General features: G+C 36.5%; 1 protein-coding gene across 1 annotated transcript; it reads left to right on the top strand.

Annotated features, from left to right (window-relative positions):
• The first annotated feature begins 24309 nt into the window (after positions 1 to 24309).
• PLOD2 (procollagen-lysine,2-oxoglutarate 5-dioxygenase 2) lies at positions 24310 to 131187 on the top strand. Its single transcript, XM_068546058.1, has 20 exons — positions 24310 to 24638; positions 64579 to 64670; positions 67341 to 67477; positions 78568 to 78731; positions 81854 to 81966; positions 83508 to 83571; positions 84790 to 84887; positions 100894 to 100995; positions 104648 to 104773; positions 106488 to 106609; positions 109587 to 109691; positions 119025 to 119150; positions 121390 to 121531; positions 122689 to 122751; positions 123754 to 123867; positions 126546 to 126611; positions 127738 to 127842; positions 129013 to 129159; positions 129269 to 129394; positions 129567 to 131187. Exons 1-20 carry the CDS (start codon positions 24527 to 24529, stop codon positions 129720 to 129722), a joined length of 2280 nt encoding a protein of 759 aa, XP_068402159.1. The 5' UTR covers positions 24310 to 24526; the 3' UTR covers positions 129723 to 131187.
• The last annotated feature ends 5082 nt before the right edge of the window (positions 131188 to 136269 follow it).

Here is a 136269-nt window from a genome sequence, read left to right as displayed (position 1 = left end):
TTAAGTAAAAAGTGATTCATTTAAAATGGTGCCAGCTGTAATGGAAAAAAATCTAAAACACACACACACATTTATATAAATATATGTAACTGAATCATTTTACTGTATACCTGAAACTAACACATTGTAAACAAACTATATTTCAATGAAAAAAAAATTTTTAACTAGGTATAATAAAAATATTATACTTGAAAATAAAAATAAATAAAACGGTGCCAGCTCTTCTGTAAATCAGACTCATAAATTTATTTGGCGAAATTACAGGAACATTCTTTTCCTTGAACAGTTTTAAAAAAACATGTTTGCTCAAATTGTCTTAGCTAACGGGTCATTAAATATAATTTATTTAAGTTTTAATTTCTCTCATTATAACACATAAAAACAGTTAGCAATTAGACAGTTTTAAAAACTCTTGATTTTGCAGCACTAGGCACATAGAGGGTGCCAGAGAGACACAATTAGAATGACAAAATATTTGTCTAGTTTTACAGCACGCCCTACACCTTGTCAGTCTACTATAGGGGGCAGCACCAGCTCGTGGATTTCTTTAGTACGCTCTGCTCATTTTTTTTCAGTCAGGAATATATTGGTACTAATCTATAACTTTTAATGAATAGAATCAAAGGGCTTTAGAGTTAGAAGGGCATTAAGGTGTATCTGCTCTACATTCTAATATATAAACGAAGAAATTGAGAGAGGCCCTGGTCATGTGTCCAAAGTTATAGCAGGAATTAGTAGTAGAACCAGAAGTAAAAATGGATGTCCATTCTTTTTTTTTTTGCTGAGCCAAGAGGCTTGCTGGATTTAGTTCCCCAACCAGGGATTGAACCCGTGCCGCCACGGTGAAAGCACCGAGTCCTAACCACTGGACCGCCAGAGAATTCCCAGGCTTCCATTCTTTATTCCAATTTCCTTCCACCAGACCAAGAATTTAGCAGCGATTTAAAACATTTTAATGCAACATCTTTCATAACACCAGAATTTTAACCAATAAAAAAATTAAAACCCAGTTTAAAACTTTTCTAATCTTCTAACTCATTTTTAAGCACATGCTTATAGAGTCTACAGTACTTCAATACACCGTATTAATTTCACAGAGGTCTTCTAACTACAAAGGAGAAACTAAATTACAATGTTACAAAAACAACAACAAAAACATTTAAAATGTTTATGTCATGGGTAACATAGAGGGTTACTTTATTTATTTATCCATTCATCCACTGATACAATTGATACCTTTTCTAGTCACCACTCACATCTGAGTTCAATTTCCTTATTAAAATATGTATTTAGATTTTTTGGTAAAAGTCTATTTATTGTTTGATAGATTTTCCTGCTTTGAAGAAATATAATTGCTGGTTCAAAATGGAGTATCAGTTGTGCAAAGACAATCATAACACTACCCTGAGTAGGGAAATGGAAATACAGACAAATGGACAGTTGAACACAACTCTTGCCTGGATGTGTCCTGTCTGCCTGCTGGCCCATCAGATGACGTGGAACAGATGACGTGGCTCAGGATGTGGGAATATTTCATTCCGGGATCTGGTGGATGGGGTGAGAGTCAGCAACGAGGATTATTCCTGGCAATGCTAAGTGTCTATTTTATCCCCTTACGTGGCTTTGCTATCATTTTTTCTACTAGTTAGGCCATTTCTGTTTTTCTCTCTGTTTTCTGTGTTTGTATATCTCTCCCCATTCTATAGGGCTTTGTGTATGTCTGTTTACAACATGTTCATGGCACATGTTTGAGATGAGGCTACAGGACTTGCCTGGACGTGGAAATCAGGAAGAGTTTATGCCATTTCCTTCACTGATAGCTCTGTAACTTTTAAAGGGAAACCGTATTTATATTGCTGGTGTTTTGAAAGATTTATCTTGTGAATGAAATTAATTGCGAGGTAGACAAGGGAGGGAAGCACAAATTATTTTTATCCTCCTAAGGCTGTTCTAAGGATATTGGGGGTTCTCTGGCAACAGTAGGTTTACAGAGTGGTATAGAATCAGTTACCTTCCCTGTCTCAGGCAGAGCTGGAAGACAGGAGGGGTCCCTGGTGGAAACTTGCACCTATAAAACTTACCCCGTAGAAGAGCTGGGAATGTCAGGCTGCCTCCCCAAAGAGAGGCAAAAACAAGGAACTGCTTATGTCCCGTTCCTTCTTTCAAACACACTACCTGGATAAGTCATCCTTGCTCCCTGAGGCAAGTAAATGAGGGGAAGGAGAATGGCCAGGAGTGTTCTCCAGTGCCACTGCCATTTCATGGAACGTCAGGAGTGGAGAATTATTGTGGTAGAGGTGGTTCTGTCCCCTCAAGTCTCCTCTCACCTTCTTCCCTTATATTTTAGTTTCTGATTTCACTGATTCACAGTGAAGCCTTGAATACACATAATATTTCCTTGACATGGTGACATGGCAAAATTCTGGTCCATTAAATGTGAAGTCTGGCAACTTCTTTAAAAGATAAATGACACGTATCCTTTGCCCCTCATTGATTCCTGCTTCCTGCAGGCTGGCAAAACAGATCAAGCTTTTAATAGTGGATACCTCTGGGAAGTAGAATTGGGTAAGTTCATCTTTATTTTAGATGCTATTTTATTTCTTGGATTTATTATAATAAATTTTTATTATAATTTTTTATAATTTAGAAAATTAAAAATAAACTTTAAAGTTTTCTATAGCTGGCTGTCTCTAGGATGTCATATTTTAGGCTATAATTTAGGGCTTCCTAATGCTGAAGGAACACTGAAATTTACTTTTCCTTAATTGCAATGTAGGGGGCCTGCCCCCCCCACCCCCCTACCCCCCCCCCCCACCAGACACTGATTTAATTGCTCTGGGGTAGGATCCAGGCACAAGTGCTTTCAAAAATTCCCTTAGATTTCTGTTTTGTATAGTACAGGATGAGACTCACTGGACATCAGTCACCGGCTTCTTGCTATTCCAGTGTCACCTGGGATGCTTTGAAAAATTCCGTACCCTGGCTGAATCTGAGAGCAACAGCCCCAGAATCTGAAGTTCCTTGGGTGATTCTAAGGTGTGCAGCCAAGCTTGCAAACAGTTGTTACAGCCTGAAAGCCTCCAGGAAACTTCCTTCCAATTTGTATATAAGCCCATAAAATAAACTTTCTTATTTGTATCCATGGTTTAGCCAAACTAATAGGGTTGCTAGATAAAATACGGGATGCTCAGTTAAATTTGAATTGCAAATATCAGTTTTTAGTAAAAGATTATCCCATGCAATATTTGAGACTTGCACACACACAAATTATTCAGTGCTTACGTGAAACTCACATTTAACTGGGCTTTCTGTACTTTTACTTGTGAAATCTGGCACTCCTACCAACAAAACAAATGCTACTCCAAAAATCACAAAAGAGCAATGTAGACCTTCTCTGTATGTAAAGGATCTTAAAGGAGGTTGAATCCTTGAGGAGAAAGCAAAGAGAGATCACATTGCTAATGCCCAGTAAACAGCCAAAAAGTCTTTTTTATTCATTCCTCTTACCCAGTAGTCCTAAGTTTTATAACAACTGGCTCAGTTTCTTTGCTGGATTCCCCACCAAACTTAATATAAAGCGAGTTACTCCAAAACTCTGCTCCTGTCACTCCCACACCACCCTCAATCTTTCCTCCTTCCAACCAACCAACTAAATCAACCTACTTTCAGATGTTGCTAATTTTTTATCTGAGCCACGCAGAAAAGGTACTAAACCGAGAAAATGTTCCGATGGGTTGACCAGTGTGTGTGTGTGTGCGTGTGCGCGTGTGCAGAGCTATTAGAAACCTTTCTTTAGGTGTCATCCCACTTTTAAAATTCATGTGGAAATGTAAGCTTCAGGGTATATAGCCTGTCAGTGTTGAACTAGGAATTTGGGTAAATTTATCGGCTAACTGCTGCTTTAAGTGTCAGTTTCAACATAAACCACAGAGTCACCTTCAGTCAAAGGTCTGTTGAAGAGAAAGAAAGGCTATTGTCTCTGCCAACTTGAAAATTTCATTGTCTAGAATTCTCCCTTAACCCCACAAATCACAGCTATAGATAACAAATATACGATAAGAAAACAAGAAAGTTTAAATTGTATACAATATCTAATATTCAGTTAGGGGTGGGGAAGCTTGTATCAGGTAAGTATTGGGTGTTTTCTGCAGAGACATGTGTGGTATCGGAAAGAATGTACTAGACTTTGAGGGGCCCAGACTTTGCTCCCAGTTCAGCAGCCGCTCTTGCTAACTAAGCGACACTAGGCTTGAAATGAAGCTCTTGTGCTCCACCACTTCTGTATCTGTAAAATTAAAACCATCATGCCTGACTTGTTTTGATAACACTGTTATTGTGAGAATTTCAGTGAGACAATTTATGTGTGTAAAATTGGACTTTTTCACACATCAGCAGTTTTACTAAGTACAAGAAAAGAAGGAAGAGTAAGAACAGGGCTTGTTTTGCTGTCTGTATATGAGGAAACTTAGCCAGGCTCTTGTGTAGTCTGTTATGAGATATCAAAGCAAACTGGTCCAGAAATACCCACAAGGGATGAAAGAAATGCCAGTTAGTAGGCCAACTGTAAGCACTGATTTTTTTAAAAGAAAAAGAAAAGATGAAAAGTGCCAAAGCCACAAGGTTAGTTTCTTCAGAGGCTCCTGGCATCCTAACTGGGGATTGTGGATTTGTTAAATGATCATGTTCCCTTCCCTTGGTTAGATGGAAGCATTAAGTCATCTGAACCAAGGATGAGTCACAGACAGACTTACGGGAAGATCCCCAAAGTCTGACTGGTAAAGTCAGTGAGATGGAAAAAATGTGTGTGGATGCCATGTCTCTATATACTTAAGCAGATTAGCTAGGTTAAGTTTCCCTTATGAACCAGAATCATTTGTTTTTAGAGCTCAAGGAAACTGCATTACATCTGGCTCCTCTAAGTTTGAAAATGTGCATCATTTGGACAAGCTCTGGAGTCAAGTCTACTATTACAGTTTTCATGAAGAATCTAAAAAAAAAAAAAAAAAATCAGTATATTTAAATCCTCCCAAAAAGAAAAAAATTTAAAAAGTAATATAAGTAACCGTATTATCTAGCTACATATAATTTACATGTTCAGTCCTTTACACGAAATTCTTTATAAACTTATCTGCCCTCATTATATATTATATATTTGTATATCTCATTAACAGTGGTATATACTTCCATTGTAGATACACAATGTATATAACAACGGATATATACATCCATTGTTAATGATATATTTACTCTTTGTAAGGACTCAGTGAGGGCGAGGCTGGTGTGGGGAGCCTTCTATGGTCTCTGTTGCTAACACAGTTTTGAAAATCATCCTTTAGAAATGACTTCCCAAAGTACAAAACTCAGTTTGTACCATAAACTCTATGACTCCAAAGACTCACTGACGACATTCACCTACTTATCTCAAATCTACTCTCAAAGATTATCCAAATTAAGTTACTGCCTTCTGAAAACGCTGCAGTAGCTTTCCATTTATCCACATGTCAAAAAGCAAACTGTGTTTCCTCTCCGACCCTGGATCATTCTTACCAGATCTTAAGTTTGCTTTTTCCTTGTCTTCACAGTTCACCTCCTCAGAAAGGCATTCCCTAGTCCCCTATCCAAAATATTTCTAAGTCCCCCAAATTCACTCTCTCCTTGTCGGCACCCAACACCATCAGAAATATTATTTTTTGTTTATAATAATTACTGAGAAGGCAGGAATTTTGTATGTCATGTTTATCACTATATCCTCACTGCCTACAAGAGTGACGAACAAGAAGCAGAGACTAATGAATGTTGAATAAATGCCATTGAATATAGGTAAAATAATATGATAGTTTCTGTGAAGATAGTTTTAAAAGAGGAATTTAAAAGGGTATGAATGAGAACAGCATCATTAGAATAATTCGTCTCTAGCCATTATGGCTACTTTGAATGAGACACTACTTTTTTGGACATATTCATTGACCATAAGAAAAAAAAGATGTTTTTTGTTTAAAAATACAGCACATTATACGTACACACACGTGTATGCACACACAAACTCACACAACTCATAAACGTTCTCACTCACATACATGCAGACATAACACTGAAAGAAACACATCAGAATGTAAACTCTGGTCACTTCTAGGTGATGATTGGATTATGAATGATGTTATTTTATTTCTACGTTATTTTCCCACTTACCTCACCAAGCTTTCTCATTCAAACTCCTCATACCCAGCTCTGCATCCAAAGAACCCTTGATTCTTCTCAAGCCCAATCCAGCCAAGTTCCAAGCTGTCCAAGTCTACCTCTCACTCACTGGGCTCTGAAGCCGCTCCTGTTCATTTTTCATCCCTGGGTCCAAGCTCACAGGGTTAGACATTCTTTACCTTAAGCTCCAAAGAATAGCTTCCTTGCCTGGAACTCAAGCAGTTTTAAAACATTGTCACAAAATTCTTTGACACTAGTCCTATTGAGTGGTGGGGTCTATGTCCTCTCCCCTTGAATACAGGCAGTCTTGTGATAGACTGTTTCAACCAATCCAGGATGGTGAGAGTGATACTATGTGACTTATGAAGCTGTGTCATAAAAGGCATTGCAGTTTCTAACTTGTTTTCTGGAATACTCATATTGAGTCCCTGTGTCAAGTCTGACTACCTTGAGGCTGCCATGTTGTGAGTTCACCTCAGACCCGTGGAAACACCATGTGTAGGTGCTGAGACCAACAATGAGAGTGAATGAGCCCTCAGCTGATCCCAGCTCTGTAGGGTTTCTCCCCACCTTCAAATATTTCCAGCCGAGGTCCAGACATGGAGAAGCAGAGTCAAGCTGTTTATACTGTGCCCTGTCTGAATTCTCTACAGGAGAATCTTTGAGCTTAATAAAATGGCTGTTTTAAAGTGCATTGCCAAATTTGGGGGTAATTTGTTACACAGCAATAGCAACCAAAACAGGAAACTTGAACCCAATTTGAGTCAGACTTCTGACAAAGAGCTGGTCAGCCTTTTTTTTTTTTTAACGGCCCAGGAGCCAAATGCAACCATTCTCCTCAGGTTGATATAACGCTTTTCCCAGGTGTTTCATCAGTCCAAGGAACCTGAAAGAGAAACTCTGCTTCCTATTACAGAGATGCCCAAGGAGGCCCTAGGAATTGTTAGAGACTCCTCTTAATATGTTATATCCTTTCCTTAATAAGGAAATATCCTTAATAAGTTGTTTCCTTCCTCTGTGAAACTTTTGGATCCTTGGAATTTAAGGACTCATTTTCTTTGCCTCCCAAGTTCTAGAAATCTTATCATTTCCTAAAAAGCATGCATTATCCTGCCTCCTGGCCCTCCAATTTGGATTTAGCTGAAGATTTTAATTTCTGAGAATTTTCTTCAGGCTTGACCTAAGGTCACATATACCACGAATGTCAGAGATCTGAAGAGGAGATGAGGTAAAAGTACAGAACAAGAATAGAAATTGAAAGTACAGGAGAAAATTAGGAAGGAACTAAAAGAAATGTGAAAAGAATTATCATTCTTGGTTATTTACAGTGTGTCAGTATGTTACATGTATTATATTATTTCAATATAACATCAGTCCTAGTGATGAAGTTATTTTTATTATCCCCATAATAAATGGATGTACAGATTTTTCCCAGGGTGGCAGAGCTGATAGTCAGATCCAGGAGTCTGACGTGAGATCCTGCTCTCTTAACCACTAGACCGTACAGTCTAGAAATAGTCAAAACTATTTTCATAATAATATTAAAGTGTGACTTTTTTCACCCTTATTTTCTAATGAGTGTGCAGTGAATTTTCCACTGTGTATTGGGAACAGCTGCATAACTCAAAGACCCAATGTATTCCAAATTCCCAGTACACAATGTTATAACATCATATGTGGGTCAAAGATCCTTTCAAAGTGCAAAATAGACCAACGGATTTTAATGTAACAGGGTGCCAAATGTTCACTGACATGGTTTGAGATTTCACTTTGCAACTAATCTTTCAGAAACTGCTACTTTTCAAATGTTCATGTGACATCAAGGAAGAATATGAAAAGTCAGTTACAATAATCCTGTCTTTTTAGACTACATATTTGTGTGAGACTAGATATTCTCCTTATACTTCAACCAAAAAGCAAAAACATTACAACAGATTGAATGTAGAAGAAGTTATGAGACTCTAGCTGTTTTCTATTAAGCCACATATTAAAGAAATTTACCGCTCTTCCTACTAAACTTTTTGTTATGGAAAATATAGTTTTTTTCATAAAAATATGTTATTTATGTTACATATAGTAGCTTTTTCACTTGTACTTTAAAATGAATAAATAAATATTATTAAAAAGTTTGTTTTAATTTTGAATTGGTAAATATCAATGACTATAACCTATATAACCAAAAGGTCTTTGGGAGTTGTCTTAGGCAATTTGGGCCGCTATAACAAAATATCTTGGACTGGGTGACTTAAATAACAAGTATTTATTTCTCTTAGTTTTGAAGGCTGAGAAGTCCAAGATCAAGGTGTCAAGAGAATCCATGTTTGGTAAGCACCCTCTGCCTGGTTTGCAGATGGATATCTTTTTGCTGTATCCTCACATGGCAGAGGATAAGATAGGTCTTTTTAAAAAGGCACTAATACTATCATGGGGGTTCTATCCACATGACTTCATCTAAACCTAATTACCTACCAAAGGCTCCACCTCCAATTGCTATCACGTTAGGGATTAAGCTTCGGGCATATGGACAAATAAATTTTGGGGGGACAAACAAACATCCAGTCCTTCAAGACCTTTAATAATTTTTAAGGGTGTAAGGTGCTCCTAAAATCAAAAAGTTTGAGAGTCTCTGGTCCAGAAATTGGGTGGATGGTTCTGTGGAGCCAAAAAAGTGGGTCTTTTGATTTTATTATAATGGAATCTGTAGTGTATACAAGTGCTTTAGGAAAGTGCAAAGAGAGGTGTTGCAGGTATAGGAGAGAAGGCCATTAAAAAGGTCCAGTATGTGAGTGAGTTGAAGTGATTCATCCCAGAGCACAGGTGGAGCGACCTGCCTGGGAGGGTCAGTGATGGTAATGAATGAATGTACATCTTTCATCGGAGCAATGGGAATAGGGAGAGAAGGTAGTTCAAAAACCTTCACATTGATGGCTTCCACTTTTTCTATTAAGTAGAAGACAAAGGATTCTTTTGAGATTGCAATTATGAGTTGAATCTTGAGGAAAGAAGTAAAGAACTCTACAAACTGTTATGGGAATGGGAGAGAAAACTCCCTGGGAGCATGTAGTCTTATGTTGGCAAATGATTAAAAATAAATTTTTGAATTCCTGAAACTTCCTATGGAAAAACAATTTTTTTGTTGTTATTGAATTTTGTTCTTTCATATGTGCTTAACTCATGTGAAGAATGAAAAATGAGGAAACGGTTGTTATAAAAAAGATAATAACATCTTGGAGTTAGACATCTTAGGTAAATCGTATTAAACTGCACGGCAAATCAATGTTTTTTTTTTCTTTTAGAAAAGTCACTATCCATCTTCTTTTTGCATGTCCTACCGTAGATTAAAAGCAATGTGATTATTTCAAATTTAGTTTGTAGTTTAAAAGGGTAGGGTAAGAGTTACACTATTTGTAAGGTTGAAAATTCACACTTGATCAAAAATCTTTTCCTGGAACTAGCACGCAAAGTTCCCTAAAACAGAATTGCACTGACATAACTTTAAAAATACATGGTGGGCTCTACCTTGTTTTTGTTACAACCAAAGATGACATATCTATTTCTCAAGCAATTCTATGAAAGTATATTTAAAATGCTATATCAACTTAATTCATATTTCAGAATGCTGAAAAATGTTTTCATGGGGGAAGTTGGTTCGGAGTTAGAGGCTGCAAGGCAGATGGAAGGCCTTGGTATAACTCTGGGACTGTCATGCGAAGGGGGGTGGAAGGTGAGAGAAGGCAATTTCCAGTGAGAACTCAGTGGAGAAGCAGAAGAACTTGAGGCACAAAAGGTGGCCTTATTCATTATCAATAGAATCATCCTACTTTTTACAGTCAGCTACATCCCTCTAGGAGAGGCTACATGTTTTATTGCTGAACTGCACAAGAGGTTAGTGACACCAACGATGATGTCAAATTGTATCAGCAGAGCCTTGTGATGATTCAGGGAAATGTAAAACGTATGTCTTATGTCAGTGACAAACTCTTCACGCTGTCATGGGACCAAAAACCCTTCTTCAAATGATGCATCAAAAAGCCACATAGATATCTTTCATAGATGGACATATGAAAGTCTCAGTAACAGTTGATGAGAAAAGCACAATATCAAGTTGGATTTTCTTGATGGTGACCAAGGGCCAAAGCCCAAATCTTCACCGTAGCCTTTAATGCTCTATGTTGTCTCCTCTGCCAGTACGAACCCTCCGCCCCGCCCACCCCCACTCCGTTCTCCTTCTCTAGTCCATTTCTTCTCCCACACCCCTTGCTCATTGCTGGTCAGCAATTTATATTTGCTCTCCTGCCTGTGATGCTCAGATTCCCAGAACACTCTCTCCCCAGGTCCTCCTTCATCTAGTGAAATCCGCTCACCCTTCAGGTCCTTGTTCAAACATTTTCTCATCAAAGTCTTCCCTGGCTACGTTAGCCTCCCACACTCACCCAATTCCAAGCACTTTGTGCTTCCCCCTTTCGTGACACTTATCACGCTTGTAATTCCTCTTTCCACCTTTGTCCTCTCTGAGAGCTTGGAGGTTCCAGGAGGACTGGGAATACTTCTGTTGAGTTCAACACACTCTAGCCCCATCACTCAGGATGTCCACAATGCTCAAAACTTCACAAATGAATTCATATATTTGGCATTTAATAAAGCATCAAAATCGTTTTCATAAAAGATGTTTTCATCCAGACCTTTTGAACTACCTCTGTTGATTTAAAATACTGTTAGCACATTTTATTTCTTCAAGGGAAAGCAATAATGAAGCAGGGCAGTTTAGTTGGAACCACAAATACGTTTCTATTGACAGATAAAACAAGCACAGACTATCTATAAAAACCTCTTTAAAACATTTCTCTCCAGATCACCTCATTCCTTTAGATCAAGTTTAAGTTGTACTGAAGTATAATTACATAGATATATCAAATGCACAAATCTTAACACGGTATCAAATATATAACCTATGTAAACAGTACACTAGTTAAGATATAGAACATTTCCATCGCCATAGAATATTCTCTCATCTTGCTTTCCAGTCAATCCCCCTCCTACCCCAGCAACAACTACTGTTCTGATTTCTGTGCCCAGCAATACAAAAGAACGAGCAATTGATTCAGGCAGCCATATGAATGAACCTCGAAAATATTACATTGAGTGAAAGAAGCCAGACACAAAGAACCCACACTATGATTCCATTTCTGTGAATAACCAGATTTTAAAATGTTTTCTTCAGCATAGCTCTGGCTGCCGTCATGTACTGATAAGGATCTGCTCTGCACTAAGACACATAGCAAGTCCTGGTCCTCAGGCTTTGGAGGCAGGCACATGGGAAACATTTAAAAAATACAAGAAAGATTGCTAATTCAAAAATTCTTTCTTCAACTACTTCTATTCTTTCAAATTTCATCCAATACACTGTACTCATTTTTTGAAATTTCTAGCCCCATGATTGCAATGAATTATATTATTATATGTGTAATGATTGCTAGGGGTGCACCAAGACCTACTTATCTATACAATAAGAAAGCAAGCATATGTTTAAATAAATTCCCATGGCCCCAAATTAAACTTTACATATTTAGCCCCTCAAAACACATGCAACTTTTGTCCTTAAAAAATTCCATAATTCTATACACTGGAGAAACAACAAATATTTTATAGTAAAGAGTTGATATGAAAATGAATGTCTTCTGAGGAAATCATCATGACATCGTGTTATTAATAAAGCCCAGTCAAGATTAGTAGACTTTATAAAGTACTGGCATATATATTATTAAAATCAGAAAAAGTTTTTATCAACCAGGTATAGTTTTGTAAACTTGCCTATAAGCTGCCTCTTGTTTTTCCATTCACTTGGATTCCAATGAGAGAGGTACTCCTATAGAAAACATTTTTGGTTCTTATTGACATATTATTTCAAACCTGATAAATTATCACACTTGTTTTAAAATATTTTTTAAATGCCGGTTTTGTGATAAATTCTGATGTTTCACAATAAGTTAATATGTAAGACTGCAACTAACACTGTTTTTCATTTATATTAAAAGTTTAGAGTATGGCAGGGAAAAAAAAAGTATGGTTCAACCAAACACCGCTCACAGGACTGAAAAAGTACATGTATTGCTCTTCCCAAAATGATACACGTTGACAGGCTTAATACCAGCTTCCTAGCATCTGACCAAAAAGATGTGGAGAAGTGGAGATTCATATATAATGATGCAAAAGAAAAGAGCAATTAAAAACAGGGAAGTGCAATTATGATAGTCTTTGGATCTGGGGTGGTTAAAATTATGTATGAAAAGTCAATGTCGTTTTACCATTCCGAGTATAGTAAGTAAAATAAAAATATATCAATTAGTGAAACCTGGGTTAGAAAAGGGGGCCAATGAATTAGATTTTTGCATCTGACAGAAAGGGAGAAAATAATAAATGTACTCATTCATTCATCAGATGTTTATGGCACGCCAGCAGTTTTCAAGGCTTTATGCCAGGACTGTGAGAAATACAAACATGAATCAGGCCCGGCTCTGCCCCAAAGGAGAATACAACCCATGTGTGAGGAAGTATGTGAACTCTGAGATAACAAGGGTGATGAAGGGATGCAGATGAAATACCAGGCAGGGCAGAGAGGGAGGGAGGACTTGCAGCTGCTGGGATCAGGGAAACCCTTTAGTGATAAGATGATTAACTGCTTCCCATTTTCAATGGAATGTCCAGGCACCACTAAATTCATTCTTTAGTGACTGCATTCATCTTGATGATACAGTTTTATAAGAATATACCTTTAATAATATGTTGATCACTTGGACTTTATATATCCTTTAGTGATGATACTTTCTATCGGGCAAGATTAGGGTAGTCCCTCAGTTTTTGATAAATGAAGGTTTCAGAATTAGAAATATTAGAAATATTTATAGATCCATTTTCAAGTCTCACTATCTGCCCCCTCTCACAAATTATTTTATTAAAATCAATAATTTTCCTTTAGGAAATGATTACAGAAATATAATTATTTATAACCAACACAAAGAGATAATTATTTGCTGGGTGAGGCAGAGGGAAATATATTTTCCTATGCATTATTTATTGTATGTAAATGTATGTATATTTCTTATATAACCTTAATAATCATAAATATTAAGTTGCTGTTTTCTATACTAAAATTTTTCATGCTTTGCCCCTTTAATCCATCAACCACACCATGAGGTAGGTACTATTAATATTCTCATTTTACTGATGGGGAAGTTGAGACTTACTATAGTTAAGAAACAGAAACCTGGTTAAACATAGCAGAATAAACACATGCCTTTAGGTCTGCTTTCTCCAGAAATCCCACCAAAATGTAAATGAAGGAATAAAATCCAAATGGGTAAACCCAAAAGGTGATATAAATAGAATGGGAGTGGATGATGTCAGTAAATTATGGGCAGATGTAAAGCAGATAAATCCATATTAACTCTTAGCAGGGAGGAGGAAGCTTAAACCTGATTGCCTGCAGAGCAGGGATTTCAACAAGAAACAAAACAGTTCTTGCTAGTGAAAGGCTCATAATTGGGAACTATCAAACTCCTTGGAATGTAAGTTTAAGTGGTAGAGCTACAAGCAAAAGGATTGGTTTAAGGTATGTATAGGAAGGTCTATGTAGATCCCCTATGCTAACTGGCATGGCCAGAAACCCATCCCTCCCGTGAATTCCCCCTTCCCTACCCTCCAGGAGCATGGAGATTTATTCTCTGCAGAATATGGAACAGAGAGGCATGGACACAGGGACCCAGATCCGCTGAAAATGATATAAAATACCACACTGAAAACAAGATAGTTGAATTTTTAAAAAATGTAATTATTAATTCCAGGAAAAGCAGAGAGTGTATAAAAAAGGAAACAAAACCAAAGTAAATTATCTAGCTTAACAGTGAATATTATTTACACGGTCATAATCATGCAAACCTTAGATATTAATCTAACTAAAATCATGACATACTTTGGAAGGTTTGGAGAAGTGTGTGTGTGTGTGTGTGTGTGTGTGTGTGTGTGTGATGAGTACTGAATCCTCAACTTCCTTGGTAGCCAGTCAACAAATAGATAATGAGATATGTTGGCTGCCAACATTTACACATTCTTCCTAATGGAACCTAACTTTGTTTGTTTCCAAAACAAACTCTCTTCATGCGACTCACAGAAAGCCAACCCTATCCACAGCTCTAGGGAAATATCCCCACTAGCTAAACAATCTTTTTCCCCCCACCGTGATTGGTTTAAAGATGACCATGTGACTTAATTCTCACCAATGACATCAGGGGAAGTCTTTTGATATGTTTTTTGGGGGGGCAGCTTCTGGACATGAAAAAAGCAGCTTCTTTCCTTTTTCTGGATTTCTTCCTGTAAATGTAATGCCAGAACCCCTGCATGCATGTTACTACCAGCCCAAGAAACAGAGTAGGGCATGTCAAGAACATCAGAAAAAAATAGGGCCAGAGACTTAACACACTGTGCCTGGGGACCTCCCTACTTCTGGACACCTTTGGATAAGCAATAGTAAATTTTCTTTAATTTCAGCCAGTTCAAGAGAATAAGAAACCCAGTCAAAGTTTCACAGGTACTAAGTGGTAGAACTAGGATTGGAACTCATGTTGTCCTGAGTCAAAGATTTGAGATAAACATAATGCCATATCACCATTGCTGAATTATCTTTAGGGTATACCTTAAAAATTAAAATTAATTTTGTGACAGAGAAAGAAATTAAGGTATATGAAATTTATGTGACATGCCCTATTGATCAAAAGTAAAGACTACATTAAAACCCTAATAACTTTCATTGCTTTATTTTTTGCAATAAAAATGGCATTTTTGGTAACTGAAGTATCAAAATTAATTATTTCCTTGGTCTACATTATATCAATACTTCCCAAAAAGACAGATACTGAGAATTGACATGGCCAAAAAAAAAAAAGACCTGAGAGCACATAATATTTCATATTATTTCATATTATTTCATAATATTTCATATTTCAATATATATTCTATTATATTAATAGAATATTCTATCATTCAACTATATACCAAAATCAATATACCTTATCCTTACAAACAACAAATGACAAAAATATATTATCTTTAGAGGATAATTCAAGTTATTGTTTTATCTGGGACATTAAGATATACAAAATAATGTAATATCCAAAAAAACAGATGGTTAATATTTTTTCTTTAATAAATTTTAATTTAGGTATATTATAGACTACAGAAATGCATAATATGATTTAGTTTACTATTTAGCACAATGATTTACACATGCATGAATAGCTGAAAAACTGTGAACCTACTTTAAGGAAATCATCGGTGGAATAAGGAGAAAAAGAGATTTTTGCCTTTGTGATGGATTTGGGGCAATTTTTCTGTGTGGATGCTAGTTGTAACATTAATTTGTTTTGATTCATACAATAAATTATAATTACTGAAAAACTGTAGAATTCAAAAGGAAATATTAGAGTAATCGAATGCTAATATTTCTCAATTTGAGAGATTTTTAAATTTTTAAGAAAAGAAACCAATTCTTGTTTAAAAAAATATTCTTGTTTAAAAATCAATTGATTCGATAATATTTCTCATTTTGAGAGATTTTTAAATTTTTAAGGAAAAAAACCCAATTCTTGTTTAAAAACTTGTTCTTTAACTGATTATTTGCCTTTTATAGCCTATACCTAAAACAAAAAAATACCCACAATCCTTTGCACCTAAATAGTGTTTTCACTTTGGGCTAAAATTGGCGTTAGTTATCTTTAAATTGTGATTTTTAAGAATCATATTAACCGTGGGGAAAAAAAGTAACACTAGAGCAGCAATTAAGAAAAACACTGTGATTGAAGTAAAATATAAATTAGAAGGCAGTCACCAAATGGCTACCTGCAGGGAGTTCACTGAACATTTCACATACAATATGAAGAGGCTCAGACGCAGTCAGCAAATGGGCTACGTGATCATTATGGCTAGCTTCAAAAAGTATGAAGGGGCTCTGTGAATTACGATCTGTGTCTATAGTACAGAAAATTATATCTGAAGCAAACCATCCCTTTTGGAAACCTGTAATGGAAAATTCTCTAAAGAAGACAATAGTTATAATCCTGGGTGTTGCATTCAGACTGGGCATGGCATGCTCTTCCCTATTGCTACACCCTTTACAGTAAATTCTCCTTCAGTTCCATTGCCAAAATATTTCCTTAGTGTATGTCACAAAATTCATTTTCCAGATTTGAGGAATGATGGATTAAAAATAGTACTAGCACTTTTATGGCATATTTCTAAATAATATCCATTTATAATAACCTTTATGATTTTCAATTATTTTATCCTCTCTGTTCTTTTTATGACATCTAATATTAGAGTTACTTACATCTGTTTTATTGTGTGATGGATCTGTATATTTTCTTAGTTAGGCTCTGCTTCATTTCAAATAAGCATTCTTGGAGAAATCACCAAGTGACATTATAATTCAGTTATTTAACTCATAGTATTCTGTTAAATCAGACACTTGTAATCAACATATGTTAAGTTCAATTCTATCAAAATCAGCTCTGCCAGGACAGAGATGACCAGAACAAGAGGACCAGCCAGTAATGGGGCAGGGGACATAAGGAAGCATCCAATAGCAGGTGGTAAGATAGTACCAGCAGGAGGCCTGGAGGAGGTTCAGAAGTGGGAGGAAGTTACAGAACTCTGTTCTCTGGAGATTTACGAGATGACAAGTAAAGATCTCGGTCTGAGAAGAAGTAGGCTATCAGATAGTGATCCAAGATAAGGACTAAGATGCTTGAGCTAAGGTGTGTAAGGGGGACTTCCCTGGTGGCGCAGTGGTTAAGAATCCGCTTGCCAATGCAGGGGAAACTGGTTTGAGCCCTGGTCGGGCAGGATCCCACATCCCGTGGAGCAACTGAGCCTGTGTGCCACAACTACTGAGCCCACGAGCCACAACTACTGAGGCTGTGTGCCACAACTACTGAAACCCGTGCGCCTAGAGCTCGTGCTCTGCAACAAGAGAAGCCACCGCAATGAGAAGCCTGAGCACTGCAATGAAAACCAAACGCAGCCAAAAATAAATAAATTAAAAAAAAAAAAAAGGTGTGTAAGGAAGAGCTCAGTCACAGAGGAATAAGGTAACAATTTCATTATAGGAAAGTGGGCAGAGTGTAGGATCCTAGTTGACTAAGGAAGACCCATCTTGGTGCTGAGCCCAGAAACTGTTGATTGTAGACTCCTTATATTCGCAATACTTATGGAAAGGATTGGGTCTAGATTCTAGGGGTAGGACAAGGAGCGAATCAAAGCTTAATGAGGCCTGAGGTTTATATCATTTTAGGGATTGTTAAGAAAAAAAAAGACAATAGCGTTACAAATATAAAATAAGGTAAAGAAGTGAGTACTTATTTAGGATAAGAAAAGAAAATCTAACAACTTAAAAATTTACAGGATCCTTGGGCTCGAGTCTTTTTTTCCTAAGAAATTCCTTGGATAGTTTCTGAGAAATGCTTTCTTAGTAATTGTTCCTGGTAACAAACTGGCTTCCTTCCCAACCCAGGATGCTGTACAATCCCCAGCCACTCCCAACACTCACAGAGGCCTTTGCAAGTGAGGGTCACTGGCACTTAAACTTTATTAGCTTCATGGCAAATCTGCCTCTGGACAGAGATGATTCCAGAGAAAGGAGTTCAATGGTCCTGAGAAGCAGGAGAATGAGGGAACATAAGAGCAGAGAGCCTTAAAAAAACATGAGAAACTACAGCTGAACAAGAAATTTTTGACACTATGCTATGTAATTAGGTTAATCATAATTAATGTTATTCTGGAGTTACCTATGTCAATAAATATGTCATAGCTTAAAACTTTGGGGGCTTCCCTAGTGGCACAGTGGTTGAGAATCTGCCTGCCAATGCAGGGGACACGGGTTCGAGCCCTGGCCTGGGAAGACCCCCACATGCCGCGGAGCAACTGGGCCCGTGAGCCACAACTACTGAGCCTGCGCGTCTGGAGCCTGTGCTCCGCAACAAGAGAGGCCGCGATAGTGAGAGGCCCGCGCACCGCGATGAAGAGTGGCCCCCGCTTGCCGCAACTAGAGAAAGCCCTCGCACGGAAACGAAGACCAACACAGCCAAAAATAAATTAAAAAAAAAAAAAAAAGTTACTGCTTAACCACTATTCATAAAAAAAAAAACAACTTTGCTAAAATATGTTTGGAAGACTGAATGCAGAAGCCACAAACTTCTGCTGCTGACCTTGTAGGGTGACTCATGGCCTAGATAGCTCTGTCCCAATCAGTGTGACTAGTCACAGAACATCTGCTAGGATCATCTTTGGAACACTTGTATACTCTCTGGCTGTCTTTACTATCCTGGCCTGCTCTTCTAACTTTGAATCTGGCTGCGTATAGTTTTACATCTGACATCATTCTGCTAGTTACAAGGGTTTCACAATTCATATCTGCCGAGGGAAGATTCTATATAATCATGTTCAGATGACTAAAACATATAATGGAGGTTAAAAAAAAAAATAGTGCTTTGGCTAGAGGTGCTGAATGAGAACCAGGATTCATAAATAAAGGGTTCTTGAAACCAGAGGGAGGAGTAAAAACCTTCAGAAGATAACCAAGGCACATTTCCCCTGTGATAAATAATTGTTTTTGTTGGCTGAAGAAATCTATTTTGCTTACCATCTGTTAAGCAGTTCACTTTCTTTTCTCACACTGGTTTTGTTTGGATTTCCAACTCTTGGAAAAGTCACTTTGGAAATTGTTCTCTCCAAGTTGTAACTTAAAGAATTTAAAAAGAAAACAGCTGGGGCCACAAGCCTCTCATATATAGAGGGTACCTTCAGACTGGCGGCAACTTACTCACCCTACAATTAGAAAGGTGGCCCCCTGACATGGGCAGGAGACGTCTGATTTAGTTGAAGAGTCACAGAATGAAAGCTCTGTTTCACGGTGTCCTCCACACCCTCATCTCCAGTTTGGACCTTACATTCACTGTCTTTTCTGCTCTCATCTAAAGTTTGATATTAAACTTGTGTCTCCAGTGCTAAAAATCAATGACCTTTTCTCAGGCTTCCTCTTCCCATTTCCCAAGTCTCTCTTCTGTAGATGTTTTCCTGTTTGTCTGACTTTATCAGTCTCCTTTGCTGACTTCTCTCCTCCTCCACCCCCTATTGGGTCTGGCGTCTCCGAGTTTCAGCTCTTGGCTGTCAGGTTGTTTTTCCTTCTCATCTATTGCATTTAACCCCTCCCTCCTTCTCCACCCCCAGGGCTATTATATGTGTTTTCAAGGCTTTACCTTTCATTCATTCAACAAATATTCATTGAATAAATATCTTGACTCCTTTTTTTCCCTCTTACACCCACATTCAAACCATTAAGTTTTGTTGGCTCTACAAGCAAAAATCTATTTCGTACCTGACTTGCTTTTACTGTTACCAACCAAGCTGAAACCAGCATCATCTCCTGGACCACTGCCTTAGACTCCAAATTGGCTTCCAGACTTTGCGGTTCATTTTCCCACCCATCTCCCTTAGTTTAGTCTCACTCAGCATCTGCGATCCTTTTCAAAACCTACATTGAATCATGTCACTACTCTGCTTGCAACCATCCAAATGGTGCTCTCTCTCTTTTCCAATTGCAGTAAGAACACTAAACATGAAATCTACCCTCTTAGCAGATTTTTTAAGTGTACAATAGAGTAGTGTTATCTACAGAGACAATTCTGTGCAGCAGATCTTTGGAACTTACTCATTTTGAGAAACTGAAATTTCACCCCTGTTGGTTAGTAGTTCTGCTTCCCCCCTCCCCCTAGCCCCTGGCAACCACCCTTCTATTCTTTGCTTCTATGAATTTGATTATTTTAGATATAAGTGGAATCATGCAGTGTTTGTCCTTCTGTGACTGGCTTCTTTCACTTAGCATAATGTCCTCAGGTCAAAGTTGCTATCAGGCTCTACACTATCACACTGTCTGATTATCTGTTTACCTTTCCCATCCCTTGTTTGTTACCACCCAGGCTTCATATCCTACTAATCTTACAGTCACTGAACTCCTGCCCAGTGCCCTCATGGCCCTTTCCAACACTTCAGACATGTTCTGGCCCCAGGGTCTTCGCACTTCCTGTTTTTCTTCCTGGACACAGTTCCCCCATAGAGCATGACTACCTCTCTCCCTCACCACTTTCAGGTCTTTGCTCAAGGATCATCTTCTCAGTGACGGCTTTTCAGGACAGCCCACTTCAAAATTTCAGCATACCCTCTCCTTCTTGGTCCTTCTTAGATAGCTTTCTTAATTTATTTTCTCTTTGCAACATATCACCATTGTGTGTTTATTATCTCTTTCTTTACACAAGAGTAAAAGCTACATAAGGGAGGGACTTTGTTTTTTTCACTGATATATCTGTCTTACCAGCATCTAGAACAGTGCCTAGACATAGTAGGCACACAGTGGGTGCATTTTGAATGAACAACTAAATGAATGAATACATGCTATTATGTGCCAGTACTGAGTATAATGATGAAGAAATATTGGATCCTGCCCTTGATAAACAAACTGTCTAGTAAAAGACTGTCAAAAATGAGAGAGTTTTGTTTAAACAGTTAGAAAGCATGGAGCAGGAATACTTAACCCATCCTAAGATAGGATGAGACACTCAAGTTGGGCTTCCTGTAGGAGGTGGCACCTGAGCCTGACAGAAGTTGGCCCAGTGAAAGGAAGAGGAGAGATTTGGACAAGAGTTTTTTTGTTTTTGTTTTTTTTCCTTGAGAACATTTACCTTTAATTCTTTTTGTTAATTAATTTTTATTGGAGTATAGTTGCTTTACAATGTTGTGTTAGTTTCTGCTGCACAGCAAAGTGAATCAGTTATACATATACAGATATCTACTCTTTTTTAGATTCTTTTCCCATATAGGTCATTACAGAGTATTGAGTAGAGTTTCCTGTGCTATACAGCAGGTCCTTATTAGATGTCTATTTTAGAAGAACTTTTAAAATAGAGCGATAACATGAACAAGGCATGGTGGCTAAGCAGATGCCGTTACTGCTTTTCTCATTTCTCCTCAAATCTCCTTACCATTTCTGAGCATGCCAACCTCACTTCTCATGGCTAAGACGTGCATCATTCATGGGGAGCTACTATGCCTGTGAGCATAGCAGCCTGGGAATGTCTGAGAATGAGTGCCCCCAGCCCTTAATCCATGACTGATGAGTGTTGGCATATATATATTCCTATTCTCCTGCCCCTTGGCTAGGATATTTCTGTGGGGTGTACTTTATATCAATTCTGTGGGATTGTGGTTATCTACTGTGGTAGATTTAATAATGTACCCATTATTGGCTAATTCCCTTTCCTGTGTCACTTCACCCTCAACTACCCCTTTTCCTTGAAACTCCCAACAAAGTGCTGGTCCTTGAAACTTGGCTCTGGGTTGGCCTCTGTAAGAACGAAGAGGAAGACGGTGATTACTTCCTAAACTCTAGAGAATAAAAATTACAGTCTTTGGTCTGCTTTGGGAGGTAATAAAGCAAACCAGGTCGGCTATAGGGAGAGGTGATCAGGTTTGACAGTGAAGGAATTTGAATTCTAGGTTAAGAGATTTGGTTTGCTTCCAAATTTCTTCTGAAATCTTTGAGTTTGGGGATAAAGTAATTGAAAGGATATTTGAGTATGATGAATCTAGCTGTGGTACGTGGGGGCAGGGAGGGTCTACACGGAGGGTGATCAGTTAGGAAACAGTTCAAACAGCACAGTTAGGAGTGCATCAGTGAGGTGGCAGTGAGAATGGAAAGGCATAGAGGAGAGAGAACGTGAGGGGAAAAAATGACAGGATTTGGAGTCTAGCTCTGTGATGTGGGGAGGGAGGTGCTGGGAGGGGAGAAGTAGAAAATGTCTGAGGCTCTGTGAGCTAAACAGCAGCAGTATCATTAACAGAGATGAGGAAGCCATGAGTGGGATCTGGATTTCACGAGTTAAAGACATTTGGAGTTTGTGCCAGTGGAATGTCCAAGTAGAAATGTCCAGCAGACAGCTGGAAATATAAGAAGGGAGGAAGGATTTGGTTTCAGAATTGGGGCTCTTTCAGGCAGCGATAAATGTGGCTGGCTAGTTTGAAAAGCCCAAAGAAACACTTAACTTTTTTTTTTTTTTTAATAGATCTTTATTGGAGTATAACTGCTTCACAGTACCGTGTTAGTTTCTGTTGCACAACAAATCCAATCACTTAACTTTATACAAGTCTTATAGTCCCGACCTCATGACTCTCAGTAGAGGAGGAATGTCATAGTAACCTGCAATTATTGGTGGACTTTGCAGTTGAAACACACATACCCTTGTGATGTGGAGAGGCTGTAAGCATGCATGTGGGCAAGAGGGGGATTGGAAGGGCAGAAAGCTAGGTTCTAACCAAGCAAGTTCTTGAAGATACTGGACAACCAGGAAAGTGAGAAGTCAAGTTTAAGGACTTTGGCAGGATTCAGGCACAGTAGACAGATTTGGAATTCTGGAGACTGAGATTTGGCCAAAAGACCAGCCAATCCCAGCAGAGTCCTCAGATTTAGAGGACTGATGCTGTTTGTTTTCTGCCTAGTTTTATGGAGTGGCACTGGCCAGACACCGAAGGATGTTATTAAGGAATCCCTTCCTTAGCCTTTTCTTCTTCAGGCTAAACAATCCTTATTTCATTCTCACGTGTCATACTTTCCATTTCTTTAATTATTTGTTACTCTTCTCTGAACTTTCTCCAATATCCCTCTTAAAACACTGAGACCAAACCTTATACACACCATGACAACTGGCTTAGGGCTGGGCACAGGAAATGATTCTTTTTCTAAAATGTCACACATAGGCAACATTCCTTTACAGGTTTTCCACCTGTTTTTAATGCGACCATTTAGTACTCATCTAGACATCATGCTAATTTCAGACAAAATGTGATCATAATGGAACGTCTTTTCCAATAATTTTCTGTTTTAACTTCAAAGGCTCAGAGTTGGAAAGGGTATTGGCTCAAATCAGCTCCCCTCCCCTCCCCTCCCCCTGCATTTTAGGAAGACAGAGGTAGAACATTATAGAATATTGCCATTTTCTATATTATAGAGGTAGAACATTATAGAGGTAGAACATTATAGAATATTGCCATTTTCTCTCGTGTCGTGAAATATACGAGGCAGATTGTCAGGCTTTTGCCTTAATTTGTGCTTTTGCCCCTGCTCATCCCAACAGATTAAACACTGGGCTAGCTAAAATGTGCTGAGAAGTAATACATTAAAAGGAATTTTCTCAGACATGAGTCAAAACTGGAAGTAGGGGAGGACGCGCCAGGGAGCTGAGAGTCGCTCGCTCTGACAGCATCTCTGGGAGTAATTTTCCATGTGGACTGAAGGAAGATCTTGTAAGGCACAGCCCGGGTTACACATGCTGGACTCCGATTCCGCAGGATTTATAAGCCATTACTGGAGAGAGTCTAAGGATCTCCTGGCACAGGCAGAGGAGGAAGAAATGTTCAATGGACAATAAAAACTTTCGGTTTACAGAGTAAAGCAAAAACAGGGCCTTCGTTTTACAGGGTTTAGAAACTTGCCCCTGAGTTAACGGGGGTGTGGGGTGTGTCTACATTTCCATCGTTCATTGTCGGGCGAGGTCCCATTCAACCAGGATTGCTATGGATTTGACGTCGCTTCTGCTCTGAGGGTAGCATCTAAATGTAGACAAGAGCAGATTCGCACCCTTAGAGGCTACCGGGAAGCTCAGGGCGCTGGGGAAGCAGAGAGGAGGGAGCGGGGAGCGCCGCCCGTCGGCCAGACTCCCAGCGTCTCCTCCCCCTGTCTCGGGCCCACTCCCAAACTTAACTGCACGCTTCCCGGTTCCAGCCAGAAGCCCTGCGTGAGCCTCCACACGTAGCCGCAGACGGCTCCTTAAATAGGTCGGAATTGAGCAAACAATCCCAGACGTGGGGCTGCGGCAAGCGCGCAGGCAGGCGAGCGCAGGCAACCGCACGGTGCACGCAGCAGCGCGCCGGGTCAGCCGGCGGCCAATAGCCGGGGCGCGGCCCGCCCCGTCGCCTCCCCCTCGGGGAGCCTATAAGTTGCCCGCGGCGCCGCGGGCGCCTGCCGCTCTGCGCCTTCCAGACCGCCTGATTCCTGCCCCTCTCCACGCCGCTCGAGCTGCCGGGCGTGGGTACCCTGCGCCCAGTCGGCCCATCCGCCTCCCCCCGCATTCGTCGGCCCGGGGCGGATCAGGGGTCTCCACTCTCGCGAGAGGTGGGCCGCTGCAGGGCGGCAGGGGCGCCGGAGCCCGCGCGGGCCCTCGACGGGCCGAAGATGGGGCGGTGCGCGGTGCAGCCGCGGCTGCTGCTGCTGCTGGTGCTCGTCCTCCAGCCCTGGGCCCCTTGCCTGGGTGCAGACTCGGGGAAGTCCTCCAGCATCCCCACAGGTGAGCACTTCCGCGGGCCGCCCTGTCCCGCGAGGCTCGGCCGGATGGGCAGTTCATTCATCCACCGGTCCTTCGCGTGGGGTCGGCCGGGTGAGTTGGTGGAGGGGGCCGCCCGTCCCTCCCAGGTCCGCAGAGGTGATTCGGTGGGAGACTGTCCTTCCCCGGGACCACTGAGGTGAGTCGGGGTGGGCTGCCCATCCTCCCCAGGACCGCCCAGGTCTTCCCCAGAACTGCGCTCGGGCTGTGCTGATCCCCGGGGGAGTGTGGGAGCATCCGCCCTCGTGGGCTCTCGGAGTTCTCCGTAACCCGAGAGCGCACGAAGTTTTCTTCAGCACAAGTTGGGGTTTCCTTGTGGTCTTGCATGTCGGTGGGCACCAGCACCTTTCCTGCAACTTTGCTTTCTCCTCCTTTGCTGGAGTTGGCATGATTTATCCGTTTTGGACGAAGCAGTACTCCCTCTGTGACCTAAACACGGGGCTAGTGTACTTTCTGATTGATGGTGACACATTCCTTCCAGCGCCCCAGGAAGCAGCTGGTAACACCTACCTCCTGCCAGAAACAACGCTCAAAACCGTGGTTGTTTTCAGTAAGGCTGCTTGGCTACCCAATACCTCCAGGAGGTAGCTTTCCTCTTTGTAGATTATGGAGGGGAAGCTGTCCACAGCTTTTCCGCTTGGCCACCCTTTTCGTAAGCCTGGTGCCCTTCCTTGTTTTCAGAAGCTGGAACTGCAGCGAATAGTCAAGTTCATGTAAAATAAAACTTTTTACATTTAGCAAGATTAAAGGGAGCCTCACCACATGTTTGTCGAAACATACTTTGCTGCCATTTGCTGCACATGAGATATCCTTGGAGTGTTCCACTTTTGTGCTCTAACTCTGTGCTCTCTGAAATTAGATCTTGCATTTAAATGTCCTTCTGCTGTACCACTTTTGTTTAAAAATTAAAATCATTCTGTCATTTTTGGGGGGGGGGAGTAAATAGGGCACTTTTCTGCTTGAACTTTACTTAAGCACAAGGACAGAAATTTCTATTTTAGGTTTACATTCAGAAGTTGACATTTGGTGTAGAACCCAGTCAATCCATGTAAGCAATACTTTTGTTTTCATCTGTAAGTGTTTCAGAAAACTTCAGTGGACTAAGTTGCCCATCTTTCTACATTCCTGCCAAACAGTACTTGCTTTGTTAGTTTGAGAAACTTCAGCATTTGGGTAGATTTTTGTCAGCTACAGGATACTTTTCTTTCTCTCAGATATATGTGATGGCTTCCAAATGAGTTTCTCAACCCTTTGTGGTTTCTTTAAATTTGAACTGAATTTTTTTCATTACTCTAAAATTATCTTTTACTGTAACATCTAGAAAATAGACAAGAAAATGCCTTCAGCAAACCTGGAAAAGGAGACATTAAAAAGAAATTCCCAGAAAAATGACTTTCTTTGTTGAAACACCCAAGGAAACTTACTGGGAAATAAAATAACCTCTAAGGGCTTTGCCACTCTTAGAGGAACCTCTTCAGCCTTTGTATATTTTATTTCACTTCATTATCAACACCCCTTACTTTTTATAGAAGACATCTCTTTGTGGCTGCGTTTAGGTTTACATTCAAAATTATCTTTCTTTCCTAATCTGACTTTTAAGTTTCATGGAGCTGGACAGTAAAGTTGTAATGGATTGTAACATCAGAGAAGGGAATTTCAGATATGAATGCTTTTCTCAGAAAGTGACCACGTAAAATCCACTGCTGACAACTGAGGACTGATTTTGGTGGGTGGGCATGGGGAATTCAGATATCATCTAAATGCAGAAAAATATTGATTTGTCATAGATGGAGCCAGCAGTAGCCAGTTTGATTATGAACTGTGTATAGGTAGATGTGATAAGCTAATAAATATAGATGGTACAGTGCTTGATAACATGGGAAGAATCATGGATTATGTTCCATTTTCTCTCTAAACTATTACAACTGAAAATTGCTAAATTGGAAACTTTTCTCATCTATGTAAATATCAAGCAAACTTTAGAACTCTAAGTTGTCTAGCTTACTGAATAGGAGGTCTTTAAGAAGAGCGCTTATCATCTCTAACCTGCTATTTTTGTCACCATGTCCCAGCTAGCCATGAAGAAATAGATTAGACCAGGGTTTTGTGGCTGTGTTTACATTTTGAGCTAGATAATTATTTATTGTGGGAGACTATCCAGTGCATTTTACGATGTTTAGCAGTATCCTTGGCCTCTACCCACTAGACGCCAGGAGCACCTCCTCCAGGAGTGAAAATGAAATATGTCTCAAAATGAAAAATGGCCCTATGTCTCCTGAGGGACAAAATTGCCCAGGGTGGGAAATCACTGGATTAGACAAACCGATGTGTATTTGAGGCAATGTGGCATTATAGTGTTACTGGAATGATAATGGCGACTCTTTTTTGGAAACAAATATTTATAGTGATTTTTCCATTTTTCCACTGTAGTAGGGAATGTGTTGTTTGAATCACATTACATTAATCAATTTTTGGAATATAGTTTTTCCTAGCTTTGATGCTGTATGTTAACCAGAGTTGAGAACACTGCATTTTGTTCTCTTTCCTGAGAGTTCTACTGTGTACTGCATTCATTCCTTTTTGATTGCCACTTTATTCTCAGCATGGAAAGACTCTAAATAAGAATTTGGTTAAAAACAATCATTTTCTCCTAGAATCATTTATAGGAATTTTGCCTTAAACTTTTATCTCCATGGGAGCGTTTGAGGCTAAACCCTCCTAACAAGCGTCAGCAAATCAAGTTCATACCCTGATTTATGTTTCCTACACTTTTTTCCTTCTCAATGAGAGAAGGTGTATTCCTGCCAAGAATTTGTAACTAGGTCTCCAGACCTGGATCAACATTTGGTGTGTTTTCTAAGGTACCCTGCCTATTCCATGATCTAAATTGGGCAGAAACCAAGTTTTGCACAAAAATGGAGGAAATGGTTTCACATGTTTCTGTCAAGACCAGTATTTTTCAACCATGTTCATTTATAAACTCTTTAATTTACCCTGGCACATTCAAGGAGGAAAGGAAAGGTTTGTCCCTATCTGCTGATGCAAACTGACAATTTACGGGGTGGAGAGGAAAAAACCAAGGTCCTGGAAAAAACTCGAGAAGAAGAGAGGGAGGCTTGTCCTTTGTGTACTTTCTGTGTCCTGGGCTCCAGCCACACAGAACGACCAGTCTCTGCCTTTCTTTCATGTAAAAATAGACATACAAAACAATTCTAGAGAATGTGAGGACCAGAAATGAAAATTAAATTGAGATACCCTTTTCTACCCATCACATTGACTAAAGCATTTAAAAAATAAACTCTGATCATACCAACTGTTGTGAGGGTGAGAAGTCTCAGGAAGCACAACACCTTTGGAGAACAATTTTGTAATGTCTAGTGGAATTGAGAATCCACGTATCCTGCCATCCTAGATACACATGCACAGGTCTCTCAAATTTCTACCTCTGTCTGTTCTCCTTGAAATTATATTCTTTGTTTATATCTAGCTCCTAAGAAATTCTTCTCCATCCTACCTTTTGTTTGGCTCTCTTTCTAACTTCTTAATGCAGTTGGTTTATACAGATCATATCTGCTTTGTATGATAGATGTTTATGTTTAATACATTTTTGGGAGTAAAGGATTGAGTCTTATTCATTTTTGTACTCCTCACAGTACCTTCCCTGTTCTTTTAACACAAAGAAGATTCTCAGTTTATGTTTGTTGAGTTTCTGGCCACCTCGGAGAATTATGAAAAGTGGCATGCACTCAATGAGATTGCTAGCTGCTCCTTTTCCTAGGGTTTTAACTAAGTTCACTGAGTTTCCTTTCTCTACCCGGGGACCCATGCACTACCATGATCAAGGAACTTACCCATGAAACATCAGGCAAGGCTTTGTTTCTGAACAAGTTGTTGGCAACTCTTTTTTTTTTCCTTGGCTGTGTTGGGTCTTCGTTTCTGTGTGTGGACTTTCTCTTGTTGTGGTGAGCGGGGGTTACTGTTCGCTGCGGTGCGCAGGTTTCTCATTGTGGTGGCTTCTCTTGTTGCAGAGCATGGGCTCCAGGCGCGCAGGCTTTAGTAGTTGCAGCGTGTGGGCTCAGTAGTTGTGGCTCGCGGGCTCTAGAGCACAGGCTCAGTAGTTGTGGTGCATGGCCTTAGTTGCTCCGCGGCATGTGGGATCTTCCTGGACTAGGGATTGAACCTGTGTCCCCTGCATTGGCAGGCAGATTCTCAACCACTGCGCCACCAGGGAAGTCCAGTTGTTGGCAATTCTTCTCCAGAAGTTATATTTTCTGCTCTACCTACCTTTCTCAATATAAAATCACACCTTTAGAAATGCTTTCATGTGGTTGGATACCATGATCCTTTTTTTATAGATGGTGAAATGGACATTTAGATGGTTTGTTACTTGAAGATCAGATAGCTGAAAGCAACACAAGAGGGACTTGTGCCCTTTCTTCAGGCCATGCTCTGTGTCTTTCCTGACCCCTTTATTCTTTTGGACTTTCGGTACCGATGGGAAAGAAATAGAGACTGGGCATCAGGGAATCTAAAGAAGCAAAAGGGCTGCTTTGCTAAAGAGCACTCATTTTGTAGGTTTATATAAATGGAGGGGAAAGGGCTAGGCAGGGGCTGAAGGAAAGCTGGGCCCCTGGCCAGGGATGACAAACTACAGCCCATGGGCCAAATCCGGCAGACTATAAACAGCTACCTGTTTTTGTACAGCCAGTGAGCTAATGATGATTTTTACATTTTTAAATGGCAGAAAAATATAAATATAAATATAAATATATAGATATATATATATCTCATGACGTGTGAAAGTTATATGAAATCCAATATTCAGGGTCCGTAAAGTTTTATTGGCTCACAACCACATTCGTTCGTTAACATATCATCTGTGGCTGCTTTGGTGCTACAAGGCAGAGTCAAGTAGTTGTCACAAAGGCTATGTGTCCTGCAAAGTCTAAATTGTTTGCTCTCTGGCCCCGTACAGAAACCCTTTGCCGACTTTTGCCTTAGGAGATGATATTCCCTCTTAAGCCATGTCTCCTGCAGATCTGCTGCTCTTTGGGAAAGAGCCACATTCTGGACAGTAGCAGCTGGCTCTGGGCACTTGAGAGAGCTGTTTTTCATTTTAGCCTTTGCCAGTGATTCCTGTGGCATTTTGAATTCAAACATAGAGCTTCTCTGTTACATCTTTTTAAACCTGGTGCTTGATGCTAACGAGACATGTACTTTGGTGTAAATAGTGTGCTTAGGATAAAAAATGGATTTATATATCCTACCAAATGTAAAATAGATAGCTAGTGGGAAGCAGCCGCATAGCACAGGGAGATCAGCTCGGTGCTTTGTGACCACCTAGAGGGGTGGGATAGGGAGGGTGGGAGGGAGACGCAAGAGGGAGGAGATATGGGGATATATGTATATGTAGAGCTGATTCACTTTGTTATACAGCAGAAACTAATACACCATTGTAAAGCAATTATACTCCAATAAAGATGTCAAAAGAAAAAAAAAAAAAAGAATAAAACACCCTGGGGGCTGATTGGAAAGGAGATGTATGTTTCTGTTTCAGAGCTTGTGGGTGTTCTAGAAATTTGGTCTAGAAACTTGACTGAATATGTGGCTTGATTCCTGGGAGGAAATGATTAGCACATTTATCAATGACTATTTTTATTCTTCTTCAACCTTTGCTGTAAAACTTAGGCTAAACTGAGAAATTGGTGCTTTTAAAATGACAGATATTTTTCTTTTGCATTTTACCCCTTTGCATTTGCTGCGATGTGTTTGCCTCACTAAACTTAAATAACAACTAATTTTCAGAACTATTGAGATTTTAATTAGCCAAGAAATAGTTATCCAGAGTAGTAGAATTATAAACAGTGCATCATGATTTGTTGTCCTTATGCTACTTACTATCTTTTTAAAATTGAAGTACACTTGATTTGCTACTTACTATCTTATGGCCTATTATGTTGCAACCTTTGTTTGGTAATGGTGCTACTGAATTTATCACTATGCTATTAACTGTGTCACAGGAATGCTCCGTCAAAAAATACTTTTGATAATTAAAAAATACGGAAACTTTAAATACGTTTTAATGTTTCCCCTTCAGGATAACTTTATTTAAAACAAACTTTAAAGAGTGAAGATATGTTATTTTTATACCCAGAGGAAAGATTTCCATTACATATTTTATTTTGTGTGTGAAAAGAGGCACATCAACTTCTGTTAATGATTTTGACTTAGTTTTTAAATATAAATCTCTTTATTAAAAAAATAAACTAATTCAGGTTAGTGCATTTACGTACTTAGTTACTAGATTGAGTCATAAGTATTTTTCAGGCCTTGATTGTATTAGTAGCATACTGTAGCAGTTATGGGAAAATAACAATCATTTTTTATTCCAATTGAAATGTGGGTATATCTCCCCCCTTAAATTTCTTTCTTTCTTTCTTTCTTTTTTTTTAAATACAGCTCTATTTCATTCTAAGTTGATTCTTTTTTTTTTTATTAATTAATTAGTTAATTTATTTTTGGCTGTGTTCGGTCTTCATTTCTGTTAAATTTAGTCTTAAAAAAAGATGTGATTACGTGAGAAAATGCTTAATTTGCTAGTGTGGACATGTACTTTGTTTACTGTTTATATTCTGCTATAAAAAATTTGGTTTAAAGTTTAGTTTGTATAGGGTTGGAATTGCATTTTGTCTAGTTAGGGAGAAAACTTTGAATAGTGAGTAGACTATCTTTGCTTTATAATGAAAATCTTCATTAGAAATGGAAAAAAACACTTTAATTTCATACAACTGAAAGAACATGCTTATTGCTATTAATATATTCTGTGAAACTTTTAATACAAAAAGAGTTTTTGAGGACATACAGCTAAATGAGGGGGCTAAATGGTCAGGGAAAGTGCTTCTAAAAAACATGGGCTAGGGTTATAATTAAATCTCATTTGTTATATTGATTTTAACATTGCTTTTATTATTTTGGATGTATAAGACATCCCGGTGTTATTACATTGACTGATCATCTGCTTATTTACTTTAGGGTTACATACTAAAATTTTTAAAAGGAATTCTATTTATCTTTCTAGTTACTGCTAATCTGTTTCAACATTTCTTCCAAAGAGAAAGAGGGAGGGGATTTTCCTCTGATTAAAGTGCTGTGGTTCTGTTCTTCTAATGCTCTGGACATCATAGGGTAAAGATTCTTATGGCAGGAAGGAACTTGCAAGCACATGTAATTTTTGTCGCTCTCCTCACCAGCCCCAGTCAGACCCAGACATTCAGAGGTACTGAGGAGACACTGAATATGCATCATGCCACACAGCTTCACTGTCTGCAGGCACAGCAGCAAGTGGAAGAAGGACGTGGAGTCCGGGCAGTCTTGAGTTCCTGATTCTGGGACACTGTCCAGGAAAAGCCCCAGAAACTCTGCATCTCAGTTCCAGTGACCACAGAGCCCCAACACAGAGCCAGTGTCCCATCAGCAAGGCTCTTTCATGGACTAGTCTGTTTTACTGGTTTGAAGCTACAACTTTTATTGGGCCTTAGGATGCTAATTACTTTTAGGTGCTACACACCTGGCTAGGAAGGGAGCCAGTTACTTTTAGATTTTTAAAATTTATTCTCAAAACTGGTTCTTTAAATATTTGATCCTTTTCTTCCTGGGTCTAGCAGTATACTAAACATGAGCAGCTGTTTTAGCATGCCAAAAAAAAAGAAAACCAACAACAACAAAAAAGCAAATATAGAATTAAATTTTTTTTTTTTTTTGGAGGAAACTGGCTAACAGTTTGTAGGCAGATTAAAAGGACCTCCCTAATTCAATCGCCTAGGGAAGTCTTACAGAGCCATCATGCAGAGAGCAAACTGGCTCTCTGATGGGATTTTCCAGTCATACCCAAGCCAGCTCTGAGGCCCCTTGTCTTCCGAGGGCCCCTTGCTCTCCTGCGCTAACCTTGCAGACCTCTCTCCTGGCCTCCAGCTGGCACCACAACTGTGACCAGAGTGCCTTGGTCATCCAGAGCCTCTGAAATTCCTGTCGGCCACGTCTAGAGAGGGACAATTCTCCTTTTCTTCTTAGTTTAGTTTAAACAGGGGTGGAATTTTTTAAACAGTGACTTTACTGGGTAACCAAGGGCAAAACAAAACAAAACCCCAAACTGGAAAACCACCAAAGCAAAGCAATGAACAGACTTACAAATTAGAGACTCAAGAGTTCTTACTCTACTGTGACTTTACTTAAAGACCTGCCTACCTGCACATCCTTGGGGATTCATAGGTTCTGTGTCTGTGCTCAGCTTTTCTTTCTCCTCTCTTCCGTCCTACTTCTCACCAACTTCTTTTACACAGACAGCTCTTTCTTCTCCAGCGTTGGAGTCCATGAAGTTCATAGGTAGATAAATGTTACTAGGTTGTGAAATAATAAAAAAATATGTTTATTTTGGTCTCAACAGCCGCCCCCCTCGCCCCATTCCTGCTAATATTTGGCCTTTGGGCCTTGTTTCTGACACAGAGCTCCTAAAACCCTTGTAATTTCCTGAGTGATAGGAGTGTCTGACACAGAGCTCCTCTATCCCTTGGAATTTCCTAGGTGATAGGAGCATCTTTTGTTCTAATGAGACAACTCTTGGTGGGCTCTTGGATGGAGTCTGGTCACTAGAAAGACCAAGCCGTGATTAGAAACTTGGAGCTTTCAGCCCTACCCCCCATATTCCACGGAGGGAGAGGGTTTTGAAACTAAGTTAATAATCGATCACGCCTATGTGATGAAGCCGCTACAGAGGTCCCTAAAATTCAGGTTTTGGAGAGCTTCTGAATCTTGGAATGCATCTACAAGCCAGGAACTTGGTACACCCCAACTCCAGAGGGGACAGAAACTCCTGCCCTGGGGACCCGTCTAGACCTTGACCCATGTATCTCTTCATCTTGCTGTTCATTTGTATCCTTTAAAATATTTTTGTAATAAATTGGCAATAGTAAGTCAACTGTTTTCCTTGCTTCTGTGAGCCACTCTAGAAAATTATTGAACCTGAGAAGGGGGGGGTCTTGGGAACTTCTGATTTGTAGCCAATTCACTCAGAAGTCGTGGGTAACCTGGGGACCTACTACTTGCGATGGGCATCTGAAGTGGGGGCAGCCTTATGGGACTGAGCCCTTAACCTTTCGGGTCTGTAGTGATTCTGGTTAAATTGAACTGAATTGCAGGACACCCAGCTGATGTGGGAGAAAGGGTCTGTGTGGGAAAAAACCCACACATGGGTGTCAGAAGTATTGTGTGTGTATATAGTAGAGGAGAACACCATAGTGTTTTCTTTAGACATCGGTGCACGAGATATTTTTATATTTTCGTAGGGACCTATCAGCCTAACCCTAGTCATTTATTTTCTTCAGTGGGTAAGTTTTTAATGCATTTTTGCTCACAACTCTTTTGATAGTGCTTTTTTCTTGGTTTTGAGTAGTAATTTACATTGGCTTATATGAATCTACACTCTTCAATAAATCTACGCTTATTTAAATACTTTAAAAATTCTCCCAGAATACACTTTTTCTAGAGGTAATTAGCAGTATTGTAACTTCTTAGATACAAATGCATGCTAAGAACAATTCCTATTGTGTAATATTCTGAAGTGTCACAATTAATATTTCAAAATTTAATTCTATGAGTATTTATTGAATGGCTAGTCTGTGTTCCAAGTTGCCTTATATGGAGGAAAAAGAGAAAAAACATGACAAACCAAAAATGTGTTAGGCTCAGTTCCTGTTCCACATTGAAATTCTAAGATTCTTACATAGAAAATAATGCATATGTAAAACTGAACAAATCGAAAGAGCACTTATGATGAAACCTGGCCTGTGGGGAAGACCATAGACATCTGGGCATCGGGAAACCTACATCTAAGTTCTAACCCTTCCACTCACTAACCTTGAGTCAATTACCTTGCCTCTCCTGACTTCTTTGTAATTTATGATCTCTCTAGCTCTGTTATTTGATGTTTCTTGAATTCTAAATATCAGGATGTGTAGTGGAGACAAAGTGCTGCAGGAATCAGAAGTGAGGTCGCAAGGAAATTTACTATTGATATTTTTGTTAGGCCAAAGAAAGCATAGATACAAAGTTGTTTTGTATTTTAATATTCTAGTTATTCTATCAGGAGCTGTACTTAGGCTTCGGTTTTTTCTTTTCCTAATTAACTTTTGATTTAGAGGTAAGAAAATAGGGCCAAGAATAATTAATTTACATTTTAAAATATTTCAAGTGTTTTAATGTGAGAGGAGAAAACAATCTGGTGTTTATATGAAGCTCTTTTCCATCTCCTGAGAAGAATCATATACTCTTCAGTACATTTAAATATTGTAAGCTGTTTTTAAAAATAACTGTATATTCCTCTGTTTCCACCCTGACTGTTTAAGTCCTGTTGGTTAACAAAAATGATTCTGATAACTCTTTCGAAGTTAAAGAATTTTTTTAATGAAATGTGCTGTTTAAAAATTGGAAGCCCTCCTCCAGATTGTTCTGAAACACTTATCAAATCACTTAGATCTACTTTTTAGAGTCATTAAATATTTTTAAAATATGATTGCATTTAGTAAACTAGAAACATGGTAAATAAAAAGAAAATCAGCTCATGGGAGAAAAAAGTTTTTGTGTGCATTGTGTGTGTGTATGCATAGTGTTCGCTACCCACAGAGATAACTGTTAAGCCTTGAGAATGGAGTAGAAATTCGGAGTGCCTTTTGATCTGGACTTTTCTTGGATATATTTTTCGTTCATTGTCACAGTAACATTTATTCTGCATGTGTTTGCACCCCTGGAGTGAAACATATCTAGTAAATGGTATAGTCTTAGACCCAGGCCTTGGAAGAAGTGGTGGTGCTTTTCTCTTCGGGCTATTTTTCCTACTGCTGCAGATAGATTTTATGTAAATTGAAGGAAGCAGTTCAAAGAAAACAATTGGATGGGAAAGAGGGTGGCTTAATTTTGAAAACATACAGTTGTTACTTTTTCAAGTATAAGATTACCAAGAAATCACGGAACCATTTAGTCTGGGTGTTGTTTTTGGAGATTAACTGTGATTTATTGAATAAGCAAGTAAACATTAGCAGATGTTTCTCGTGTAGCATCGGTAAGGTTGAAGAAAAATCTGTTTCATTAAAATAATTACTTTTGTATTACTATGAAATAGTTGATACGTTTAGGTCCCTCAAGTGTAAGCATGGGTTTTTTTCATAAGGTATATAATCCTAAATAGTCAAGCTCCTCTTCTCCATAGCAAGTCGCTGAATGGCTCTGTTACGCGAGTGACAGCAGCACCACGGGTTGCAGTTACAGCGGGTTACAGTTTACGGCTGAGTGGGATTTTTTTAGGTTGAGGTAAGAGATAAACTAAGAAGCTTATGTTAAATCGTACATGTAAACTTAAGAAATGTCCACACTTGACAGTTCTACCTCCTTTTCTAAAACTGGATTTAAATTCTTCGTTGATGTAAGGTATGACTTTTTCTTAATAAGTGTCAGAATAGTCCACATTTGAATGAGTTTAAAGCATATCTGAATTGTAGAAGATTCTTTTGAAAAATGAGTCTTACTCAGTGTGAAGAGGTGGTGGGAGGTAGAGGTGAAGTGGAGGATAGGAGCTGAAATTGCTCGCAAGCCTGTTAGAAAATTATACAATATGTGATTCGAGTGGGTTCAGGCAATTAATTCAGAAATACCTGAAAGTGCCACTGCCTCAAATGCTGGCAGAGGGGAAGTTTGCTTATGTAAAACTGGACACTCCCTAAGCAGAAATTTGGTGTGAATAGTTTCATATGAGGAATTTATTTCCCTGGTTTGTGCTAACTGATAGTGTAGCATTTTGTTTTAACCATAATAAACCGTACGTCCCAGCCATTCTTGCCATGCACTGACTCCCAGGCTGCAGGCCCGAGTGCATGGATCCTGGTGGGACATGCACACTGAGACAGTATGCAGTACTGGATTTGCTTCTCGTTTGGTTATGGGGAATTAGCCAGTTGCTGTGGTAATCAGCAGAGGTTCAGAAACTTAGACACTGTGACTCTATAATGCCAACCATGGATGCATTCCATGGTGGAAGAGGTCGCGTCACATTTCTTGGTGTTTCTGATAAATTAAGATGCAAGTCCATTGTGCTTTGAGTTATCTGGAAAGCTGTATTGTTCCTACTTTCATCCTGAATATATTATTAAGAATTTGAGGAAGATGTTACTTTGCTCTTGAAACATTAGGGCAACTGCAAAGGCAGTAGAGAAGGGGATGCTTGCTTTCTAGATATAGCCAGAGAGGGTTCACCATACAGGAAGGGGGCTAGACACCTCTAAGTGCGAATTAAAGGTATGTATGAGCTTGCCTGGCTTACTGTGATACATGATTTATTTTAAGGCCAGATGTTCATAAACTGCTTGTGTGCTAATTATGAAAGATGCCCTGTGGAAGACAGTATAGGATAATGCTAAGGAGATGGGATTATGGAATCAGACAGCCTGCATTTAAATCCCAACTCTGCCACTTATTTGCTGATTGTCCTGGGAACAAGTTAGTTAACCTCTTTGAATCATAGTTTCTTTATAACAGTAATTGCCTCCTGGGTTTGACTTGAGGATTAAATATGATAATGCCAGTAAAAGGCTTAGCACAGAGTCTGCAAACAGAAATTGCTCAATAAGTGCTACTAACTAAATTTATCATTTAGTTAGAGTATAATTTTAAAGAGTATAATTCCAGTTAGCATTATTCTAAAGTGGAGCATATAATGTATGGAATTAATTCTTGTGTTCTGATTGATAATGGAGAGGAAAGTGTGGGCTGTCAGTGAATTCTAGAAAATAAGCTTTAACAAGTTAAGATACAAAGATAGCTTTTTCCAGGGGAACCCAAAGGAAATAAATAAGTTTAGTGGTGCAGTCCCTTTGGTGATGTTCTTTGATTGCTTATTCGAATTCAAAATTTTGAAGTCACTTTTCCTCATTCCTCTTATTTACTCTTAATATTCAGATATGTTGAGTTTTACCCATTATTTTTTCTCTCTCCCTGTTTTTTGTTTCATCTATAGTGGAAAGCATATATATATAATTAAATATCACAAACAGATAAGGCCTGTCTTTTTTTAAACATAATCTTAAGACTGTTATCACACTCACTAGTAATTCCTTCATATCATCTAATACTTATTCAAGTTCACTTTTGCCCCCCTGTTCTCAAAACTGACTTTTAACAGTTAGTTTATTTGATCAAGATCCATCAATTTCTCCTAAACACCCCTTCAAGCTGTCATCACCTTAGTCTAGGCTACTGATCTCTGGCAGCTTGAGGGTCAAATTCAGCCTGCTTATTGTTTTTCGGAAAACTTGAACTAAGTCCTGTGTTTTTAAAATTAAGAAAATTTACTGAGGAGTCTGGAATTTATTTCTCTTGGGATGGGGTGGGGTGGGGAGGAGGCCTGGAGACCCTGGAGTTGCCCTCCCACGTGGCAGCCACAGCTGGCTGATGCGGAGCGGTGTTCCCCCTGTAGGTGGTACTTGTGTACTCCTGTTCACCCTACTCTCCCCGCACCGCCCCACCTCTTCACTGTTTATTGTGTGTTACAACTCCTGGTCTGGGCACACATCACAGAATAAGACAGTTATACTTGCTTCTTAAATTGTTAAATTATCTTGCCTCATCTTTCCATACTAATCTTTCTCGAGTCTAGTGGCTTTTAACTGGGAGTGGTTTTTTGCCCTGCATGGCATGTTTGGTAACATCTGGAGACATTCTGGATTGTCGTGAGTGGTGGGTGCTCCTGGCATCCTATGGGTAGAGACCAGGGATGCTGGTAAAACATCTGACAGTGCACAGCACAAGAATTATTTGGTCCCAAACGTCAGTAGAGCTAAGGTTGAGAAACTCTGCCCTTGTCTGGTGGCACACTTCCAATTTCACTGCCCTGTTTAGAAACTTTCTGTGCCTTCCCTATTTTCAAATGTATTTATCACTGTTGCCCATTTTTCACTTGATAATGCATACTGGGCTCCTTATCCAGCCAAGATACCACAATTTTATCATTTTTTAGTGATATCTGTTTTTCCAATTTCTTCTCACTGTCAAAATCCTACTTAACATTTTTTTTTTTTAATTTTTAATTTTTTGGTCTCGCCGCATGGCGTGCAGGATCTTAGTTCCCCAACCAGGGATCGAACCCGTGCTCGCAATGGTGGAAGTGTGGAGTCTTAACCACTGGACCGCCGGGGAGGTCCCCCCTACTTAACATTTTTAAGTCCTCTGTTTTGCCCATTCATGAAGCTGTTTTTTATGACACTTTTCCACATTATTCTCCAAAAATCATCTTATTAGAACTGGAAACTTTCTTAAAGATGATCTTTAAACTTTCTTAAAGATGATCTTTCCCTCAATACTGTTTCTGCTTCTCCAGATCAAGAAACTGCATCTGGAGGTATTAAGTGGTATATGCAAGGTATTTCCTAGTTCTTTGTTCTTCCCTCTATGCTGGACTCCTGCAACATTATTTGCTAGCTTATAAACTGTTACTTAATTAGGGATTTAGTATGTTATTTTCAGACTTTTCATGTGAATTAACTTCATATTCTCTGCTGGATTTTAAACTGCAAGAGGACAGAGACAGTATCTCTTATTGTTGGTACCAAGTCTGTGAATTGCTGTGTCTCAGACCTCCAAGCCTCCGGAGGTTTCTTTGCCTGTAGGCCCTACAGAGGGGTAGTCAGATAACCCATGTCACCCCAGTCACAACTAACAAGGCGAGTGGGCACCTGTGTCCATTCCATTCAGGAAAGAGAGACCATTCTAGATATCTTGAGCAGAAGGGGATTATTTAACAAAAGTAATTATGGGTTTATGCAATTGTTGGAAAGGCTGGAAGAGGAGGCTTTAGGCTGAGCCTCCAGCATTGATTCCTAGAACAGCAGAGAGAGCTAACCAGGCTCGGAGGTTACTACCTCAGTCCCAAGTGGAGGGAATCAGGAGGCCTCCCTTAGGACTACTGCCACGCGAGTACGCTGCTGTAAATGTAATCCCGGGATCAGGAAGCTTTCTCCATTGACTTCTTCTGCACCGGAAGCTGGTGACTGGACTCTAGAAAGCAGAATTCAACCACTGCCTCTGCTGCATATCTATCTGTGTGTCTCCCTCCTGCCCTCCATCCCTCCCTCCACAAAGTGGAAGACTGGAACCCTGAGGTACCTTCCTGACCGTATTTACCAATGGAATCGGCCAGCAGTGGTGGGAAGACCACCTGTCTTCCAAATTTCACAGGAATGCATCTGAAAAGGAGGGGCATGATTTTCATCTAGAAGCTTAGCTCCAAAGGAGTTAGGGAAATGTAGCTTTTTTTTTTTTTTTTTAAATTAATTAATTAATTAATTAATTTATGGCTGTGTTGGGTCTTCATTATTGCGCGCGGGCTTTCCCTAGTTGTGGCGAGCGGGGGCTACTCTTTGTTCCGGTACACAGACTTCTCATTGCAGTGGCTTCTCTTTTGCGGAGCACAGGCTCTAGGTGTGTGGGCTTCAGTAGTTGTGGCTCGCTGGCTCTCGAGCGCAGGCTCAGTAGTTGTGGCACACGGGCTTAGTTGCTCTGCGGCATGTGGGATATTCCCGGACCAGAGCTAGAACCCGTGTCCCCTGCATTGGCAGGTGGACTCCCAACCACTGTGCCACCAGGGAAGCCCGGAAATGTAGCTTTAATATTTATTTTTCCCATGACTTTCTTCAGTAATTGTTCTCCTTGCAGCTTGATAAATTATTCAATAATTTTAGAAATTTATAAGTCTTTTTGAAAGTAAGAATGCAAGTATGGGCTCAGCATTACGTGAAACACGTGCTCTGCTTGTTAACATGGACTCTTATAAAGTTTGAAGATTATTGAATACTTTTCCAAATTTCAACAATTACTGAAGACAGTCGTGGAAAAATGAAATAAAACCATAGAGTAGAGGAATTTACCTCCCCTTGCCGTCCATTTTTAGGCCAGTGGATCATAACTTATGTAGTGCAGCTTATCTCTAATTACCATTTTGTAGTGTTTGTTTGACTTTCAGCTAGTTTTTAATTTTATTTTCTAGTCCTTTCATCTTATACAACACCCTATTAATTTCAGTAAGTACTTAGCTGGCTAAAGCGACTTTTCTGAGATGAAACGACTGGGGCTTACTCAAGGCTTCTGGAATTTGAGAAGGTCAAGAGATAATGGAAAAATTCTGGCTCATTTAGGAAGGAAGGGTTTTATTTGACTCCACTTCTTAAGTATTCATGGAAGCAAAAGTACAAAAAAACCCCCCAAAAACAAAACTCAAAACCTTTGTGGATCACCATAGCTACACTTCATAATTATACATTTATTTTTAGTGATTTTTATTTGAAAGCTTGGTTTTCAGGTAACATTTTTTTTACCTTTGTAGTTTCTCTGCTCATAGCAGAAACTATAAATAAGCTTGTGGCTGAAACTTCTGCTGAGCAAATCTACAGAAGATTATTTTGCATTAGACTTTGAATGTTGGTTTTCCTTAAAATTTCTTAGAGTTGGGACATGCAAATGTGTTTCATTTTATTTGACTTTTCTAGGTTCTTCCCAACTACACATTTATTTTTTTTTAATTACATTTGTTTTGCTTATTGTTTGTGACAATTCCAGGTGATAAATACATACATTTCAATGTTAAAATGAATAAGCAGACAGAACTAGATTGGAAATGGATGGATTTGGTTAATAATTACCTATATAGGTTTAATATGCTGCCGTGGGAATTTTAGCTTTTTGGTTTTGTGTGTGTGTGTGTTTAAATGAAACACCTCCAAAATTTTTGCTTTCATTTTGATGAAGAAAAAAATAAACCTTTGGTGAATCTGGATTTATTCTGATGACATGTGCCCAATACTGTAACATGTGCCCAGTATGCAGTCAGTTTAACCTTCTCTCATAATGTTTTTATCTATAAATCATTCTGAAAGCTTTAGTAAGAAATGACAGATCTTTTGTAAGAAATGGTGAAGCACCAGTAGGAATCCCTAAGAACTAGGATATAACAAACTTCGTGAAAATGGTATAACTTCACTTAAAAATTTGCATTTTTGGTTACAATGAAAATAAGTGCTTATAACTGAAAATGAAGACATTTAAGGAGATTAAATTTGTTCTTGATCTCACTATCATTAGTAAACAATGTAAAATATTGTGATAGTATTTTTTTTCCTGTTCATATATCCTCATATGTTTTCTTTATAAAATCAGGATACATACACATATTGACAAGCATAAAGAGATAATTTTTTATTCTATGTTATTCCCAAAACACTATATTGTAAGTATTTTCCCATGGCTTTGAATAATCTTCAAGTCATGAATTTTAAGTAACATTTTGATAACTGTCATGAGATTATTCCATAATATTTATAGCCACTATCCTGTTATTAGGTATATTACAATATTCAATATGTAACAATATTGGATATATAGTTTGCTATTTTGTGCTAACAGAAATAATATTGTAGGGATGTTCTCAAAAATGAGTTTTGGTTTCTGTTTTTACAGGATAGGTCCAAGAAACAAGACACTGAAATCAAAGGATATGAACTCTTCTATCTCTTGTTCCGCATCCTTGAGTCACTTTCCAGAAGGTTGTGTGGATTGTCGTCTCCCCTAACAGGGTACCAGATGGTCTGCAGTAGGAAATTCTCAGCAGCATGACTTTTTAAAGAATCTCTTCTAATTTTTAGGGAAAAATAAGTTTTGCTTCTCTCTATCCTCCTTTTTAAATTTCTTAAATTTATGGTGACTTATTTCTTTACTTGCCAAACTAGAAGTTTTCATTCATTTATTTAGTCACTGCTATTTCTTCTGTGAGCCGCATATTCACATCAACGGAGTGTACATCTTAGTGGAATGAGAAGGGACAATAAATAGATGTATCTAGTGGATTCAAGTACTAAGAAGAAAAGTAAAATGAGATTAGGGGCAAGAATGCTGAGGTCAGAAATACCATTTTAGGTGCTACTTTCAGGGAAAACTTTTCATACTGGTTACATTTGAGCACAGACCTGATGGGAGGGGATTTTGCTAGGAGAAGAGCGAGACTTACAGGCAGCAGGGATCACAAGGGCAAATGCCTTGAGTGTAGAATGTGCTTGATGTGTCCGTGGAACAGCACATTTTCCCACGTGCCTGCAGTGGGACAGGAAGGGGCTGGTGCTCCAAGAGGAGATGAGAATGACAGGACCAGGTTGCTTAGGGACTTGGGGACTATGGTGCGGAGTTTGGATTTTATGGAGAACAAGAAGGAAACTGTCGAACTATTTTGAGGCAAAAAGAGACAAGATCTGTGTGAATTAGAATAAGTTACCACCTGTGAATGGAGTGGGGCTGGGTTTCAGCCCCATCTCACCTTTGGCTTCTCTGTTGGGTGGCTGGGCGCAGTGCAACTGCACAGCTGTACACTGCGGCCCTCAAGGGACAGAACTGTAGACGTGTTGTCTTGGTTGGTGGCCATGTAGAGAAGATTGAAGTGGGCATGGGTGAATGCGGGGAGATCCCTTAGGAGGCCATTTCATTGTCCAGGGAGGAGATGATGGTGCCCAGAGGCTGGTCACAGAGAAGGTGGGTATGCGAGGCTGGATTCTCTCCTGCTGGTAGAACTTGCAGATTGATTGATTGGATGGGGAATGTGAGAGGAACAGAGGAGTTAACACTTTACATGTTAAAAGTTTAAATTTGGGAGTTCCCTGGTGGTCCAGTGGTTAAGACTACTCACTTCCACTGCAGGGGGACACGGGTTCAATCCCTGGTCAGGGAACTAAGATCCCTGCAAGCTGCGCGGCACGGCCGAAAAGAAAAAAAAAAAAGTTTAAATTTGCCGGAGCCTGCATCAATTAGGAATAACTCTACCAGCCATTCTTTATATTCTCCCTCTTGTTTACATGGATTAAAACTTCCTTGTGAAGGATTTTGGTGACTATTTTACAGTTATTTTTAATAATCACCGTTATTAAATTTATAGTCTTTTTTGTGCCTCTGATGTTGGTACCGAGGTGTTTATTCAGTAGAGTGTGAGTGCTGAGAAACAGGCCACCACAACAGAAACTTTGCAAGGAAAGTCCGAATGTTAAACTCTAGGAAGAAGGCCAAAACAGCTGCTGTGATTCACTGAGCTGTGAGTTTGGAAACCAGCACTCTGCAAAATGGTAAAGTGCTGAAAAGTTACAGAGCAGCTTGAAGCAGAATTTTAAGTTTACAGAAATTGTCATGTAACCAAAGCAAGTAAGATGGGAACAAATAGTGTGGGGGGAATGTAGCTTCGTGACTATAGGCTTAGTACTGCTGCAGTGCACCCCCGAGTCAGCTGTGGTTTGCACCAAGGCATCGGTGCATTTGATATGGCAGGAGAGCAGAATGTGTTGACCATGCCCTTCTCTTATACTTTGATGCAGTCTATTAATCAAAAAGCTTTGTTGTGAATTTAGTGTTTATTGTTATTTTTTTATGCTTAAATTATGTTTAAAGACAAGCACTGGGAGATATATGTGACCGGAAAGTCCTCCCCTCTCCCTCTGCTTTCCTTTTAGTTCGGTGGGAAAATTAATCTTGTGAGACGAGAGGTTTGGGTTTTGTAGGATTTTCACTGATGATCCTTTGCATAAAAATGCAGCTACCCTGGAGTTGGAAAAAGGTCCCTAGAGATTCTGATATGTGCCACTCTTAGTTTTCACAAGCAGATGGAGGAAGAAATACAGGAAAAAGAGACTGAAAATGAATAGGCGAAGGGAGGAAAAAAAAATAGTAGAGGGAAGCATCAGGACGATGGTTTGGTACAGCTGCACAGTGAATTTGGCACTAAATCTTTTGGCTAATTGAATCAAACACGGAAACATGTTGGATTATCTAATTGTCTACTTAGTGGAAAAAGAAAACACTGTGCACACATTGGTTTAAGTGACAAAAATCTGTTTAGAAAAAAATGGTTTCTTTTTATGAAGAACGTTAAATAACAGTAGATGGTAGCTTCAGTTGTGGTTAATTTAGAGTTACTTTCAAAGGGATAAATATTTTCTTCCTCTTTTTGAAAAGTAAGGAAGGAATGGTGTTAAATTGTAACCCGGTAATTGCTTTTCTGACAGCAACATTTGGTCAGTGACACAGTAAGGGACATTGTTACCAATCCTCTAACTCTCTAGGGGCAGAAGTGAGAAAACCCAGAATAGAGGACAAAGAGGGGGCCTCTGAAATGTCCATATTGCTGGATTATATTGAATGACACCCTCTTATATACAAATAGCACATTTCTTCACCTGGAGTCATCTTTCCTTCAGGTCTCAGCTTTAATCTAGTTCCTCAGAGTTCTTCCCTAACCTTCCAATTTAAAACAACTTCCTCTGTTAAAATCTCTCACCTCATTCTTGTTCGAATTCATTTTTAACATTTACCATCATTTCCACTTGTACTTATTTATGCAATTATTTACTTACTATCTGCCACCCCAGCCCTACTACCCCCCCACTATATTTGTAAGATCCACGAAGACAGCGATTAATTCTTCCAAAACTATTTATTGAGTGCCTGCTACGTGTCAGCTAGGAGTTGGGGATGCATCTGCTCCTGGAGTTTAGATTATCTTCATTTCTAGTGTACGCTTTTTTTTACGATTGTATCTCTAACATTTAGTACAGTGCGTGGTTCACAGAGAATGGTTAGTAACTAGTTGTTGAAAGAATGAAGATAGAAGTCGTTGAGGATTATTTGCAGAGCTCAGAGGTAGAGTGGAGTCAAGGCTTAAATCTGTAGTTCAGGAATATAAACATCTTCTGAGGCTGGGGGCTCCTTTTTCCTATCACAGGCTGAAATTTCCTGCTCCCCCTGCCTCTGTGGTCCTCCTTGGATGCACAAGAGTTTCTCTCCGACCACGGTGATCTCCCTTTCTGAAAGGGTGAATAAGAAGAACCCAGAGATTATGAATGATTAATTGATCTGAGATGAGTTCCGGGCTCTTTAGGTGACTGTATTACACATGCAGGGTCCAAAATTACCTCTTCTAAAGGATGAAGAATATGGAGTTTTTGTCTAGAGGGTTCTCTTCTCGTCAAATACTACTTGTTTTATTTTGGCAGATGAATTTGTAGGTAGGGTGTGTGCATGTTTGTGTGTGTATTTTCTTCCCCAGAAGGAGTTTTGAATTTTTTCCATGCCACTCGAATAAATATCAAAGCAACACAGATTTTCAGCAAATACCATGGAAGCCTGAGATATTTTTCACTACTTCAGCCTGAGAATGTTTTAGGGCAGCCTGACTTTTCTTTCAATATAAAGTAGAACCCCCTTAGTGTTAGATCTTATTTTGTAAACTGCATCTGGGGAGTATATATAGTTTAAGCAGACTGCAAGATAAATGTCTGAAGACTTCGTGTGGTAGTGACCATTTTATTATTGGTGAACACTTATAAAATACAGCAATTTTAATTTTAATATAGTTTGTACTTTTCTTGTTTTGGCCATGATTAATCTAAACCTCCAGCTGTTTCTTTATATTACTTATGATTAAAGATGGGAAAGCCATCTTTATTTAATACACAGTATGAACAAATGAGTTTTCTACCTCTGCGTATATAATATAGTATAAAAATTATAAGGGGGAGGTAACTGGAGAAACGTGCTGTGTTACTGGTGGAAGCAGGCATTCTGACACTCAGACATCAAAATGGAGACCAAGAAATTAAAGATCTGAAACAGCATGTGAAAAATAATGTCTGGGCCCCCTCATTATGGGGATAAATGGCTGTGGAGAATGAGATGCATTTTGGGGAATTACTGTATCACTGGAAGGTGCAGTAAAAATGAACATGAAGCATCAGGAAGAGGTTATATTTGTTTGGAATTCTTTGCTTAATTATAGTATTTTATACAATGATTTCTATTAAAAAGTGTTTAGAGAAAGATCAGACTACTGGGCATATACCCTGAGAAAACCATAACTCAAAAAAGAGTCACGTACCACAATGTTCATTGCAGCACTATTTACAATAGCCAAGACATGGAAGCAACCTAAGTGTCCATTGAAAGATGAATGGATAAGGAAGATGTGGTACATATATACAATGGAATATTACTCAGCCATAAAAAGAAATGAAAATGAGTTATTTGTAGTGAGGTGGATGGACCTAGAGTTTGTCATACAGAGTGAAGTAAATCAGAAAGAGAAAAACAAATACCGTATGCTAACACATATATATGGAATCAAAAAAAAAATGATTCTGAAGAACCTAGGGGCAGGACAGGAATGAAGACAGACGCAGACATAGAGAATGGACTTGAGGACATGGGGAGGGGGAAGGGTAAGCTGGGACGAAGTGAGAGAGTGGCATGGACATAGGTACACTACCAAATGTAAAATAGATAGCTAGTGGGAAGCAGCCGCATAGCACAGGGAGATCAGCTCGGTGCTTTGTGACCACCTAGAGGGGTGGGATAGGGAGGGTGGGAGGGAGACGCAAGAGGGAGGGGATATGGGGATATATGTATACATATAGCTGACTCACTTTGTTATACAGCAGAAACTAACACACCATTGAAAAGCAATTATACTCCAATAAAGATGTTAAAAAAAAAAAAAAAGAGACTCCACAGCTTAAATAAGTGGAATTCTCAATGACCAAAAATGCTAACAGAGAGTAATTTGTGAATTTGAGAAATCTTCTCTATTCTTGTTTTAAGCTACGTTGTTTATTTCTGAAAAAATACAGTGTCATTTAATCCAGATTCTTTGAGGCATATGAATATTTAACAATATACCAGTTAATGACATTGTTGTGAGTTTTCCTCTACTTTGAGAAATTTTGGAATTAAGAGGGAGTGAGGAATGTTGGAGAGGTACCCCTATGCTAAGAAATACTGAATGTTTATCCCTGTTCATCAGAGCAGCTCTCTGATGAGTCATGCTAGCACCCCTTCAGCAGTGGGAATGTCTTTGATTCTGGTGTGTAAGAGGCTTCTTGAGAGCTTGGACTTTTTTTTTTTTTTTTTTTTTGAGAGCTTGGACTTTTGAGGAGTCTTTGCAGCAACTGGCCCCATGTGACAACTGGCCAAGCTTTCCAACTAGGGGGTCTTCGTCCCTGATACACAGGGTCCCTGAGTGAGCTGCTGACTCATTCAGATACACCCTGACGCAGTATACAGGTGCATCTCCCCCCAGCTGGATTTATACTGCTGAGATTAGATTGCATTCAAAAGGGAGCTATTCTATAAACATCTGCTTTAAATATGTATGTTGTTTATGACTACTTCATGCCTTGCTGTGTTTTTGTTCTTCTTTTTGAGGAACCAGTGGGTGAGGTATTAATTGACTATGATTGTTCAGGAGATGGGGAAAGAGAGGGGGAGGGATCAACGTTTTCACAGTGACCTTCCTCTAACAGTGCTCTTTGCCAGCAGCTGATAGTTCTTTCCCCAGTTGCTTTTCTACGTACATGTTCTAATCCCTACGTACATGTTCTAATCTAATCTAACGCATTTCTTACTAATGACTTAAAGTGATGGCATTTATACAGGAATGTGCAAGTATGCCTTGCTTATTCTACAAAAATAGATCTAAAAAAAAAGAGAGAAAACCTCTGCATTTTGATTTCTGCCTAAAACTAGTGAAAATCTAAATAACTATTATGAAGTACAGAAAAGCTTTACATTTTAGGGTGAGCTCAGCCATGATCCTATTTTATGTATTAAAATAAACTACTTCATTTATGTTTAGTTTGTCAATAGTTGGGGTCCATAACTGCTCCAGGAGCACACCAGTAACAAAAGAGAAGTTATAAGGACTGTATCCCCTTCAGGACAGGGAGTGTGGCGTTTAGCTTTTGTATCATCTTGAAGGTCACAGTAATCGCTTTTGATTTAAACATTTTCTTACCATTTTACCCATGCAGCAGACTAATCTTTTAAGGTTAGTCTTCTTAAATAAATCTGGAGTCCTTCACACCTTTCTTTCAAATCCCACATTTAATGTCAGTCAGTCTTGTTTAATCTATCAAAGCATATCCAGACTGATCACTTTTTACCTTCTTTACTGCTACTCCTTGGTGCATGTCCCCATGGCCTAGATTATTTATTTGGTTGCGCCGGGTCCCAGTTGCAGCACGTGGGCTCCTTATTTGCGGCATGTGGGCTTCTTAGTTGTGGCATGCGGGCTTCTTAGTTGTCGCATGTGAACTCTCAGTTGCGGCAGGCATGCGGGATCCAGCTTCACGACCAGGGATGGAACCTGGCCCCCTTGCATTGGACGTGCCGAGTCTCAACCACCGCGCCACCAGGGAAGTGCCATGGCCTAGATTATTGTTGTACATTTTCTCCCAGTCAGGCTTCCTAATTTTACCCTTGACCTCTTTCAGTCATAGCAACCAGAATGAACCTGTTAAACTTTAGTCAGATTTTGGAATGCAGTATTGCATTGCAGTTATGGGCACAGACTCTGGAGCTAGGCTGTCTGGGTTCTTATCTAGGTCCTGACATTTATGGTGTGTTTAATCTTGGGCAACATATTTAAATATAAAATTGGAATAGCTGTAGTGTATGGATTAAAAGAGTTAATAAGGGCTTCCCTGGTGGCGCAGTGGTTGAGAGTCTGCCTGCCAGTGCAGGAGACACGGGTTTGAGCCCTGGTCTGGGAGGGTCCCACGTGCCGCGGAGCAACTGGGCCCGTGAGCCACAACCGCTGAGCCTGCGCGTCTGGAGCCTGTGCTCCGCAACAAGAGAGGCCGCGACAGTAAGAGGCCCGCGCACCGCGATGAAGAGTGGCCCCCGCTTGCCGCAACTAGAGAAAGCCCTCGCACAAAAACGAAGACCCAACACAGCCAAAAATAAATAAATAAATAAATAAATAAATAAATAAATAAATAAATAAAATTAAAAAAAAAATTAATAGTATCTACATGGTAGACACTATTATTAGTATTAGTATCAGCAGCAGCAGCAGTGGTAGTTGTAATAGTAATAGTATTAATATTTGAACAACTATTATGTCATCCTTTGACTCAAAATCCTCTAAGAGCTTCCCATTGCATTTGGAGTAGAAGCCACAGTCTTTGCAATGACCTCCTAGGCCCTGCACAATCTTGTCACTCTGATTTCTGGACGCATCTCATTTTCTCCCTTGCTTAGTCTCCTCTGTATTCTGGTGCCTGTAGTGTACTCCCCTCTCTCCCCCAAGCATGTATGAGTCCTGAAACTGGCTCATTCATTCTTTGTATTTCTTCTTTCCACTTAACAGGAAAGCATCCCCTCAGATACCTGCAGAGCTAACTCACTTCCTTCACTTCACATCACCCTCTCCGTGCAACTTGATTATGCTGTCCCAAATGCCAACAATTCAAGACTCCCTATGCCCCTTCCTCCTTTCTCTTTAGCCGTGCAAGTTAGATGAAGTTATTTTTTGTTTTGTTTTTTGTCCCCCTGCATTAGAATGTAAACTCCATGATGGCAAAGATTTATTTTTTGTCTCTTGTGTCCACTCTGGAATCCCCAAACTCTCGAACAGTGTCTGGCATATAGTAGGCGTACAGTAAATATTTTTTGAAGGAGTGAATGAAATTATGGCACCTTAACAATGTTAATTCTCTGCTCAAACCCTTCTGTGGCATTCCTGTCCCTTACAGAGCTCGGTGCCCTTGGCCTTGGCCTCCATGGTCTGCCACATCTCGGCTGCCAGCTGGTCTCTCTCACTCCTAAATTATGATTTGCAATTAACCATTTCCTGTCATTCTGGATACTGAAAACTATTATTTCCTCCTCATTTCTGACTAGCTAAGTCTTATCCCATCTTTGAGGCCCCCCTAAATTTTTTTTCTTCTATGGCACTACCCCCCCCAACTACTTTTGATTTCTTTCTTCATTGTTTAACCTCCTCATTGGGCTGTTAATCTAGAATTAGAGATACTGAAGTGTGTATATTCACTGGCCTACCTAGGATGTAGTTCTTAGAATGCGATCCTTGTTCAGCATTATCAGCATCTCCTGGTGTGGATGCCTGGTGTACAGAAATTATTTCTGAACCTCTCCTAAGACATAACAATCAAAAATTCTGGGGGTGTGGTCCAGAAATGCATGTTTTAATAAGGCTTTGTGTATTTCTGATGCAAGCTGACGTTTGAGAACTGCTGGGCAAGGACATCAGCATGATGGACCAGACTGGGAGTGTCTGAATTAAGGAACCAGTTGAATCTTCGAAGTTCAGCAATCCCCAGAGATGGGAGGAAACTAAAATGGGTGTAGGAGGGCCAGAGGTAGAATGTTCCAAGAATGAGTAAACAAAAACTTTTCTCTGAAAAAGAAACTAGGAAACATGTCTACGGGATAAAGGACAATCAGGGGAATGGAACTCTGTTAGTGAATGCTTATGTCCATGATTCAGATTTTCTTCTTGTGGAGTAAATTTTGGACAGTAGAAGGTTAGCAGAGAACTTGGAAGTTGTGAGATTAGCACTGGGCAGATCTTGAGAATGGTAAGCCATGCAAAGTCTGAGGCAGCACATATGGCCTTTCCTGGTAAGCGTTTGGGGTGCCGCTCTGAGACTGGAATATTTTGACAGGAGCTAAAATTGAGGAAGAAGGTACAAAACCAGATTCTAGTCGTCTATTGAAATAATATGTCATGATAGGTATCTGATCACTGATGGGAAAAGTGAAGGACAGACAACCCAGTTATTAAGGAAAGGAACCTGTCTCTGCAGAAGAGCTTGGAATGGAAGAACCTGAGGACTGAGAAGAGGTTGGTGTGAACTCTTGGATGGAGGTTAAATGGCCTCAGGGGTGGTGTTTAGAGGCCAGGGGTGGGGGTGGGGCGGTTATCACAGAAACCATTAAAGTCAACAAATAAGTGTCAACTATGTGTTACATATCAAATATTTTACTTGAACACAGGTAATGTACCAGTATACATCTTTCTATCTCTTTATTGCCTGAATGATAATGGATTGAAATCAAACACTTAAAATAATTGGCTCTTTATAAGGACTTATTTTAATCATATAATTGTGTTTGCTATATGATACCAATCTTTTTGAATTTTTTCCCCCTAATTTCAAACTTGAATTAAACTGTACTTCAGGCACCAGGAGAATATAAACACATGTTCAGAAGGATCTTTGGCTTCCTGTTAAAACTGACCTATCATACACATTACAGTGGGCACTGAACTTAGAAAAGTTAACATGTTCAGGGCTTTGTATTGTTTTGCATGAGATAGGGTGAAAGGTCAATTGGGTAGATTTCCTCTGCTGCTGTCCTTCAAGAGTTCTGAGCCCCATGTTGAGGTGCATGCTTACCCACACCGCACCATCCCCACCCTATGGAATTAACCTAGATCTGGAAGTGTGGTGCAGGGGTTCTGATGAACCATGACTGATGTGACTGAGGCCATTCTGGGAGGTTGGCTATCTCAAGGTCCTGAGGTTGATCAGCCACAGACCTGTTCAACAGTGACTTGTCGGTGAGAATCATCAATGTATGTCTTTTAACACATGACCTGGTTCAGAATTCAAGAAAGTCACTATTCAAAACTGAAAGAAGAAATAAGAAGGGAGGAATATCAGGCACTTAGACAACAGGGAGCTGATTGGGTCAGAGATAATTCCATCTTAAGGGAGTTTTTGTCAGTGTGGCAGACGGGAGCACGTAGAGAACCTTTTACGTGGGTCTTTATATCCAATCAAAATAGTGTTATAAAGCCAGTTTTACTTATAAAAAAACAAATTATGGGACAGTATTATGTTCCTGGTAACTTTTAGTGTTCTCAGCATTTGTATATTTTGAGACATTTTTTTGGTTTTTTTCTGTCTTTAAAAAATCATAGGTCACCTTGCAATCATAGTTGAAATAATTACTATTTCTCTTTAAAACATTAATGTGTTAATTTGACATAGGTTTTGATAATTCAGAATGGAGGGAATTTCCTGGTTGTCCAGTGATTAGGACTCCACGCTTCCACTGCAGGGAGCATGGGTTTGATCCCTGGTCTGGGAACTAAGATCCCGCATGCTGAGCGGACTGAAATGAAATGAAATGAAACAAAATAAAATAAAACGGGAGAGATAAAAAAAAAATTCTAAAAAAAAATCTATCTACCTACCTATCTATCTATCTATCTATAAAATTCAGAATGGAACCCAAGGACTTCCTTGTTTGGAATAATATGAGAGAGCGCCTCAACAGGTTCAACATTTCATTTGTTCAACTTCAGCCACATGATAAAAAAAGTAAATATAAAAAAAATATAAAAAACCTGGAATAAAATATGGAAGAATTATTTTATAATTATAACATGTGGAAAGACTTTTTAAAGTATAACACGAACCTAGGAATGTAAGAGTTAATGGCGGATAAAGACAATGTTGTAGGAAAAGAAATTTTGCCTGGCAGAAATCATATGTCAAAGCAAAGTCAAATGATAATAGTGATAGTGAATGGGAGGAAATTTTTGACTCAGAAATTCTATTTTGAATTTATTCTACAGATACAATCTTACATGTAAGAAATCACTTACGTACATCATTATCAAATGCAGCTTTTTTTTAGTACATTATTAGATTGGAAATAATTTAATATCTGCCACTAGCATGGTGGTAATTAAATTATGGTTCATCCATGTAATGGAATACTGTGCTGCCGGATTCCATTTGAAAATATCTCAAAGATATGTAAATTCTTTTTAAAAGATGCAAAAAAATATTTAACTACAAAAGTAGCCAGAAAACAATGAACAAAATGGCAATAAGCACATGCCTATCAATAATTACTTTAAATGGATTAAATTCTCCAATCCAAAGACATAAAGTGCCTGAATGAATAAAAAAAAAAAAACAGGCCAAGACTCATCTATGTGCTGCCTACAGGAGGCTCATTTAGATGTAAGGAAACACACAGACTGAAAGTGAAGGGATAGAACAAGATATTCCATGTAAATGGAAACCAACAGAAAGCTGGAGTAGCTATACTTATATCAGACAATGTAGACTTTAAAATAAAGACTGTAATAAGAGAAAAGGTTCCCTTGTGCAGTGTTGGTGGGAATGTCAATTTGGTTCAGCCACTATGGAAAACATTATAGAGGTTCTTCAAAAAATTAAAAATAGAGCTATCATATGATCCAGCAATTCCACTTCTGGTTATTTATATGAAGAAAATGAAAACACTAATTCAAAAAGCTATGTGCACAGTCATGTTCATCACAGCAGTATTTACCATAGCCAAGATTTTGAAGCAGCCTAAGTTTCCATCGATAGATGAACGGATAAAGAAATTGTGGTACATATATACGATGAAATATTATTACTCAGCCATAGAGAAGAATGAAATCCTCCCATTTGTGACAACATGGATGGACCTTGAGGGCATTGTGCTAAATGAAATAAGTTAGACAGAGAAGGACAAATACTGTTTGCTCTCACATGTGGAATCTTAAAACATATATATATTTATACACACACACAATATATATATATACACATACATATATACTTATATATACACACACATATATATGTACACATATATATATGTTCATGGATACAGAGAACAGATTCGTGATTGCCAAAAGTTGGGGAGTTGAGGGGTTGAAGAAATTGGCGAACTGTTTTTTTTTTTTAAGTGTAAATAAATTGAGAAAAGAAAAGCAAAATGGGGTATAGATTATAAAGTGTTTGGTATTGTATGCATTGACATCTCTTGAAGCATCCATAAGAACAATATCATCGGTATCTCCTGAGGGAAAGTCAGCTATATGTCTGGGAGAAAGGGCTGGGAAAGAATATCATTTCCTACTTTATCACCCAGTCCAAAAATTAAATTACAAAAAGTGGCTGGAGAAGGAAAAAGCAGTCATGTGTAATACAAATATATTGTTTTAATCTCTAACTTGGCATCGTGAATACTAGAATATTTCTTTTATTTTCTGGGATATACTCCAAAAAAGTAAGACACTTCTCATATAAAGATGATAGTTTATGACATTTTATAACACAAAGTGAATAATAAAGCTTTATTTTGGAGTCTTATAGTAATTCCATAGGAGAAGGTATTTATAGTTGTAGATGTCACATCATCTACATTTAATTTTATGTCCCTGAAATGTCTAATGTGCTGATTTGGTTTTATAGTAATCTTTTATATGGCAGCTTCAACTTGTTGGACATTGTGGGGAGCTAGCAAGTTGTGGTGGAGGATTCTGAACTGCCAGAAAAGATGCCATAAAACTCTCAAGGCAGGTGAGGATGGGCTGCTGCTCAGATTAATTGTACTCATTTTATGCTACCTGGGTACAATGGAAAATGCCCTCTTAAAATATATATAATTATAATGTGTCCATGGCAATGTGGAGTGGGAGAAGCAAATGTTTCTGTGTAGTTGAAGATGATGAATTACAGTTACGACTTTTCATTTGTTTCCTTTCAGCCCCTCCACACTTTGTCAGGTCTGCTTTTAATTTTGCGTCCCACATTGATTTATTTTCATTCCTTTAGGTTAAGCAGACGTCTTTAAAAAGATTTTTTTGTTTTCCATTATCGAGAAATAAAGGTCATCTTGGCTCAGGCACCTCACCCTTGCAGCTTTGTCTCACATGGACCACAAGTGCATCTCAGGATGTTCTCTGCCCTAGGACAACTGTTTTTTTGTGTGTTTTTTTTTTTTTTTTTTTTTTCCATTTGTAGGTGAATTAGCAGGAGTATATGATCTCAGCCCCTGCTGTTTTGTTCTGGTAATTAACTTTATTATTGATGCCCTTTGCTGATGAGTCCGGGAAATACTTTTAGTGCCTATGCATAATATGGAATAAAGAGCAGTAGATCAGATTGTAAACCAAACACAATAATTTGTTTTGAACAAACCGTACAACCTTGGGACCAAATTTCTGGCAGGCGGTTCATACTGTCTGCTAAAGCATTTGGCCAGCAGATGGGTTATATCATCCCACTCAAAGGAGGTTCTCATTACTGGTACATCTTTCTATTTTGGAGGTTGCTGCAACCTTTTTTTTTTTTTTTTAATTAATTTATTTTTGGCTGCATTGGGTCTTCACTGCACAGGGGCTTTCTTTAGCTGCCGCGAGTGGGGGCTACTCTTCGTTGCGGTGCACAGGCTTCTCATTGCCGTGGCTTCTCTTGTTGCGGAGCACGGGCTCTAGGTGCGCGGGCTTCAGTAGTTGCGGCACGCAGGCGCAGTAGCTGTGGCTCGCGGGTTCTAGAGCGCAGGCTCAGTAGTTGTGGTGCACGGGTTTAGTTGCTCCGCGGCATGTGGGATCTTCCCGGACCAGGGCTCGAACCTGTGTCCCCTCCATTGACAGGTGGATTCTTAACGACTGCACCACCAGGGAAGTCCTGCTGCAACCTTTGAACCCTTGGAATTCAACAGATTTGAGTCAGCTCTGGCTTGAAGAGGGCAGATCCTTTTTCCTTTGACATTAAAAATACATTCAAGGTATGCATCTCATAACTTTTGAAGGGATCAGTTGTGCTCTCCAAGTCATAAATTCTGGAAAATGGTCCTGTGCTATTTATATTAATACTTGTAAAGATAGGAAATGCTGCTTTTCCAAGACAGTCTATTCATTCTGGGTGCTTTTAACTGTACTTTGTATTTGCTACGACCTGAATGTTTGTGGCCACCCAAAATTCGTATATTGAAATCCTCACCCGCAAAGGTCTTTGGCAGATAACCTTAAGTCATGAGGGTAGAGTCATCATGAATTGGGTCAGTGCTCTTATAAAAGAGGTCCCAAAGATACCCCATCCCCTTTCACCATGATAAAATTATGAAGGCGCTTATACTATGAAATATTCGATCCCATTTGTGACAAAGATATTCATTAGAAGGTCTGCTTAAGCTAATATCCAGAGACCAAAGCTTATTCTTATTTGCCCACTATAACAGTTCCCATGGATGAAAGTGTTTCATAAAATAGCCATATTTTTTAGTCAACAGGTTGGTAACTATAATGGTCTGAATGTTTGTGTCTCCCTAAAATTCATATGTTGAAATCCTAACATCTGAAGACGATGAGGTGGAGCCTATAGGAGACACTTAGGTCATGAGGGCGGAGCCTTCATGAATGGGATCAGTGTTCTTATAAAAGAGACCCCACAGAGTCCCTGGCCCCTTCCACCGTGTGAGGACACAGGGAGAAGGTGCTGGCTATGAGCCAAGAAGAGAGCCTTCACCAGAACGTGTTCATTCTGGTGCTGTGATCTTGGACATCCGGCCTCCAGAACTGGGAGGAATAAACTTCTGCTGTTTATAAGCTACCACGTCTGTGGTATTTTGTTATAGCAGCCTGAACAGAGTAAGACAGTATTGATAGAAAATTTGCCTCCTCTCCATTAATTCTTCCCCTAGCCAATTATCTCTTTGAAAATAAAATAGAGGAAATCCATTTTTTTTTTTTTTTCTCTTCAAACATGGTGAGGTAGAGAGGTGGTGAATCTTTTATTTCAGGTAGAAAAATTCTCACTTCCTCAATTATTCAGTATGTGAAATGACTGCCAAACCTCTAACCACGCTGGTCAAACTCCATGTTTGTCAAAGTTCTCCTTAATGTAGCAGGCCAAACGTCCGATAATGTCTTGTACATGAACTGCACAGGTTACAGTGGGATGGTCACCTCTTTCGTTAAGATTGTGTTTTTGTTTATTTGTTTGTTTTGGTCAGCAGTGTCACACATTGGCTCATTTTTGAGTTTGTATTTGAGTAATGTTATGTTAAAATGAAATGCTTCTCAATCAGTGGAGGAGCAGGGTATGATTGTCTTATCTACCAAATATTTCCTTTATGGAGTCTATTTGGAGTCTTTGCTGTATGTCTCTAGCCTGGCCTCTGAGCCCAGAATGTAAAACTCAGCCATGTATCAGACATAATCAATTAGGCCCATAGTGTCTCTTTCAGATGAAGAAATGCTGCCTGTAGCTAGAAGCATAATGGGTCAGCTATCCCCAAGACAATTTCCAGGTTCAGCAGTTCAGTAGGAGGACACAGATGATTCAGCATATCGTCATATTGATAGCTATGACTTTTTACATTGAAAGAATACCAAGCAAAGTCAGCAAAGGGAAAAGGCACATAGGCAAAGTCCAGGGGAACCAGACACAGCTTCCAAGAGTCTTTTTCCAGTGGAGTCACAGAGGATTAGCTTAATTCCTCCAGCAACTAGTTGTGACAACACATGTGAAATGTTATTTGTTGGGAAAGCTCCTTAGAGACTCAGTGCCTAAGGTTTTTATTCAGGGCTGGTCATAGAGGCAACCTCTGTACCAGAATTCCGAACTCCTAAAAGGAAAGCTGGTGTTCAGCATAAATACCTTGTTTGTACAATTCAGATACAATGAGCTGTTCTTATCTGGGAATGGTGGGAATCCTCTCCAAATCCAGCTTTCCAGATGCCAGCTGAGGATCAATCCTGCAAACTAAGATTGAAGTCTTAGGCTTGCTATGTTATCTCTTTTCTGTACATTTAAACAGATATTAATTTTAATTTTAAACAGATTCTAGCCTCTTGACCTCTTACCACCAAGTGAAGCCACATGAAACATTGGAAAGAAATGGACTTTGAGGAATACCCAAAGTTCCACTTCCAGCTTTGCTAGTAACTTGTTGGGTGACTTTGGCTAAGTTAACCTATTTAACCTTATTTTCTTCATCTATGAGTTGGATGTAATAATGCAAACTACATAAGGATTTTGTTGGGAACAAATTATTTTATACACCCACACAGATAAAATATAACATCCCTTGTTCCTGAATCCACTCATTCAACAAATATTTATTAAGAATCTACTATATGCTAAACACTTTGATAGGTCCTGGTGGTGTGTAGTGCTGAGCAAAAAACATCCTGCCTTTCTGGAATTTACAGTCTAGTCGGAGAAAGAGGCTTTAATCTTGAATAATAATCATGCAAATTAATATGTAAATACAATTTGTCATAAGTGCTCCAAAAGAGAGGTAGAGAATGCAGTGAAAATGTATAATGGGCACTGACATACTTGAGTAGGTCAGGGAAGTTTCCCCCAAGGAAATGGCATATGTGTAAGAATCTCAATGAATTGAACAGGCAGTGTCTGCATCAAGAGATCAGAGGTGACATTAGATAAAGGATTTGCATAGGCTCTTCTCCTCAGGGTGGGAGGGAGCAGGCATTGTTGGAGAACTGAAAAAAAAAAAAGAAAAACTGTGCATTTGGAGCAGAGAGAGCAAAGGGCAGAGAGATAGTGGGTGAGATTAAAGAGGATAGAGGTAGTCAAGGACCACATTGAGGTAAAGTAGCTTGGCCACAGTGCTAAGAGCAATGGAAAATCATTTAAGGATGTTTAGCAATGGGGTGACATGATTAGATATCTAATTTTTTTGAAAAGATTAAGTCTGCTTTGTAGAGATATGATTGGAGTGGGTATAGTGGGATTTAGGAGGCTATTGTGGAAACCTGGGCTAGTGATGATCGTGATTTGAGTTAGCTTGCTTGGAGGTGGGGAGAAATGAAAAGATTTGAGAAGGTGTATCTGCAGTTACTTGCTAAATTATTTTAGTGCACAGTTTAAATTGAACTGTTTTTACATAGATTTTTTCCCCCATTACAGTTGCCTCCACCCCTTATCTGTGGCAGATAAACTCCAAGACCCCCAGTGGATGCCTGAAACTGTGGATAGTACCGAATCCTATATATACTCTGTTTTTTCCTGTACATACATATCTATGATAAAGTTTAATTTACAGATCAGACACAGTTAAGAGATTAACAACAATAACTAATAATAAAATAGACAGTTATAACAATATACTGTGATGAAAGTTATGTGAATGTGGTTTCTCTCAAAATATCTTGTTGTATAAAGTTAATGCCTTTTTATCTTAATTAAGCACTTACCATGCACTGTGGCCATGACTTTTACAGTTTGAGGCAAGACAGCAAATCTAGCATGAATTTCTTTTTCTTTCTTCACAGTTTCACAGATAGGTTTGTTCCTAGCGTAGATCTTAGCAACCTCAGCATGTGCTTTCCTTTTCCATATTAAATCAAGAACATTCACCTTTTCATTTAAAGGAAGCACTTTACAGCTTTCTTTGGCTTATTTGAATTACCAGCATCACTACTCTTGTGCTTTGGGGCCATTATTAAGTAAAATAAGGGTGACTTGGACACAAGCAGTGTGATACTGTGACAGTGGATCTGATAACTGAGATGGCTACTAAGTGACTAATGGACAGGATACACTGGACAGAGCGATGATTCACATCCCAGGCAGGACAGAACAGGATGGCAAGTGATTTTACCATGCTACTCAGAATGGTGTGCAATTTAAACAACTTATAAGTTATTTATTTTTGGAATTTTCCATTTAATATTTTCAGACCATGATTGACCCTGTGGGTAACAGAAACCTTGGGTAAGGGGACAGTATTGTACTAGCATCATAAAATCTTGAGAGTTGGAAGAGATATTTGGTTCTTGAATGAATAACTCTGGTAGAGAAAAAGATTGAGTTGCATAACTTGCTGAGATTTGCACATCAACTCCCTTACACATTTATCTGTTGAGTGGAAATAATAAGATACTGTCATTAGACATATGTATGGACTTAAGTGTATCATCCACTTTACATATATTAACTCATTAATTCTCACAGCAAGCCTATCAGGTGCTATTATTACACACATAGATGAGAAACAGATGAGACACAGAGTTTAAGTAACTGGCCAATTTCAAACAAGTAATAAATGGTAGGTCTGAAACTGGAACCCAAGTAGTTTGTTGTCAGATCCCTATGGCCAACCACAATGGCAAACTATGACCCTTAGGCCAAATCTGGCCCATGGCTGTTCTTGCACAGCCAGCCAAAAAACTAAGGATTATTTTTTTTTAATTTTAAAAAAGTTTTAAGGAAGAAAAAAGGAGAATCGTGACAGAGATTGTATGTAGACCACAAAGCCTAAAATATTTACTATGTGGCCTTTTACAGTGAAAGTTTGCTGGCCCCTATACTAACCATTCCTAAGAAAATGTGTTCCTTGAATAGAAAGTTGAGCACCACTGATCCTTACAGATGAAGGGCATGTCTTTCATAAAATGAGTTATTACAGAGTAAGAACAGTATATACTCAGAGCTCCTTCTGTGGTAGAATTATTTTTCTTGATTTTTGCAAATTTAAAATTAAGACTGGGAAAGTTTCTTGGGAAGTAGGAGAATTATCCCTCTGAGTGAGATCAAAGGCAGCTGGGCTGGCGCTGAGTTTACTGAATGTGATGCCTGTTATTAAGACAATGAATTTCAGCTGGATTTATGGGCTGATTTTTTTTTTTTTTTTTTTTTTTAGCATTTTGTAGATAGGATATATTAGCCAAAAAACTTCCTGTTTTAAAGCCATGATTTGTTTTTGGAAAGAAAAATTAGATCAGCTCTAAAAATTGATGAATTCTGGTATTATGTCAACAACTATTTGGAGAAAAAAAAAAAAAGACTAACTAACAATGCCATTTTTCCTCCCCAGAGCTGTAAGTTCATTAGTAAGAAAGAACATAGCGGGGTGTTTTTTGTTTTTTTGCCTTTCTAAATAAAAAAGATTTAGATTTTTGGAGAAATTCTGTTATTCATCTAAATTTTCATAGGGGGCTAAATATTAAGCCACTTAACAAATATTTATTAAACCTTACTATGGTGCTAGGTATTTTGAGGGACTTTGTAAATATGATTACAGAAGGTTGTTTTTTTTTTTTTTTTTGCTATGATGTGATTTTCATTTGATAAATGGTTGTTGTAATAGACCACACTCTATAGATGCCTTACATGTTTCTTGCTCATGCAAACTGTATTAACTGTTTTCTAAGAGTCAGGCAGTGGCTTTAGAGTTTACGTTTGGTCACAGTTGGACTTCCATATATCTTTTCTTTGACACCATCTTAGACTGGTTTTGGTAGTGGTTGATGGGTACCCATTATTCAAGCCCATTTCTTCAATCATCTCACTTGATCCTTTTGGTTGTTGTGGGTGGATTGGGTACTAATTATAGTTGTTTAAATTATAATATTGTCTAGTTAGAAAATTTCTTCTGTCTATTCTGTTTTTCCTTTTACTTAGATGATTCAGATTGTTGAAAAGAGTTTTATATTGAATATTTTTCTGATTGGAAGATTAGGGATTGTGCATAAAGTTGAACTCTCTCTTTTTTTAATTGTAGGGCTTTCCAAACATTTATAAATGGAACCCACTTTTAATAGTCATCATACATGGGCAGTCTTATTTACTCTTTATCTTCTTCCTCCATTGTCTCCCATCTACCCCTAATAATTTTAAAACAAATCACAAACATTACTTCCTTTCATTGAGTAAATACTTTATTACTTGTCCCTAAATTATAAGAACTCTTTAAAAAATATCAATGCCATTAGCATGCTAAAACATTAGCAATAATTCTGTAATATTGACAAATACAAGTTAGTGTTCAGATTTTCCTAATTTTCTCATAAATACCCTTTTACAGTTGACTTTTCAGATCAGGACCCAAATAAAGGCCATGATGTATGTTTGGTTGAATTGTCTCAGTTCTGGTGATATGCTATAATAGTTTCCCTTTCCTTTTTTCTCTTTTGCCATTGATTCTGTAGATCAGTTGTCTTCTGTCCTTATATTTCTGATAAATTTGTGGTATAAATTTTAGTGGAATCTAAAGTATGTGTCAAATGTAGGTTAAATTTTTTGACACGCATACTTCATAGATGGTGAACAAGTTGGACTGTTGAACTGGTTGGCAAGAACTTGTGAGTGGTGCACGTCAGCACTTTCTTCTTTTACTTCCCCCAGTTGAGTAAGATTTATTTCTCATCACAGTCACCATAGTGAACAGCAGGTAAGAAGAAACAAAAGTTTCTACGTAATGTTATTGAACAGGCCTGCCTTTGACAGAATTACTTATTTATTACTTGGTTTTGCTTTTTTGTAATTAGCAACAGTACTGAAGCAACAGGAGTCCTTATTTGGCATAGGCTTGCCAGACACCGTCAGACTACATATTTTTAGGTTTGCCTTCTGAGTCATTAGATTCCATAACATTTCTGTCTACCCAAGGGTCTGGCCAACGTTACTTTTCTTTTTTTTTTTGAACGTCTTTATTGGAGTATACTTGCTTTACAATGGTGTGTTAGTTTGTGCTGTATAACAAAGTGAATCAGCTATATGTATACATATATTCCCATTACTTCTCCTATTAAGGATGATAAAATCCTTGCTGTTAATTTTGTACTGGAAATTATAAGTATAAAAATCTGTCCAGGCAAAATCTATAAACTTTTTTTGTGTAGAAAAAGTTAAGAAAGAAAGCTATCTTTAGTCATTTTATTACGCAGAAAAGAGACTTCAAAAGTATTCCTTTTACTCTTATGAAATAAAATCTTGTATTGCCTATTTCAAAATTTATTGTAAATGATAAATAGGTCAAGTTTTCTTAATTGATTAAGCCCTGTTTGAAACTTTACAAATGAAATTTTGTTTTTTAAAGAATAGTTAATTGAAAAAGTACTCTTAAAATATATTTGCTTCAGCCCTGACAGCTTTAATGAAAATGACTTTTATTTTTCCTTAAATATCTATTTCTCATAATGGTGAAAGTTATGTGAGAAATACATATTTCTAGAAAAATATCTACGAATGTTAATATTTATTTTCATGAAAATGTTTTCCTTTTTTTGGTTGACTTGTTTGAATTTCTTTCCTTATGTGTCTTACACTTATGTGTATTTTGTTTAAAGTATTTTCAAAATTTGATGATTACCTTGGGTTATATGAAATTGTTTTTAATTGATTCCTATAATATATTAATGCTATATATTTCATTTTCAATGATTGTCTACTGTTTAAGGGATACTTAACACTGTCTGACTTTTTTCATATTGGTAACAATCAAGTGAGAGTCAGATGATATAACTCGGTGCCTAGAATGTTAAAAAGATGTTAATTTTGTTTTCTTAGTCCTTTGGTCCTCCTATATCCTAAGGTTAAAAAAAAATGCCCTGGCTGCTAACCTTTGGCATTTTCTGATGCACTTGTTTCTTTTATGCATTTTTCCAACATGTCTTTTCCCGATAACCATTGTCCTTAATAGCTTCTACAGGTATTTTGAAATGACTCCTTAAATCTATCTACTTCTACTAAGAAGAGGTGTTTTGTTAGATTGAAAATAATAATTCATTATAAAATGGTGACTCAAAGCTGTATTTACCAGGGCAGTGCTGATTTTAGTTCCTTTTATTCTTTAAAGAAAAAACAAAGCACTGAAGGGGTGGTATAAATGTGGATTTTATAGACTTCCCATATACAAAAATTCATTGATAGGAGGAAAAAATTAAGATTCTCTTTCTAAATATTTGTTCCCAATTCATCATAATTTATTTTAAAAAATTAGGATCAGTCTCACGATTGGATATCTTCTTTTTGTACATGTGCTTTGAGGAATATAATGTGCTTTTGGACTCACTGATGTGTGTAATAAATCAGTGATGACTTATAGGTGACAGTGAACCTTGTTGATTAGATAACATTTAGGAGAGTTTGTCTTTACAGATAAGAACTTTGTGCATTTTATGGAAGTGTTTCTCTTAGTGTTGAAATCCTCTGTTGAGGGCATGCTTTACCTTAAAAATAAATGCACTTTTTTACCATTAAAATAATTCATTATTTGGCAGTCTGTCATTTGGCAGTAATATAACCAATTTTAATTGCCTAGTTTTTCAACAGCTCTTTGTTTAGCCTCATGTAGATGAACAAACCAGAACATTCCCATAGGTTTAATGAGGTCTCTAATCACTGCGGTGATCTGTAAAGTGTGAGGAGTTAGCCTCTTGGTAAACTGTCTTATGTTATTCCCCCTGTCTTTGCAGATAAATTATTAGTCATAACTGTAGCAACAAAAGAAAGTGATGGATTCCATCGATTTATGCAGTCAGCCAAATACTTCAATTATACTGTGAAGGTATGGTATCTCTTTTAATTCATGGAGATGTTAGAATATGTGGCGGAAGTACATTTTTCATAACAACAATAACAACCACAACATGACCTGCAATCCCCAGAAGGATGATGAAGTTGGGTTACATAATGGTCAGTTTACCTATAATTGGTTGTTTTAAAGATACGTTTTGGCCTTATTAATACTCTGCCACTCAGACAATAATTTCTTTATATTTGCTAATGCTTTGTGTAAACATGTTCTGTAAAACAACAGAAAAATGTATTTATACTTATATTTCTTTTGGGGGATCATGTACAGGTACAACATAATAAGATTTGACAGTAATTTTTTTCACTTACTTTGAAGAATTTTTTTCTGTAATGGGTTTGTCTACCCTGAGAATTGGAAACATTACTGTGAAGGAGATACCTTTTCTGTTCCAGTATTGAGAGGTGCTTTTCCTGTTTTTTTGTTTGTTTGTTTCAGAGGAATTTAATAACATTATAAAAGTATAAAAGGGTTTTAGAAGACTTATCTCCAGGGAAATAGCTCACTGATAAATGATCAGAGGAAACCTGGGGTATTTGGTAGGACTAGTAAACTGAGCTGTGAAAGGCCTGCCTTTAAAAAAAAAAACAAACAAAAAAACTTATTTATTTTCTAATAGAAATTAGGCTATGTCATCCAGGTCTTTTTCACATGCAGAGGAGAATAGGGAAATATCCCAGGTAGGAAAACAAATAAACTTAGTACATTTACAAAACAAAACAGCAAAACAAAGAAAAAAAAGGGAGAGAAAAATTGCTTTTTTGCCTAGGGAAAAACTGAGCTGTTTCAGAATGTAATGCACAAAAAAGGTAATATTTGCGACCTAGCCACTGGAAGACTAGGTACAGATGTTAATATAGAATAACTATTAAAGAGGCTAACTTTGCTAGAAAAGAGATGTAGATGTTTAATGTAGGAAATGAGAAATATGTTAGAGAAGTTTGTTAGAAGGGAAATATTGTAGTATGCATTGATAGGGGGCAATATGAAAGAAAAATCAGGGTAAAATCATGCTGAAATCCAATGAGGGGCATCTCAAGGGGAGAGTGTGGAATATTTTTTACATGTGAGGCACTGTGTTAGGACCTTCATATATGGTATGCTGTTGATTCGTTGTATAAACCATGTAAGGTAGGTATTACTTTACTTATTAGTGAGGAAAACTTGCTCCAGGGTATGCACCTGTAAGGCGTCAAATGTTGGACCCCAGCCCCGTTTGACTCTCTGGAGTTTTTGATCCTCCTGCTGTCTTTCCATTGTGAAATGCAGTGGTTCTCAAAGTGTGGACCCAGACCACCAGCATCAGCATCATCTGGGAAACAGGAATGAGGATTCTTAGGCGCACCCTCACTTACTGAATCGCAGACCCTGGGAGAAGGGACCAGTAGTCTGTGTTTTAACGAACCCTCCACGTGATTCTGATGCATACCAAAGTTAGACACACGGATGCTGTGGATAGAAAACAGAGACTAGAGCTTAATCAACACATGCTGCACAGAGTAGGCGCTCAGAAGCCCTTAGGTCTGGTATGACTGCAATATTGGAGAAGTCCAGAAGGGTTGTAGAACAGAAGTGTAACAAATCTTAGGGCCAGAGGAGGTCACTTAGGGCAAAAACAAATAATTCTATTAGACTAGCCCCTGTATGAATCCAGATGCCTGCCACAGTTTGAGTTAACATTTATCCGTTCAGTATAAGTAGTGATGAAGTGCTCACTAGAGATTTGAGGCTGGGAACCCCACGAGCTCTTGTATTTGGCTCAATGTTAAGTAAATTTGGAACTAATAATATTTATTTTCTAAATTAATTTGATCTTTTTCTTTGTATTTATTCTTAATTTCATTCCCCCTGAATTTCACAAATCTTTTAGTAGATCCTTATTTTGGGAACTTCAGACTTTGTTTTGGTGAAACTAAGATACAAGGCGTGTGTGTATGGTGGAAGGGGGCATAGACCTGCTTCCTGCTCCCTCACAGCCAGGTGAGTCAGCAGGCATATGATTCAGGAGGCAGCTGCTGAGGCTAAGCAAACAAGAGCCGAGAATGGCTGCAGACGTAGCTCTGAGTAATTGTGCTTAGGCGATTTCTTGTATTGATAAATTATTAAACTTTTGAGGGTAACCTAAGCTTAAGATTTTTAAGGTAAAGAAGGTGACATTTGACGTGATGCCCTCTGTGTTTCCCTGGACAACCCATTTGGTTTCAGCAGGAAAATCGCTTAAGGGCCCCGGCCAGGAATCACTGAGTTTCCAGGGCTCCCAACGTTCATCAGACAGATTTCCTGCCAGATTGAAAAGTGTTATGGAAAGTTTCTTCATTTTCTTTTTCACTTCAGTCTGAATAAAGAGAAATAGGATGTGAGAAATAATTTCTGGGGCTTCCCCTACCAACCCCCAGCTTCCTTGGATTAGACTTCACTTTTGAAATGGTAAAATTAGGAATGGCATTTTACAGGGTAAATACTATTGAAGAATTATGACCTAACCTAGGCATCAAATTTTTTTCTGTTTAGCATCATGACTTAGTGTAACATTTAAAGATTGATACTGTGTTATACTGTACAAGTTGCTGGTGACTTCCAGTTTTTATAATCCTATCATAATCTGAGTTTTGCCCAGGGATGAAATGTTGATTTCATTTATAGGTCCTTGGTCAAGGAAAGGAGTGGAGAGGTGGTGATGGAATTAATACTATTGGAGGGGGCCAAAAAGTGAGATTGATGAAAGAAGTCATGGAACATTATGCCAGTCAAGAGGATCTGGTTGTCTTGTTTACTGAATGGTAAGAGAAAGAACCTGTGGCTTTCTAAGTCTGTATTAAATTATTTTAAAAGAGTTGAAATTCGTATTTGTAGATTATATATTAAATTATTTTATTCACATGGGATCATTGTTTTAAAAAGTAGATTTTACTCACAATTATAAAACCATGGTCTGACGTAGTTATGTAATATGATCAAATTTGATGAGTTACCATAAACACCAATGGGAAAACAGGGCATGAGCTAAAATTTTTGTGAAATTCATGTTTTAATCCTCACTTGAGATGGAATAAAGATCATATTGAATTTTTCTATTGAGAGAGCAACTCAATGGATTCTGGTTGTCTGGGAGACAATACATCATGTAAGTTATAAGTGAGAAATAAAAAAGCCTATGTTTAATAATAAAGAAAAACCTTTCTCATCTGTAAATATCTTTTCTTCTACTAAATTTGGAGTGTTCACTGTGTTTCCATCTTCTTCTCACATGTTTTTAATAACATCAAGTTGTCATGAGCCATTATTGGTTGCCACCTTCTTTCTTCCATTTTCTCTACATTCTTTTTTTTTAAAACTTTTTTTTTTTTGGCCATGCGGAGTGTGGGATCTTACTTCCCTGACCAGGGATTGAACCCACGTCCCCTGCAATGGAAGCGTGGAGTCTTAACCACTGGACCGCCAGGGAAGTCCCTCTACATTCCTTTTTATTTTTATTTTTTGGTCATTGGTCATCATTTTAAATCCCTTTGCATTTTCCTCTTTAACTTAGGAAAGTTATTTTATATCTCTCCCTCAATTTGAAAATCCAAAACCACAGATTATTACAGATGAAAGTAAGAACAATGCTTTTATGCAAATGTTAAATAAAGGCAGAAATTTTGAAATGAAATGGACATACTGAAGTCTTGGTGCCATCAACACTTACAGGTTTTGAAAGGGTTCATATACTTGCATCTTTAGAATTTCTCTGCTGTCTCCTGGGAAAAAATAAAGTTCTGCTTATAGTTATTTATTCTTGCAACATGAGGTGTGGTATAGATGGTGTTAGCTTGTGTACTGAGAATTTTTCTACAGAATCTATTATTATGTATTTTTTTACCCTTAGAAAAAAGAGCAGGAAGTTGATAATAAACGGTTTAGATTAAATATTGAGTATGTTTGGGTTAAAATTACCATGGATTTTAAACAACCATTTTGGTCAGCTTGAACTTGCCACACCTATGTTTTGACTTTGACTTTGACTTTGGGGCAAATTCTCCTTGTAGAAGTTACCACATATGAGCCAGTAATAGTTTTGGATTCCCAAACCTCTTTCTGCATTTTAGGAAGAACTCCTTTTCCTCTCCCTTTTCTCTCCTATCAGGCTGCCTCTCCCCACTATCCCCCATCTGAGATTTAGGCTTGGAAGAAACTGGTTTAATAAGGGGCCAATTTGTTTCTAATAAGAAAAGGGACACTGTGAGATATCTGAAGACTGCTTGAGGTTGCATTTGTTTATTTAGATGATACTTTAAGATCCAGTGTGACAGAAAAGACAACAATAAAATTTTAATGGACGGTCCAGTGTGTGCCAGACACTGTTAGTATTTGGGATTTATCAGTGAACCAAAGATAAAATTTCTTGACAACTCCCTCTCTGAGAACGGCCAGCTAACCGAAAACATGCAGGCCCAACTCAGCCAAGCCCTTGTCTAGGAAGAAGCATTAACATTTTCTCTTGTCATTCCCACCTGCCTTATCTGTCCTACTGGAGGAACCTAGGGATAATGAATAAGTAACCAAGATAAAGAAGGATGGACAACTGGTGCCACTTTAGAGCTCTTTTCTCTTCTTTTTTTTTTTTTTTTAAAAGTACTGTGTACAAGTGATCAATACAGTAGAAATTGTGGGTAATCCAAGGTCTGGGAGAAATGAATTAGACTGTAAATTATTTGAAATAGGAAAACCATTTTGCAACAATATTGCTAATCTCCTAATTAAGCTTACCTCTGGTTAAGGCTACAGTTCAGAATTTATTATAATTTTAATATATCAAACAAATTCCTACTTACATGATTTTTTTAAAGGACAGTTTAACTGTACTAATTAGTTTTATGGAAGCATAGGTTACTACTATATGAAAAAAATACCAAGATTTATGTACTTAATAGTTTAAATAGTATTTTTTTAAAAAAAACAGCTTTGTTGAGGTAGAAGTTATATACTGTGACACACTTATTTTAAGTGAAAAATTCAATAATTTTTATTAAATTTACAGAGTCATGCAGTTATCTTCACTATTCAATTTTAGAACATTTCCAATAACCCACAGTGATTCCTGTGCTCATTTAGATAGGCTTTTGTGAATTAATTTGGAAGCAATCTTATAATATCATTTCCATGGGATTATGTGTTCTAAACTGACTTTTGGATGAACGTTTAAAATTAGAGACTGGGTGTTTATAAATATACTCTGTAAGTTAAGATTTATCATGTTTATTTCAGATAAAAATAAATATTTTGCAAGGGTTTGGGTTCTACTTAAAACAAAATGAAAACTGAAGCTCTCCATATGAGAAAGTACCACAGACTTTTTTTCAAGTTATTTCATACTGCAGTGTGTGTGCGCGCACGCGCGCGTGCATGTGTGTTTTATTGCAATTAAAAAAGTTTGTAAAGTTGACAATCTCCCTTTGATTAGAACAACCACTAGTAAATATAATGGATTTAATGACTTTAATGGACAAAGCGTGATGAGTTCTTTTGAAATAGGCTCATAAAGATTTTGGGGACAAATATTGTAACATGATAGCTGAAGATTCCCTATGGATTAAAATTATAATGATTTTATAATTCACCTTGGTCAAGGTAGCTGAACATTTTGAATTTATAATAAGGCACTTTGCATTACTTTTAGAATTACCTAGTAAAACATGTATTTCTTTTAGTCTAGTCACATTGAAGACATATGGTCAGACCTAATTATTATTACACAGTGGGCAGTTTTTTATGTTTTTTTTTTTAAGGATAATATGTAGGCCAATATGTAACGAAAGGTGTTTTAAGTTATTGTGAGTAAATTCGATACATACTGAATATTCCCACAAACTTGTTCTGTGCTGGGTACAGTAAAACATAAACCAGCAGAGTCCAGACCTTGAAGTAAGTATGTTGTAGAATACTTTTGAGTATCAGATAAATAATAAAAACTTTGGTCATTTGTTTTATTCATTTTCTTTTAGGCTAAAGAAAATTCTTTAGAATAAAAGTAGTTAGAAATACAGTTGGTGTAATTATTTGAGTTTGAATTTGGATGGAGCAGAAATTTATATTTTTTTGGTGGCACTGAATGTAACACCATTAAACAGAATACAGATGTGCTTTGTTTTGAAAGACTCCCAATATATGAAATAATTGAAAGACGTATTTGGTGGTGGTTCTTGGCCTCACCAAAAGGAGTATTTCCTCTCTGAAAATACCTACCCAAGGATTTTGATATATAGCAACTCCCCAGTTCATTAAAGTATTTGTTTAAAGATGACTAGCTCTATGACTTTGAGGTAAGATAAGGGAATTGACTTTGCAATTTATAGCCTCTTGCTAACTAATGATAGCAGTAAGGTAGACTGAATTAAAAAAAAACTAGAATGGTAGTCAATGTCACAATATAAAAATAAAGTTGATATTGAATTAAAATGAATATAAAGTAAAGCTGATATTATAGTAGTTTTCTAGGTGGCTGTGTTCTGGGAGATTGATCCAGCAAACACTGGTTGAAAATTGAGGGATAGTCTTAGTTACAGAAATCTTTGCTGTTAGTGTATATGCCTCATCTCACTTTGATTGTATATTGCTAGCTTTTTGTTCATGTTGAATTGTAATTGTTTTTATGCTTCAGACAGTGAAGCTTAGAGCTGTACCTGATTTACATATTGTCAGGGTAAATAACAAGGAATCAATAAATACTGGGTAACAGTATATTGCATTAAAAGACGGAGAAACATCTTGCAAGAGGCAGAAATATGGTGGATGTTTTGAAACTATTTTTAAAGATTTTTTTCTTCATTCATTTGGAGTAATAAAGTGACTTAAAGGCAGGAAAGCATCCATATTTTCTAAATCTCAAAGATAGAAATTACGTTAAAAATTGATTTTTGATTAGAAACAATGAAAATGCTGCTGCTGCTGCTGCTTTTGATCTTTCCCATGTCAACCAGTGTTTGTTTCTTTTAACTTCTAATTAAGTATTAGAAGTGACATCAGTGAGCATATTTTTCACTTTGCATTCAGAATACATGTCTTGAGCAGAAGCTTTGACCCAGGTATTGAACTTAACACTATAGAAAAAGAGATCGACACAGATCCGACCCTCAAGGAATTCTCGTATTGTACTAATTCTGCAAACAAAACTGAACCAACCTAATTTAGAAGAAAAATGTGCGTCTTCAAAAAAAACTTGAATGTTGGCATAATCTCTTTAGAATCATTTACCTTTAGAAAATTGTGAAAGATTATGTTTTATTTGATCATTTTGCTAATTGTTTGTGAAAGTATTTTTATGATTTTGTTGTTATTAAGAAGTATAATTTATATGTATTAATTCTACAGGGGACCAGATCCTATCTTATTTTATTCTATGAAATAAACATTTTATACCTCTCATAATTTAGGTTACATTCCCAGTATGCCTACATTTTGTATTGTCTTACATAGTTTATACAGAAGGCAGAGTGAAAATTTTCTAAAAGCAAAGCTTTTTAAGAATGATGGCTAAAATTTTAACTAACTATATGGCAGATTTATTTGATGGACTTCTTTTTGGCAGTGAGGACAGTTTAAGTGTGCAGAGACAAATAACCTAGTCATTAGTGATGGACAACATTTCATTAGTATGAAGGAAAGCCAAAACACATCAGTTTTCAGTTTCTATACTGCTTTTTAATTTTTTTCCTTTTTTTTGAAGGAAAGGTTGAAATCTTTAGCTGACACTTAGACATATGCAGTGCCTTCAGGTGCCTCCATGATAGTGTGAAGTATGATTAGGAATTATGTAGGAAATGAATGACATTTTTTAAAATTGTTCGAATGTTCTTATCAGTGTTTACTGAGCATATTAGTGGGTATGTTGAAATAAGGAAGAAGCAGATTGTATACAAAAGAAACATTGGTTGTTTATATATATCTAGATAAATGGTACTAATTTGTCTACTTTCTGTGTGTGTATGTGTATATATATATATATAATTTTTCCCCCAAACCAGATTATCTACTCCTTGAATCTTGGTTTTTTTGAGTAAACATATATTAAACATCTGTTATTGTGTAAAATATGGTGCTAGCTGCTGTGGCTGGATCAGGGAGGTGACTGGGACAGAAATTTTGCCCTCTGGATACATTTTTCTATCCATAGGTTTGTATACGTTGTATCTGGCATGCTGTAGCTACATCCTAATAAGTGCTGGGGATTAAAAAAAAGCTTCTTGATTTCTTCATTGATTCAATGAACATTTATGGTGCACCAAATAGTTACCAGATTTGAAAGTTCTAGTGTTGCAGAGATAAGTTTAACTATCATTTAAAATTAGAGGGAGATTCTCATCTCACCATTTATTTTACGATAAAGAGACGGATCCAGAAACACCAAGTGATAATGACAGGTAGCTAGCAGCTCGAGCAGTCTGAGGTCTTTGCCATGTTCTCTCCTTGGCTGCCCTCTCCGTTAGTGTTACTCCAGCACAAGGCTACTCTCAGGAAACTGTCTGGAGAGAATGACCCTCCACCTAGCCAGTGTCCTCATTTGACTCCTACCTCTGCCCAGCCTCAGTAAAAATTCTATATTCAGGAAATGAAATTATATACCATTTGGAGGAAAACTCCCCCAAGTAATAGTTTTTAAAATAGAACCCACTTTATCCAAACTAATTAACTCCTTCCCCTTCCTTCAAAATTTCTACAATAAATTTAATCATTTCCATTGTGATTTCATTGTAATCTATTCTGCAAGTTCAGTTGGGTGGACATTTTCAACTGCTTTTTCCTTTAGGTGGGGGGTGGGGTGGGGAGAGTGGTTCCATAATATTGGTTTGTGGCATTAATTAGCTATGAAAATATAGATATGTGTTTAAGGTGAAGACATGAAGGACCTAGAGTCTGTCATACAGAGGGAAGTAAGTCAGAAAGAGAAGAACAAACACCGTATGCTAACACATATATATGGAATCTAAAAAAAAAAAAAAAAAAAAAGGCTCTGAAGAACCTAGGGGCAGGACAGGAGTAAAGATGCAGCTGTAGAGAATGGACTTGAGGACACGGGGAGGGGAAGGGTAAGCTGGGACGAAGTGAGAGAGTGGCATGGACATAGATACACTACCAAATGTAAAATAGATAGCTAGTGGGAAGCAGCTGCATAGCACAGGGAGATCAGCTCGGTGCTTTGTGACCACCTAGAGGGCTGGGATAGGGAAGGTGGGAGGGAGACACAAGAAGGAGGAGATATGGGGATATATGTATATGTATAACCGATTCACTTTGTTATAAAGCAGAAACTAACACACCATTGAAAAGCAATTATACTCCAATAAAGATGTATAAAAAAAAATACAGAATTATCAGGTGTGTTGCTACTTGCTTGCTTCAGTTTCATTAGCTTTTAAGCTTTTAAACACTAGCTGCTAATAGTTTGGGTGATTATAACTTTTGGCTTAAGTTTATATCAGTGGGGAGGAACAAATAAATAAGATTAGGGAACACTTCTGATGCTTTCTTCTCTGGCTCCCCAGTAGGGGGAACATACAGACGAATAAAGTCATGGATCTGAAGGAAGACCATGCAGTCTAGTATAAACAGGCAATCCCAGCATGAAGAGTAGAAGATAAAACATTCTGTGAAAAAGGAGAGGAAAAGAGCGGTGGAGGTTAAGAGGAAGGAAACGATCTTTTACATTTATGCTGCTCAAGTAGAGGTTTGTAGAGGAGGTGACCTTTGAAATGGGCCTTGAGGGTGAGTGGTTTGGACATGATTGGCAAAAGACGTGCTAAGCAGATGAAACGTCATGATTAAAGATATGGAGGACAGATCAAATAATTCAGTGTGACTTCAGAACAGGTTATTTAATGGAACGTTATTAGTGTGAGGCTGATTCATTTAGATTTTATTTTACAGGCCAGGGTTTGGTAAACTATGGACTGGCCCAGGCTCTTTTCTGTAAATAGTTTTATTGGAGCACAGCTATGCTCAATTATTTGCATATTGCCTATGGCTGCTTTGTACCACAATGGCAGAGTTGAGTCATTCAGCAGAGACCATATTGCCCTCAAAGCCTAAGGTCTTTTCTGTGAAAGGCTAGATAGTAAATATTTGCTGAGTCCTGCTTTAGACCACAGTGGAGAACACCGATTCAGTCAGGGGACTGGCACAGAATAGTTTTCAGGAGAGTTTCTCAGACAGTCCTTGTTGGAAGTGGGGAGGAAGGTGGGTGATGTGGAGGCTTGTTTGTAGGGTGTTTGAATTAGTGACTTCTAGTGGGAGTGGAGAGGCTTTAAATTCTAAGTAGATTAAGTAGATAGAATCAATGGGATCTGGAAAAAGATTTGATGAGAGAAGCCTTGGAAAGGGAGGAGGCAAGGCTGAATGAAAGATTTTCAGCTTGGGTGCCTCTATGGTTGCTGGTGCCACAGAAACAGGGAACACAGAAGGACAAACACTTGTAAAAGTTTCAGTGACCTGTTAGAGAAAGAACACTGACGTGTCTGCTAGAGGACTCAATATGACCACATGAGGTTTCCACCTTATGGTTTTTGCAGGACCCAGGAATATTTACCACAGTTAGCTGTGGAAAGTTTTATTTTATTCTTCATTTTTAAATGGACTGATTTACTATGAGAATTATTTTTATGACTGTTGTGCATTTTTTAGAAAGTTTGAGCTTTTAGGTTGTTGTGGCTAAAATAATTCTAAGTAGAAAACCTTTCTTGCTCTCTGAAAAGTTAAATCGGTTCAAAGAACTTTCCTGAAGTACTTAAACACAGAAACAACAATGCTACTAGAAGAAAAGGGGAACATTTCAGCAACCTTCAATTTTTATTCAAAGTCAAATCCTCATTTGAATTACATGAAGATAATTTTTGCCTTTTACGTTTTGCTTTACAGGAATTGCTTTTTGTTTATAAAGGTAATGCCTGCTTATAAAATACTAAATTATAAGAGCACAAGTTGCTAACACTCCTCCTTCTCAAGCTACTGACGTCTGCTAATAGTTTGAGCTATACTGTGGAGATACTATATCCTTCGCTGGGATTACAAAGACAAAACAATCACTTTGCCAACTGTGCATTTATAGCTTTGAATATATGATGCTACCTACAAAATATCTGAATCAATTTGGTCCAAGTCTCCAATCATATGATTCTCTGACATAATGAACTCTCTTCATCCATCTCTCCAGACAATGTGTTGGTGTTCCTCTGCAACTTGCCAGGCAGTCTCTGCCTCAGAGGGTTTGCTGTACTTGCCTCACCGCTCGTGGCTCACTTACACGTAAAACTGGTCTTATTTCCTAATCTTCAATATTAAAAAAAAATTATATCGGTGACTAGTAGTCTTGAGGAAAATACCCCTGTTAGAAGAGATAGGATTATCCTAGGAGACAAAAATCTAAAGTGATCATACGATGAAATCAGTTGTACTTATAAGAAAAAAAGGAAGTTGATGTATTTATGTAAATATCATTTTGTGAAGTCAGATTAATTCAGTTTTGTAAATAAACAGGGAGGGAAGAGTTGGCTTGAGGTTTTAGTCAGAACAAATTTATTCTGATTTAAAATTTATCTTAAAATGTATGTGTATTTGGCTAAAAATGAAGTTGTTTAAAACTACAGACTGGTGTAAACTTAAAAGTGAGTTTTTCTCCTACCTCTTGTTTCCTCAGTCCCTTTCCTATAGTAGCAATAATGTTAATTTTGTTAACTTTTTTGAGAGATTATAATGTGTCAAGTATTGTTCTTAATTTTTTATTTTTAACAATAACTTGATGAGATAGGTACTACTTTCCCCCTCATTTTATACTTAAAGAAACTGAAACATAAAGAGTTTAAATTACTAACTTGTCTGTGGTTACTCAGATAACAAGTGACAGAGCTGGAGTTAGAAACCCAACTGGCAGACTTCAAATTGTACGCACTGAGTCACTTTATGGTTATGTTATTAATAGTATTAAAAATTTCCTGCCCATTGATCCTAGAGGAAAGAAAAAACTATATGCCAAAAAGTGTATCTATGTACACATATATCAATATGTGTTTTAATTTTGAAGTTATTTTTTTGTAACTGAAATAAAAAGCAATGATAAAATTTAAATAGAACAATTTAAAACGAAAAAAATAGTGTATCTCTCTGACTCCAACTTTACGTTTACTAGTTTTTAAAAAATTGGCTAGGCATAATTACTAAATTTAGTTGCACATTAGCAACATTTTAATCTTTTTTTTTAAAAAAAAGATTGAGAAATGGACTCTCTGGTGAGGGTGTGTATACTTGTGAAGTCTGGTTCTTTAAGGGAAAGAAAGAGAGACAGGAAACAGAGGGTAGGCACAAGTCCTGGAGACTGCAGGAACACACCAGTTCCACTCACACTCCGTTGGACAGACTTGGTCATGTGGCCACATGGCTTCAGAGTAATCTTTAGCCATGTGCCCAGTTAACATGCGGGATTCCATTATTAAAATAAAGGCATAGGAATGCCTTTGGGGGCATATGGGGGTCACTTAGCATCTCTGCCATAAGTGTAAACTTATGCTATTCTTGCTAAACTAATTTTTTAAAGTTTCGTTGGAGTTTTACTTTTATAGAGATGAGAAATAGTCTTTTATTTTGATAAAAATAATTCATATATAGAAAGTTATTAAATGTTGCCTGATGCATTACTACTGTCCTAGCATATTAACAAACTCCTTGAGAGCAAGTCTGGCAAAGGCACGTGGAACAGCCTTCTTACTCCCCAATTCAGATATCACAGCAGTGCATTTGGACTACTGGCTATTAGGAAGACCTGATGCTGAATTAAAGAGCATTAGTGGGACTTCCCTGGTGGCGCAGTGGATAAGACTCCACACTCCCTATGCAGGGGGCCCGGGTTCGATCCCTGTTCAGGGAACTAGATCCCACACGCATGCTGCTACTAAGGAGCCCACATGCTGCAACTAAGGAGCTGGTGAGCTGCAACTATGGAGCCCGCCTGCCGCAACTAAGACCCGGCTCAACCAACTAAATAGTAAAAATTAAAAAAAATTAAAAAATAAAATTAAAAAAAAGATAAAGAACATTAGTTTACTCTTCTTGTTTGCCACCTGGGATGTCAAGTCATTAAATTATTATCTTTGGAAACCTTTGGTTTTGAGGTACTCTGATGTTAAAAAAAGATGCAAAGAATTTGTAGTTGTAGCAAGAATTATAAGAATTATTCTAAGAATTATAATAATTTCATATTATAAGTCATTGTGATTCTGTGGATGAACTATGAGGAATAAAGTCTCCAGAAAAATCAGTGAAACTATAAATTTCATTTTTTACATATTTTTTTCAAGTGTATTGAGCTTTAAAAAGGTGCACTTGTCTATATACTTTTATTTTCGGATTTCAGGCTAAATAGTGATTCAAATATAAATTTATTTTGATGACATTTAGTAGGTAAACACATTTTGTCAAAGATAAAGAAATCTTCAGAAATTATAATGGATGGGTACAAATTAGATAGAAACATTAGGCAGTTACAATGGCAGCTTCTGTCAATGATTGTGTTTATATTATGTTATACAGCAAGTTACTGATTTTTAACATTTCAACACTGTTTTAGAATTTTGATTTTGGAGAGTAAGTGATTATTGAAAAAAATTAATGCTGAAAAAGCTGTCTTTTATTTGGATTTCATTTGACAATGTAATGTAAGCACTAATAATTTAATACAATCCATATAATTTAAGTTGAGGGAAGCTTGTTTTGTTTACTCTGTAAATAGTTGGTATTAATCCTGTGTTGGATTCTAAATTCTGACTTTTGTTAGAGACTTTTTCTTGGTTTTATATGTCTAAATTCAGACAACTGTATTTTAAAACTTCTTTTTTCCCTCATCAAACAGCTTTAATGTTATATTTGCTGGTGGTCCAGAAGAAGTTCTAAAAAAGTTCCAAAAGTCAAACCACAAAGTGGTCTTTGCAGCAGATGGAATTCTGTGGCCGGATAAAAGACTAGCAGACAAGTATCCCATTGTGCACATTGGGAAACGCTACCTGAATTCGGGAGGTGGGTAAGGTGCTGGAAGAAAAGCGTAATGCAAGTCATAGTAAATTATAAATATTGATGAAACAACCTTTTTAAAAATATGTAACTGTAGACATGAAGTTTGAAATAACCATTATCTTCTTTTCCTATGGGAAAATTATATCAGTTTAAAATCCACAGTGCATTTTATAGTTGACAAAGCGTTTTTTCATCTATTATATCATATGGTGCTCCTAACAGCGCTAGGCAGTGTAAATGTTATTATTTCTGCATTTTAAGTGAGAAAACCCATGTTTCCCCGAGTTAAGTGACTTTTCTTAGAGACATTTAGTTATTAAAGGAAAAACAACAGGGATCCAGGTCTTCTGACTATAATTTCATTAAGAATTTTCTGGCTCTAGGATAATGGGTTTAGTAAATACCCTTACTTAGGAAAAAGTGCAAGCTACACTCATGTAGCTTTAAAAAATAGGCATTACTTAATTTTATCTATATTTTAAATATATTGGAGTAAATTATTTATCTTGAAATCCCTAGTCAAAAAAAGATTCAACATTGAGTGTCTAGGTATACTTTAAGTACTGCGTCAGCTATGCCATCATAGATTAAAGGAACAAATGATCACATTTCCCTCTTCCCTTCAAAATATAAAATAAAATTTGACTTTGGACCTTATTATAACTCCAAAATGTTTTCCTTAGATTGTGAATAATATAAACATACGGCCAGAAGACATGGCTGTAGGATGGGGGACATGTTAAAGAAACAAGTTGGGTGGAAATTGCAAGCCACACTGGGAAAACAGATTTTGGGGTAATTTATATGTAATAACTGATTGTATTCAGGTCAGTTCAAATAAGTGCTGCTTGAGATAGCAGCATGTCTGGATTCTAGACTTCGATCAGTTACTTTTGTCAATGAAACTTTCAGCGAGTAATTCCCTTTCTCTGAGATGCCACAATTACTGCTGTACTCACCTGCATTTTACTTGAGCAACCCATTTCCATATGGTACCTTGGAACTTTGTCAACCCATATAAATATTACATTTTTGAAACCTCAAATCCCTGTGTGTACTGCCTAGTTTCAGCTCACTTTTTCTCTTCATCTCCATATGTTTTTAAAAAGTTCATGGTTTTGGGGATCTCCTGACCATTTTATTTTTCTCCTAATTTATCTACCACCTTTGGATTTTACTTCAATATTCAAGACAGGACCTAGGGTTTCTCATACTGGTCACTTTGTCCTCAGTATTTTAGCAGTCCTTCCTCTTAGATTTACAGTAGAGATGGCTGCCCGCTCTTGACTTCTCTGTCTGAGCAATTGAATTGGGAATGAGTGCAGCTTCCATCTCCAACTGTCAGACCCTCAGTGACACATGGCTAACCTTTAACTTATCCTAAGCCCTAGGTAGTTTAAGAGCCGCTTAGCTATGGAACTCTGAGATAAGTTTTACTTTGTATTTATTAGTTTTTCTAAACATGTAGAGTGAAATATATCATATGTAAATGTATCTAGATAACGATATATCTACTCCAGAATCTGAATTTCACACAGATGCACAATACTGTGGAAACAGCAAAACACTAGCGAGTGCCTTTGTGAGCAAGTTTAATTAAGGAGAAGGTGTTTATAAGTGGGAAAGTGATCGTACAAGGACATCAAAACGTCATCCTTATGCCTTCTGTAGTCAAAATAATTAAAGAAATGCTAGAAAATCTAAGTATGTTCAGTAAAAGTTTGTGTAAGTTTATGAATGATATATTGAGAGTTATTTAAGAGACATGAGTTTTGTTTGTGGGTACATTATTTAGTTAAAAACAAAATCTTTATCATGGAGAGTAAACATGTTTCCTTATGAGGAAAATTGTACAACATTAGAAACTTAATTCTTTTGAAATAATATGACAGTTTAATAGAAAAATGTAAATCATAAAATATATATCACATACTATGAAAATAGATGTAATTCCTTTTCACTTTTTTAGGACACTTGGGATTTATGAAAAGGATAAGGAAACGTAATTTTTGAAAAACAGTAGTATAAACCATTGGAAAATATCATGTGTTGCTTCTTGAATATGTTTTTTATCACAGAAGATTGGTTATAAGAATTAAAAAATACATCTTTTTCAGTGTTTTGGGATTTTTTTATTTGGCAAAAATGACACAAAAAAGTGAGCCACCAGTGATTGATTTAGTCATGTTTTCATTTTGTCTTGTTTCCTCTAGTTAACAATAATATTCCTGGACCTATTTCTTTTAATTATTTTATTCCTATGAGGACATTTTAATTTTCAGGGTAACAAACTAGGTTTCCTTTCAATTCACAGGAGTAAAATTGGTCCTTTTTAAAAAGTACTGCATATCAATGAAGCATAGCAGTTTGGCTGCATTTCTGAAATTCAGGGGAAGACTCAAACACAGGAAAAATGATCGTGTTTTCTGTGTCTTTTACAGACAGCTGTTGTTGGCATATTTAATGCTTATGTTCTAAGGCCAAGGTGAACAATCCAATTTTAGACTTCCTTTCTCTAGACCATGACACACAAAACCCAGCCAGAAAATGGTTTAGCAAACACACTACTGACAAGCTCAGTGAAGGAAAAATTCCCCAAATGTCCTAGATATAAAATTTCTTTGGGATGTTTGCAGTCAGTGACAGATCCAACATTCCTTTGATTGCGTACTAACATTAAAACCACTGTAGTAGAGTTTTTTTTTTTTTTTTTTTTCCAGAAACAGTGAATCCTTTATAAAGGATCTAGGAACAGCATTTTAGAAAGTCAGAAAGAAAATTCTTCTGTCTAATTCTAATTTTTTCCTAGTAACTCTTTTTTCCCTTACAAGTCTTCTAAAACATTAGTTCTCCCTCTTGTGTCAATTAATTTGGGGAATACGTTTATTCAAAGAGAGTCTTTGATTTTACAATTGGTAGTAAAAACTTCCTCTCTTGCAGTTTATATATGGAAACAAAGGATACCCAATAACTCATATTTCTGTCATGATGAGCTGTGAAATTCAAAATTAAGGATTAGGACTAATAGCTTTACAAGTCTGTGCGACTGGTCTATAAAATTAACATAGACACGAGTTTTGGTCTTTGAATTCTGAATCCTCTATTCTTTCTCTTTTGTATTGCAGGATTTATTGGTTATGCTCCATATATCAACCGTATAGTTCAACAGTGGAATCTCCAGGATAATGATGATGATCAGTTATTTTATACTAAAATTTACATTGATCCATTGAAGAGGGTAGGTAATAGCTCTCACTTTCAGTGTAACTTCCTTGTTGAAATGGCTACTGGTGCTCCAGCCATTGCATCCATATTCTGGGCAGTTAACGGGCAGAATAATAAATAAAGGGCTATTTCAGTTGTGTCAGTGCTCTCTAAGTAGCTTATCTAGAAGTCTTACAAAATACTTTCTCATACTTTTCTTTGACCAGAACATATTTATTTGGCTACACATAATATGCAAAGGAGTTTTGTTCTTTATTTCAAGTTCATGTGTCCTACTAAAAATCTGAATTCTCTATTAACGGGAGGAATGTTGTGGACAATAGCAGCCTGCCATAAACCCTAAGGACAATATTCCTGAGACTGGTTTAAATGAAACTTTGGAGAAAAGTAAAAACAAAGTTCTCTAATTTGATAATATTTTTAGTATATTCACCTAGTGTAAGTTAATGTTTCATAAGTTTACTATGTATAACCAGTACAGTTCTAAAATTTACTGAATTGTGTATTTCTAGGTGCTGTCATTAGGAAACATAAGTGTTTTTTTACGTATATTTTACAGTGAGTTTGCAACTGTAGCTGCTGCTTTTTCTTAGATAAATACTCCAGTTATCTGTATATTTTTATTAGACACTTCTTAAGAAACTGTATTGTTTAAATGTTTGTTTTTCTTCTCTCCATTTTTTTACTGTCTCTACGTGCCTGGCACGGCTAGCCTGAGGACTTGGTCTCTCATCCGAGAGCAGAAACCTACTCTTGGCATGAGTGCTAGCCCATGCAGCTTGATGCTTGTCTTTCTGAGTGTAATTCAGCAGTGAAAGTGCTCTGAGTCTTATTTAATTGTTTTTGCTTTAGGATGCTTCCTCTGAAATATCACTGCTGGGTCTGTAATATTTTTTGTTGTGTAAATCCTATTTAAGTTTTTCTCTAAGCATAAGATTTTATCTGGTTAGCATGTGTCTTAGTCTGCTTGGTTTACCATAACAAAATTATCATAGACAGCGTAGCTAAAATAACAGAACTTTATTTTCTCACCGTTCTGGAGGCTAGAAGTCTGAGATCAGGTTGCCTGAATGGTTGGTTTCTGGTGAGAGCTCTCTTCCTGGCTTATAGATGGCGGCCACCTTCTTGCTGTGTCCCCACATGGTAGAGAGAGAGACAGAGACAGAGGGAGGGTTAGGGCTTGAACATATGAATTTTGAGGGGACACAAAAATTCAATCCATAACAGCATGCAAAGACAATTTTAGGAGTATTATTATGACAGAGCAATGTAGCTGAAAAACTACATTGAGAATAAGATTTGTAAAGCAGATTAGTCTTTATGATTAGGTTGATTAATTATAAACCTATTGTAGCAGTCAGGGAGGTTATGCTGCATAATAATAATCCCCAACCTCAACAGCTTCACATAACAGGGGTCTTTCTGAAGAAGGTTGCTATAATAATTTATGTATAGGATCTTTAAATTCCCTAAAAAAACAAACTATATTAACATGATAGTGTTGTTTGCTGTTTTTATTGTCATTTTTAATATTTTTTCTATTCTCATTTTTAGGAAGCTCTTAACATCACACTGGATCACAAATGCAAAATTTTCCAGACCTTAAATGGAGCTGTAGGTATGCTTCCTAAATACTGGGTTGCTCATGTGTGCAAATGAACACCTGTGTTTTCAACTGTCTGTCTTTTGTTATATTCATTTGGGGCTATGACTAAGATTGATGTGTAGGTATTGCAGCTTTTAAAAAATATTGTACTCAAGCTGAGCTTGATATAAATACATTCAGTTAAAATCATTTCCTAAGAATAGTACAAAGAGATAAGCTTCTGCCCTTAGGTAACTTAGACTTTAGTATCTCACCATCTGGGGACTGTAGATGTAGTTTTGAATTAATTACACTTTGTTATTACACGGTTTTCAGTATCAGCTCTTTACATTGTGAGTTACTCAGGAGTATTAGAGTATTTGAACCTAGGTTAAAGGTAACTGGTAATGAGACATGTACACTGTGGAGTGAGTGTGTGTGCGTGCATGCCTATATGTGTTTTCCTGATAGACATGTATCTTGATAAAAATACATTAACACATTAAATTTAATTAATTGATACATTAAAAATAAACGTACATTAATGCATTAATACTTCACAAATTAAAAATACATTGCAGTTCAATACAGTTCTTCAAGGCAGTTCATAAGTAAAAAGATTCTTAGAATGGAAGGCATTTAGTTTGGAGTGCTCTGGAAATGTAGGAAAGGAACTTGAAAACAAAAAAAAAATGTTTCTGCTCCCATCTGACTTGTATATTCCTGGAATTTACATTAGGCCTGATTTTCAAGAACTGGAAATACTATCAGTGATGGCGAGTTGTAGAAACCTAGCTTATGCCTGGCAGTATTCTATTTGCCATACATATATTGTTATTATCTTTATAATAGCCTAGAAAAGCAGGCAGGAATCCCATTTTATAGATGAATAAGTTGAGACAATAATTTAATTCATCTGGGATTATGTCACTCTCAAAAGGCAGAGGCAGTATTGCAAAGATGCTTTCCTTCCACCAAGACCCCTTGGTGTCTTAGCACCTCAGTTTGCCAGCACCAGGTTGGAGAAAGTCAGGTGCTCAGAATCCGTATCTGTGTCAGTGTTGTCCCTCATTTTGGATATCTGCTGACTTGGAGCAGGCAAAGTTTCCAAAAGTATAGCACATGGAATAGCATACATGAGAGATTTTATAACAAAAACAAGATGTATAGATAGATATATATACACGTATATGTATATATGAATACATACACACACGTTTTAAATTACTAAAATCTGTCTTTTTAACCCAGATGAAGTTGTTCTGAAATTTGAAAATGGCAAAGCCAGAGCTAAGAATGTGTTTTATGAAACATTACCAGTGGTGATTAATGGAAATGGACCCACCAAGGTGAGTCACGGTGACCTTTCTCTGTTTCCTTATTTCTTGGAGATAGATTATGGAGCAATATATAGAATGACTTCTCCTCCTCCTCCCCCTCCTCTCTGTCTTCCCCCTCCCCCCCTTCCCCTCCTTCCCCTCCTTCCCCTCCTTCTTCCCCTCCCCCTGTCTCCTTCTCTCCCACCTCTTCCTCCCCCTCCTTCTCCTCCTTCTGTAATATCTTTAAGAGGCTTGGTAAACAACAGGATCCTACTGTATAGTACAGGAACCTATATTCAATATCCTGTGATAAACCATAATGGAAAAGAATATTAAAAAAAAAGAATGTCTATATGTGTATAACTGAGTCACTTTGCTGTACAGCAGAGATTGGTACAACATTGTAAATCAACTACACTTCAATAAAAAAAAATTTAAAAATATCTTTAAGAGGTTTTATTTTGGTGCCGACAATTTACTAGTTTCATCTTTTACACACTGTATTATCTGGTTTCATTTAGATTAATCAAACTGATGATTTTTCCTCAGCAGATGGATAACTTTCCATTCTATTTGTAACACATTTCAGTTTAGTGTTTCACGTAATAGCTTACTTGAGAGTGAGCCACATTTCCCTCATACAGAGTATCCTCTCTGAATAAGAAATGTTGAGGTTTATAAGGGATCATTCGTTTCACCTGAGTCACCGTTGTCAAAGTTAATAGCTCTATTAACGTTGGGGTGTAACCGTAGGCCCAGAGTGCTTCCTCTTGCACTTATTCTATAACAAGGTTGATGGATTATAGTTGATAAAGATATAATTTGTCTAATGAAATTTTATGTGCTTTTGGAACATGTATAATTGAGCTTGCTGACAATGTTACTGACTGCAAAATTTGTAATAAGATTGTATCGCCGGAATCCAATTAAAATAGAACATGAATTGTTATATATATATATAAGTATACATACACGTATATACGCACACATATATATACACACAGACATACACATATATGTTTAGTAATACAGTGCTTAAAACAATGTTCTGAGATACTAAGACGATGCCTGGCTTACTCATAAGTACCTAGAAAAGAGATTACCAGATAAATTTGCATTGTGGGACGAGAGGATGGGGAGATGGGGTCTGCTGTTTCAGTGGAGTGAGTAGCCTGAATTCCAATAAAAGCTATCTGCGTGGGAAGACATTCAAGGAAAAGCCCACACTGGCAGCTTTTCCACCGTGAAAATGGAGGAAGTAGATTCCCCTTCTCTAGTTAATCTTTCCACCTTGCTTTTCATCCCATTCCAGCCCTCCTACAGAGCCTTCCCAGTGGGCTCCTTTTTCTGTCTGGTAGCAATTTTCCCAGCTCTAAGTCTCTCCTTCTCATCAGCATTTTAAACACCCTCAAGCCTTTCTTATCCTAGAAACCCAGCCAACACAAACTGCAACATCCTTTTCAATCTACCTTGCCTCCCAGCCTGCCTGTCTTTGTCCCTCCCCTTCACAGCCACACTCTTTAAAGTAGAGACAACTCACTGCTACCACTATTCCTCTTCCCATCACCCCCAGGAATGGCTCCTGTCAAGGTCTGTTGTGACATCCTTGTTGAGTAGTAGACACTCATCAGCCCTCATTTCTCTTTCATCCAAAGATAACATTTGACCATGTTCATCCCGTTTGGTCCAATTTGAAATACTTCCCTTTGCTTCCATGATGCTCTGCTGGTTTGTCTGATAATTTTCTGGCCTTTTCAGTTTCTCTCTCTCTCTTTCTTTTTTTAATATACATTTTAAAAATTTAACACTCTGTGTGTGTAGGGGGTTTCAGGGGTCGGGTGATCCTCTTCCTGCGTTGTTTTAGTTAAGTGTTCTGCAGGTGTCTGTCTGAGACATCTTTCCTTTCCCCAGCTACACGCATTCTTAGGTAATCTGCTTCATTCCCAAGTCAGCAGCGCTGATTATTTTCAAATCCTTGCTGTAGCGTCTGTCTTTCCTGAGCTCTGGGTGTGAATACCCAGTTGTTGGATTTATCTGTGTGTCATACAAGACCTGGAGGTCAGGACCTTCAGCTCTGCCTCCTCTTCCACCCACCTGATTAACCAGAACCTGGGTTTTGTTTTGACTGTATTTACCTCCCACTCCCAATCCAAGAGACATCCTTTCTAGCTCCCATGCATGGTGGTTTGTCTAATTTGCTTAGAGTCAAGAGCAACCTCCTTAGTTCAGGCCACCTGCAGCCTCCCACCAGTAGCAATCACCCACTAGCAGTCTGGAACTAGACTATTCTGCTGAAGCAGAAACCCAGTTACATTACTCACCTGTGTTATGCCCTCTATAGACTTAGGTATGAAGTTCCACATTCTCAACTTGGTTTTTTTTTTTTTAATTTTGCGTCTGGTTTAGGGGTCCCAAGTCTACCATCCTACCTACTCCCCCACCCCTGGCACTGTGATGTCTGTACAGAATATCTCATTCTCAATAATTCTCTCCCTCAGCTCCTGCCATACTGAGTTAATATGAACTTCGCAAATGTTTCATGTTTCCTCTGTTTGCAAGTCTTCTGTACATGCATTTCACTCATTCTGGAGTCCTCTGACCTAATTCCCACTTGCTGTACCCATCTACTAAGTGCTGTTCATCTTTTAGGTGTCAACTTTGCTTTACTCCTTAAGTCTCCTGAATGCCTTTATAATATCTGGAACTTTGTCCATCACAGAACATAATACCACATGCTGGACAGGGATGGAACTGAACTGTTTTTTTTTTTTTTTTCGTCTCTTACTGGGTCTTTAGCCTAGGAATTACAGAAATCATATCTATCCTGTTCACTTTTTGTTTTGCCAGGGTCCAGCACATGTGTAGCATATATTAGCCTTTCAATAAATTGTGATTGAATGTCAGAGTCTATAAATAATCTAATGACCTAGCATTATTCTTGGGAATGGTGAGGTAGATTTTTTTCTGGCAGGGCAAAATAGTCATGAAATTTCTGTGGGGGGCTTCCCTGGTGGCGCAGTGGTTGAGAGTCTGCCTGCCAGTGCAGGGGACACGGGTTCGAGCCCTGGTCTGGGAAGACCCCACATGCCGCGGAGCAACTGGGCCCGTGAGCCACAACTACTGAGCCTGCGCGTCTGGAGCCTGTGCTCCGCAACGGGAGAGGCCGCGATAGTGAGAGGCCCGCGCACCGCGATGAAGAGTGGCCCCCGCTTGCCGCAACTAGAGAAAGCCCTCGCACAGAAATGAAGACCCAACACAGCCATAAAAATAAATAAATAAATAAATAAGCAAATCATTAAAAAAAAAAAAAAAAAAAATTCTGTGGGTTCCTGTAACTGTCCCTAGGCAGATAAATGGACTTTTACAACTGGACATCTATAACTAAGTAGTGTGCTGTTTCTCCTTGGTAATGTAATATTTTAATCAAATTTAAATGTCTTTAAAGAGGGTGCTTGGTCCCAGAATTTAGTTATTGTGAGTGAGGCCTGATATTCAGTGATTCCATTGTTTTCACCGATTTTTTCCAAATTTCCAGGATAATGCTGATAGGAGTTTTACAAAGCGATTGAAAGACTTCTCTTAAGAAAAGGAGCTCTAGTCCTCAGTCATTTAGAAAGACCTGTGTGTACTAAGAAATTTTAAGTCTTCCAAGAAACATTTTCAGTTTGGGTTATCACTGTTTCCGGCATTTCAAGCAGTATGATGATCCTATTATATTTTCTGTGACATGATCTTATGATTCTATTTGGCAATAAAAATTAAGTAATTTTTTATTGTAAAAATTGTTTGGTATAATATAAAATTTGAGAAAAAGGATTATATAAATAAGCATTCAACTAATGCTAATACTTTATTTAGGAATATGTTAAAGTTAAATAATATCACATTTTCCTCTATGTTCAGGATAATGAGGAAAGAAAGCAGATTACTCTTTTTAGATATACCCTTTTTATTTAACCATCATAAAAGATGAAAGGATTTTTATATGATATTTTATAATTTAACTTATTATTTTATGTACTAAGAGATGATTATAATGTCAGTAAGCCATAACCTTAATCCAAATGTTAATATTTAAGCCATTTTTTTTCATTTAAAAGTGTACATAGTCTGAAAAAACTATACATAATCTGTAAATGATAAATTGTTTATAATGTGTTTATAGACCAAAGTATGTAAAGGTGAGTTTATTTCTTAGTTACTTTCTCTAAATCTCATGCTATTAGGAAGAACAACTTTTAAATTATAAACAGTTTTAAAAATCACTTATAATCCCACTACCCTCTCATATTGTTTTCATTCATAGTTGCTTTCAGTATTTATATCCTTGCGGTATATAGATATGAGCATTCATATTTTTCATTTGTTTTCATAATGGTGTATAAACAATTTTGTGCTTTTTAATTATTTTATTTGAAATATGTTTTTAATTTATTCTACACAATTATTATCATGCTTGTCTAGATGCAATCTAATATAAATCAGTTTTTAGATAGACACCGTGACTTCTGGTTTGAAGTTTTACTTTTTATTCTTGAAACTTATTTACTGTTAGTAACACATCATAAGATGCTTATTTGAATACCTAACTTTTTCTTTAAATATCAGTCATTATGAGATTGGCAGTATTTTTATACAAACAAGTTAAATGTAAGAAGAGCACATCACCTAATTTGCACATGAAAACAAGTCATTTCTGAAACAAATTTGATTTACAATCTAAATAGAGATCTTAATTTTGTGCATATAAACCTCAATGCTTGGGTCACTATGACCTTGAATAATTGGATGATTTGAAAAAAAAAAAAGAAAAAAGGAAAAAAAGAAAAGATTCAGTTGGAAAATTTCTCTGCCAATGACATGACATCACCCTTGGAAACATTTCGATATTGTGAAAGAAGGATCAGGAAAGCACTACCACCTAGTAGCCGGGGACTGCCCGGAACAGCCTAACTACATAAACAGTTTTCTGTACTTTCCAGAGCTGCCAGCATAAATGTCTGAGATTTTTAATGAAGAAAACAGACATAAATGGAGGGTGGGGGTGATGGTAACCTCTGCGTGTGTGATGAGAGATCTAAAAGAGGGAGGCTTCCAGTCTTAATGATCTATGAAAATCAGATTTAGGTGAAGAGTAGAAAAGTTATAGTTTTAATTCTGAGAAAGCTATATGTAATGCCTTCTATGCTCTAACCTTTTAAAAAAGATATTGATCACTTTCATATTCACATAGGGATCCTAATAGACTGATCAATAATTCATGACATAAATATTTAATTTCTTATGAGATTTCTGAGATGAGGAAAGTGCCAGTGTTTATATATAGATGGGAATTTTAGATATGTCCAAATCTGTGGGGGATTTTTTTCTTTCTTTTAAAAAAATTCTTTCCCAGGATATATAAAACACCAGCCTTTAAAAAATTGCACACTAGCCTTTTAAAAAATTCCTGTTACAAATAATGCTTAATAAAGAGAATCCATTTTTGCATGAATCTTTTTATTTTCTTCAAAACCATAATATTATATAGAACATGAATGATTAAATTAATGTTTGCACTGTAGTTTGACAACAGTCAAATTTTTGTTTTTGTTATAGAGGCAAATTCAGCTGGCCACATTGACTCTTGAAATGTCATTAATGAATGTCATAACTACATATTTCCAGCCTTGTATTGAATAATTTGTTTCCTGAATTATCACGTAGTTCAAAAGGGATGTGAATGAGTTATCTTTTTCACGTCTTATGATTGTGCTGTACAGAATAATGTAACTGTCTACAGTATCTGTAAAACACAAAGGTTTTCTCATTGTAATTAATACGGTACTTGTTTCAATAGCATTTGCTTCAGTTTTAGTACAATAGAAATATTTGGATGGAATACCAGATATTTGAGAGGAATTGGATAAAATGGTACTGGACTAATTTCCTCATCTATTCTATACCATAACATCTCTTTTAGGGTCTTAGGAAGCTAGAAAAAGTCAGTTGGCACTTCTGTACATTTTTGACCATCATATTTAATGTATAAATATTTTTTTCTTTTGAGTTCGTTTCACATTTGCAGTGAAAAATTAATGATTATATAAACATAGTGAGGATTTTAGGTGCTTCCTTTTAACAGTAATATAAAATTACAGCCAAAGCTAGTTTGCTTCAGCTTCACTGTGTTGAGGTGAGATAATTATAGTTTATGACAAGAAATAATAAAAAAATTAAAAACTATAACTGTTCCTACCACTACAGGTATTAAAATTGCAGTAGAATGTGTAGTAATTTTTTAAAGAAGATTGGCAGAATTTTCCCTAAAATATTTACACTCTAGGTATATTCAAGATTTTTTTTTTGAGGGCTCAGAGCATCTCTCAGTGTGTTTACCTCTCTCTGTCATCCATCTTCCCTCATCTTCTCCTAAACCCAAAACATACACAAGGACTCAGATTTTACATATAAAATGAATGCCAACAGATGCTTAAGGAGAAGGGGAGATAAGTCACAAAGGAGATGCTGTGAGAGATCTGAAAAGAGTAGGTAGGGAAGCAATATTGTACTTTATTTTTTTTTCCTTCCAGTCTTACAATTGATATACAGCACTGTATAAGTTTAAGGTGTATAGCATAATGATTTACATATATCATGAAATGATCACCACAATAAATTTAGTAAACGTCCATCATCTCATATAGATACGAAATAAAAGAAAAAACAATTTTTCCTTGTGACGAGAACTCTTAGAATTTATTCTCTTAACAACTTTCATGTATAACCTACAGCAGTGTTAATTACATTTATCATGTACATTACATCCCTAGTACTTATTTATCTTATAGCTGAAGTTTGTACCTTTTGATCACCTTCATCCAGTTTCTTCTCCCCCGCCTCCTGCCTCTGGGAACTGCAAATCTGATCTCTTTTTCTGTGAGATTGTTTGTTCGCTTGTTTGTTTTTGAAATATTGCCTAAAACACCATGTTAGTTCCTGGTGCACAACATAGTGATTTGATATTTCTATACATTACAAAATGATCACCACAATAAATCTAATTATCATTTGTCACCATAAAAGATATTACATTATTATGGACTATATTCTCCACACTGTTCATTTCATACCCATGGCTCATTTATTTTATAACTGCAAGTTTGTACCTCTTAATCTCCCTCATCTAATTCTCTCACCTCACCACTCCCATCCCCTCTGGCAACCACCTGTTTGTTCTCTATCTATGACTGTTATTTGTTATGTTTGATCATTTGTTTTGTTTTTTAGATTACACATGTAAGTGAAATTATATGGCATTTTTCTTTCACTGTCTGACTTATTTCACTTTGAATAAAACCCTCTAGGTTCATCCACGTTGTTGCAAATGGCAAGATTTCATTCTTTTTTATGGCTGAGTAATATTCCATTTTATATATGTATCACCATTTCTGTATATATATATATATATATTTTTTTATTATGTTAACAGCTAACTTTTTTTTTTTTTAACTTTGGGTTTATTTATTTATTTAGTTATTTATTTACGGCTGTGTTGGGTCTTCGTTTCTGTGCGAGGGCTTTCTCTAGTTGCGGCAAGTAGGGGCCACTCTTCATCGCGGTGCGCGGACCTCTCACTATCGTGGCCTCTCTTGTTGCGGAGCACAGGCTCCAGACGCGCAGGCTCAGTAATTGTGGCTCACGGGCCTAGTTGCTCCACGGCATGTGGGATCCTCCCAGACCAGGGCTCGAACCCGTGTCCCCTGCATTGGCAGGCAGATTCTCAACCACCGCGCCACCAGGGAAGCCCCCACCATTTCTGTATATTAATATATTCATATATTGGTGGACATTTAGGTTGCTTCCATATCCTGGCTATTGTAAATAATGCTGTGAACGTAGGGGTGCATGTATCTTTATGAGTTAGTGTTTTTGTTTACTTGGAAAAAATACCCAGAAGTGGAATTGCTGGATTATATGGTAGTCCTGTTTTTAGTTTTTTTGAGGGACCTCCATACTATTTTCCATAGCGGATGCACCAATTTACATTCCCATCAACATGGCATGAGGGTTCCCCTTTTTCCACATCCTCGCCAACGCTTGTTATTTGTTGTTTTTTTTTTGATAATAGCCGTTTTAACAGATGTGAGATGATATCTCATGTGTGGTTTTGATTTGCATTTCCCTGAGTGATTAATTATGTTGAGCATCTTTTCATGTGTTGGTTGGCCATTTGTATGTCTTCTTTGGTGAAATATCTATTCAGGTCCTCTGCCCATATTTCATTGGGTTGTTTGTTTTTCTGATGTTGAGTTTTATGAGTTCTTTGTATGTTTTGGATATTAACCCCTTATTGGACATATCATTTGCAAGTATCTTCTCCCATTCAGTGGGTGGCCTTTTTGTTTTGTTGATAGTAGTTTCCTTCACTGTGCAAAAGCTTTTTAGTTGGATTTAGTCCCATTTTTTAATTTTGCTTTTGTTTCCCTTGCCTGAGGAGACATATCCAAAAAATATTGCTAAGACCAGTGTTAAAGAGTGTGCTACCTATGTTTTCTTCTAGACGTTTTATGGTTTCAAGTCTTACATTTAGGTCTTTAATCTTTTGTGAGTTTATTGTTGTATATGGTATGAGAAGGCAGTTTGATTCTTTTGCATGTAGCTATCCAGTTTTCCCAGTACCATTTATTAAAGAGGCTGTCTTTTCTCATTGTATATTCTTGCCTTCTTTGTCTTAGATTATTAACCATATAGGCATAGTTTTATTTCTGGGCTCTCTGTTTTGTTCCATTCATCTATGTATCTGTTTTTGTGCCAATACTATACTGTTTTGATTACTGTACCTTTGTAGTATAGTTTGAAATCAGGGAGCATGATACTTCCAGTTTTGTTCTTCTTTTTTCAAGATTGCTTTGGCTATTTGGCATCTTCTGTGGTTCCATATAAATTTTAGGATTATTTATTCTAGTTCTGTGAAAAATGTCATGGGTATTTTGATAGGAATTGCATTGAATGGAGATTGCTTTGGGTAGTATGAACATTTTCACAATATTAATTCTTCCAATCTGTGAGCATAGTTTATCTTTTCCTTTATTTGTGTCTTCTTCAGTTTCTTTCACCAATGTCTTATAATTTCCAGAGTACAAATCTTTTACCTCCTTGGTTAAATCTATTCCTAGGTATTTTATTCTTCTCGATGCAATTGTAAATGAAATTGTTTTTTAAATTTCTCTTTCTGATAGATCATTATTACTTTATAGGAATGCAACAGATTTCTGTATATTGTTTATATCTTGCAACTTTTCTGAATTCATTTAGTAGATCTAATAGTTTTTTTGTGGAGTATTTAGGGTTTTCTATATATAGTATCATGCCATCTGCAAACAGTGGCACTTTTACTTCTTCCTTTCCAACTTGGATGACTTTTATTTCTTTATTTTGCCTGATTTCTCTGGCAATGACTTCCAAACTGTGTTGAATAAAAGTGGGGAGAGTGGGCATCCTTGTCTTCTTCCTGATCTTAGAGGAAATGCTTTCAGCTTTTCACCACTGAGTATGACAGTAGCTGTGGGTTTGTCATATGTGGCCTTTATGTTGAGGTATGTTTCCTCTGTAACACTTTGTTGAGAGTTTTTGTTGTAAATGGATGTTGAATTTTGTCAGAAGTTTTTTCTGCATCTATTGAGATGATTATATGATTTTTATCCTTCTTTTTGTTAATGAGGTGTATCACATTGAGTGATTTGCATATCTTGAACCATTCTTGCATCCCTAGAGTAAATCTTACTTGATCATGATGTATGATGCTTTTAATGTATTATTGAATTTGGTTTGCTGATATTTTGTTGAAGATTTTTGCATCTATGTTCATCAGTAATAATCACCTATAATTTTCTTTTTGGTAGTGTCTTTGTTTGGTTTTGGTATTAGGGTAATGCTGGCCACATAGAATGACTTTGAAAGCATTCCTTCCTCTTCAGTTTTTTGAAATAGTTTGAGAAGAATAGGTATTAAGTCTTCTCTAAATGTTTGACAGAATTCACCTGTGAAGATGTCTGGTCATGGACTTTTATGTGTTGGGATTTTTTAGATGTTTGATTCAATTTCTAGTAATGAGTCTGTTTATATTTTTTATAACTTTCTGATCATTCTTGGAAGATTGTATAGGCCTACTTCATTTTATTGCACTTTGTTTTATTGCACTTCACAGATACTACGTTTTTTATAAATTGAAGGTTTGTAGCAACCATGTGTTGAGTAGTCTATCAGCACCATTTTTCCAACAGCATTTGCTCACTTCGTGTGTCTGTGTCACATTCTGGTAATTCTCATAATATTTCTAACTTTTTCATTATTGTTGTATTTGTTGTGGTGATCTGTGACCAGTTAGCGGTTATGGCGATAAGTGATCTTTGATATTACTATGTAATTGTTTTGGGGTGTCATGAACCTCACCCATATAAAATGGCAAACTTTAATCGAATATTGAAATGATGACAAATCATTTAGAATATTACATAAATGTAGTTTTAAAGCAGAGACATGGTTTGAGAGGTTTACTCCAAATTTGAAAAGAGTTCTGCTGTGGGTGAAGTGCTATTAAACAACACTGCATGCTACAGAGAAATAATTTGTGAAAGGAAGAGTCAGTTGATGTGGCAGACTTCACTGTTGTCTTATTTTAAGACATTGCCACAGCCACCCCACCCTCCAGCAGCCACCACTCTGATCAGTCAGCAGCATCAGCATTGAGGCAAGACCCGCAACCAGCAAAAAGATTATGACTTACTGAAGGCTCAGATGATGGTTCGCATTTTTTAGCAATAAAGTATTTTTTCGGTAAGGTATGTACATTGTTTTTTTTAGACACAATGCTATTGCACGCTTAATAGACTACACTATTGTGTAAACAAACCTGATATATGCACTGGGAAGCCAAAAAATTTCTGTGACTTGCTTTATTTCAATATACGTTTTATCGTGGTAGTTTGGAACTAAACCCATAATATCTCTGAGGTATGCCTGTATGTTTCTAGGAATTTATCCATTTCTTCTAGGTTGGCCAGTTTGTTGGCATATAATTGTTTGTAGTAATTTCTTATGGTCCTTTGTATTTCTGTGGTGTCCTTTTTAACTTCTCCTCCTTCATTTCTGGTTTTATTGATTTGGGCTCTCTTTTTTTTCCTGAGTGAATCTGGCTAAAGGTTTGTTGATTTTGTTTATTATTTCAAAGAACCAGCTCTTAGTTTCAGTGATGTTTTTCTTTTTTTTAGTATCTATTTCATTTATTTCCACTTTCATTATTATTATTTCCTTCCTTCTACTAACTTTGGGTTTTGTTTGTTCTTTTTCTAGTTCCTGTAAGTGTAAGGTTAGATTGTTTATTGTTTTCTGGTTTCCTGAGATAGGCCAGCCTGTATCACTGTATATTTTCCTCTTAGAACTACTTTTGCTGCATCCCACAGATTTTGGATCCTTGTTTTTCCATTCTCACTTGGAGATATTTTTTTATTTCCTCATTGATATTTTCAGTCACCTATTGGTTGGTTACTAGTATATTGTTTAGCCTTCACATGTTTGTATTTTTTGCAGTTTTTTTTTTTCTTGTAGCTGGTTTCTAATCTCATGCCCTTGTGGTTGGAAAATATGCTTGATATGATTTCAGTCTTAAATTTACTGAGACTTGTTCTGTGGCCTAGCACATCATCTGTCCTGGGAAGTGTTTCATGTGCACTTGAAAATAAAGTATATTTTGCTGCTTTGGGATGGAATATTCTATACAGATCTATTAAGTCCATGTTCATTGCAGCACTATTTACAATAGCCAGGACATGGAAGCAACCTAAGTGTCCGTTGACAGAAGAATGGATAAAGAAGATGTGGCACATATATACAATGGAATATTACTCAGCCATAAAAGGAAAGAAAATTGAGTTGTTTGTAGTGAGGTGGATGGACCTAGAGTCTGTCATACAGAGTGAAGTAAGTCAGAAAGAGAAAAACAAATACCATATGCTAACACATATATATGGAATCTAAAAAAAAAAATGGTTCTGAAGAACCTAGGGACAGGACAGGAATAAAGACGCAGACGTAGAGAATGGACTTGAGGACATGGGTGGGGGAAGGGTAAACTGGGACGAAGTGAGAGGGTAGCACTGATATATATACACTACCAAATGTAAAATAGATAGCTAGTGGGAAGCAGCTGCATCGTACAGGGAGATCACCTCGGTGCTTTGTGACCACTTACAGGGGTGGGATAGAGAGTGTGGGAGGGAGATGCAAGAGGGAGGGGATATGGGGATATATGTATACATATAGCTGATTCACTTTGTTATACAGCAGAAACTAACACAACATTGTAAAGCAATTATACTCCAGTAAAGATGTTAAAAAATAAAAAATTGACAACATTAAAAAAAAAGAAAGGTCCATATGGTCTAATGCGTCATTTAAGGCCAGTGTTTCCTTATTGATTTTCTATCTGGATGATCTGTCCACTGATGTAAGTGAGGTGTTAAGGTCTTCTACTATTATTGCGTTACTGTCAGTTCCTCCCTTTATGTTTGTTAGTATTTGCTTTATGTGTTTAGATACTCCTATGGGTGTGTGTATGTACGTGTGTGTGTGTTGTTCTGTCTTCTTGGTGGATTGATCCCTTTATCATTATGTAATATCTTTGTCTCTTTTTACAGTCTTTGTTTTAAAGTCTATTTTGTCTGATATAAGGATTGCTATCACCAATCTCTTCTCATGTCTGTTTGTATGGTATGGAATACCCTTTTCCATCCCCTCACTTTTAGTCTTTGTGTGACATTAGATGTGAAGTGAGTCTCTTGTAGGCAGCATGTATATGGATCTTGTTGTTTTTATCCATTCAGCCACCCTATTTTCTGGATTGGAACATTTATTCCATTCACATTTAAAGTAATTATTGATAGGTATGTACTTACTGCAATTTTGTTAGTTGTATTCTGGTTATTTTTGTTGTTCTTCTGTGTTCCTTTCTTCTCTTGTGATTTGGTTACTTTCTTTACAGTTAATGTTTGTATTACTTCCTCTTTATTTTTGTGTATCTAATATCAATTGGTTTATGGTTACCATGAGGTTCTTATGTAACAACCTATGTATATAGCAGTCTATTTTAAGTTGATCGTTGTTTAAGTTAGAGTGTATTCTAAAAACACTGCATTTTTACTCCCTTCTGCCATGTTTTATGTTTTTGATGTCATATTTTACATCTAAAAAATTTTATGTGTCCTTAAATAATTATTGTAGATATATTTGATTTTACTATTTTTTATTTTAATCTTCATACTAGCTATATAGTTGGTTGATCCATTACCTTTACTTTGTATTTGCCTTTACGGGTGGCATTTTTCTCTTGCATAATTTTCATATTTCTGGTTATGTTCTTGTCTCTTCTGCTTAAAGAAGTCCTTTTAACATTTCTTAAAAGGTTGGTTTAGTGGTGATGAACTCGTTTACTTTTTGCTTATCTGGTAAACTCTTTATCTCTCCTTCAATTCTGAACATTAACTTTGCCAGCTAGAGGTTCTTGGTTGTGTTTTTCCTTTCAGTTCTTTGAATATGTCATGCCACTACCTTTTGGCCTGCAAGTTTTCTGCTGAAAAATCAGCTGATAACCTCACTGGTTTTACCTTGTATGTGTCAAGTTGTTTTTCTCTTGCTGCCCTTAATACTCTCTTTATCTTTAACTTCTGACATTTTAATGATAGTGTATATGTGAAGATCCCCTTGGGTTCACCTTTTAGGAATTCTCTGGGATTCATGGACTCAAATGTATTTCCTTCACCAGTTTAGGGGAATTTTCATCCATTGTTTTTTCAAATAGGTTTTCTGTCCCTTTCTTTCTCCTGCTTCTGGGACCCCTATAATGCAAATGTTAGAATGCTTATTGTTATCCCAGAGGTTCCTTAAACTATCCTCATTTTTTAAAATTCTTTTTTCTTTTTTGCTATTTTGATTGGGTGATTTCCATTAGCCTGTCCTCCAGATTGCTGGTCCTTTCCTCTGCATCATCTAATCTGCTGGTGGTTCCCTCTAGTTTGTAGTTTTTCTCTATTTCGTGTAGTTTTTTCTGAGGTTTTTGTCTTGTTCTTTCATTTGGAACATATTCCTTTGTCTCCTCACTTTACCTAATTCTCTGTGTTTGTTTCTATGTATTAGGTAGATCAGCTATATCACCTGGTCTTCAAAGAATGGCTTTGTGTAGAAGGTGTTCTGTGGGGCCCAGTGGTGTGGTCCTTCCTGGTCACCAGAGCCAGGTGCTCCAGGAATGTCCTCTGTGTGGGCTGTGTGCATCCTTCTGTTGTGGCTGGGCTGCAGTTGCTGTGGGTGCACTAGTGTATGGGGCTGGTCCCCAGTACAACTGGCTATAAGGCCTGGCCACAACTGTTGTGGGCACTCTGGTGTACTGGGTTGGCCAATGGGATGGGACCCTCTTTGAGGAGACGTTGGTGCTGACCAAGGGCACCTGCTGGGACTGGCAGGGTGAAGGGCTGCTTTAGTGGGGCTCTGGTGCTGGATGAGGGTGCTTGTTGGGACTGGCAAGGTAGGGGGCCACTTTAGAGGAATGCTGGCTGTGTCAGGTCCATGGGCAAACCGGGGTGGGGCAAATGGTACTAATAAGTTTGATGGAGAGAGTCAGAAATGTCACCTGCTAGTGCCAGGTTGCTAGATAGGAGGTGAGCCAAATAAAAACACTGGCATCTGCCAGCCCCTTTATACCCAGAGAAAGTTGCAACAGATCCCTGCCCCTCAAGCACATGCCCTAAAATTAGTAAATGAGTTTCTTTCTTATATCACCCAGGCACTTTTCTAACTGCTGCCTCTGCACTGGGACTTGGAAAGAGTGAATCTGTGCATGTGCCCTTTAAGAGCAGAGTCTCAGTTTCCTACGGCCCTTCTGCTCTCCTGCGCATAAACCCCAATGGTTTTAAAGCCAGATGTTATGGGGGCTCATCTTTCTGGTGCAGGTCTCCCAGGAAGGGGAGCCCAAGGTGGGGCTTGGACCCTTCACTCCTTGGGGAAGACCTCTGGGGCTGTGATACCCCGCCCACTTGTGGGTTCCTTCACTGGCTACCTGGGTTCTGATTAGACTGCATCTCTGCCCTTCCTACCTGTCTCATTGTAGGTTTTTCTTTTTATCTTCAGTTGTGGAAAGTATTTTCTTCTAGTCTTCAGGTCATTCTCAGAGACGGTTCTCTATCTGTAGTTGTAATTTTGGTGTATCTCTGGGAGGAGGTGAGCCCAGGGTCTTCCTTCTCTGCTATCTTGTTCTACCCCCACTTTAATTTATTATTGATACGATTTGTGAGGTGGCTCTAATTAGGACTTGTTTTAGATCTGTTTTAATCTGCAGGCTTTCTTTTCTTCACGTTGGTGCCCTTGAATCACTGTCCAGAAGTCTGGGTCATAGTGGGTAACATGGTTTCCCAAAAGAGTTTAGTGCCTTTTGGTGATAAAGTATATACAATATTTGTTTTGTGTGGTGATGGCTGGTAGGAGGTCACACTGGCACTGCCCCATTCACTGTACACACTGGCACTGCCCCATTCACTGTGCACTGTATTAGTAGAATTATTAAGGGGATATCCTAATGCAGAAAACATGCTTTGAAGTTAGAGGTTTGTAGAATGAAAGCACATTGATGGGAGAGGCTTACGTTTTTTCTTTTTTTTGAGAAGGGTCTTTTAATTAATTAAATAATTAATTATTTAATGGCTGCGTTGGGTCTTCGTTGCTGCATGCAGGCTTCCTCTAGTTGCGGTGAGCGGGGGCTACTCTTCGTTGTGCTGCGCGGGCTTCTCATTGCGGTGACTTCTCTTGCTGTGGTTGTGGAACACGGGCTCTAGGTGTGAGGGCTCAGTAGTTGTGGCTCGCAGGCTTAGTTGCTCTGCAGCATGTGGGATCTTCCCGGACCAGGGATCGAACCCCTGTCCCCTGCATTGGCAGGCAGATTCTTAACCACTGCACCACCAGGGAAGTCCAAGGTTTACTTTTGTTAATACAGTTTTCCTTCTTTTGCTAGATTCTCCTGAATTATTTTGGAAACTATGTACCTAATGCATGGACACAAGACAGTGGCTGCGCTCTTTGTGAAGTGGATACAATTGACTTGTCTGCAGTAGATGTAAGTGGAATTGACTCTGTGTGAAACGTAGTAATAAAAAGTAGTGAGGTGGATGGTCCTACAGTCTGTCATACAGAGTGAAGTAAGTGAAAAAGAGAAAAACAAATACCGTATGCTAACACATATATATGGAATCTCAAAAAAAAAAAATGGTACTGATGAATCTAGTAACAGGGCAGGAATAAAGACGTAGACATAGAGAATGGACTTGAGGACACAGTGGGGGTAGGGGGAAGCTGGGGTGAAGTGAGAATAGCATGGACATATATACACTACCGAATGTAAAATAGCTGGTGGGAAGCAGCCGCATAGCACAGGGAGATCAGCTCGGTGCTTTGTGACCACCTAGAGGGGTGGGATAGGGAGGATGGGAGGGAGGCTCAAGAGGAAGGGAATATGGGGATACATGTATGCATATGGCTGATTCACTTTGTTGTGCAACAGAAACTAACACAGTATTGTGAAGCAATTATACTCTAATAAAGATCTATTAAAAAAAAGTACATTGTTATGAAATACAATAATTTGTGAAAGAAAAAAAGCACATTATTTTATAGTATTGATAATATGGTAGATAATGGATTTAAAAAGCTAAAACATGATGACTCCGAAAATTGCTGGATTTGTGTATTTCCAGCAAAACCAGTTAATAATTGACCCCAGTGAAAAGGGCTTGGTTGTTAATACTTACTAGCTGGCTATGATTGGGTGCTCTTGTTTTATTTTAGTCTGGTAACTTGGTCAAAGTGTTGAGGTACAATGTTTCATTATTTACATGGACTAATTTTATCTGTGCTTGATTTTCAAATTTGATGATTTTAAAATAATATATTATTGTATAACTAAGGACTGTTTTAATATTTTATAGATAGTAACTTATATTAATTTCACAAATCCCTTAAGTAGGTAGTACTGTTGACTGAGTTTTACAGATGAGAAAACTGAGGTATATATACGTTCAGTGACTTGCTTAAGGCATGTGACTTTTTTTAAGTGTTGGGGGTGGGATTTAAATTTAGGCAGTCTGGCTCCAGATCCTATAATCTTGATCACTGTGCAATTTCGCTTGGATTGATGTACATATTATATGCCAGACACAGTGCTACTTATACATGTGTTTCATAGAGAATTATAGCTATGGTTTAACGTTTATACGTTGAGAGTAAATGAGCAACTGGAAGTAATTATTATGTGTCTATTAAACATTTTATGCATCCTTCTCTCATCAACCAGAACAGTTTTAGGATATCCTGTAGTAACATTTTTCTTCCAAAAAATTTCTCTTGTAACTTGGAAGACGATTATGTGTATGAATAGTTGAATTCTAGGGATGATTTTGTCATTAAGGCTGATTCTTTCCTTCATTCACCATAGGTTTATTGAGTATCTACAGCATGCCAGATAAGTATAGACAGAAATAAAATTCACCTTAATATAGTTCTGGTGACTCCTGTTCCCATGCAAATACAAAAATACTCTCACTGTAAAACACTCAGGCTCCTGAATTAAATAGTTTCTGTTCTATTCTGAAAAGGAGGATAAAGAGTAACTTGTCCACATTTAGGACCTTCTGAATATAACCCTGTTTTACTTGAAAATAAGACTTTTTTGGCCAGTCTCTCAAATAACAGACTGCATGTTTCCTATCTGGAAAGAAAGCCAGAAACTTTCTGACTGAAGCTGCATCATGAAGATGTTTAAAAATTCATCCTGATCTTTTCTGCAAAGTCTTCTGGAGGGAGAGTTAAAGCTTTTTATCTGTTTAGTATCCTTTTACATAAACTTTCTGGTGCAAAGATTGAAAAATATTCATATTATAGTTTTTTATCTTTATTTTTTGCATATAGGTGAAAATCACCTAATTCTTAAGCTAAGCTTTTTTGTCTTATAGACTGTTAGAAAGGAAAACCATTTTATTATGTAAAATAAATTTCTTATGTGTTTTATATGTGTAGTAATTATGCAACAGAGATATAAAAATTAAAATTATGTGGGTAGTTAAGATCTAGGGCTACCATGTACTTAGGTGTGGGCCATAGGCAAGTTTCTTTATATGTAAAAATGATAATGGCTATCTCAGAGGATTGGTAGAAGGGTTAAATGAAATTATATAGATGTATATATAATGATATTTTATATGTATAAATTATATATATGAGGTGCTAAGCCTTGATAATAGCTAACTGTTGTACTCTTATTATCATTAGTATATAAAAATGAGCTTAGATTGACAGTGGAGATGTAGCATGTTGAAGCCCAGTTCTTTACCTGCTAATTTATGTGTTCTGAGTTGCTTAACTCTTCTAAGTCCCATTTTCCTCATGTGTAAATTTGGGATAATAAATAACTTCTAAGGTTATTACAAAATTTAAATGAAATGCATCACATCATTTGATAAGGCAGAGTTGTCATCTAGTTTTTACTCATTTTCCGTGTTAAATTGAGAACTCCTAGAAGGTAGATATTTTGTCTTTAGTTGTTTGTATTTGTTTATTGATTTAGCAATAAATATTTGGGTGACAATGAATTGGTAAGAAGGACAACAGTGTATGACTTGTACTTCAATGCAAACAAATAATGTTATTATCCAGATAACAGAGGAATATGTGAGGTATCATGTGTGAAAAGACAGGGGAGAGGTACCTAATTCAGCACTTAACATATATGGTACTTTAAAATAGCTGTAATCTTTATTAAAAATTTTTTTCTTGCTCAGTAATGCACTGTATTTATTTATTTTTTTTACCTTTTGACCTCCTCCACCCATCTGTATGTAGTTTGTAATTTAAAAATCTATCATCTTTAAAGTCAGGCTTTAAGACACTGATTAAAAAAAACATTATAAAGAAATCTTTCATATGGTTCTGGTAATAACACTATTACATGGCATTTACTTATGTTTCTGTCTTCCTCAATCATTTGTTAGTTTTCCAAGCAAGGAATTTTCACTTCTTTTTAAAAATGTTTCTTATCACAAGGACGGACTAATAGTGGATATTTCAGAATTGTTCATACAATGAATGAAAGAAACTATTCTCTAAAACATACCCAAACAGAAATTAAGAAAATGTTAAAAATCGATACAAGATAAAATATATTAGTGAAAGAAAGTAGCTTTCCTTATATATAATATAATGATGAAGCAAAATAAAGTACTATCAATAAAATGAGATTAAAGGTTCAAGGATAGAAATAAAGTCTCAAGTCCTCTGTGATTGTTTTCTTTGAGCTACAAATTAACCACTAAACTTCCAAACCATGGAAACAAACATGGCAGCACAATTAGCATTCTGGCTTCATAGATGAAGCTGTCAAATAGATTCAGATCTGAAGGAAGTTTCTTTTAGGACTATCTTAAAGGAAGCGTTAAATAGTAGAGCAGGCAATAACCTTAATTAGAGTATCCCTATGTTATACGATAGTGAGTTTCCTCTTCAACCTAAATCATAAGGTCAAGATGTGATTCAGTAAAATCACTTTGGTGGGGTCCACAAAAATGTATTAGAGAATTGTCATGAGGCAATCAAATTTAGAAGGTTAAGTTGTACCGATATTCTAGTATGTTTTATGTTGTATTGATTAAAACTTGAATAGAATTTAAAGTAAAACCATGCTAATTCTAATTTGCTTTTATGCTTGCCACAAAACAAAGGTTCACCCAAATGTAACAATAGGTGTTTTTATTGAGCAACCAACCCCTTTCCTACCTCGATTTCTGGACATATTGTTGACACTGGATTACCCAAAAGAAGCCGTTAAACTCTTTATCCATAACAAAGTAAGTATTTGAGAAGTGAATATTTTATGGGAAAACTATTTTGATCTTATTTGGAACTATTTGTTACTATTTAGTCATGTCTAAAAAAAAATTTAAAAATTTGAGTTAAATTCAGTGGGGGATTTTTGAAGTCATTACTACTCTGCGTATTTAGGACCTAAGGATTTTAAAGTTTAGAAACTAGTATCATACTATTGGGATGAGACACATGAAACTCTCAATTTTTTGTAGATCAAAAATGGTTGAATATCAGCCATTTTTATATGTTCAACTTAATATATAATGAAGAGATGTCAAAGGGCCTCTAGTCCTTTGCCTTTGGGTTAGTTCTGGTACTTTCTTTTATAGAACCAATCATTAAATTGTTTGCAGCTAATGATAATACCCAACATCAGAACTTGAAATATCTTCCATATACAGTATTGTTTTGATTAGTTACACAATGGCATGCTCTTCCTCTAAAGATTTTGATACTGTCATTTCCTTCAAAAATATTCAGAACCTCCCAAATACCTCCTACGTATAGTCTAAATTTAAAGACATTTTTCCTCAATATTTTTCAATTTTGCTTGTCTCTTCCCTGTTAAAACAGTTGGCATTTATTATCACCTAGAAAAACTCAATAGCTGTGAAGTATGCTCTTTTCTCTCTTTTGTCCTAATACTTTTTGTTTAAGATTGTTCTTTCTTCCTGATGTACATATCAGCTAATCATTTGCCTTTTCCAGAGACTATTTTATATTTGCAGAAAACCACCTCAGATAAGTTTAAAGGGGTGAATGTATTGAGCATTGGCTTTATAAAATGCATTGTAATACATGTACTTACATTGAAGTATTTTGTTTTTATGTATTGTGTCTTTTATTTATATTTTTCCTCCTTTCATAGGACCTAAAACCTCTTGATAGCAGGAGTTTTTATCTTCTTTTATTTAAAATTAACTCTATGCAGCTTTCGTATGATAAGTAGTTTTAACAAGCTGTGAAAAGCTTTCAAAAATACTTAGTGAGACTTGATACATAAAGAGCTCTGAAATGCTCTAATGATGGAGATAGATAACCTTATCTAAATTTTAGCACAGTTAGATAACCTTATCTAAATTTTAGCACAGTTGAATCACACTAATTTGATGACTTTTCATGTTGATTATTTTCTCATCATATTTTCTTATCAATAAAATTTTAACTTTCCCTTCTTTTTATAAAAGACACAACTTTTTATGTGACCATTAATTTTCTCTCTGCTTAAAATAATATTGTAATATTTATTTATAAAAAAGATTATAACAGGTTAATCTGTTAGGTTTAATAGATATTTTTTATGGATATTTTACAAAACATGTCTAAGATTCTCAGGGCACAAGCCATTTTCCCTCTCAAGTCAGAAATAAATATTTTATAGCACTCAGGATTTAAATATTAATGCAAGGACTAGGAGTAGATGTTAAAAGAATTTTGAAGTATCTTTTTTAAAAAAAAATTGATATGTATGTATTTTAGATTCTACATGTGATATTTAGATGATATTTCAATATGATATGCTTAATATAGTTATCACTTTGCCTGTAGTGAGTGAATATGTGAATGGTGGAATTCACAAATTTTGAATGTGAAGTCATCCCTACATATGAATACTTCAGTCATCTTGTTGTGTTTTATCTCACTACTTTTCTCCTTTTTTTTAAACTAATTTTCAATTTTTAAAATATGTTACAGGAAGTTTATCATGAAAAGGACATCAAGGTGTTTTTTGATAAAGCTAAACATGAAATCACTACTATGAAAATAGTAGGACCGGAAGAAAATCTAAGTCAAGCCGAAGCCAGAAACATGGGAATGTATGTTTTAGCAAATTTAAATTCAACCAGTATCTACTAAAGAAACTTAAAAAAGAAAGACAACTTTTCTTCAAAATTAGTGTCCTAAACTTGGATGTCTCAACTGTGTGTGTGCGTGTGTGTCTGTGTGTGTTTGTGCCCACACATGAGCATACCTCTGCTGTTCAAACTGTATCTATGTTTGTGTGTATTTATGTCTAAAGGGCCATGAAAGTTATTTACGTTTTTCTTTTAATGGCTAAGAGTCAATATATTTAATCCGACTATTAACTGAACTTCAGATCAAGATTTAAATCCCCAGACAGATGAGTAGTGTGACTGATGTAGGAGTGATTTAAATATACATTATCTGAAGCTTTTGTGTGGCAGAAATGTGTGTTTCAGATATTCTAGTTACCTATTGATCTAAATAGTACTATAACCACAAAAGAAATATTTTAGGTCCTTTGTTTAGCCCCTTTAATACTTCAGACAGATTACTAATAAAATTCTGGTAATAGCAAAAATGATCACTTATTCAGTGAATGTTAATTGAATATGCCCATCAGTGGGTTAAAAGCTGGTAATGAAAAGGTAAGACTCAGTGATTTCTCAGCAGGAGATGTTCTTGTCTTGCGCTATGGGAGCTTCAGGCCCAGAGTGATGGACAGTGCCTATTACGGGGGTAAAGGGACAGGCAGGAAAACGGGCCTTAGAAAAACCAAACATGTTATTACTAATGGTTCCATAACTTCATCATTGGAGAGTACCTTGGGTCCACATTTAGAACTTACTTTCTCTATTTAAAAAATTTTTATATGTGCTCTGTTGTATCTGGCTTTGCCTTAGCACAGTGTTTTTTAATTCACTCAGGTCATTACAATTATCAGCAGCTCATTCCTTTTCATTGCTGACTAGTATTTTATCATATGAATATACTGCAAGTGGTTTACACATGCCCCTGGTGATAGACATTGGGCTATGTCCAGTTTCGGGCCATTATGAATAAGGCTGCTAATGAAGATTCTTTATTAGAAGTGTGAATATGTGTGTTGTGTGTGCGTGTGTGTACATATGCTTTAGTATATTTTGGGAAAATACCAAGGAGTGGACTAACTAGGTCAAAGGGCTAGGATAGATGTATGTTTATAAGAAACAGCTAAATAGTCCAAAATGGTTGTACATTTTACACTTGTAACAGCAAGGTAATAGAGCTCCAGCTGCTGCACATGTTTGTCAACATTTGATATTGCCCATCTTTTTTGTTTTAGCCACCCTACTGGGTATGAAAAGGTATCTTACTGTGGTTAGGTATCTAAAGGTATCTAAATCTTTTGTGCATCTTTGTTTACATTGGGTTATCTTGTTAGTTGTGTATTTGTAGGAATTCTTTATATATTTTGTATACAAAATCTATCTATCTATCCATCTAAACTCTATCTCTATCTATAATGTTTTGTGAATATTTGTTCCATTCTATGGCTTGAGTTTTTACTTTTTAAATATTGCCTTTTAATGAGAAGAAATTTTAATTTTAATAAAGTTCTATTTCATCTTTTTCTTTTATGCTTTGTGCTTTGGGGTTTATTTTCTGTTTAAGAAATCTTTCTTATTCCAGTGTCATGAAGACATTCTTTGGAATTTTTCTTTCATAAGCTTTATCATTCTAACATTCATGTTTAAGATGTTTCAATCTGCAATTCATCTTGAATACATTTTTGTGTTTGGAGTGAAGTAGGGGTCAACTTTTATTCTTTGCAAATGAAATTCCAGTTGTTTCAACGCTCCTTTTTAATTTAAGGCTTTTCTTTTCCTGCTTAATTGACTTGGCCTTGGTCAAAAATCAGATAACTGAGTATTTATGAGTGATTGTGAGCTCTCAATTCTGTTTTGTTGCTCTAAGATCAGTGCTACACTTTATTACTAGGGATTTATATTAATCTTGAAATCATACGGTATACATTTTTAAATTTTTTTCCAAGATAATTTGAGCTGTTTTTAAAAAAGTTATTTGATTTTCATTTTTATTGAGGTATAATTGACATATAATGTTAGTTTGAGGTATACAACACAGCTTCAATATTTGTATACATTGTGAAATAACCACCACAATAAGTCTAGTTACCATCTGTCACCGTGCATAGTTACAGTATTTTAAAAAAATTTCCTCTAATTGTTTTGCACAATTTTAACAAACTTTCCTGTCTGGTGTCCTGCTTGGCAGTTGCTTAGAAACAAATGTGTCATGGAGGTAAACACTGACAGTAGCAGAAAGTGATAACTCCGATCAGCAGTGAGGGAGGAGAGCTCAGAAAGAGAGAGCTCCAAATGCAGAAACCATAAGACTTGGAAGCCTATCATGTATCACAAGTAGTTCATTCCTTCGCGTTCCTGATAACGCTACAGACTCTACCAAGAAAGCATACATCATAATCCGTGTCCCCGGATAAGGATCAGGGCAATGACCATCTTAGAAAGAATTCCACGCAAATCAAGTTTAAAAAGTATTAACACCTAAAGAGTTATACACCTGTATTTCCAAGATTCAATTAAAACTGAGTTGTTGGATATACAGGATTTTACACTGTGAATGTGTGTTTGTGTGTCTGTGTGCAGAAAACATTTTGATTTGTGAAAAAAATTTGTTGATAAATACATTGATATAAATTATGTTCCCTTTTTAGAGAGAATTAAATGCTGAATTATAAATTGCCCTTCTGACTGGATGTTTTATGCTTTGAAGTATTTAGTGGCTTGAAAATATATTTCACTTGCCCTAAAATTTTTAGTTTCACTCTACCCGTGAACATCTGTGTTGATCAACTGACCATTTTGAAATTTAAGATAATATTTATCCTTTTGGACACAGTCTTACTATTTTGATTAGAAAAGTATTTTAGAGAAATCCTTATTTTGCTTATGAGCTTTATGTTAACATTTTTCAACCAGCAAATATTTATTTTATTTAATGCATATTTTATTTCTTTTTCAATGACAGGGATTTTTGCCGTCAGGATGAAAACTGTGATTATTACTTTAGTGTGGATGCAGATGTTGTTTTGACAAATCCAAGGACTTTAAAAATTTTGATTGAACAAAACAGGTACTATATATGATTCAATGGCAATTTATGTTTAAAATTATAATTATTTTCTGTATCTACGTGGACATGCTATAATTACTTGTCTGTGTTTAGCAAATTGAGGGAACTCACAAGAAATTATTTTCTACACCTTATAAACTTTCAATTCTAAGTAATTAGTTTTCTTTTAAAGAAGTCAAATAGAAAACAACCTGATGAAAATTTCAAAATATTCAATATTAGTTACAATCACAAATTTGATGTTTATCAATTATATTTGGCCTATTTTTCTATTTAAAGCTAGATGAAATTGTGATCTATCTAAAAATAGAATTGTCTTATTTTCCACAGATATTTTTAAAGTAGAATTTCATAAAACTTCAGACCTAAAAAGTTATTACAGAGTTGGAAGTTCTTAGAATATGAAAGAAATTTCAGAGGTACATATTATTCCACAGCCTGACCTGTGATTTTGTTTAGTACTGAACTAATTATCTAGGCAGTACCTGTTTTCATTTAACTGAATTGAAATGGGTAAAAGGCACCATCTATACCAGCTTATAATGATATTAATCTTCATTTACTACTACTGCTGCTACTACTATTGATACTCTCACTAATACCCCACCTTTAGTGAGTGCTTATTAAGTGCCAGGTATTACTCTGTGTATGTTCACATATATTATTAACACAATCATTTCTCTTAACAAATGGAATGGTTAGCAATGAAACGTTTGAATTACTGTTTTCATTTTTCTGAATAAAATATGTAAGAAGTCTATTATACTCTACTAATCCATCGTTTGTGTAATTTGTCGATTTGAGAATTCAGTTATTATTTCAAAAGCTAAAACCTCTCAGTATTAATCTTCTAATACCATACTGAAAACATTGAGGTACACAGAAGATGGATTTTGATTTTCTTTTTTTTTGGCTTAACATAGAAAAGGTTTATTTATTTATTTATTTATTTTTATTGCATATGGTTTATATGGAGGAAGATACAATAATTTCTAGAAAGACAAAGAAAAATCATGAAAAACATATTACATAACAAAAAAGAAATACATAGATATTAATGAAAACTGGGGTATGTGGCAAGTATCAAAGCATAATGAATTTACTAGCAAATGACATTCTGTACCATACATGCAATATTATGAAAGTGAATTTTGCCCACTCTATTTTAGTGAATACTATTAACCAAAAAACATGATCGAAGGTGATTTTGAATGAATTCCTAGCCAATACATACAGACAGAGAAGATATATCAGTAAAAATGCATAACAAGCAACAGAATGCAATAAATGTGAATGTATAGGTAACCACAATATATATAGACAAGTATTTCAATGAAAACTGGTACAAAGCAGACAGCAAAATAATAAGTGTAAAAGAATTTCATTATTGTGCTCATTCATATTTTTACCCAGCAAGTAACAGGTATTAAGCCTAGTAGAAATATATATTTCAATGAATATAACTATATAATAAGCAGAAAGGAAGCTTAAAAAGTATGAAGAAGGTTTTTTTTTTTTTCACACACACACACTGTATTTTATTTTTACAAGAGATAAATAGACTGACACCAAGCATTGTACATGGATGACCACAACAAAAGCAACAATGATTGCAATTACCAAACACGAAACACACTCATACTATGTCATAATATTGACATTCAGTCCAGTAATCCTCCACTGTAACAGCTCCTTTACTTTGCAGTGAAAATTGATTTGTGTATTCTTTGCCTCTGAGTCCTTGTGGGATTTTTTTTTTTAATTCAAACAGAAAGTCACAAAAATTATACTCATCCTCATCAGTTCACTCAGTCCCATGTAATTAATTTTTTTTTTCATCTTGATCTTTTGTTAGCACTTTTATGAGTTCATCAGTTTTTCATTAGAGTTCTGAAAATGCTTATTCATTCAGTTCAGCAGTACAGTTACCAGAAACCTGTACTTGTCAGAGTCTTTTCTATGAATTCCTTGAAGATGAAACCCTTTTATAGGAACATATTTGCAAAAGCATCGGAGTACACCCAGAACTGTCTGTAAATGACAAAAGACTTAAAAATGACCACAGTTAAAGATTTGATGAAAGTTCATAATGGTGCAATTGACAAGGAAATGTAGTTATTTCTGAGATATACATTTTAAAGTAATAACTAGAATTATGACTTATTATACCAGAACATATAAGATTTTTAGAAATTTCACGTAATGTCTGAAACATTTATATTAACATATTTCCATACAAATAACCCAATGAAAGTTTAGTATTAGTTGTTTTGTTTGTTTTTTTATACTGCAGGTTCTTATTAGTCATCAATTTTATACACATCAGTGTATACATGTCAATCCCAATCGCCCAATTCAGCACACCACCATCCCCACCCCACCGCAGTTTTCCCCCCTTGGTGTCCATATGTCTGTTCTCTACACTCTACATCTGTGTCTCAACTTCTGCCCTGCAAACTGGCTCATCTGTAGCACTTTTCTAGTTTCCACATACATGCGTTAGTATATGATATTTGTCTCTTTTTGACTTACTTCACTCTGTATGACAGTCTCTAGATCCATCCACGTCTCAACAAATGACTCAATTTCGTTCCTTTTTATGGCTGAGTAATATTCCATTGTATACATGTACCACATCTTCTTTATCCATTCGTCTGTCGATGGGCATTTAGGTTGCTTCCATGTCCTGGCTATTGTAAGTAGTGTTGCAGTGAACATTGGGGTGCATGTGTCTTTTTGAATTATGGTTTTCTCTGGGTATACGCCCAGTAGTGGGATTGCTGGGTCATATGGTAAATCTATTTTTAGTTTTTTAAGGAACCTTCATACTGTTCTCCATAGTGGCTGTATCAATTTACATTCCCACCAACAGTGCAAGAGGGTTCCCTTTTCTCCACACCCTCTCCAGCGTTTGTTGTTTGTAGATTTTCTGATGATGCCCATTCTAACTGGTGTGAGGTGATACCTCATTGTAGTTTTGATTTGCATTTCTCTAATAATTAGTGATGTTGAGCATCTTTTCATGTGCTTCTTGGCCATCTGTATGTCTTCTTTGGAGAAATGTCTATTTAGGTCTTCTGCCCATTTTTGGATTGGGTTGTTTGTTTCTTTAATATTGAGCTGAATGAGCTGTTTATATATTTTGGAGATTAATCCTTTGTCCATTGATTCGTTTGCAAATATTTTCTCCCATTCTGAGGGTTGTCTTTTGGTCTTGTTTATGGTTTCCTTTGCTGTGCAAAAGCTTTGAAGTTTCATTAGGTCCCATTTGTTTATTTTTGTTTTTATTTCCGTTACTCTAGGAGGTGGATCAAAAAAGATCTTGCTGTGATTGATGTCAAAGAGTGTTCTTCCTATGTTTTCCTCTAAGAGTTTTATAGTGTCCGGTCTTACATTTAGGTCTCGAATCCATTTTGAGTTTATTTTTGTGTATGGTGTTAGGGAGTGTTCTAATTTCATTCTTTTCCATGTAGCTGTCCAGTTTTCCCAGCACCACTTATTGAAGAGACCTGTCTTTTCTCCATTGTATATCTTTGCCTCCTTTGTCATAGATTAGTTGACCATAGGTGCGTGGGTTTATCTCTGGGCTTTCTATCTTGTTCCATTGATCTATGTTTCTGTCTTTGTGCCAGTACCATATTGTCTTGATTACTGTAGCTTTGTAGTATAGTCTGAAGTCAGGGAGTCTGATTCCTCCAGCTCCGTTTTTTTCCCTCAAGACTGCTTTGGCTATTCGGGGTCTTTTGTGTCTCCATACAAATTTTAAGATTTTTTGTTCTAGTTCCATAAAATATGCCATTGGTAATTTGATAGGGATTGCATTGAATCTGTTGATTGCTTTGGGTAGTATCGTCATTTTCACAATATTGATTCTTCCAATCCAAGAACATGGTATATCTCTCCATCTCTTGGTATCATCTTTAATTTCTTTCATCAGTGTCTTATAGTTTTCTGCATACAGGTGTTTTGTCTCCCTAGGTAGGTTTATTCCTAGGTACTTTATTCTTTTTGTTGCAGTGGTAAATGGGAGTGTTTCAGTAATTTCTCTTTCAGATTTTTCATCATTAGTGTATAAGAATGCAAGAGATTTCTGTGCATTAATTTTGTATCCTGCAGCTTTCCCAAATGCATTGATTGGCTCTAGTAGTTTTCTGGTGACATCTTTAGGATTCCCTATGTATAATATCTTGTCATCTGCAAACAGTGACAGTTTTACTTCTTCTTTTCCAATTTGTAGTCCTTTTATTTCTTTTTCTTCTCTGATTGCTGTGGCTAGGACTTCCAAAACTATGTTGAATAATAGTGGTGAGAGTGGACACCCTTGTCTCGTTCCTGATCTTAGAGGAAATACTTCCAGTTTTTCACCATTGAGAATGATGTTTGCCATGGGTTTGTCATATATGGCCTTTCTTATGTTGAGGTAGGTTCCCTCTATGCCCACTTTTTGGAGAGTTTTTATCATAAATGGGTGTTGAATTTTGTCTAAAGCTTTTTCTGCATCTATTGAGATGATCATATGGTTTTTATTCTTCAATTTGTTAATATGGTGTATCACATTGATTGATTTGCATATATTAAAGAATCCTTGCATCCCTGGGATAAATCCCACTTGATCGTGGTGTATGATCCTTTTAATGTGTTGTTGGATTCTGTTTTCTAGTATTTTGTTGAGGATTTTTGCATCTATATTCATCAGTGATATTGGTCTGTAATTTTCTTTTTTTGTAGTATCTTTGTTTGGTTTTGGTGTCAGGGTGATGGTGGCCTCATAGAATGAGTTGGGGAGTGATCCTTTCTCTGCAATATTTTGGAAGAGTTTGAGAAGGATGGGTGTTAGCTCTTCTCTAAATGTTTGATAGAATTCACCTGTGAAGCCATCTGGTCCTGGACTTTTGTTTGTTGGAAGATTTTTAATCACAGTTTCAATTTCATTACTTGTGATTGGTCTGTTCATATTTTCTGTTTCTTCCTGGTTCAGTCTTGGAAGGTTATACCTTTCTAAGAATTTGTCCATTTCTTCCAGGTTGTCCATTTTATTGGCATAGAGTTGCTTGTAGTAGTCTCTTAGGATGCTTTGTATTTCTGTGGTGTCTGTTGTAACTTCTCCTTTTTCATTTCTAATTTTATTGATTTGAGTCCTCTCCCTCTTTTTCTTGATGAGTCGGGCTAATGGCTTATCAATTTTGTTTATCTTCTCAAAGAACCAGCTTTTAGTTTTATTGATCTTTGCTATTGTTTTCTTTGTTTCTATTTCATTTATTTCTGCTCTGATCTTTATGATTTCTTTCCTTCTGCTAACTTTGGGTTTTGTTTGTTCTTCTTTCTCTAGTTGCTTTAGGTGTAAGGTTAGATTGTTTACTTGAGATTTTTCTTGTTTCTTTAGGTAGGCTTGTATAGCTATAAACTTCCCTCTTACTGGGAACTGCTTTTGCTGCATTCCATAGGTTTTGGATCGTCGTGTTTTCATTGTCATTTGTCTCTAGGTATTTTTTGATTTCCTCTTTGATTTCTTCAGTGAACTCTTGGTTATTTAGTAACGTATTGTTTAGCCTCCATGTGTTTGTGTTTGTTACGTTTTTTCCCCTGTAATTGATTTCTAATCTCATAGCGTTGTGGTCAGAAAAGATGCTTGATATGATTTCAATATTCTTAAATTTACTGAGGCTTGATTTGTGACCCAGGATGTGATCTATCCTGGAGAATGTTCCGTGCGCACTTGAGAAGAAAGTGTAATCTGCTGTTTTTGGATGGAATGTCCTATAAATATCAATTAAATCTATCTGGTCTATTGTGTCATTTAAAGCTTCTGTTTCCTTATTTATTTTCATTTTGGATGATCTGTCCATTGGTGTAAGTGAGGTTTTAAAGTCCCCCACTATTACTGTGTTACTGTCGATTTCCTCTTTTATAGCTGTTAGCAGTTGCCTTATGTATTGAGGTGCTGCTATGTTGGGTGCATATATATTTATAATTGTTGTATCTTCTTCTTGGATTGATCCCTTGATCATTATGTAGTGTCCTTCTTTGTCTCTTGTGATAGTCTTTATTTTAAAGTCTATTTTATCTGATATGAGTATAGCTCCTCCAGCTTTCTTTTGATTTCCATTTGCATGGAATATCTTTTTCCATCCCCTCACTTTCAGTCTGTATGTGTCCCTAGGTCTGAAGTGGGCCTCTTGTAGACAGCATATATATGGGTCTTGTTTTTGTATCCATTCAGCAAGCCTGTGTCTTTTGGTTGGAGCATTTAATCCATTCACGTTTAAGGTAATTATGGATATGTATGTTCCTATGACCATTTTCTTAATTGTTTTGGGTTTGTTTTTGTAGGTCCTTTTCTTCTCTTGTGTTTCCCACTTAGAGAAGTTCCTTTAGCATTTGTTGTAGAGCTGGTTTGGTGGTGCTGATTTCTTTTAGCTTTTGCTTGTCTGTAAAGCTTTTGATTTTTCCATCAAATCTGAATGAGATCCTTGCCGGGTAGAGTAATCTTGGTTGTAGGTTCTTCCCTTTCATCACTTTAAGTATATCATGCCACTCCCTTCTGGCTTGTAGAGTTTCTGCTGAGAAATCAGCTGTTAACCTTATGGGAGTTCCCTTGTATGTCATTTGTCGTTTTTCCCTTGCTGCTTTCAATAATTTTTCTTTGTCTTTAATTTTTGCCAATTTGATTACTATGTGTCTCGGTGTGTTTTTCCTTGGGTTTATCCTGTATGGGACTCTCTGTGCTTCCTGGACTTGGGTGGCTATTTCCTTTCCCATGTTAGGGAAGTTTTTGACTGTAATCTCTTCAAATATTTTCTCTGGTCCTTTCTCTCTCTCTTCTCCTTCTGGGACCCCTATAATGCAAATGTTGTTGCGTTTAATGTTGTCCCAGAGGTCTCTTAGGCTGTCTTCATTTCTTTTCATTTTTTTTTCTTTAGTGTGTTCCACAGCAGTGAATTCCACCATTCTGTCTTCCAGGTCACTTATCCGTTCTTCTGCCTCAGTTATTCTGCTATTGATTCCTTCTAGTGTAGTTTTCATTTCAGTTATTGTATTGGTCATCTCTGTTTGTTTGTTCTTTAATTCTTCTAGGTCTTTGTTAAACATTTCTTGCATCTTCTCGATCTTTGCCTCCATTCTTATTCCGAGGTCCTGTATCATCTTCACCATCATTTTTCTGAATTCTTTTTCTGGAAGGTTGCCTATCTCCACTTCATTTAGTTGTTTTTCTGGGGTTTTATCTTTTTCCTTCATCTGGTATATAGCTCTCTACCTTTTCATCTTGTCTGTCTTTCTGTGAATGTGGTTTTTGTTCCACAGGCTGCAGGATTATAGTTTTTCTTGCTTCTGCTGTCTGCCCTCTGGTGGTTGAGGCTATCTAAGAGGCTTGATGGGAGGCTTTGGTGGTGGGTAGAGCTGACTGTTGCTGTGGTGGTCAGAGCTCAGTAAAACTTTAATCCACTTGACTGTTGATGGGTGGGGCTGGGTTCCCTCCCTGTTGGTTGTTTTGCCTGAGGCAACCCAACACTGGAGCCTACCTGGGCTCTTTGGTGGGGCTAGTAACAGACTCTGGGAGGGCTCACGCCAAGGAGTGCTTCCCGGAACTTCTGCTGCCAGTGTCCTTGTCCCCACAGTGAAACAGAGTCACCCCCCGCCTCTGCAGGAGACCTTCCATCACTAGCAGGTAGGTCTGGTTCAGTCTCCCCCGGGGTCACTGCTCCTTCCCCTGGGTCCCGATGCGCACACTGTTTTGTGTGCGCCCTCCAAGAGTGGGGTCTCTGTTTCCCCCAGTCCTGTCGAAGTCCTGCAATCAATTCCCACTAGACTTCAAAGTCTGATTCTCTATGAATTCCTCCTCCCGTTGCCGGACCCCCAGGTTGGGAAGCCTGACGTGGGGCTCAGAACCTTCACTCCAGTGGGTGGACTTCTGTGGTATAAGTGTTCACCAGTCTGTGAGTCACCCACCCACCAGTTATGGGATTTGATTTTACTCTGATTGCACCCCTCCTACCATCTCATTGTGGCTTCTCCTTTGTCTTTGGATGTGGGGTATCTTTTTTGGTGCATTCCAGTGTCTTCCTGTCGATGACTGTTGGATTTTGATTTTCAGTGTCTCTTTCCCCAGCTCTGTCAGGCAGCTAAGATTATATATTACAAGATTTTTTTCTATTAAATATTTGATCTTGTTAGTTATCAACATTGAATTATCATTCATTCCTTAGGTTAACATAATATGTAGATTCTAATTTATGTTTTTATTTCCAATTTTATAGGTATTCTAAACAAAACAAAATGTAAATGTATCTGGTTAACATTTTATTCTAATAGGAACCAGGAAAAATAAACTACAATCATTATTTTGCATGAAGTGTATTTACAAACTATGTGTCACTTTTCCATAGGTAAGAGAAAGGGCGCACCTGGTCTTCACAAGATTGGAGGGTTGTGAAATAGGTTTTTTTGTGGAAATAGTTGGTCTATAACCTTCCTCTTGGAGGAGTTGTGTGAGATTTTCTTCAAAATTGTATGACACCACTACAATTTACTTCATTTTAAAAATAATTCTAACAGAACTACAGATTTTGTTACCTCATTTGGAAAATGTTGACACATTATAAATTAGATTTCCTTAAAAGAAATCTGACATGTTTTGAATTTGTAACATATACTTGTCTTAAAGGGGCTGCTTTCCTGGTAGGTAGTGAGACAGCACGGTATAGCAGTTACCTTCTATTTTGTTTTCTAAAATAGTCAAAAGACCAGAAAAATGTTTAGTGTTGCCAGGGCTAGCACAACCCATTTTAAAAGTTTAAAAAAAAAAACGGAAACATACTTTAAAGTAATTCAAGGCTTAACTTTAGGAAAACTGGCCTACTTACAAATATCTCAGCCCATCTTCATACATTTTTTTATTCAGCAAATATTTACTGGATACCTTAATGCACCAGGGACTGTTACGTCTGCCTAATAACAATGAAAATATTTGATTTCATTTAGTATAATTTTCGAAATACTAAAATAACTAAATAATTAAGGTAGTTATACTCTTTGGATATAAGTATGATACTTTTAAAAGTTGTTTTTATACTTTCATTCACATTTTCAATTACTTTTCCTTTCTCATTAGTCTTTTTTAAAAAACATCATTGAAAGTCAGCAATGTACTTATTTTAAAAAAAGTGAGCGGAGGAAATTCCTCTCTATTTTATTTTACATTTAGTTTTTTGGACTAACTACATGTGTGCTAAATGAACTTTATTGTTTTCTGTGTCATGTTAAGCCCAAAACACATAATTCTGTGGCAGTTAAAAAATAAATAATTATCTGGATTTGTTTTTCTCTCATCTTTAGAAAGATCATTGCTCCTCTTGTAACTCGTCATGGAAAGCTGTGGTCCAACTTCTGGGGGGCCTTGAGTCCTGATGGATACTACGCTCGATCTGAAGATTATGTGGATATTGTTCAAGGGAATAGAGTGTAAGTTACTTGATTTGATCTTTTAATGTAAAATACTTTTATCTAAAGATATGGTCTTGTTAATATTATATTGAATTTTAAAACATTTTTAATCTCTTTATGTTAAGTGGAAATTTGAAGACCTGGAGACCACTTGGGATCCTGCAATACTAGTGTAAAACTAATATTTAAAAAATTGTTCTTAAAGTTGTAAATCTTCAAAGGCACAAACTCTCAGTTGTGGGAAATACTAAAAGACAATGTATGATTACCATGGGTAGTCATCTTATGGTTGTTAGAAGAGGAATATTCTTTAAAGTTTGGAAAGGGAATTTAGTTTAGCTAATTTCTTTAGTGGCCAGGGTGAAGGTTGTTTGATAGCTTATAAAATTGATAAATGAGCAAACAGAAACACCAACAATCAAACCTTCCAACATTTCCTTTTGCAAGAATCTTCCTTTCTGCAAGAATTTTTGCAAGCAGCTAGTATTCTGCTTTAAAGAGAAATTGCTTTGCCAGTATGAGTTCCATTTCTCGAGTTTGAAAAGAATATACTTACTACAAAGTATGTGCATGATTGATATTTATTTCAAAGATAACAATTGATATTTTTTAAACTAAAAATTAATCACACTTGAAGTAGTTTTTTTGCTAAGGTAATATTAAGGAAGAATGTATCCTGTTTTTCATACAGATGATGGACCAGAGTGACTGAGACATTAAGTGCTTTGCCTAATTTCTCAGATACATCAGCTCAATTAAAAAGGGTTAAAATTTAGAAGAAAAAAAAAAAAACCCCACACACTTCTTGTTGAACAGTTGAGTGGTAAAGAGATGTTTTGCTTGTGAAAATAATAATAGGTGTAAAAACAGTAATAGTAAATTTGAATGATGTAAACGATAAAGGCTTTTGTTAGCTGCAGTTAAGAAGCATGATAACTGAGAAAATGCTATTAAGGTCATATTCTGTTGTTTCAAAGTACGTTAATTGATTCTGGAATGATCAGGATAGACCATATGCCTGATATTGTCTGTGGGTATAGCAGGGCTAAGGCTTCACAGAAGTAGAAATAGAGAACTCATATTTCATTTAAGTTGTTTTAAGCACTGGTGTTTTTCTGTCCAACCTCCTGTAATTGTTGTCTAAAGTGTAAGGAAAAGAATAAAGTAGAGGTTTTTGATTTAGTTAATAGAAGAATGTACCTTATGAATAAAAGCTACATGAAAGAATGACATCTTGTGACGTGTGTGTGTGTGTGTGTGTGTGTGTGTGTGTGTGTGTTTTCCTTTAAAATTGAAACAGTGCACACTCTACCATACCAGTGATTAATTTCTGAATTCAGCGGACACATTGTATATTTTTGATTGGCCATTTCCTTTGAGGCTCATCTAGTAAGACAAAATGATGTTACCTATATTGCTTTCAATATCTAACTACATTTCCTTGGTCAGGATCTTCCCTTTCTGTGCTCTAAAAGCAAAGGCATATCCCTTCAGGTGAACCTCTATTATATTGTTTTTATGAAATGAGTCATGTTCAGAGTAAGGAGACAAGTGTGGGAAAGAATGAAGGACAAAATAAACAGTGTCTCCCAACACTCATGTACTTCCAGCTGTGTTTCTTTATATCTTCCTTTTTCTACAGACAATTGAGGTAGCTTAATGAATTTCAAAAGACCATGTTTTAGGAGAATTTTAGGCTGTATTCAGTGATGTGCTGGTAAATGTCTAACAACTAGTTCTTTGGGTTGGAGGATGCCCTGATTTGTAGTGTTTGCCCAGTTCTGTGTTCTGAATAGTTCTACCACGGCTGATTTCAAGCTTCCAATGTGAAGTCAGAAGGGAAGCTAAATGCTCTGGGGAGCCAGTGTGAGCTGGCTGCAGTACGCCACTGGCTGGATGTGCTATTTTTTGCTATCAGACTGCTTAATCTTAAATGTACAGCAGAATATTATAACTCTAGCTGTATCAACAGAGTGAGGGATGACAGCCAAAATGCCAAACATATCAACCTTAAAATGAAGTTTATGTATGGAGATAGTGATTTATCTCATAGTATGTAGTGTTTACCAAGTAATCTCATATATGTGTGTGTGTACATATGTGTCAGATATCATTAAATGTGTTTGCATTTGTGTGTAACTTGATTCAATAGTTTATATCTGCAAAATTTAAAAACATAGAAGGCATTTATTTTTAAAAACATAAAAATAAAACTTCGTATTTGTGGTATTTTGGAACGTCTTATCTTTACTTTCAGAGGGATATGGAATGTCCCATACATGGCTAACGTGTACTTAATTAAAGGAAAGACACTCCGATCAGAGATGAATGAAAGGAACTATTTTGTTCGTGATAAATTGGATCCTGATATGGCTCTTTGCCGAAATGCTAGAGAAATGGTAGGGTATACAATGATGGCTTGCTTGAATGTCTCTGTAAGATGGCTTGCTTTCCCAGTTTTGATGTGTCATTTGTTTTGGTGCCCTTTTTCTTTCTGATTTGTAGTACTAGCCAATTTTTTTGGTTCTGTATTGAAATACTGGAAGCAATTATGGAGAATAATTTACCTGTGGAACATTTACCTATAGAAACAACTTGAAAAAAGTTAGGCTTGGTGCTTAGGTTAACTCATAAGCAACAGTAAGATTTTCAATAATAAACATAGATTTATTACAAATCAGCTTTGCATTTTTAAGAATTTGCCTTTACTTTCATTTGAAATTCTATAGTTAAAACCTGACCTAATTAAAGTTAACTATATGAAGCCTGGGTGAAATGATCAGTTACACATTTAAGAAAAACACACTTTTGTCCTGAAATCAATGTCCATATTTCCTCTATCATTATTAACCCCATATTCTCAAAAAGTACGTTCCTTACCAGTAATCTGGGAGAAGGATTGAAACATGTAGTCTGTTTAATCTATGTGAAAAATTAATGATACATTGCTATTTTACAAATGTACTTTCTTGATAAAACTTGTGATTGTAGAAAATAGTTTGTTTTTCAAAATGTGTTAATACGTCTTAAAACATTTATATGGATTTCTGTTTTAAAATGGTTGGGTTATTTTATTCAAATTTATATAAGCAAATGTGATTTTGGAAAAAATCAGGAAAGTTGGCAAGTACTTTTTTTCTGGTTTAATAAGGCATGTATTGTTTGAATATATTTGTTTTTCCTATAAACTTATGTCCATTGTTATGTTGACCATACTCAGTACTTGTGACTGTGATTTGTGCTCATGTCTGGCTAATTTGACTCAACAGCGCATCCTGGAATGGCCATTCTTACACGTTTTTTCCTTTGTCTTAATTTTGTATCTAATGAAAATTCTACTAAGGAATGAGCTTGGATTTATGTTTGACCAACAGAAAAAAAAGGGCTGGAGTTGTTTCTTTGTGTGCGCTGTAAGCTTTGCTTGTTCTGCATGTTGTCTGTGAAGGACATTTCAGAATGTCAGCTTTTGATCAAAGGCTGCTATTTTTGTTTACCTAAGAATACCTGAGAGAGTGGGTGTGCAGGTCAACTTACCCAATCCTTCTCTTCATTTTAGACTTTACAAAGGGAAAAAGACTCCCCTACTCCGGAAACATTCCAAATGCTCAGGCCCCCAAAGGTGTTACTTTTATTTATTTTTACTTGTTTTGGTTTATTTAATTTTGTTTATTTAATTAAAATACTAGATATTGTCTAGAAGTAAAGTTAAAGAGTCTTCTTTCCTTTTAGCTTGGTGTAAACGGTCAGTATTCGTTGGTTCTGAATATGTATATGTATGTGTGTGCTTTGCATGTTGGGGTACGCATTGTGTGATATTCACCTCTTAGTTCTTTGGGCTGATTTAGATTTTATGGTTGACAAATGAGAAAGTTAAATCCAAATCACTTTAACTAGTTTTTCCAGTTTTTGTTTTTTTAAGGGAGAGAAGAAGTAGGAGTAAATATAAAGTACATCCTGATTAAAATGAGATTTGGGTACTCTTCACCACTTTTTTTTTTTATTACTAACTCACTCTTTTACTATTAAAACAGGTACAAAAAGAAACAACCTTACCTTAATGGTGTTTGCCACATTTATTTGGTTTGGGGCAAGGACAGGAGACTGATTTTCTTTAGCTGCCTCATAATGCAGGAGTAATTTCTGTGTTCAGTCTTTAAATATCAGGACAATAAAAGTATGAAATAGACTGACAAAATAAAATTGACATTTGAATTCTTGTTTAAAAATGTGATATCTTCTTTGAAAGGGAAAGAAGCCGGAAGAGGTACAATTAATTGCACTTTGGTGTCTCAAAAATATTTCTGCTTTCAAACAGGAATTCTTTTTCCTTGATGTCTACATTTAGGACCAATGAGGAAGGGACAAAAACAGTTATTCTTCTTTTTTTCAGTTGAGTGTCAGTGCTATCAATTAGTTTTGTGTGGTGTCTGAATTCATAATTAATGAAAAATTTATTTTTTATTTTAAATCATGCATGTTTTATATGAAAAATAAAAATGCATGTTCCTGAATGAGATATAAAAGTTGAAATTAATATCTTCTGTATATTTTCCCTGTGGTTAAATTTATGTTCTTGTACTTTCCTCCAAGATTATTAATACTATTATTTTTTGGCATATAGGGTGTGTTTATGTACATTTCTAATAGACATGAATTTGGAAGACTATTATCAACTGCTAATTATAATATTTCCCATTATAACAATGACCTCTGGCAGATTTTTGAAAATCCTGTGGTATGTATTTCATGCTCAGCTTCATTTATTACTTATTTTCCTATAACTCTAAATGGATGTAAATCAATTAGGTTAATAATATGAAAATATGGTAAGAGGCTTTAAAAAGGTATTTTTAATTATACTTTTTTAAGGCATAATTAATTATATTTCTTGACTGAGAACTTTCTTTTTAAAGACATATGAGGTTTGGGGAAGGGAATTATCAGTTTCTTTGATTTCTCCCAATATCTCTGTTTTATATATTCAAAAACTCCAACAAATTTTTAATCACAATTTCAGAGGAAAATGTTTACAAGTAGCTCACGTATGACAATATTACATTTTGACTTTCAGGAAAAAAATTCAAAAAGTTAGTTTGTGAAAATGGATTTTATTTTATCATTTTGTTTGTTTTTTATAACAATTTTGTGAATGTACACCAAAGATAGCTAGAGAAAATTGCAGAGTAAGTGGATTCAGCATATAAAGTCTTAAGTTGAGGAAACGATTTCCTTTTGAAGGCCAAAATTATTTCTTCTCTGAAAGATTTGAATCATGTAGGCATTAATTCCTTTTTTGTCTTACTGGGTTGGTTTTTTTTAGTCAAGTTGGCACAATTATTCAAGGGAAAATACTCTCTCTAATCTCTGTAATACTACTATTTATGGTTTTCTCCTTCCCAATAGTAAAAGTTTTAAATTACAAAGACTCAATCCACCTGATGAGAATTCTCTTTTATTTTGTAGTAGTTGATTTTTGGGAATAGTAAATTTAATGGTCTCTGGAACTCTGTTGAAGGAAAAAGAATATATTTTGACTTTTTGGGGGTATTTTAAAAATACTTCTGTTTCATTTTAGCTGCATATCTCCATATTTCACAGGAGTAGAATTGAAAAGAGGCTTTTTTTAAATGGTGAGGGTGGAATTACATATTTTACTTTGGCACTGAATCTCTTGGTATTTTGAGAGACAGAATTATTTGATTTCTTGGGTAATAATTAGCTTCCTGAAAAAAATGTCCCAAGTTATATCCTGTAGATATTTGTGTGAGAATTCAAATCATTAGAGAGTATGCAATGAATATATCAGAAATAATAGGAACTGCTTTTCTTTCCATGCTTTGTTTTGTTTTTGGTAAATTAGCCTGACTGACATGCCTCATGAGGGGTATCCCATAGCAAAATATTTAATGATTATTCCATTATCAGAACTTCTAAGAAATTAGTAAAGTCAGTTTGTTCCATGATATTTGAAAAGCAGTCTAAAATGAAAAGTTAATATTAATGCTTTAATGTAAAATCTAAGGAGCTTGTTTCTTTAACTTCAAAAAATCTATAATGATGCCAGGAAAGAATACTTAAAAATATTTAAAGATTCTGAAATGTTATGTATGATTATTTACTGCTAATTTCCCCCCATGTTTTGGAATCAGAGGACCAATTAATATTAAAGGGAATAATGAGATAATACAGTAATTTGATCCTTATAATGATATACTATGTATAAATTACATTTGTTAAAGAATTTGAAGATAACTTTTGTTCTTCCATATCAAAAATTTCTGAGTTACATATAAGCAGAGATATGCAAAACTTAGAATGGCAAATAAATTATCAGGGCCCTTCTGAATTGTGGCCTCAAAAGATATATTTCAGACAAGTATTTTTGAAACGTATTTTGATTGGAATTATTTTGAACCCATATCTCAGTTCTTTCCTCTTTGCTCACTTAATTTGTACTTTGCAAAGAGAAAATTAAGAATTTTGTTAAATGGTCTAAATATATTTAAGAAAAGATCATTTTGGATATTGACTCATATTTTAATATATACCCTTTAAATATTGGGTTTTTAAAGAAAACACTTGACCCAGGAAAAGGATTCCTTAGCTGATATTGACAAAAATTGATGTATCTTAGTGTGTGTCTTACGTGTCAGTGATTGGACTAAGAGAAGATTCAGGTTCATGAATTAGTATGAAGAGGAGCTATTTTTCAATATATGGCCTTATACCTTAATTTCAGTAACTAAAAGATATGAAATAGTAACCCCATGATCATTCTTTGATACACATCTAAAACTGAAGGCAGAAATTTTAAATACATTTAAAAAAATCAAAATTATTTTAGAGTAATTCACTGTAAAATTATAAGTAAGGCCAAGTTGATTAATATTTTTACAAGTTTTACTAATTTTTACTAATTAAGTTTTACTAATATTTGTTGGTAGGATTATGTTCCTTTCACTTTTAAAACACATATTTACCTACTAATTTTTACTAATACTAATATTTTTACTAATATTTGTTGGTAGGATTAATTTTTACTAATATTTGTTGGTAGGATTATGTTCCTTATCTTTCACTTTTAAAACACACATATTTACCTACACCTATGTATATGCGTAGAATATAGCATACAAATATAGTGACTATAAGATTACTCAACTTTTAAAATCCTGAGTTATAAAACTCTGTAAATGAAAATTTTGCATTTCATAAAATGATGTGAACATACATAGAATCAGGCAAAGTTTAAAAAACATAAACTGTGGTTTCTGAAAATTCCTACTTTGTTTACTACATGTAGTCATTTATAAATTGCTTGAGCAATTTCTAAAGTGCATGTACTTTATATTTTCTATTAAAGTATTTATGAAAAGGTTTTTGCTTTAATCTGTGCAATTGATTTTTTTGTAGGACTGGAAGGAAAAGTATATAAACCGAGATTATTCAAAGATTTTCACTGAAAATATAGTTGAACAGGTTTGTATTAATAATTACTATGATATGTAGAGCATTTTTGCTATATTTTCCAGCAGGGAATATTATTAATGCAATACTGCTTTAGCAGCAGATGTTGTGAAAGTGGAGAAACTTTATCCTTTAGGTAAAATTCATGTGACTTAATTACCAATTTTACAGCCTTAAGGGTCCTACAGTTGTAAACATGTAGAAAAATGAGAATTAACAATAATTTTAAGATCATGCCATTTTTTTAGCATACTCCCAAATGTTATAGCTATCTCAAAAATAAGGAATTTTTGGCAGATCTCTGGTGTAGGCCTCTTTCAATGAAAGTTTATCTTTGAAAGAAATTGAGCTCCACACGTCTCTTCTCAGAGAGGTCTTTTAAAAAATGAACTCTGTTTGAGGTTAGTGCTATTGCTAACTATTGCTAATACCTTATTTCAGAGAATGTAAAGTGTCTAAAATGTGTTTAATTCTGAGATGCTCTGTTAATTTCTGTACCGTGAGAAAGGAAAAAAATACTGCCAATTAAACTATGATGCAATGTTTTCTAGTCACTTAGAATTTTTTATTTTATGCACATTGAAAGAGCTATTTTAGACTTATTAAGGCATAGATGTTATATGTTACAGAGCACTGTGTACATAATAGCATTTCATTTCAATGAGTGGTAGTGTAAATCATTTAAAAAGATGTTTCAAAGGGCAAGTCAGCAAGTGCAGTGCCAACTAAATGTGTGCATGTGCACACACAGATACATACAAACACACAGAGTGAGGACAGAATGAATGCCTGACCAAGTGTACATGCCCTGTGGCATTAACAACTACATCACTATGGCTGCCTGGCCAACTGTGTCTCCGAGACACGTCTTGATTGCACAGATTTAAACAGGTCTTGTTTAAAATGCGAACAAAATAAGTAAATAAATGAAAATAAAAGTCTTAGAAATTGTTTAACAAAAAAAACAAACCCGAACTAGTATTGTTTGTAACAGTAATGTCAGTACTGTTGGGCAAACTTCTTAAAAAGACATCTAAGTGAGATAAATATTGACTATTTATACTTTCGAAATGCCATTTCTTAGTAAAAAGACCCAAAATGTTATTCTCTTAATGGTGATGTCATGTTTTATCTATAGCCTTGTCCAGATGTTTTTTGGTTTCCTATATTTTCTGAAAACGCCTGCGATGAATTGGTGGAAGAAATGGAGCGTTATGGCCAGTGGTCTGGGGGGAAACATCATGTAAGTTGTCATTTCACACAAAGAACGAAAATGTGTATGTGGCGCAAGGAGGAGTGTAGATATTTAGAGAAGGTAGAGGAGGTTTGTCCTTTCTGTCTTACATCTCTGAGTCTTAGACCTAAATGAAGGGGCTACCCAAGGCTGTCAAGAGAACTCTTGTTTTTAGCCTAATTCTGGTACTAATTGTTTAACATTTAATCTATCCGGGCCTCAGTTTCATCTCCAATTACACTGGATAGGCCTTAAGGGTCAGTGTCTCCTGGCTGGGGATGGTAAGGTAATACATGCCTATTGTGTGCTATTGCTCTTCTCCAAGGCCACTTTTTATTTTCTGCATTTTTGCAGTGAGCTATAGTGAAAATACCAAGACAAAGTTTCTCTGGTTGACTGCCAAAGCTATTTTTTTTGTGTAAACATAGACAGGAGGAATCTATTTGAATGCCTTTGGTGTAATTCAGTTTTGCATTTACGTTCAGAGTCAAAGACTTGGCTGAAAGCATTACTGTAGGTGGTTCAAGGTATTTCTTTTCCTCTGAGAACCCACAGATGCCAGCTCCTTCACAGTACTGAGGAATTTTAGTGGAATATTCTGGAATATCACTGCCTCTGCTCAATTATATATTCCCCAGCTAGTTAGCTGATCAGGAAGACAGAAGTTCAAAGTATGAGGAAGAACTTGAAGTCAGCAGGTGGTAGGATAATGAAAAGCAATCATGGAAGCACTTTGGGTGCCACAAAATAAAAGTGAGGAACGTGGCAGGGAAAGTTTATTTTCAGTGACAGGTAATCCAAGTGGCAGACAAACAGAATCTATGCCCATCACCAGCTAAGACTGCCTGAAGGTTCACCGTAAAAAAACTCATTTTCTAGGGGACATGGGAAGGCTTTGGCACTCAATTTTATTTACTTTCTCATCAGACCTCACATATCTATTAAATAAGTAGGAAAGCTGTCTTACTCTGTAATACTTTGCTTCATCATTGATACATTTGCAAAGCCATGTTATCTAAGTTATTTTGATAGTTTCGCAATTAAAGCAGATGGTACACCATAATTGAACTGTTATTTTTATGGTCTATTATGATCTTGTGGTTGAAAAAAATTCCAAGATAATGTAAGTGTGAATTGCACACAGACCACAGTTTATGATGTCATGAATACTCTTTCTAGGATAGCCGTATATCTGGTGGTTATGAAAATGTCCCAACTGATGATATCCACATGAAGCAAATTGGTCTGGAGAATGTATGGCTTCATTTTATCCGGGAATTTATTGCACCTGTTACGCTGAAGGTCTTTGCAGGCTATTATACTAAGGTACTTATCCTCCCATTCCTGCTGCCTACCTCCTACCAGTTTTTACCCAAATGTCCTATTTTATATTGTTATTGATAAGCAAATCCATTGATTTACTTTGCTCTTTTAGGGGTTTGCACTATTGAATTTTGTAGTAAAATACTCCCCTGAAAGACAACGCTCTCTTCGCCCTCATCATGACGCTTCTACATTTACCATCAACATTGCACTCAATAATGTGGGAGAAGATTTTCAGGTAATTACGGCTTTCTTTTTTTTTTTTACATTTTTCAAAAGAAATACGTCATTATGAAAGGGCTTTGCCTTATTTTCTTTTAGATTCTGCTTAGATATCATCATTTGAATTTTATCACTCATTAAAAATGAAACATAACAAGTTGATACATTTATTGGTCTATCTTTTTTAGGGTGGTGGATGCAAATTTCTAAGGTACAACTGCTCTATTGAGTCACCAAGAAAAGGCTGGAGTTTCATGCATCCAGGGAGACTCACGCATTTGCATGAAGGACTTCCTGTTAAAAATGGAACGAGATACATCGCCGTGTCATTTATAGATCCCTAAGTTATTTACTTTTCATTGAATTCAGTTTTCTTTCGGAATGGATGCCTGGCATGAACATGTTTTTGAAGTTGTGCTTGAGACGATGAGAAGAAAATTTTAATAACTTCCACAGAACAACTTCACTTTGGGCCAAACATTTGAAAAACTTTTTATAAAAAATTGATATTTCTTAATGTCTGCTCTGAGCCTTAAAACACAGATTGAAGAAGAAGAAAAAGGAAAAAAAATGTAAAAGCAAATATTTATTTCTATGCCTTATTGTCTCTGAGAATAATGACAATTTTCTGAATTTGTGTTTCAGTTGATAAAGTATTCAGGTACGGATGTACTAGTGACAAATGAGACTAATAATATTTTCTTATTAAAAGGCTGGGAAGAGTTTTATTTATCAACATGTAGACAAAATGGATATAAATGAAAATTTCAAAAATTTCAATTTTTGAAATGCTGAAAAACTGGAGTTCTAACTGAATTTGTATGCAACTAATTGTGTAAGTGCTTTTTTGACCGCCTATATAGGTACCTTTTACAGTAGTTACTGAAGGAATACAAAGAACAATATTACACAATGTTTTTCCTCAAGAAACTTAGTACAAAATACAACCGAGGTACATATCCAGTGGAAACTATTTCTGTTTAGATTGTTAGACAGATTTTTTTACATTTGCAGTAGAAATCAAGCCTTATGTTCCTTCAGATGAATTTTCCAAGGTGGATTATATTAAGTAGATGTTAGATTTAGGAAAGCTTTTGAGCCTTTCGATTTCTTAAAGTACATCAAGTATCAACTTAAGATCAGCAAGTGTCCTTGACTCAAAACAGGGTTTTTCTTTTTAATTCTAGAAAATAATGAGGAAAAAGAAAATTTCATTGAGATTAGTAGTAACACTTTATGATTTTTTTTAAAAAAACTTTTTACGTTTTTAAGTACTTGAATTTTATATCAGGAAAATAAAGTTGGTGAGCCTTTGTTCTTCCCTTTTGCCCTTTGTCTTCCTCCTAATTCTTTTCTTCCGGAGGGTGATTCACTTTTTTGTCTTCCCAGCACAGTCTCCGTTTTATCCTTCTTACTCTTTTTATTACTTTCCTTTTATCCCACTTTAAAAAATTCCCCAACACAAAAAAATTTGTGACTTGATTTTTTTACCATTACTCTGAGTGAGGTTTAAATATTCTTATTGTAGCTACTGTTTTTAATTTAAAGGTTACACTTGAAAAAAGTTTTAAGTCATGGTGCCAAATTTCATTTTTCTAACACCATGTGTTAGAAAATTATGAAAAATAAAATAATTTAAAATAAGTTTCTGTTGTTCTCTCTGTTATTGGTGATTTATCTTTAGAGGAGAATGTATGGTGGAGTATACTGAAAGAATATCTGGATGCAATAGGCTGTGATTTTTAAATTTTGCTTGGTACATTTACTGATATCAGAACTTAATAAACATTCTAGTTATTGAATTCCAAATTGAATTGTAATATCTTCAATTTCAGACTGACTAGGGATTTGATCTAACTTATTTTACAAGTGAGAAAACAGAGACAAAAATATTTATTTGATATATATTTATTTATTCAATGGTGTTTTTCAAGTCCTTACTGTAGGCCAGGCACTGGTCCAAGCACTGAAGGTATGGTGATGAATAAGATGTTATATTACTGGGAGATGGACTTAGGAGATAAGGAGTTGGGTTCTATCGCCTTTTTGTTCTTTATTGGCACTTAGTATCCAAAGTAAACTCCTACTATCCATCAACTTGACTGAAGAGGTATTTTAGTAATTATTTGTGAATTATATTACTATACTTCAGGGATGCTATTCTAAATATGTACTGGTATGTCATGGATACCAACCATTCAGAACAGACTTTGGTTATAAAAAACAGTTCTACCAGTGCAAGCCAGCTTAATGTCCCTTGTGGTACACTTCAGAGGAAAGACATAACCAGATACTAGTTCTTTCCAGTAGTAGGTGCTGACTTATAGTAGATATTTTAATCTCATGCTGTGTTGCCAGAAATTGGATCAAGGCAATCAGCTGAGCACATTTTCTACCTTTCCTCTTTGTCCAGACTTCATGAAATGATATGAAATGTACTTTTAAATAGAACAATTTATCCTGAAGATTAAATCTAGTCCTACTGTTATCCTATCAACTATCATCATTATTTTATTACTCATCAAGTATTACTAAGTGCTGATCATAACATGGGGTGGGCACCATATTATAATAATTGGGGCCATTTATTGAGTCCCTACTGTAGGCCAGCTACTTTATGTAGTTTATCTATAATTGTCACAACAATCTCACAGTGCAAGTTTTATTATCCTCATTTTATGGAAGAAAACGAAATCTCAAGAAGAGAAAATGACTTTCCTAAGGGCACACAATGGGCAAATTGCAGAAGCAGAGGTTGTCTGTAAACACAGATCTGTCTGGCTCCCAAAGGTCTGTCTTTTTCCACTAACTCCCAGTCTTTTGAAAACAAAACTGAATTGTAAGAATGATCCCTGCCTCTAATAGGATTATATCTGTGTAGGAGAAAGAGTTAAATTAATAAACAAAGACTATCAGATAAGGAAATACTATATAAAACACGAACAATGGAAATGTGTGCATTTTGCAAGCAATGGTTGCTATAAATGAACAGGAAGGAGGAGGGAGGACATCGGTGTTGATTGAAGCTCCGGGGGAGGCTTCATCAAACAAACAAACAAAAGAACAATTCATAATTAATGAGCGAAAGTGCGACAAATGCCCTAAGTAGGTCAAAAATTTGAAAGCTGGAAATCAGGCAGGATTAGATGGATAGGGAAAGCTATAGCTTGAAACAGTTCAGCTCTGGCAATCACTAATCTGTTTTCTGTTTCTGTGAGTTCAGTTTTTTAAAATTCCAGATATATGTGAGATCATACAGTATTTGTCTTTCTCTGTCCTACTTCACTTAGCACAATGCCCTTAAGCCTCATCCATGTTGTCACAAATGGCAATATTTCCTTCTACCTCATGGTTGGATAATATTCCAGTGTGTGTGCATGTGCGTGTGTGTGTATATTTATATATATTATTTTTTCTTTACCCATTCATCTGTTGATAGACACTTAGGTTGTTTCCACGTCTTGGCTGTTGTAAATAATGGTCCAGTGAACATGGAAATGTGAACAGCTTTTGGGGATAATGATTTAGTTTCCTTCAGGTATATTCTCAGAAGTGGAATTGCTAGATCATATCATCGCAATTTTTAAGTTTTTGAGGAACCAAAATCTTTTACTATGGAAATACATCTGTGTATTAATTGTTTAATTTAAAGAAAAAAACAGTAGAAAGAAAAGAGAATGTAATTTAATTACAATAACTTGAAGTGTATTGATGTCAATAGTAACTATTGGTGTCTGCGGGTACATGTATGTGAGCGTGTGTGTGTGAATGTGTGTATACATAGATTACCAAAGGGCTTTAAATGCTAATGGTGGCAGTTTTTCTCATTCTTAATGTGCATAGGAATCAATGTGAATATCTTCCCTTAATATGGATACTTTAGTAGTAGTCCAGTATATTAATTTTTTTCACTCTGCTTTATTTTTGAGAAACACTAGTAATATACCTGTATTGGTAACTTACATAAGAAATCAAGTACCCTTCTACAGAATAAACATATGGAAAAGAGTTAACATATAATTTGAGTGGTCCATCCTAATGACAGAGTCTCTTTATATTTTCCTTCACTCCTATTTTCCTGTCTGTCACAGGCACTTCTTAATTTCCCTGCTTGCTAAGCCCTAAAGCCCATCTTGTATGACATTTTTGGGGCATGTCATTCATCTGAAATATGGAGTGGTCTATACAACAGATCTCTTCCAAGTTGCAGGAAAGCCAAACAAAATTTTCTGTCACAGTTGAGTCAGTCTCAGTAAATACCTCACTTCGACTAGATGTTGACTATTTCAGAAAATTAAAGTCTTTAAACTTGATGAAAGCAGCTTTTGTCAAACTGCACTGTTTATCTGTGTCTTTCAGAATAGCAAGCTACAGACTTCTTTTAGTGTAGCTCTTTATTAAGAAAAAGCCATTGGGGAGAAACGGGGGAAATGTATAAAGCTCTTCAATGAAAGCAATGAAGTTTGGATTAAATTTGAAGAGAAATACACTAAGAAATAAGTAATGAAAAGAGAAGAAAACTGTACACACAGATATGCTTTAAAAATGCAGAGTACTATATTGCTAAATTATTCTAATAAAAAATTAGAAAATTGGGAAGATGGATATATATGCAAGGGATGTGTGGACTTTATAAATTTCAGACAGTTTATTTTTAAATTTAAAGATAAACTTTAAATTATATTTTTGTTTTATTCTTAATATATTGAAATAAATTAGAAAATATTAATTTGGAAAAGTAGGTTCTTTGCTGATTCTTGAGGTACTGTAATTTTTTTTGTGATAAATCAAGTAACAATGATTATTTTAGCATGCTATTCTATCTTCACTGATAAATGGCTGACTTAAAAAAATCTGATTACTTACACTCTTTTGAAAATTAGAAAAGAATTTCTGCCTATTTAACAATATAAAATAAACAAGTAATCGACTTAAAGAATGGTTTTAACAAAACAAATGGAAAACATCATGCATGCTATCAACAGTTTAAGGAAAATATTGTCCCTTTCAAATTATCCTCATCCCAAAGTAACTATTAGATTGCAAAAAGAGAATTCTGGGATGTAGAAGGAGAAAAAAAAATTTCATGTAGATTTGTAATAAGTAATGAACTTCTCTGTGCTTAATTATAAAATAATTTAAAAAATAATTTTAAAATACATTTTTCTTAACAGTGATTTAAGTTCAGTTACTTTTCCTTTAGGAATGTAATCTGAAATGGCAGAAAAAGTCCTTAAGGAAAGCACATAATGATATAAAATCCTGCACCTACTCAGGAGACTTAAAATTTGACAGAGCTTGACTTCCAGGTGAGAAATGGACAAATTAAAGCATAACTTTCTTCTGCTGATCAAAAGTGATTAGATAATTGATTAATTGAAAATGTGCATATTTAAAAAATGAGATTATTCTATTAAATTTTGTTTTATTATTTTCATTTGTGATTACATAAATATACATTTTACAAATCTTGCCAAATTGTGACATAAGAGCCCCACCTTGTGGCCAGTGTAGATAACTAATAGAGTCTAAATTTTAAGCAAAAAGCAAGAGCCTTAAATTTTTTTTAAGGTTCATGCTTTCAAAATTTTTCTTAAAGGCTAACATAAATAAAAATGATATAAATTTGGGTGATTTTTTTCAGGAATTCCTTTTTTTATTTTTGTAGATACAACACAGTGTTTTAAAAGGAGCAATTGGGATAACTTATTCTGAAATCAGGGGTAGCTAGCATATTCCTAGTTAGTACTGATGAAGTTATTTGTTTTCTATACTTTATGTACTTTGGAAACTGCTAATCTGTTTTCACTAGGTAATATGGGCCAATGATAAAATCAGTTTAGAAATGGTCAGACTCAATTACAACTGATGCAGTAATTGGTTTTGAGTAAACAAAATAACTTACATGACTTTAGAAAACTTCCAAAGGGTTTGATTATAAAGAACAAATGTATTTTTAAAAATTCCTTTGTGGCAGGGAAAGGTAAATCACATTTTTTTTTTTTCCTCATAATCAGCACAGGGCTAGTAAAGTGCAGCAATGAAGACAGGTTCTCTGTTTTGGTTTTTTGAGGATTAAGGAAATTTGTTCCTGCTGAAGTTATTGAAGGGAGGTGTACTAGAGTAGTTCTAAATTACTCTAGCTCTCACATATTCAGATGTTGCCCCACATACTTCTTGATCATCTTTCCCTCCTTTGAGTTGCCTTGCACCCTGGCTGCTTGACTGAATTCAGGTGCTGCTCATCTAAGTCTAGAGCAATTTCGTTGATTTTCATATTGTCCTAAGGTGGCTTTCCTTTTGATCTTCTGTGAGCCAAGAGGAGAGGAAATTTAAAAATATATGTATGATCAAAACCTAAATGGTTTGGTGTCTGTGATAGAAAGTCTCCAAAGATGGTCCTCAATGACCCATGCCTCCCAGGATTCATACCTCTGCACACTTCGCTCTCACCTTGAACCTGGGTGGGCCCTCTGTAACCAGTGGAGTGCAGTAGAAGTTACTCTGCATAACTTCCAAGTTGAGTCAGGAGAGACCCAGTGGCTTTGATCTCTTAGAACATTCTCTCCTAGGCACTCCTGGAATCCAGGTGCCATTCTGTGAAAAGCCCATGCCACATAAAAGCACTCCAGCCAACAGTGGAAGCTCAGTTCCTACATCATCTGGCACCATGTGAGTGAATTATTTGGACATCAAGCTCTGTCGAACCTTCAGGTGACTATTGTCCCCATGGTTGACTTCCGCCTGCAACCACATGTGAGTCCCCAAGCGAGAACCACCCAGCTGAGCCTAGTCAACCCACAGAGCCGTGAGAGAGGAAGATTACATTGTTCTGAGTCACTAAGCTCTGCATAGTTTATTATGCAGCGATAGATACCAAAACAGGGATAA

Source organism: Eschrichtius robustus, chromosome 6 (genome assembly GCF_028021215.1).
Source record: "Eschrichtius robustus isolate mEscRob2 chromosome 6, mEscRob2.pri, whole genome shotgun sequence".
Taxonomy (NCBI): Eukaryota; Metazoa; Chordata; class Mammalia; order Artiodactyla; family Eschrichtiidae; genus Eschrichtius; species Eschrichtius robustus.
Note: the sequence above shows the minus strand (reverse complement) of the source record. Positions and strands in the feature narration are given on the sequence as shown.

Excerpts from the sequence above, each read along its gene's own strand:
- PLOD2 (XM_068546058.1), top strand. The coding sequence starts at position 24,527 with ATGGGGCGGTGCGCGGTGCAGCCGCGGCTGCTGCTGCTGCTGGTGCTC. Across the intron at positions 100,996-104,647 it reads TTGACTTGTCTGCAGTAGAT|GTTCACCCAAATGTAACAAT; the intron begins GTAAGTGGAATT and ends CACAAAACAAAG. Across the intron at positions 122,752-123,753 it reads AAATGCTCAGGCCCCCAAAG|GGTGTGTTTATGTACATTTC; the intron begins GTGTTACTTTTA and ends TTTGGCATATAG.